General features: G+C 33.8%; 2 protein-coding genes, 1 long non-coding RNA gene and 2 pseudogenes across 3 annotated transcripts; 4 read left to right on the top strand and 1 right to left on the bottom strand.

The window, feature by feature from the left end:
* Positions 1-18,468: 18,468 nt before the first annotated feature.
* Positions 18,469-20,009, top strand: LOC120077312 (annotated as a pseudogene).
* A 3,090-nt stretch (positions 20,010-23,099) lies between these two features.
* On the bottom strand, positions 23,100-23,600 carry LOC120078696 (basic form of pathogenesis-related protein 1-like). The gene has a single exon (XM_039032993.1). The coding sequence runs from the start codon at positions 23,595-23,597 to the stop codon at positions 23,100-23,102; it is 498 nt and encodes a 165-aa protein (XP_038888921.1). The 5' UTR covers positions 23,598-23,600.
* Positions 23,601-54,295: 30,695 nt separating this feature from the next.
* LOC120077311 lies at positions 54,296-100,569 on the top strand (annotated as a pseudogene).
* A 15,766-nt stretch (positions 100,570-116,335) lies between these two features.
* LOC120077622 (pathogenesis-related protein 1-like) lies at positions 116,336-119,332 on the top strand. The gene is made up of 2 exons (XM_039031563.1): positions 116,336-116,914; positions 119,194-119,332. The coding sequence occupies exon 1, from the start codon at positions 116,404-116,406 to the stop codon at positions 116,890-116,892; it is 489 nt and encodes a 162-aa protein (XP_038887491.1). The 5' UTR covers positions 116,336-116,403; the 3' UTR covers positions 116,893-116,914; positions 119,194-119,332.
* A 4,137-nt stretch (positions 119,333-123,469) lies between these two features.
* Positions 123,470-126,175, top strand: LOC120078647. The gene is made up of 5 exons (XR_005482052.1): positions 123,470-123,872; positions 123,979-124,057; positions 124,206-124,268; positions 124,363-124,423; positions 125,622-126,175. It is a non-coding gene; the product is annotated as an uncharacterized LOC120078647 (long non-coding RNA).
* Positions 126,176-144,179: the final 18,004 nt, after the last annotated feature.

Here is a 144,179-nt window from a genome sequence, read left to right as displayed (position 1 = left end):
AGGAGCCAAGGAAGATCAAGGAACTTTTAAAAGAAATATTCCTATCCTTATCAAGGTGAGTGGTAATTTCCTTTAAATCTTAAACCATATCTTTTAGAATAAATTGTATATGCTTATGTTATGAATGAGTATCTAGCATGAGAATGGGATTATGTGATCGGGATGGTCAAGGGGTCAATAGACCTAGTTCCTGAGCCTGAAAGTAAAACCTCACAGGATGGTCAGGGGACCGAGAGGTCTAGTTCCTGAGCCTATGGGAGGATCCTCGCATGGGATGGTCAGAGGGCCGATAGGCCTAGCTTCTAAGCCAATGAGCGGGGAGCTATGTGCATATAGGAGACATTAGGAACAAAAGGGAACTCAGCAGAGTAAGCGTTCATGATTAGTATTAGTTAACTATCTACCATGTGTGTATGTAGAGAATAGACTCATTCTAAGTAGTTATCAGTTTAACTATCTACCGTGTGTGTAGATAGAAGTTGAGAACATACTCATTCAAGGCTGAGGTTTGAATGTAATCTCGTTTTAATGATATGCTTGTTATTATGAGTTGAAATAGACTCTAGAAGTTGCTTACCACTCACTGAGCTTTGTGAAGCTCATTCTTTTTTTCATGTTTTTCTTCCTAGGTAGCGAAAGGTGAGGAGTTCTAGGGTGCTGCTAAGGTCAAGGTCTGCCACAAGCCACAGTTACATTTTTGGGGTTTATAGTTATTGTTTTAAGCTTTGTTGCTAAGCCTTGGAGTTGTATAAACGTTACATTGTTGTAATAAAATTGGCCTACTTGTTTAGTTGTTGTTTATGTCCTTGACTTAAAGTTTACTGAGAGTAAAGAGGTTCAGATGAATTGTAGGTATCACAAAAGAGTGGTATCTCCAGTCCCTCATGCCTCTCCTCAGACTCAGTAGTATGGGCTCGGGGCGGGGTGTGACACTTTTGAACTCTATTTCTTTATTAAAAAGCATGCTGTAATTTATTTAAGAATGCATATCTTGTATGTTTGTTGTCATTTTTTTTAATCAAAATGGAATTTGGACGATCCGCTTCCACTTAAGGATCTCTACAAATCAAGTTCCTCCATTTCTTGATCCTTATCCATTATAAGGATACATAGGCAGCTTAAAGGAAACTTTAAGTTCAGTCTAGTACAAAAAAGTCCTCAAACTCAATTTCTTCGTCTCCAAGTTCAATGATTGCATTATTGCTTCTCCATCTCCAAGTTCGAGGACTACATTGCTGCCTCTTTATCTCCAAGTTCGAGGATTACATTGCTGCTTCTCCATCCCTAAGCTCAAAGGTTGTATTGTCGCTTGTCCATTGCTACTTCTCCATTTTCAATTTAGATTGTTGCATGCATTGACACTTGAAAAGTAGGTGTGATGCATTAGCGTACTGTTGGGTTGTATGTCCTAAACTCGTAGTTTTGTAAACAGTAAACATATATAAAGTTTATTCAGACAAGTTTGTTGATTGTTTAATAGCTTTAAATCCAATAAACTACAAATCCTTGGCTATTCTCATTAATACTTATACTTTATGTGGAGACATAAACTTGATCAAGTTCGAGTAAAATAGCCTAAACCATCTATAGTATTTGGATTATATTGGGTACCTATTTCTGGAAATACTATTGAATATGGTCCGCTTTATGACTATTACAAATGTTGTAAAGTGTCATAACGATGTGATCGATTCGATCATATAGAGGCATGTGAGGTGGGGTGTTCTACATGATGAGATTGTGTATGACAGACCGAGAAATAATCACTGTTACGTATTAACACCGTTTACTGTTAACACTGGTTTATTTCACTTCTTAATGACCTTGATAATTTGATCTGAATCCTGAGCTGTCTAAGAACTCCAATGTCGTTTGGCTTGAGAAATTCCCATTTCTCAACAAATTGTTCCATAAAATGAGACAAAAACACCCATTTCTTAACAAATTGTTCCATAAAATGAGACAAAAAAAATCCAATTAAATTTCACTAAAAAAAAGTGTTTTTGGATTCATTGATCGATGACGATTTGCACCATTAATTTCTTGATTTACAGATCTTTACCTGGATGGGCATTTGCAATTTTCGTAACCTGAAAAACAAGTTCAAAATCATAACACCATTCAAATAGCATTTTCTGTTACAGATCTAGAAAGTTTTTTACAATCAAATACTATATTTTGACCAAGAATTTGAGAGATCGGAGTGAAGAAGAAGCATACTAAGGTTTAAGGAGATAGATGGAGCTGGTGGCGATTGGAGATGATGAATTAGAAGACAGATAAAATGAATGTGAAGGCTGAAAAGCAAGGATGACAGTTTTTGTGAAGAAGCAGAGCGAAGAAGGATCAAAGTTGGGAAGAGGAAGAGAGAAGCTGAAGAGACCTTTTGCAGTGAGAGAATGTGTAGTTTATTGGGAGAATGAGTGGACGGATGAAGAGACTTTGAAAAGCGTAACCCTTTTAGAGGGATAAATTTGATGGGTAATTTCATTATTTTGACTAGCTTCCATAATAATTTGGTTTGCCACTTTTTCCCTCTACTTATAAAAACATTTTTCTTAAAAGGCTATTCTAAAAAGTTATTGAAGATGATGTTTGTTGTAGTGTTAGGCTCTACGTGTGTCGCTATGATCGCCATTATTTTACAGATAAATCAATGTTGTAAAGGCTTGACTTTTTCATATTAGTGATTTTACTTTCCTAGGAACATTGCCCAACAAACGTTGGCAGTATATCGATAAACGGGGTTACCAAACTCCGAGTCTTCGTTTCTTGATTTGTTGTTTGTTATTTAGTTCGCGTGTCTGCGATTACTAAGACATCTTGTTTAATATTTGTGCTCTGTGTAACATAATACCTTAAAATTTCAAGATGCTTGTTACTCATTATGATTCTAATTCTTTAAAGGAGGCACTGGTGAATAAGTGTCAAATTGGTGTTCTTGCATCATGTTCAGATCAAATTATCATTGGTAAGGATGATGGTAAACAATCTTAGGGTTGGACTGGAGGTGGAGAAAAAGGAAGGAGATTGATGATTTCCAAAGGAAAGTGTGTAAAGGTATGAAGACTGTGATGAATGAAGAGAATGAAATTGGAAAATTAGGGCATATTGGATAACGTTCGTGTTTCCGATTTTTTGTTTTTATTTCTTATTTTTTAAGAAACTGACTTGTTTGATAACGATTATGTTTTGTAGTTTCTAGAATTTGAGTAATGCTTATGAAAATGGGTTTTGTTCCTATTTTAGATAATATTATTTCTTTTATTTATCAAACTATCCTTTCACCTCTTTGTTGTGTGGACTTCTATGTTGGGCACTTTTATTTTTCTCTTTTTCTGTTTATTTTCATCTTTTATATTTTCGTTTAATTTTGAATTTTAAGAACTTAAATTTATATATTTTTTTAATTTTCAATATGTACATTCATTTTTTATATTTTAAATTTTCACTCCCAAGATGTGCGCTTATTTCTTTTATTTCATTTATATTTATCATCTTTTATATTTTGTTTATTTTGTTTATTCATTTTTATATTTACAAAAAAAATTATGCTATATTTATATTTATTTTGATTTTGTATTTTAAAATTCTCTTATATTATTTAAATTTTCAAAATGTATACTATGTTTTTATTTTTTTTTTTTTTTTTACATTTCAACTTCTGAATATTAAATTTTACAATATACATGTTTATATATTATTTGAATTCTAGTATTTTTAGTATATCTAAAACCGAGTAGAATTATACATTTTTTTGACTAAGACAATCATTTAACTTAACTTTAATGTTTTACAAAAACGATATTTATATAATAATATAATTAAGTTGGATTCGACTCAAAATTGTTTAAGTCAAATAACTTGAGTTAGAGATGACACTGCCGATCAAATATGGGCAACATATGAAGGTTAGGATACAACTTTGTTATTATATTTAGTTGTCATCGAGGCCTAGCCTTATTTGTATTATATGACGTAAACTTTTGATAATATCTTTTTTCAATGTTTAATGTATGACATATCTTCTTTTTATTATTATATTGTTAAAAAAATAAGGAAAAAAACAAGAAACAAGAAACACTATAAGAGTTTTGGGATTTAATATTGGTTGGAAAAGTGAAACTTGATGTATAATGTCGGTTGAAAAAAACGGATCTTTAATGTCGGTTTTAAACCGACATTGAAGATCGACTTTAATGTCGGTTTAAAATCGACATTAAAGGTCTCAATTTTTTTTCTTACTTTATTAAAAAAATCTCTTTCATTTTAAACAAATCTTCTCCCTCCCTTTCACTCTCTCTTACCAAACCTTCTCTTCTCCAAATCTTCTCTTTCCCTTTCACTCTCTCTTACCAAACCCTCTCTTCTCCAACAACATAGAGTCCGATCTTCAACAACGAATCTTGATTTCGTCGGCGTTGTCATTGTCGTGGGTCTTTGTCCAGCGTCCGACGTCTCTTTTCGTCCGGTTCAGCTTCTTGGGCATTCCGTCCGGCGTCTCTTTCTATCCAGCGTCCAACGTCTCTTTCCGTCCGGCCGTACAGCTTCGTGGCCATTCTAGCTTTTCCGATCCAATGGGTCCAGTATTCGTAACATTCCGTCCAGCCGTCCATAGATCTATACATTCGATAGGTCTGTAGATTTGGTGGATCCGGCGTTCGTGGCGTTCCATCCATAGATCTGTCCAGCCGTTCGTAGATCTTCTCGTCGTCTGTATATACGAATTACAAAAACCAATTGGGATCATTGGTAGATCTTTTTGCCGTTCGTAGATCTTCTCGTCGTCCGTAGATTTTCTTACCGTCTGTGGAGTACAATTATTTAGATTTTTGCATCTTTTTATTTGAAGAGTGATGCTTACTACAATGCTATATATACTCAATAATTTTATTTGTTCTTTTGGCCACTTAATATTCTGATCTACATTTTCCAAATTGTGGTGCTAATAGCAACAACTTTAAGCACTCATGGAGAGACTAAATTCTACCTAGCCTCATTATGTACGTTGTGTGAAGCCAAACTCTCTTAATAGGCCCCAGAAGTTTGAGAACCTAAGCATTCTGCATCAATTACGTTGTGGGATCAGTTTCTGGAAATTTGATATCTTTCCTCTTGTTGGAACTTTCAACATGCAGATATATACGTTCTTAACCTTCCTAGGTTAACTTTAGTTGCATTTTTGTAACTTATTGACTGTTTACTTGGTGAGGTTGATTTTAGTTTCCAACTAATGATTTATACATTAAAATGGGATTTTATTGTTTCCCTGTTTGAACTATATACGCTTTTATAAGAATAAGTCTATTAAAGAAGATTGTCCACTCATACTTTCATGGTTTACTACTTTTTTAGGTGAGAATCTTTGTGGCCTGAGTTGGATCAATTTCTTCAAGATGAGGATGATGTAACAACAGTGACCACACCTTACACGGCTGGCATACCAGAATATCAAGTGGTATTCCATGATCCTGCAGATGTGACTGATGACAACAAGAACTGGATAAATGCAAATGGTCATGTTGTACATGATGCTTAACATCCATTCAGGTTCTGAGAATTTGATATATTGAGTTTTGAGTTTAACTTGCACCACCTTGCTCTATCTGCAAAATTTAAAAATATGGAAAAGAAGTAGAAAGAATCTAACTTATTGTTTTATTGCTTGAAGATCTAATGTGGTTGTGAAGAAGGAGCTCCATACACTTACATCTGATCGTTCTTGTACTCATATAGAGTTTGATATTTCTGGGTCCGCACTCAAGTACGTAGCCTCAATTGTTGTCTATGAGGGACTTTGGTGATACCATTTTCTTAAAAAAAAAATTAATTACTTTGATTATATGCCCAAATTACGTGGGGGTAGGCTGCATAAAATGAAATATACACTTAGTCAGGAAACGTGTTTTAAGAAGGGATTTTCACAATAACAAGTTGACTGGACCGATTCCTCCGCAAATTCTTGTAGTGAATGGACATGTTTTAAGAAGGTTGACAAGTGGAGAATGTGTACCCAACACAAAAAGGACTTCATAACAACATTAATAACAGGTATAAGGTAATATTTATAATATGCTTATCATAAAAATCTATTTGTTCTAAAGTTTTAAATTAGATTTAGCGTTGGAATGCTATGACTATCCTGCAGTTATGGTAGTCAGAGCTTAGTTGTTTATGACTTCCATTGAGTGGTTTATGGTAGTGAAACTTCTTAGGAATCCTTTGGTAATTTATATTTATGCATTATTTGTCTAAATGAATCCGTTTGGTGTGCTTTTTAGTTGCTTGAAGATTTGGTGTTGATTTAGGGGGTTTTTTACTTTTTAGTTATATGGATAATGTAAAACTTTTTAGTTGGAGATGCTAATTTCCTCCTTTCCTATTATATGTTTTTATTCTTATTATATGTTGTTTGCCCAGTTTTCTCTGCTTGTAGGAAGTCATACTTTCAATTTGGATCAAATCTATGGTGGATGATGGAGAAAACATAACGAAGGAGTAATTGAAAGACTATTTGGAAAACACTATATAATGACTAGTGTGTGTGCACTTTTGTTTTTATTTTATAGTTTACAAGTTTTTGTTTGTATTCTATAGTTTAAAAGTAAATTCTCGCTCTTGTTTGGATCAAAATTTACAAGTTTTTGTTTTTTCTCATGGTTACATTTCGGTTTATGGAAGGTGGGCCTTGATTGAAGTTGCCTCACATTTGTATTCTCTCAATATGTTCCTCTACCATATACTTTTAATGGTGTTGTTTGTGTGTTTTCTAGGTGTTTGGAAGCGGTGGGAAGGAGATGGATTTCTTGCAACAGCAAGGAATTCACGTAAAAATTGTTCCTGGTAAGTGCATTTTTGAATGCTTGCAGTTTTAAGCACAGTCTCTAAGTGTTTTCAAGTGACTCTAATGATATGGAAATTCCTATTTGAGAAGTTATAGTGTTCTTATTTCTTTTTGGACCATATTGGATTAGAATGTAACACCCATTTATAACTCATGGGTACTATTTATTTGTAGTTTAGATTTTATTCAAGGTGCTTGATTTTGTGGATTGCATTATGGTAATTTGTAGGTTATTCATGCACTATGGTAGTTTTTGTTACAACTTTTGAGATTTGAAGTACATTGTGAGCTAAATTTGCTTATTGGTGTATGTGTTCTTGAATATTCATTTTTTTGGAATTCTGATAGTTCTATTGAGAACAAGTGGTTGTGAAATTATGAAAAAGGAGATTCTTGAAAAATGAGTAATGATTTTGAAAAAGAAGATTCTCTCATTTATTCAACTATTGAGTTTTCTTGTTTTGCAGGTGCAACAAAGGAGTAAAAGATTTGGTATCGCAACTTCTTTATGCTTTTTCTTGGGGAACTCTAGATCCAGCACATTCACTATAAAGAATTTTGCCTTGAATGTACCATTTATGCACATTCCCAATAAACACGGTTAGTTGAATATGAATTCTGATCATATTTTAACTTTCAATCCTTTGTCTTAAACCTTTTTTGTTTGTGATCCTTTGAACAATAGTGGTCAGACAAAGATGCCTATAACTAGACACTGCTGAAGCTGGAGGGGTTTGTTCGAGAAGAATTATGAAGGGATTCATACTTACCAAGTGGAGAGGGACAGTAAACTCATAGTGTTTGTCAAATCATAATGTTTGTATTACTTGTAATTTTTGTTTTCAAGGTCTGGATTATTGTACGACCTTTTAAATTATAATTTTATAGCAGAATTTGTGGATTAAATGTAATAGATTTACAATCCATACATGAATAATATGTCATAGCCACAGCGTTCGATGATGATGTGTCATATTATACTTTTTGACCAAAAAAATGGATTCGATAACAAAATTTTTTAAAAAAGCGACAGATTTGGGCTTCAATGACAGTTAAGAATTAAAAAAAAAAATAGAGGCTTTAATATCGGTTGAAAATTTCACTGAAGGTTTTTAATGTCAGTTTCAACCGACATTGAAGGCTGTGTTATTGAAGCCCTTTAATGTCGGTTTCAACCCACATTAAAGGCAACCGACATTAAAGGGCTTTAATAACACTATCTTTGATGTCGGTTTAAAATCGACATTAAAGCCCGAATTTCTTCTAGTGAAACAAGAAATAGTTAGGGAAAATTAAAATAATATTGTTGTTTTAAAAACAATTTATAAAAAAATTGTTGTTTTGAAACTATTTAAAAAAATATTGTTGTTTTTTTTTTAATATGTCGAGTGTTGAAAATTCGACCAACCTAGGTTGAATTTTCAACATTCGACCTTTACCATTTTTTTTAAAAAAAAAAATTCCATTTTATAAATATGTTTTTTTTTTTATTTTAATGTGTCGAGCCTTCAAAATTCAACCAACGTAGGTCGAATTTTGAAGATTCGACCTTCACCCTTCTTTTTAAAAAAAAAAAAAAATCCATTTTATAAAAAACAATTTCTAAAAATATTTTATTATTTTATTTAACTTAACTCAGAAGAAAAATTAAAAAAAAAAATATTATCTCATAAAAATAAAAAAGTATAAATTAAAAATATCTCACTTATATACAAATTTACAAAAAATCAATGTGTCCCACAAGCGGCGTCGTCGATTTCGAGCTGGTTGTCGTCGTTGACTTCGAATTTGAGGTTTTCTCTGGTTCTCCTTGATGTCGATTTGGTACCTCTGCATGCGCTTCATTATAAAATATTCATTAATGCTACTCCACGACCCCGACCATGTCCATGCACGTATGAAGACGAAGAACCAGCCTCTGAGTCATAATGTCCTAAACCAAACGTTGGCATCATCATCATCAAACTAACATAATCAGTTTGACTCTGCGTCTGCATCACAGGGGACAACTCTTCCACATTATGGGCAACCTCATCAAACTAATCCTCTTCCCAAACAGGTCCTCTACGTCTAGGAGCTGGTGGAGGAACAATAGGTATATCGTACATATAATGTATCTCCTCCATATAGCTTTGGTTGTCACTACATATAGCAAGAACCTGGTTTGGATCATTCGCAACATCACAGAGTCTACTGTCGTTCGATCTGTGTAAATTATAAAACAATTAGATAATATTTAAAATAAATTTAAATTAAAAATAATTAAATAATATTTATTCATTTACCAGATGACCCACAGTTGCTCTCAGACGAGTGACGTAGTGCCTTGTGATATTATTATACCAATGAATGTAGTCTTGGGTGACATCATAGAAACCTCAACTGCAATAAACCTTGTACGATAGTGCCATCGCACTACCAAATGTGCAACTTTTTCGGACCAATCTATAGTCTCTAAGTCGATATTATGCAATAGAGGTTCAGTATTACAAGGCGATGGGACATCCTGCCGAAAACCAAATTGTCTCATCACTCTGTCAAGAAGATGCCACTCACCAATGTAAAAACATATGAGAGGACTCATCGTCCACCATATGTTTTGACCATTCGTATAAAAATAAGCAAAGTATGTATAATAATTTTGTATGGCTCCCAAATAACTTGAATCACAAAATATTATATTGGAGAACATTAAAGACAAATACAATAAAAATGTGTATAAAATAACCAATTTGGTTCAGTATTAATGTACCTGATTAGGTTGAAGCAAATCAAACATGTATCTGTACTGGCTGACTACATGTGTGGCTGTCCTAGTCACACAAAATTTGTCTCTCTACCTAAATTTTTAAATTGATAATTTAGATTCTAAATTAACTAGATCGGTGATATAAAAATTAATTTGAATTAAAATAACATACCAAGAACGTAGGCTCGTCTAGCTAACTGAGCGTCATTGACATGTTGTAGCTGTGGAGACATTGTTGGAAATTGCTCCCAAGCCCATAGTTTCAAAAGTATGAGACGCCCAGCTGTCTCACGAACCTCAGGTCATGTTGCCTTGCATAGTTGTCTATACAACCATGAAGCTCATCGTCTACTTCCACTAGGTGATCATGTAGTAAAGCTCAGCGATTGTGTAGCACCTGGTAGACGATCTGTGGAACCCAGATTCTCATTTTCCCTACATAAACAGGAAATAAAAGGGATTAACTAAGTACAAGTTAAATTCTATTCAAAAAGTAGGAAAATACTAAGTGTTTAAATAGATTTGTTAAGTAGTTTTGCAATAAGCTTTAACTAGTACAAATTGGCTAAGTATAACCCATACGTTGGAAGTTAGAAAATTGACTAATTGTTGTTCCAGCATTGGCCTTGCTCATTTAGAGGTTATTTGGGGCGTTGAAGGAAGCCAAATTGTGGCCAAGAGAAATGCATGCGGCAACCAATGTTTTGAGAGGTTAGAACAACACATGCAGCACGATGGATGTGATGGTTGCGACAGTACTACGCTGTCTCTTATACACATCTAGATGTGTATAAGAGACAGGTGATGTGCTATGCGTTGGTGATGTGTTATGCGTTAGACATCCGAGAGCATGTGGACACATAGGGCAAGGCTTGAGCCTGTCTCTTATACACATCTAGATGTGTATAAGAGACAGGTTGAAAGAGGCTAAAGTGTGGCCGAGAGGAAAGACTATATGGGGACAAGCATACGGCAACCAATGTTTTGAGAGGTTAGAACCTGTCTCTTATACACATCTAGATGTGTATAAGAGACAGCACATGCGGCAACCAATGTTTTGAGAGGTTAGCAAAGCATGCGGCAGCCTCAAGTTGCGCGGTCATGAGCCTGTCTCTTATACACATCTAGATGTGTATAAGAGACAGGCTATGTGCTGAGGACATCCGAGGCATGTGGACACATAGGGCAAGGCTTGAGCAAATAGCATGCGGTAGCAGAGGGTTGGTCATAATCCTAGTTGAGCACATAGGGAAAAGGTAAGCCGTGCGGTAGAGGGCATACGACTAAGGATGAGCCTTGCGAGTATCTAGCATATGTGACCTAGTTGCGTTAATGGATGCATAAGGTAAGGTTGCATTAATTGAAAATGGCATAACCGAGGAAAGTATGTCTCGTATAGGGAAAGGTTCTAGGTGGCAATGGCTGTGTGAAACCCGAATTTCTATTTTCCTTACTTAATCAAGTGATAAAAGGAATTAACTAAGTGAAAGTTAAATCCTAAGTTAAGAGAAAGGAAATTTTTAAGTGTTAAGTAGGTTTTCCTTGAATAATTTAAGTTGAGCTTTAATTGATAAAATTGTAATGAAATTTTTATAATAAATAGGTTTTTGAAAACAGTTAGTGTGATTGGTGAAAGAAGGAATGGAGATTTGAAAGGAGAAAATAATATTGGAAAAGTTGAGGAAAAATATTAAGTGGGAATAAATATAGAAATTAAGTACGTGGAATTAATGTGGAATAATATGAAGAATGAGTTTGGAAAATTCGAGGAAGAATACGGCTAAGTATGAAAAATTAGGTGAAGTACGGAGTAAGGAATTAAGGAAAATATAGAAAATATTATTTTGGAATTATCCTGGAAGATCCGTATAAAAATATCATTAAGTGGTGAGTAAACGGGTAAAAGAAAATATATGGGGAACATTTTTCACAATTGCTAAAGATTGGAGAGAAAAGTTCGAGAGAAAGATTGAAGAGAAAAGTTGGAGAGAAAGATGGAGAGAGCGAGAGTGGAGAGAAAAGTTGGAGAGAAACTGGGAGAGAGCAAGATTGGAGAGAAAATGGGAGAGAAAATTGGAGAGAGCGACACTGCCGAGATAGAAGAGAAACTAGGAGAGAAGGTTGGAGAGAAACTTGGAGAGAGCGAGATTTTGAGCGAGAAAGTGGGAGAGAGCGACACTGCCATGAGTGGAGGGAACAACCCTACCGAGAGTAGAAAGAGCGAGGGCGCCTATGCGTTAGCCTTGCTTTGTCCGATTCGAACGTCACGCCCACGCCTTGCCTATACATTGAACGGCCGAGCAAGCTTCTGGGAGATGTATTTGGATGCATTGGGGTGGATTATGCATTTAAAAACCCTAATTTGAATACAAACAAAGCTTGAAGACGTAAGGGCAAACGTCAATTAAAATTTAGTTGTCCGATTAAGAGAAATTCTTAAACTCTAAGAAATTGTGTTGGATGCGTTTGGGAAGAACATATTGAACCACGGTGAAGTCAGCTTACGTTGATAAAGGGAGGATTAAACATTTGGCCATGCAGCCAAGTAGGTGCTGTCAATCCCACGAGCAATTTGAACACCTATAAATAGTGAGTTGGGATTTCGTTTTCAAATCACACAAAAATCATAAATTTCGTAGAGAATGTAGAGGGCAGTGAGGGTTTAGAGGAATGTGTCAAATTTGGACGAGAGGATCTTCCAATCTACTCGTGGTTTGGAGTGATTCTAAAAGCCATCTGAAAGCTCTGGAAGTCTAGTTTTTAGAGTAGGGCTGCCGGAGGAAAAAGCTCAAAGTAACTGGGCTGGAGGTTGAGAAGAAGATAGAAGGGTCAGACTATCGAATCAGTCTGGGCCAGTCTTGAAGATTTTGAGATTCCAGCCAAACCATGAGGAATTCAGAGCTGAAAGTTTAAGGTAAGATTCCTAAGAAATTTTAGAATAAGTTTGTAGAAGGAAGTATTTCCACATAAGTTTCGGAACTATGAGTAATCTAAGTTGTAAGTTGAATCTGGATTCGAGGGGTGAAAAAGGGACCCGAGGAGCTACTAGAGTGAAAAGTTCCTAAGAATTCGAGGTGAGTGGCTAAAATGTTTTTGAACTAAAACGTTTTAAACTGTTTTGATTACAACATTTACAGAAAGCATGTTTGCGAATATAATTCTCATGCCTACTAGTTTTATAAAGTGGTTTCCAAGCAAGTTTGAATTGTGATTTGAACGCATGCATATTGTTGAAAAACTATTTACATATGTATATGTATTGATTTTATCCAGCATGCGTTACCATCTTTAAAGCCATGTTGTATGCCTGTTATACTGTACATGCTTTAAAGAGAAAAGTTGTTTATAAATAGTTTTGGTAAAATGCGATGCCGAAATACAAGGAGAAGGCATCCACCCAACTAGATACTGAAGTACAAGGAGAAGGTATCTATTGGTACTGAAGTACGTTTGAGAAGGTACCAAGCCAATGGAATACCCAAGTACGTTGGAGAAGGTATCCTAGTAGCTCGATACTGAAGTACAAGGAGAAGGTATCGGAGCAGTAGTACCTAATGTGGGCACAGGTGAATAAAGTCAGAGATTGTGCAAAAGGGTTCTCTCTGGACTAGTAGTTGGTGTTGGGATTATTTTACCAGTTGTACAGTACTTTGATTTGAGAAATGATTTTACTGTTTTATGTTTAAAATAGTTTTATATACATTACACTTGGAAATTGTTTATGCTGCATTAAATTATATTTCAGATAAAATTATCTTCTGAAATCATGCATGAGATTTTACTATGTTTTCTCGGTCACTCACTGGGCGTAAGCTCACCCCGTTTTCAAATGTTTTGTTTTTCCCCCACAGGTAGCGGTCAAATCCTCTGAAGATAGCTCAGTATCTGTTCCGCCACTAAAGGACTAAAAGACTTATAACCGTTTGCTAGGTGGTTACGGTTAATATTGTACACATGTTACTATTGTTCATATAGGGACTAGGGTTTGTGGGTTTTGGGACTTGTAAATCTAGTGTTGTAATGACTCTAAACGTATTATGTTTCTAAGTTAATAAATTGTGGGCCTAAAGACGTCCCGTTCTATATGAATTATAATTGGTATCAGAGTTATTCCATAAGAGTTATTAGGCAGTAAGTGTCAGCCCAAGGGTTGGTAACTACTGCAGTCACGTTTTTCTCTAGGCTAAGAAGGTGGTATGGGGCAGGGTGTGACAGGCTGGAAGGGCATTATGTGGAGATTTAAAAGACACCGCAAGGATGCAAAGGTAGGATGGATGCATACGCCGGGGATGGTGTCCAGACGTAGGTATGTTGTACGAATTGAATGGACGCAAATGAGGTGAATGGACGCATTTATGGTAGATGGGCGCATATGAGATTGAATGAACGCATTCCATGTCGTCATCCGAACATGTGGCCTATTGGGAAGAAATCTTAGGCCTTAAGCAAATAAGGTGGATGAACAAAAAGACATGCAAAGTTAAGCCTTAAGTGCTGGCTACAGAAGGGGAAGACACCTAAGGTTGCGTTGATATAAGGGTTGCATTGATAGTGTAGGGTAAAAACACATCAAACAGGGGGTGGAAAAGGCTGGGAGTTGGCAGGATGCGAGGAATACACCTGGTTATGAACAATGGAAAAGGTGTGGGGCAAAGAAGAAGGGTTAGACGCCTATAAAAGGGGCCGAGCGCCTCACTTCAACCCATAAATCGGTTAAGTACATAAAAACCACAAAGAAAGGAAAGAATAAGAGATATTCATAGAAGGAAGGAAGGCATTGTTCAGGAAGAGGTACAACCAAAGGTGCCAAAGGGAGCAGGGTGTATGAACAGACACCTAGTCTAACTTCAAGCAAGAAACTTTTCCAAACTACTCGTGCAAATCAGGTGATTTTTGAACCAAGTGTTTCTAAATTAAATGTAGATTTAGTGTGATTGCTGCCTTGATAAAATTCTAACTCTAAGGCTGTCAAATTCAAGGAAAATCGAGAGGTGCTCACCAGTGAGGAAATAGTCGGGCCAGGGGGAATAAACTTTAGACTCTGAACTTTCGCCAAGGAATTTCAAGGCGAAACTTTAAGGGTCCAACGAAGGAACAAGGGAAACCAGGTGACCTGGGAAGAAAGATCTCAACAAGTCACTGGGGTTTGTGGACCTAGAGCCTGAGCCCAAAATAAATCCTTACAGAATGGTCAGGGGACCAAGAAGTCTAGTTCTTGAGCCTGTGGGACGGAAAAACCTTGAATGTGATGGTCAGAGGGCCGACGGACCTAGCTTCTGAGCCCACGAAAGGGAGAACTATGTGCACATAGGTTGATATTTTTAGAGATGAATTTTAATTATCTACCGTGTGTGTAGGTAGGTTTATGAAAAGCTTCATGGTATGGTGGAGGTTTGCATTGGAACCTCGTGATAATACTTGTGATCTATAAAAGACTTGTATTTGTGATACCACTCACTTAGCTTTGTAAAGCTCATAGTTTGTTTCCGTGTTTCTCTCAAAGGTAGCAGAAGAGTCCAGGTTGCGGTGTTGGTCAAAGTCTGCCACGAGTTTAGAAATAGTACTAAATGAGATTAGTAGTCGGGGTAGTGTCACCCATGTAAATGCAACTTGAATTTGTAAACTAGCTTCCTAAATAAAGCATGTAAGAATATTTTTCCACTGCTATAATAAATAAGGTTCTAAAGGGAAACTAGTAGGTTAATAAAAGTAGCATTAGTAAATATCATGCCTTTCCTCAGGCTTAAGAATGCGGGCTCGGGGCGGGGTGTTACATGATCGTATAGTAAAAGATAGGCGATCATATAGGTTTTAAGAAGGTGATCATCTAATAGTAATAGCTAAGCGATCGTGTAGGAGTTTGTGGGCAATCGTATAGTGAGGAAAGAGAGCTGCCGTGGAGAAGCCATCGCAGAGTGCCGCTCATCATCTACTTCCACTAGGCGATTGTGTAGTAAAGCTCAGCGATCGTGTCACACTTGGTAGACGATCCCATAGTAAAAGGTAGGCGATTGTATAGGTTCTGAGAAGGCGATCGTATAGGTTTTGAGAAGGCGATCGTGTAATAGTAATAGTTAAGTGATCTTGTAGGATTTTGTAGGTGATCATAGAGGATTTAATAAGTGATTGTTTAGTCATCGTATAGGCGATCGTGTAGCAAAGCTCACCGATAATGTAGCACTTGATAGACATTCATATAGTAAAAGGTAGGCGCTTGTATAGGTTCTGAGAAGGCGATCTTCTAATTATAATAGCTAAGCGATCATGTAGGAGTTTGTGGCGATCGTTTAGTGAGGAAAGAGAGCTTTCGAGAGTGGGAGTTCGGAAGACGCTGTCGTGGAGAGGCCATCACAACGTGCTGCTCATAGTGTACTTCCACTGGGCGATCGTGTAGTAAAGCTCAGCGATCGTGTAGGACTTGGCAGACGATCATATAATAAAAGGTAGGCGATCGTATAGATTTTGAGAGGGCGATCGTCTAATTGTAATAGCTAAGCGATCGTGTAGGAGTTTGTAGGCAATCGTGTAGTGAGGAAAAAGAGCTTTCGAGAGTGAGAGTTCGGAAGACGCTATTGTGGACAGACCATCGCAGCATGCCGCTCATCGTGTACTTCCACTAGGCGATCGTGTAGCACTTGGTAGACGATCGTACAGTAAAAGATAGGCGATCGTATAGGTTTTGAGAAGTCGATCGTCTAATTGTAATAGCTAAGTGATCGTGTAGAAGTTTGTGGGAGATCGTGTAGTGAGGAAAGATAACTCTCGAGAGTGGGAGATCGGAAGATGCTATTGTGGAGAAGCCATCGCAGTGTGCCGCTCATCATCTACTTCCACAAGGCGATCGTGTAATAAAGCTGAGTGATCGTCTAACACTTGGTAGACGATCGTATAGTAAAAGGTAGGCGATCATATAGGTTATGAGAAGGCGATTGTCTAATAGTAATAGATAAGCGATCATGTAGGAGTTTGTGGGCGATCGTGTAGTGAGGAAAGAGAGCTTTCGAGAGTGGGATTTCGGCAGATGCTGTCATGAAGAATCCATTGCAGCGTGCCGCTCATCGTCTACTTCCACTAGGCGATCATGTAGTAAAGCTCAGTGATCGTGTAGCATTTGGTAGATGATCATATAGTATAAGGTATGCGATCGTATAGGTTCTGAGAAGGTGATCGTGTAATTGTAATAGTTAAGCGATCGTGTAGGACTTTGTGGGCGATCGCAAAGGATTTAGTAAGCGATCATTTAGTCATACTGAGCCATCGTGGAAAAATTGTAAACGATCGTTTAACGTCTCGTAAGCGACCGATTAATCTTATTTGATTCCTGTCGTCTAATAAAAAAGTTGTTCATCATTCCCTTGTTCTTTCCGGAAGTTTGCATCTATTGTTACGTTAATAAAGAATTACTAAACGATCACATAGTAATTTACTAAACGATTGTGTGCAATCGTGTATAATTACTAAACGATCGCATTGTAATTTACTAAACATTTGTGTGCGGTCGTGTATAATTACGAAACGATTCTTTAATTTCCGTTAGGTCGAGGGTCAAACCTTCGACCTTTTCTTTAATTTTCGACAGGTCAAGGATTGAACCCTCAACCTCTTCTTCAAATTTTGTCATCTTCTTCAATTTGCTTGAGGTCGAGGGTTGACCTTTTTTTTAATTTTCAACAGGTCAAAGGGTTGAACCCTCGACAAAATATTTTACACAAAATCTCCGCCCTCGAAAACTACAAAACAACCATAGATTTGTAAATAGTTTCAAAATCACTATATTTCCATAAATTGTTTTCCTAATCACAATATTAAAAAAAAAAGCTCCGAAATAGTTATCAAACAAGTTTATATTTCTATTTCTTTATTTCCAAAAACAGAGAAAGGGAATAGTTATCAAACATATTCTTTTTCGTAGAAAAGAGGAAACATGAAACAATAAACAAAAAACAAAAAATAGGAAACGAGAACGTTATCAAATGGGCTTAGAGTAAATCATGCTATAATAACTTTTGTTGAAAAACAGATGTGGAACAGTTTTATATTGATTGTTTTAGCCACAATCTCTGTGATTTGGTGGTATACATGGAAAACACACCCAAAATTAAAACATGTGCAGAAAGCAAGTAAAAAGTCACATCTTTTATTTTTCATATGAGATGTTGAGAAAAAGATAATTATATGCTAGCTTCTAGCATTTTGAAGAGTTGAATCATGGCTTTCGTTTGTTGTGTGTTTTCTTTTCCTAAAATGTTCTCATTTTACATTTTAAAGAAAATTTAGGGTGATGAATGGATTTATTTTTTGGTTCAGATTACACACCGAGATTTGCTGATTTTTTATGTAATCTTCTCAAATCTTATACCAAATTCTATAGCTTTTCAAATTTTCTCTAAATTTGGTTTTCTTTACCAAATATTATGCCATATTAGTTTTGTAATTTTTCAAAACCTTAGCATAATTTAATTAGGCAACAATTAGTTTATGGCCACAAAAAGCTTTGTTTTGTTTTGGCCAATGTTTAGTTTCTTAAATAAATTTGTTATTGGGTGAGTGAGGGAAGTATACGTTTGCAACACACCCTTAATGAAATAACTGTCCACAATAAACAAATTTTAGTTATCAATTTGTGTTTAGATTAAAAAATAGGGATGGTGGGTTAATAATGTCACACATCAAGTTTACAACCTATGCAACATCTTTTGGTTTCATTGCAACTTGTCTTTTATTCTTCAATTCATATATATAGAGAGTTTCTAATGCAAAATAAAACATCAATTTCAGACAAATTTTCAAACATCTTACATAAAGAATAAGTTAAAAGAGAAAAAAAGACTATATGGATGTGATTAAATTGAGCTTCTTAACTACTATATTATTGATGTCATTGTTATCATTTAAAGTGGAGACTCGATCCCATGTCGATGTTATTTTTCCTTCGAGGAAGTATGGTGATATTGGGATTAGTGTTGATATCACTAAGGTAACACACACAATAAAATGAAAGTGAAAGTGATTACTTATTGAATTGATAAATTGTCTTTGCTAATTTTTGTTACTTGTGAAACATAGTCATTGAAAGATGCATGGAATGATGCATGTGCATCTTTTCGTCCAAGTGCGGTGGTAATTCCAAGAGGAACGTTTAAAGTAAGTGAAGGAAAATTTAATGGCCCTTGTTAGAGCCCTATTGAAATTCGACTTTGAGGAATATTGCAAGCTCCAAAACACCCCAAGGGGATAGTTGGATTACTTTTGCATATGTTGATAGATTAACACTATCAGATGAAGGAGTTTTTTATGGTCAAGGAAAGGCAGGTTGGGAAAAGAATGATTGCCATAAAAACATAAATTTTGCTGATCTCCCTATTGTAAGAACTATATACCTTGCATTATTTTTCTTTCCAATCTCATTGGTCACAACATAATGGTAAATACTTATGATAATGTTTAAAGAATTAAGTTTAGAAATCAATTTTAACCGTTACAAACATTAAGTAGGTGCTAAATTTTGAAAGTATAAAAATTATATATTGGAAAAAATAAATTGATCATGATCTTGCCCCTCCTATTAAAAATTTGTGGCTTCACCCTGACATGACATGTTGTATATTAAATGAGCAGAGTTTAAGGTTCAACTTCATTACCAATTCAATTGTGAAGAGAATAACATCACTTGATAGCAAGAATATCCATATCAACATCCTAGGATGCAACAACCTCTCATTCTATGGTGTCAACATAATTGCACCAGAAAATAGTCCCAACACAGATGGAATACACATTGGTCGATCGATTGGGATCTCAATCACAAAGTCTCGAATCGCAACAGGAGATGATTGCATCTCCCTTTGAGATGGACGCAAACGAGTAAAAGTCACCAACGTGACATGTGGGCTTGGTCATGGAATAAGCATAGGAAGTCTTGGGAAATACACTAATGAAGAACCCGATGAAGGTGTCGTAGTGAAGAACTGCACCATAATGAACACCACTAATGGTGTTAGGATCAAAACATGGCTAGTCTCTCCCGTTGCTGGCACTGCAACCAATATGCATTTTTCAGACATTATAATGGTCAACCTTAGCAACCCAATTCTCATAGACCAAGAGTACTGCCCATGGAATCAGTGCAATCGTAAGGTATTGATCATTCTCAAAACTTTGATTTTGAAATTCTTCATATCGACTTCACAAATAAACTTTTCATTTTAATTTTTTAGATTCCGTCAAAGATTAAGATTAGTAAAGTGGGCTTCAAGAATATTATAGGAACTTGTGCAACTTGTTTGTAGTAGCAACTTGCCATGCGAAGAAGTAAAAGTAACCAATATTGACCTATCTCAATATACGAATGTGAGACCCATCATTTTCGGAATACAAAATCCTCAAACCTACTCATTCCCTTATGTTTTCCCATGATTTGTTCATTATCCTACTAATTCAAAATGATGGACAACCATAATTATAAGACAAATCCTCTCTGTCTTTTTGTTTCTTTTGTTTTACTTTTCCAAGTAAACAAGATGGTGAAATTTCTTAGGGAAGCTTATAACATGAGTACCCTAATTTGATTATTATTATTGTTGTTGTTATATATATATATATATATATATTTGTAGTCTTTCATCTTGAAACATGGAAATTTTCTAATACCTCAGTATAATAACTCGGTTTGACTGTACTTTTCAAATGTAGATTCTTTTTATCTTTCTTTAAAGGAAATGACAATCTATTAAATTAAATTATTTTACCAATTAATATCATTCCACTTTACAAGGTTATTTCAATTAACACAAATTACACAAAAATTTATTAAAATCCTGGAAAAAAAAGTTTGTTGATAAATTATATTCCTCATTTAGCAAGTGTTAAGTTCATATCAAGAAAAAAATTGTCACTCATACATATTCTTAATCAGAATATAATTCAATTGAATAATAAATTTACACTAGGAAAGTTAGAGTTTCAAATTGTTCAGGAAAACTCCATACTTCTATCACAAAAATAAGCAGAAAAATAATAGAAAAATTAATAAAAATGACAATAAATCTGGGAACACAAGTATCAACATGAAAAAACTCCATACTAACGAGAAAATTATGGATCAAAAAGATTTCATCTATGTTAAAAATTATTTTAATGGCACAAATTACAAGAGTACTCTTTCAAAATTGTTGTACTACTCATATTCTTTAATTTCACTCTCAACCTAGAGAATATAAAGGAAATTTAACACAATCAAACTTAAAGTACTTCAAACTGTGGTTGACCCAAAGGCATAGACTTTTTTATAGTGTTAGGAGTCCATCGCTTTTTTAATATTTTAGACATGGAATATGTGTTCTTCTAATATTTTGCCACAACCGAACACAAATCTATCATTTCCATGCTATTAAACTTGAAGAAAAAAAGTATTATGAGATATTTTAATATATATATAATGTTCTTTAAGTTTTAGAATTAATAAAAATAATAACCTATATTCTAATTTGATAATGTTTTTGTATTTTGTTTTAAACATAATTTTAAGGTTTTAAAAAATTTGAAAGATAGCACATAGGACTTTTCATTTAAAGACTTTGACAAAGATTTTCTAGTAAAAGAAAAATAATGGGGTTCATTTTAATGTATGTTATTGTTTTAATATAATAAGATAATAATTATGCAGACTAATTAATGATATTAATTAAAGTGCAAATTTGAAAATTTAAATTTTAATAAAGAAAAAAAGTTTAAAAATAATTCTAAATCATCTCAACTTGAAATATAATGTTGTTTGATCAAATTTCTAAAAATAAATAAATCTATTATTTTACTGATGTTATTACCAAGTGAAAGAGTTCTGAATGATAGTGTGTGGTCGACAAAGCAATGGTCTAATGCATTGTGGGACAACAAAGAAATTCTCAATCATTTCTCATAACTAATTCATTAATGTATATTAATAATAAGGATTAAGGTTTTATATTTCTGTTAACATATCCACAATATTTTCTTATGTTTATTGATCTAATCTATGATTCAACATTTATATAATATCTTATGTCTAATAGTTGTATATTTCATCGATTTTTTAAACTTAAAAAAACCGATGAAATATGCAACTATGATGTCAACAAAATATCACTAATGTAACTATAATATAATAATAATATGAATTTGAACTTACCAAAGTAAAAAACATGGTCTAAAAAGTCAATTGACATCAACATTTTGTGGATATTGTCATTGATATATTTATTTGTAGTTGAAATATCAACATAATTTTGTCAACATAATTTTAAAACCTTGATGTTGGATATGCTAATACATATTTCCGATAATCCATGTGTACATTTTCTCCTGAGCAACCAAATCAAATAGCTTGTATCAAGATCACACGTCACAAGTACTCCTATCAAAGAAAATTTCTAGAAAGTGTTTGAAGAAAATCAAGTTGTTAAATGAACTATTTTTGTAAAAGCAATAACAACCACGGGATGAAAGATTAAACATATAGATCTAAGAGGATAAATCATCAAACATTGATTTTCTAGGCAATAACTATGAGAAAGAAAGTAGGTCGGGAGCGTTATCGCACTCATTTTCTAATAAATTATGAGGTATTTGAGAAGAAGAAACAAAAAAAAAGTAAAAAGAAAAAAATAAAGAAAGAAAAATTTGAAAAATAAAGACAATACAAGATTAAAAAAATACAAATAGAAATAATGAAAACAGTAATAATAAGGATGATAAAAGATTTGTAAAAAAAATAATAAAAAAAATGAAAAATTGATATAAACGTGTTTGAAAAGAATTTTTTTTATTATTTCTTAACTTCAGACAAATAAGAGGGACTTTTGTGATTTTTTTTATATTAAAATATAGGAAGGGTAAAATTTAATTATGGTGTAATACAAGATATCATTAAACGCAATTTAAAATTTTAGAAAATCACATATACCTGCATTAGATGAAACTTGCTAGAATTCGAAAAAATTTTCGATTTTTGCTATTCTTCAAAATGGAACCTCAAATGTTGCTATCAGATCCAATTTTCCAATAGTCTGTGGACATAAATGAAAAATGTTTCTTCTGTATAATATATATCCTTAAGTGTTTATGTACAATATAATGTTCCTTAAAATCTCCTTTGATTCATTTGAAATTTTATTTTAGATCGACGATAAAGGTTACAAAAATTTATGAAATAAACTGGTAGATGAAATTAATGAGCTATGTTTCAATTAAAATTAATTTTTAGTAATCAAATTAAGGAATGAGAATTTGTACATCTAATTCTAATAAGAGAGTGTAATACATCAATTAGTGCTAATTAAGTTAAGTTCACTTTGACAATAATATTATTCATGTACTACGTCCAAAGGCTAGCTAGAAAGCTAGCATACAAAAATAGTAAAATTAATATGGATAGAATATAACATAATAACGAAAAAGATTATTTAATTTTGTTTTTTTTTTCTTTATTAAAAAACCATTAATAAACCTTATAATTAATCATCTAAAAAGTTAGTATGGATGTTGGCCTATATAGTTGCCTGGAGGATAATAGTTGCAAATCAAAAAAACCCAATTGTTTTGGCATTTCACTTGGGCACAACCAATAGATTTGGTGTTCCTCCATACCAACTGTGTATAATGAAGACAATGGCTAGAGTCATTGACACATGTATTAGAATTGTAGTCATAATGTTTTTTCTCATCGGCCCATAGACTCACCGCCGTCTCTGCTGTCATCACTTCGTATCCCTCTGCTAGGTTTTCGCCATAGGGCCCTCCAGAGTGCTCCATTTGACAAGTGGCAATCTTTGTGTTGGCGTAATTTTGAGCATAGGCAGCCAAAGTGGCGTTCCAATGGAGGGGCTCGATGCCAACCTCCGCGCGGATGGCGTTGTGGGCGGCTATGTAGTTCTTAGGGTAGCTTTTTGCCTCGATGGGGGAAATGGGAGCTAAGACTAGGGTTAACGCCAACAGACAAAGAGAGGAGAGAACGTTGGCAAATGCCATATTTGTAAGCTATAATTGGAAGAATGGTTAATTGTGTTGAATGTTGATGTTGGGGGTTTGGCTTAGCTAAGGGCTTTTTATATAGAGACGAAAGTTGGGAATGGGTCCATTTTAGGGGTTTTTTGGAAGACAGAGAAAATGTCTAATAGTAGTGTGGGACAACAAAGAAATTATCTCAATCGTTTCAATAACTAATTCATTAATATATATTACTAATAATAGAGTATATTGTATATATGTGGATTAAGGTTTTAAATTTTCGGTGTAACCACGATATTTTCTTATGTGTATAGATTCAACATCAATCTGAAGAATGATTCAACATTTGTTTTACATCTTAGAAAAATTGAAGAAACATGTAACATAGTATCAATAAAATATCTATGATGTGAATCTAACATTGACAACAATATAAATCTAAACTTATCGAGGTAAGAAAATGCTCTAAAAAGTCGATTGACACCAACATTTTGTCGATATTCACATAGACATTCATATAAAGTTGAAACATTGACATATTTTTGTCAATATTGACATTTAAAATCTTGATTTGGATATGATAAATACATATTTTCTTATGATAATTATACACATTTTTTATAATAAACATGTACCCTTTCTTCTTAGTAAAAATAAAATAAAATAGCCTGCAAATTACACAAATGAATTTTTCTCTATCAAACTCCTCGTGATAATTAGTCTTTTTAAAATATATTTAGGTACATTTCTTGTTCGAAAAAAGTACTTTGTCCATTTGAATAACAATTAACTTCAAATTACCAATCAGATGATTAATGTTAAGATTTTATTGGAAGTATAAATATTAAATGAATGGAATAATCACATTAGACGGAAGCATTAAAATTGATTTTGTGTTCATTTTATAATTAAACCAAAAACAAAAAATGTTTAGGGCTAAACATGAAATATATTAGTTTGTTGGAGATTTGTTTTGGCAATCTTCATCTTGTCCACAAAGCATTTTTTATTGTGTGGCCTTAATAAATGACTAAAAAGGATTTTGTAGGACTAACTTTTTGTAAGAGACATGGAATACAGAAAGATTTTGTAGGGAACAATTTTCTAGGAAGAGGAAGCACACCCTCAAATATGTTCTTTTCCTCGTTTTATGAAAAATATATATTTTCTTATTAAAATTCATATCATTTAAATTATTTTACAACATATATTTATTATTTGAAACTCATTCAAGTTCAATTGTTGATGTCAAATTTTGTCTAAGGAAAAACGTACTTGAGTACCACATGACAACAACTGTGAATTTGAAATTCAAGGAAGAGAATTCCTACAAAAGAAAGAAATAGAGCTTTGATACCTAAGTCAGTAACAAAATTAGGTGAGATGAAAAAATTAGAACTTCTAAGTTACCTCTCCTTCATGCTTTTCAACCTTATTTCTTGTCTTCTTTGGTCCGACTTCTCACTATCCTTGTTTCTATTTAGAGTAGGGATTCTCCCACCAACTCCCCCAAGAAAACAGGTTTGTTTCCTTTGGCTGGGCCTTGGCCCTAGTAGTATGAGCTCGACCCAAACCAACTTCTCTCTTTTTTCTTATCCTCACTTCTTGCATTCACTTTTTAATGTTAAATTTGATACATGTCAAAAATATTTTTTGCCCCCTCTGTCTAATTTTGCCTATAATATTAAACCCCTCTGCCAAGTTTGGAACAAAGTTTTGGTCGTACCATTGAGATGTAATCTTGAGAGTATTGCTCTTTACCTTTTGCTGCCTTCCGACTTGATCTTCTTCTCTGAATTTTATGTCATACCTTCCTTTAATCGGCCTAATTTTATTATAACAAACTTGCCCTTCCCAATTACCCTGGACTCTTTACCTTTTTTTTTAGTGTTCAATTAAAATCTTTTTCCCCAGAAAGGTACAATTGACCTCCTTATGCGCATCCGTCCAATTAAGCAGTGTTAAGCAACATATTTACACTGTGCTCGTCTTTTTTTCCAAAGTGCATAGGTGTACCACATTGCCATTTGTTGTCTTCCTGGGACTAAACCCTTGAGATAAGCCTCATTGGGAGTGCTGACTAAATCGTCATTGTATCTAGCTAGTTCTCCAATTTTCTTTCTCCTACACTTAAGTGGAGTTAATCTTTCTGCTTTCATTAGCAAACTTTGGCATCCCATTGTAATCTCCTTCTTTTGCTTCAACTTTCTATCCTTCGTATTATGCCATTTCCTTGGACTACTTGGCTTCGACAATAGCATCCCCAAAATCTTCTCTCCTCTTCCTCAAACAAGCCTATCAAAACTTTTAAGATTTTGATTTGTCTAATATGGTGAAAATTAATTACATCACCATTGCTTACCGTTCCACATTAAATCATTTCATCTTTGCCTTCTCATGTAAGGCTTGGCTATCAAGTTAAGCCTTACCTTATTTGTGGGTTGTCCAATCTACTGACACATTGTCATGTCATCCTCATCTGCTCCATGTTAAGTCTCATCTACCCTGTTCTATCAAGTCGAACTCAACTGTCGAGCCTAACTTCTATCTATCTTGACTCTTCTCCTTTAGTAATGTCAGGTTCAACTTCCAAAACTCTAGCGTAGTCCCATAATTAAAAAACTCCAACCCTGGCTGTTGTGCCTTATTTGATCTTTTCACCTTGTCTTTTCAGGCTTGGCAATCGAGCCAAGCACGTGAAGCCTTGATCATTTATTTTTTGATCTAGTACTTGTTGTAAGAAGACCAATCATCACGATGAGAAATATGGGGAATAAGTTCGCACCTAAATGGGATGACCCTACATCGTCAAAGAAGTCTACAAAAATGGAGCGTACAATATTGTTGATCAAAATGGATTAAGAATTGGCCCAATCAAAGAAAGTTTCTTATGAAATTTTGTGCTTCATAAACATGTAAAAACTCTTTAATGCAAGAGTATAAACTGTATGTTTCTCCTCGCTTGCATGAGCTTAAAAGGTTAATAACAAAAAAGAATACGTTTGAACTATGTTATGACTTGATCCCTGTCATTATAAAGGGTACGTAGGCAACTTGAATGAAACTTTAAGTTTAGACTACTCAAGAAAAAAAAGAAAAAAAATATTTGAACTACGATATGACTTGATCCTTATCCATTATCAGGATACGTAGGTAGCTTAAAGGAAGCTTTAAGTTTAGTCTAGTAAAAAAAGTCCTCAAATTTGACTTCTTCGTCTCCAAGTTCGATGGTTGCATTATTGCTTCTCCATCTCCAAGTTCGAGGACTACATTGCTGGTTTTTTATCTCCAAGTTAACATGACCTTAATCCTGAGTGAGTTGTTAACTCTTGCCTATGAGGGTGGTCCTTTGATTTGTATGGGTGAGAGTGGCTAGATCGCCAACTTAACAAGCCTACCATTTTGGGTATTTGTCTGATTGAGGAGCTGGGAACTCAGCTACAAAAGATGGAATTCACTCTTTCCCCAAAGCAGGGGTAAGTAGATAAATTTCTCCCTTAAGACCTGATTCCGGGTCTTGAACAATGTGGCGTCACACCCTCTGTTTGCCCAAAAGTGGTTTGGTCATAGTGGGACTATGATCTATTGTTCATTAAAGGAGTCAGTGGTACTTAAGAAGTTAGATGTAACAACAGGGCAAAACAGTAATTTGGCTCAGTTGTACTTACGAGAAATTTGTGAAGGTCATCGTACTGTTGATTGGTTATATCCAATGGATACGAAAATATATCTATAGTGCGAAGAGTGCAACTGTCGATCTTTAGTGGAGTGCTCGACAGTTACTGGATAGTGGATAATGTAATTAAGGAATTTAATTAATTATTCACGTACAGTTGGAGTTTCAAATTACAGGTCCATAAGGTCCCCTTGGTACGTCAAAAGGATTTAGCTGAGAATCAGTTTTTTGGTTAATTTGAATTGTTCAAATTAATAAGAGAGATATTATATATGATATAATTAAATTGATTCAATTATATATGATATAATTATTATAATGTATATAATACATTATAGTTTATTTGGAGAAAATAAGTATTTAAATGAGATTCAAATAGTTATTAAATTTAATATAAATATGGTTTACATTAAATGTCATAAAATAGAGAAAATAACTATAATTTATATCATATATGATATAATATTAAAACTATAGATTATGTGTTATATTTGATATAACATATAGTTTACTATAAATAAGATATGATAACTTGGTTATCATATCTATTTATATTAATTTTATTATTTTGGATAATTATTCCTTTTTTCTCTCAAACCACCTTAGTGGATGGTTAAGTGGTTTTATGACAAATGGAATAAAAAAATTTTCTTTTCTTCCGTATAAACTTACGGTCCTGAAAACACTACACGGTTGAGAGCTTTACTATACAACAGTGACAATCACATAATCGTTCTGTGTTCTTCCTTAATCATCTTCCTCGTCCAAACTAAAAATCACCCTCTTAACCAAAATAGTCAAAGTCCACAACTCCTAGACTCTCACCCTTAGTATACCGAAGGTTCCAAGTGGTTGTGTCATGTTGTGGTTCGAGTTTTCATGAAGAAGATTCAAGCTTGTTGCTAATTTTGAGTTCGTGACAGTTCAAGAGGATTACACGAAGAAATGTTGTTCAAAGGTATAATCTTTTGAACTCTATTTCTTTATTAAAAAGCATGTTGTAATTTATTTAAGAATGCATATCTTGTATGTTTGTTGTAAATTTTTTTTCAATCAAAATGGAATTTGGATGATCCACTTCCGCTTAAGGATATCTACAAATCAAGTTCCTTCATTTCTTGATCCTTATCCATTATAAGGTTACGTAGGTAGCTTAAAAGAAGCTTTAAGTTCAATCTAGTAAAAGAAGTTCTCAAACTCCAGTTCTTCGTCTCAAAGTTCAACTGTTGCATTATTGCTTCTCCATCTCCAAGTTTGAGGACTACATTGCTGCCTCTTTATCTCCAACTTCGAGGATTACATTGCGGCTTCTCCATCCCCAAGCTAGAGGGTTGCACCACCGCTTGTCCATCTCCAACTTTGAGGGTTGCATTACTGCTTTTTTATTTGCAAGTTTGATGGTTGTACTGCTGCTTCTCCATTTCCAAATTTTGATGGTTGCGTTACTGCTTCTCCATTCCAAAATCTGATGGTTACATTACTACTTCTCTATTTTCAATTTCGATTGTTGCATGCATTGACACCTGAAAAGTAGAGTGTAATTGGAAGTATAAATATTAAATGAATGGAATCGTCACGTTAGACGGAAGCATTAAAATTGATTTTGTGTTCATTTTATAATTAAACCAAAAACAAAAAATGTTTAGGGCTAAACATGAAATACATTAGTTTGTTGGAGATTTGTTTTGGCGATCTTCATCTCTTCCACAAAGCCTTTTTTACTGTGTGGCCTTAACACATGACTAAAAAGGATTTTGTAGGACTAACTTTTTGTAAGAGACATGGAATATGGAAGAATTTTGTAGGGAACAATTTTCTAGGAAGGGGAAGCACGCCCTCAAATATGTTAATTTCCTCATTTTATGAAAAGTGTATATTTTCTTATTAAAATTCATATCATTTAAATTATTTTACAACATATATTTATTATTTGAAACTCATTCAAGTTCAATTGTCGATGCCAAATTTTGTCTAAGGTACTTGACCTCCACGTGACAACAACTTTGAATTTGTAATTCAAGGAAAAGAGTTCCTGCAAAAGAAAGAAAAATAGCTTTGATGCCTAAGTCAGTAACAAAATTAGATGAGATGAAGAAATTAGAACTTCTAAGTTACCTCTCCTTTATGCTTTTCACTCTTATTTATTGTCTTCTTCGATCCGACTTCTCACTATCCCTGTTTCTATTTAGAGTAGGGATTTCTCCCACCAAGTCCCCCAAGAAAACGGGTTTGTTTCCTTGGGCTTGGCCTTGGTCCTGATAGTATGAGCTCGACCCAAACTAACTTCTCTCATTTTTCTTATCTTCACTTCTTGCATTCACTTTTTAATGTTAAATTTGATATTTTGTATGTCAAAAATCGTTTTTGCCCTCTCTGTCGAATTTTTCCTATACCATTAGCCCCCACTGCCATGTTTAGAACAAAGTTTTGGTCGTACCATTGAGACTTAAGAGTATTGCTCTTTACCTTTTGTTGCCTTCCGACTTGATCTTCTTCTCTGAATTTTATGTCATATCTTCCTTTAATCAACCTGATTTTATCATAACAAACCTTGCCTTCCCAAATTATCCTGGATTCTTTACCTCTTTTCGGAGTGTTCAATTGAAATCGTTTTCCCCAGAAAGGTACAATTGAGCTTCTTACACGCATCTGTCTAATTAAGCAGTGTTAGGCAACATATTTACACTGTGCTCGTCTTTTTTCCCAAAGTGCATAGATGTACCACATTGCCATTTGTTGTCTTCCTGGGACAAAACCCTTGGAGATAAGCCTCATTGGGAGTGCTAACTAGATTGTCATTGTATCTAGCCAGCTCTCCAATTATCTTTCTCCTACACTTAAGTTTAGTTAATCTGTCTGCCTTCATTAGCAAACTTTGGCATCTCTTTGTAATCTCCTTCTTTTGCTTCAACTTTCCGTCTTTTTTATTTCGCCATTTCTTTGGACTTCTTGGCTTAAACCATAGCATCCTTAAAATCTTCTCTCTTCTTCCTTAAATAAGCCTATCAAAAATTTTAACATTTTGATTTGCCTAATCTAGTGACAATCAATTACATCATCATAGCATCCCCAAAATCACATTATAAAACACTCGGGCATCATCAGAAAATCACACCAACTCTGTACCCAAATACTCGTTTACAACGACGGGTGACATTGGACAAACAATGCCCCCCGTGGTGCAAACCAAATCACAAGGTCATACATGCATGTAGAGCTGCCTCAAGGCTAAGCATAAATACACACCACAGGCCCAAATTTCTCTGGACTCCCCGGTATAGTCTGGCAACATCTGACCCTGGTGGTAGCCTCCTGATAGCCTGGGTGGCGCTACAGACGCAGGTTCCTCTGGACTTTCTGGTATACTCTGCCTACATCTGACCCCGGTAGCCCCCTGATCGCCTGAGCGATGCTACTGAAACACACTCAAGTACCACGGGAAAATAACCATCACTGGGGTACAGGAATCAGTAGTTTGAAACCATTTCCACAACCATTCAACAACCTTGATTCTACCATCAAGAGGTTTTTCTTAAAAACCATACAAATCACAAGTATGTAAACTCTGATTTCAAACATCATTTTGATAAATCAATATCATATAATACCATCGAGAGTTTAGAAATCATGGTTTATACATTTTTGAAATATCAGACAAGTAAAATAGATCATGCCATCACATGTCATAAATCATAGTATACTATAATATATAATTAGTTCTATAACAAAACATTCGAAAATAAACTACTTACTGTTAATCGGCTCCTCCTCATAATTTCGGTTTCTCCATCTCCCGTTTATCCTGCAATTATATTGATTGTCTTCTAGTTATCCTCCACATGACCATAATCCAATTATTTGAAAATTAATCTTCAAGTATAACGAATTTCACTTAAACTTTTTCCCAAATCCCTAATTTGATCCAAAGTAGAGTTTGCTTTGTAATTTGGTCCTTCAATTGCTCCAAAATTAACTCAGGACCTTAAAATTAATATTCAATAAAAACCAACTCTATTCCAATTTTCCTTAATTTTTCTCATTAATCTAATTTGGTTTACTTTAAATTAACCCCTTAATCAACTTCATAGTTGACTTAGGATCTCAATTTCTTCTAATTTCAAGTTTAAAGTATCATAAAAATACCAATTGGATCCATAATTATGCTTGAAAACACCTCAATTAACCTAAAATGATTTTCCAGCTATTAATGTCGGACAATAGATGACAGACAGGAGTCAAACCAGGAAAGGGAACTCTTTCTTCAACCTCCATCCCAGAAATTTCCAGATTTGACCTCTGTTTTTTCGGTGAGCGTTTCAGACTTAAATTAATCATTTTCCGACCATTTAAAGCTTAATTAGCCTATACAAAACTTTTACCCACTCTTAATTAACTTACATCAAAGCTTGGACGTCCGAATTACCCTAGAACTCCCGGAATCGACCAATATTTCCACGGTGCCCCTGTTTTTCCGGCAAGAAGTTGCAGAACTTAAAATAAGAAATTCCAGCCAATAAAGATCAAATAAAATACCATATAACTCTAGAACGATCTTATAAGTAACTTACCCTTGAAGTTGGAGCTTTGAATTAGCCTCTAACTCCACGAATTTGCTCAAAATCCGAGCAACCTCTGTTTTCGCAATAACTCAAGTGCCACTGTTTTTCTTTGTTTTCCTTACTTCTCCGGCCAAATTTCTTCAAATCAAGCCTCCTACGAGCTTCTACCTTACTTCCTATTTAATTTGGTTGCATTTTGTCTAATTTTCCTTCACAAGAACAACCCTAATTCGGAAATAACTTTTTCGTCTTCTTCGGTCGGCCAAACTCAAAAAAATTCGAAATTCTCTTTTTCTCTTCGTTTTCTAGCTTCAATTTTAGGTTTAACACATGCACAAATGAGTAATCCTTAACCACAAAGCCATCTAATAAGAAATTTCAATAGAAAGCAACTTAATTTTTCCAAAATCTCCCAAATTCTCTTTTTTTTCCTCTTCCTCTCGGTTTTCATCATTTTCCCTTAATTTCGTTTAATTTCCAGTACATTTATGTCCAATAAGTCTTAAACAAGCAAATTTACTTTTAAAACTAAGAAATTACCAAAATTTCACCACTTTTAAAATGTTGACTTTTTTACTTTGACTTTGACCATTTGACCATTGACTTTGACAATTGACTTTGACCTGTCCCGAGCATGTCAAATTCATCATCGAATTTACTTTAAATGTTTAACTAGGTTTGTTACCTCAAATTATTCCTCCAATCCTTATTTCCTCTTCCTAAATAAAACAAACGTCAATCCAAATATTTTTATTTTTAATTATAAATCTTAACAAGAGGTCCACATCAAACATTATCTCAAGCCCCTGAGTTCAATCTCAACTATGTGCTTCCTAATATCCCAAGAAAGAGTAGGAGAAGAGAGGGTTTACAAGTTACTACCCCCTTTTTGAGAATTTCGTCTTCGAAATTCAGGTAAGGTCGTCGGATGAATAGTTGTGGGTTACAAACTTCCATCAACTGTGGACATTCTCTTTTAAGGTGACCAGGTTGTCCACATTTATAACGAGTTTCATTCTAACATTGTTCCTAATGATACCTGGTTCATACTAAACAGAAAGGTCTCCTTCTAATACTAGCAATGGATTCTTTAAGTTGCTCACTAGAAACATTTCCCTCTGTTCCCCGATTTTCTTTACTCGAATTCAAATCGGAACCCGATATACCTCTATGCTTGGATTTTGAAGTCCTTTATTAGATACTCCAAGTGCAAATCTTTTATTTCCGTCACTTCTTATTCATTCAAATGATGGACTGGAAAATTTAAATCCATTACCAGTATATACTATACCTCCTGCCTAGTTTTCTTCCATCACACTCTTTTCCATTCACATAGTAGCTTCCACTAGTTAGAAAATTCTCTCTACTCACTAGTTGTTACGGCGGTATGTATTTCTTTCCTCAATCCTTCCTCAAACCGCCTGTATAACTCTTTATCAATCTTGACTTGTCTTTAGTCTCTCTCTAATAATTTTAAGATTCCTAGAGTAACCTGTAGTGGCTTAAGACCAATTGATTTCCTAAACCCAGTCTGTATTGATGCATCACACAGAATACACCAGTTAGTTCCAGTTAGGAGTAACTCTTATCCACTTGTTCCCATAGTTGGATTCCCCAACTCTCTTTCGAACCCTTCCACAACCAAGAAGTACGTTGCTGAAAAGGTCATTACTGTCCTAGGTTTGTTGAAAAGGGCAGTCAATGTTGTAAAGGCTTGACTTTTTCGTATTAGTGATTTTACTTTCCTCGGCACATTGCCCAACAAACATAGGTAGTATATCGATGAACGAGGTTACCAAAATCTGAGTCTTCGTTTCTTGATTTGTTGTTTATTATTTAGTTCGTGTGTCTGCGATTACTAACACCTTAAAATTTTAGAATGCTTGTTACTCATTATGATTCTAATTATTTAAAGGAGGCATTAATGAATAACTGTCAAATTGGTGTTCTTGCATCATGTTCGAATCAAAATATCAACGGCAAGGATGATGGGAAACAATCTTAGGGTTGGAGTGGAGGTGGAGAAAAAGGAAAGAAATTGATGATTTCAAAACGAAAGTGTGTAAAGGTATGAAGATTGTGATGAATGAAGATAATGAAATTGGAAAATTAGGGTGTATCGGATAACGTTCGTGTTTCCAATTTTTTGTTTTTATTTCTTATTTTTTAAGAAACTGACTTGTTTGATAACGATTCCTGTTTTCTAGTTTCTAAAGTTTGAGTAGCGCTTATGAAAATGGGTTTTGATCCTATTTTATATAATATTATTTCTTTTATTTATCAAACCATCCTTTCACCTCTTGGTTGTGTGGACTCCTATGTTGGGCACTTTTATTTTTCTCTTTTTCTGTTTATTTTCATCTTTTATATTTTATTTTAATTTTGAACTTTAAGAACTTAAATTTATATATTGTTTTAATTTCAATATGTACATTCATTTTTCATATTTTAAATTTCCACTCTCAAGATGTGCGCTTATTTCTTTTATTTCTTTTATATTTATTTTCATCTTTTATATTTTGTTTATTTTTTTATTCATTTTTATATTTAAAAAAATAATTGTGCTATATTTATATTTATTTTGATTTTGTATTTTAAAATTCTCTTATAATATTTAAATTTTCAAAATGTATATTATGTTTTTTTTTTTTGACATTTCAACTTCTGGATATAAATTTTTACAATATGCATGTTTATATATTATTTGAATTCTAATATTTTTAGTATATCTAAAACCGAGTAGAATTTTACGGTGTATACATTTTGCTGACTAAGACACTCATTTAACTTAACTTTAATGTTTTACAACAACGACATTTATATAATAATATAATTAAGTTGGATACAACTCAAAATCGTTTAAGTCAAATAACTTGAGTTAGAGATGACAGTGCCGATCAAATATGGGCAACATATGAAGGTTAGGATACAACTTTGTTATTATATTTAGTTATCATCGAGGCCTAGCCTTACTTGTATTATATTACATAAACTTTTGATAATATTCGTTTTCAATGTTTAATGTATGACATATCTTCTTTTTTATATTATATTGTTAAAAAAAATAAGAAAAAAAAAAAACAAGAAACAAGAAACAAGAAATAGTTAGGAAAAATTAAAATAATATTGTTGTTTTAAAAATGATTTATAAAAATATTGTTGTTTGAAACTATTTATAAAAATATGGTTTTTTTTTTTTTTTAACATTCGACCTTTACCCCTTTTTTTTAATTTTGATTTTATAAATATCTATATTTTTTTATTTTAATGTGTCGAGTCTTCAAAATTCAACTAACCTAGGTCGAATTTTGAAGATTCGACCTTCACCCTTCTTTTTTTTTAAAAAAAAAATCATTTTATAAAAACAATTTCTAAAACCATTTTATTATTTTATTATTTTATTTAACTTAACTCAAAAGAACAAATTAAAAAAAAAAATTATTTCATAAAAATAAAAATGTGTAAATTAAAATATCTCATTTATATACAAATAATTACAAAAATCAATGTGTCCAACAAGGCAGACGTCGTCGATTTCCAGCTGGTTGTCGTCGTCGACTTCAAACTTGAGATTGCTCTGGTTCTTCTTGATGTCGCTCTGATACCTTTGCATGCGCTTCATAATATAAATATTCATTATGCTCTCCACGACCTCGACCATGTCCATGCACGTATGAAGACGAAGGACCAGCCTCTGAGTCATAATGTCCTAAATCAAACGCTGGCATCATCATCATCGAACGAACATAATCATTTTGACTCTGCGTCTGCATCACAGGCGGCAACTCTTCCACATTATGTGCAACCTCATCAAACTAATCCTCTTCCCAAACAGATCCTCTACGTCTAGGAGCTAGTGAAGGAACAATAGGTATATCGTTCATATAATGTATCTCCTCCATATAGCTTTTGTTGTCACTACATATAACAAAAACTTGGCTCTGATCATTCGCAATATCACGGAGTCTACTGTTGTTCGATCTCTGTGAATTATAAAATAATTAGATAATATTTGAAATAAATTTAAATTAAAAATAATTAGATAATATTCATTCATTTACCAGATGACCCACAACTGCTATCGGACGAGTGACGTAGTGCCTTGTGATATTATTATACCAATGAATGTAGTCTTGGGTGACATCCCTGTCAAACTGTTTAATAGAAACCCCCACTACAATAAACCTTGCACGATAGTGCCATCACACTACCAAATGTTCATCTTTTTCGAATCAATCTATGGTCTTTAAGTCGATATCATGCAGTAGGAGTTCAGTATTACAAGGCGATGGGACATCCTGCTGAAAAACCGAATTGTCTCATCACCCTGTCAGGATGATGCCACACACCAAGGTGAAAACATATGAGAGAACTCATCGTCCGCCATATGTTTTGACCATTCGTATAGAAATTGGGCAAAGTATGCATAATAAGTTTGTACGGCTCCCAAATAACCTCAAACACAAAATATTATATTGGAGAACATTAAAGACAAATAAAATAAAAATGTGTATAAAATAATCAATTTGGTTCAATGTTAATGTACATGATTAGGTTGAAGCAAATCAAACATATATCTGTACTGGCTGACTACATGTGTGGCTGTCCTAGTCACACAAAATTTGTCTCTCTAGCTAAATTTTTAAATTGATAATTTAGATTCTAAATTAACTAGATCAGTGATATAAAAATTAAATTGAATTAAAATAACATACCGAGAACCGTAGGTTTGTCTAGCTAACTGAGCGTCCTTGACATGTTGTAGCTGTGGAGCCATTGTTAGAAATCGCTCCCAAGCCCATAGTTTCAAAAGTATGAGAGGCTCAGCTATCTCAAGAACCTCAGATCTTGTTGCTTTGCATTGTTGTCTATACAACCATGCCGCTCATCGTCTAGTTCTACTAGGCGATTGTGTAGTTAAGCTCAACGATCGTGTAGCACTTGATAAACGATCGTATAGTAAAAGATAGGCGATCGTATAGATTTTGAGAAGGCGATCATCTAATATTAATAGCTAACCGATCGTGTAGGAGTTTGTGGGCGATCGTGTAGTGAGGAAAGAGAGCTCTCGAGAGTGGGAGTTTAGAAGATGCTGTCGTAGAGAAGCCATCGCAGCATGCCGCTCATCATCTACTTCCACTAGGTGATTGTGTAGTAAAGCTCAGCAATCATGTGACACTTTGTAGACGATCCTATAGTAAAAGGTAGGCGATCGTATAGGTTCTGAGAAGGCAATCGTATAGGTTCTGAGAAGGTGATCGTGTCATAGTAATAGTTAAGCGATCGTGTAGGAGTTTGTGGGCGATCACAGAGGATTTAGTAAGCGATCGTTTAGTCATCATATAGGCGATCATGTAGTAAAGCTCACCGATCATGTAGCACTTGGTAAACGTTCGTATAGTTAAATGTAGGCTATCGTATAGGTTCTGAGAAGGCTATCGTATAGGTTATGAGATGGCGAGCATCTAATTGTAATAACTAAGAGATCGTGTAGAAGTTTGTGGGCGATTGTGTAGTGAGGAAAGAGAGCTCTCGAGAGTGGAAGTACGATAGACCCTGTCCTGAAGAGGCCATCGTAGCGTGCCACTTATTGTGTACTTCAACTAGGCGATCGTGTAGTAAAGCTCAGCGATCGTGTAGCTCTTGGTATACGATCGTATAGTAAAAAGTAGGCGATCGTATAGGTTTTGAAAAGGCGATTGTCTAATTATAATAGCTAAACGATCGTGTAAAAGTTTATGGGCAATCATGTAGTGAGGAAAGAGAGTTGTCGAGAGTGGGAGTTCGGAAGACGCTATCGTGGAGAGGCCATCGTAGCGTGCTGCTCATTGTGCACTTCCACTAAGGGATCGTGTAGTAAAGCTCAGCGATCTTGTAGCACTTGGTAGACAATCGTATAGTAAAAGGTCGGCGATTGTATAGATTTTTAGAGGGCGATCATCTAATTGTAATAACTAAGCGATCATGTATGAGTTTGTGGGCGATAGTATAGTAAGGAAAGAGAGCTCTCGAGAGTGGGAGTTCGGAAGATGCTATCGTGGAGAGGCCATCGTAGTGTGCTGCTCACCGTGTACTTCCACTAGGCGATCGTGTAGTAAAGCTCAACGATCATGTAGCACTTGGTAGACGATCGTATAGTAAAAGGTAGGCGATCATATAGATTTTGAGAGGGCGATCCTCTAATTGTAATAGCTAAGCAATCATGTAGGAGTTTGTGGGCAATCGTGTAGTGAGGAAAGAAGAGCTCTCGAGAGTGGGAGTTCGAAAGACGCTATCGTGGAGAGCCACTCGCAGCGTGCCGCTCATCGTGTACTTCGACTTGGCGATCGTGTAGCACTTGGTAGACGATCGTACAGTAAAAGGTAGGCGATCATATAGGTTTGAGAAGGCGATCGTCTAATTGTAATAGCTAAGTGATCATGTAGGAGTTTGTGGAGATCGTGTAGTGAGGAAAGAACAGCTGCCGAGAGTGGGAGATCGGAAGTCTCTATCGTGAGAAGCCATCGCAGTGTGCCGCTCACCGTCTAGTTCCACTAGCGATCGTGTAATAAAGCTCAGTGATCGTATAGCACTTGGTAGAACGATCGTATAGTAAAAGGTAGGTGATCGAGTAGGTTATGAGAAGGCGATCGTCTAATAGTAATAGATAAGCGATCGTGTAGGAGTTTGTGGGATCGTGTAGTGAGGTAAGAGAGCTTTTGAGAGTGGGAGTTCTGTTGGCTTTTTGGCCCTTAATCTCAAAATAATTAATCAATATTTTGATGATAACAAACTCAATTTTTAATTATTGAAATCTTAGTGTTTTGATATGTCCATAGCGAAGAGCTCAGAACAACGATTCCAACACCTCTTGAAATCACTCAAATCGGAGCTAAAACGAAGACGATATGACCGAAACAAGTCTAAGAGAAAAATACCGTGGTGGATGACGTGGCATAACCAGACCATTTAAATGTAGACATGTGGCAGCATATGGTTGAATGGTGGATCATTAAGAGATTAACATATGATGGACTTTTGATTTTTGGATTGATTTAAAATAAAATAAAATTGAAATTAGAAAGAAATTTAAAAGGAAAATAAATTTAATATTATTTTATATTTGTGTCTAACAACTATTTTTTACACATGGTATGTTTTTTATTTTTTAGATTGACTTAAAAAGAATGAACTTAAAAAGAAAATGAATTAAAAGGAAAATGAATCTAATATTATTTTATGTTTGTGTCTAACGGCTAGTTTTTGAACACATGGTATGTTTTTATTTTTGGATTAATTTTAAAAAGAAAAGGAATTTAAAAAGAAAAGGAATTTAATATTATATTTTGTTTGTATCTAACGACTAGTTTAGTATAAAATCTCCATCATTGAATTTTCTTTTTCAAAATCCAATGGTCCAAATTAATTGTGGTTTCTAAAAATTTTTCCGTCTCTATATAAACCATCTTCCTCTCCAAATTTAAACCAACAAATTTTATATTTCATAATCCTCCAAAACTCAAAAGTTCCATTGTTGCTCTCTCTAAGTTCCCAATTTTTTTTCTTTCAATCTTATTCTTGAGAGAGTGTTATCTGTATTGTGAGGATAAACTTGCTGAGTGCTTAAACTTGTAAATCTCACTCTAGTGAGAGTTGTATTGTGTTCTTCAAAAATTCCAACATTTCTAACGGTTTGATCCTAAACCATGGAAAGGATCAGGTTTTGCTCTTGAACCCGTAAAAGGAGCGGTGGTGTAACGGTTGGGCTCTATCCGTTGAAAGAGTTAGAAAGATTTTATTCAAATTCCCAAGAGACGCTTGGGGAGCGGAGTAGGTCGAGTTTGACCTAACCACTATAAAATTACGGTGTCTTCTTCTCTAATTCTTTCCTTTTTACTTTTGCAATTAATTAAGCAATTTATTGTATGTTTTAGTTTGTTCTTATTTATTTGCTAAAAATTATAGAATTAAATTATCATATTTTTTCTCATCTTATTTATTGCATAATTTGAATTTTCTTATTATTTATAAAAAAAGTGTATTAATTCGTTTAATTGAGTTAATTTAGAAAAAAAAAAAGTTTAAATTAAACCTTATTCACCCCCCTCTAGGTTTTCCATATCGATCCAACAAATTGGTATCAGAACGGGTTGCTCTTCTTGAAATATTTATTTTTCTTGATAAACTTAATTGTTTTTTAGCTATGACAACTTTAAGTTTTATCCCTTGTACCGATAGTCAATCTATTACAAAGCCTCCTTTCTTAAATGGTACTAATATAGTTATTGGAAAAATAGAATGAGATTCTTGTTTTCTATTGATTATGATTTATAGGATATTGCTAAGGAAGGTTTTAAAATTCCAACAAAAGATGTTGATGGTGTTAGCACTATAAAACCTAAGGAAGAATGGTCAATAATGAAAAGAAAGCATGCTCTTGAAATGCCAAAGCTATTAATTGCTTATTTTGTGCTTTGAATGAAGTTGAGTATAATAGAGTGTCTATTTCCGAAACCGCTAAGGAGATATAGGATAAATTAGAAATTACTCATGAAGGAACTAGTCAAGTAAAAGAAACAAAGATTGACATGTTAGTTCATCAATATGAAATGTTAAAAATTGATGAAAATGAAGCTATATCCAATATGTTTATTAGATTTACTAACATTGTCAATGCTTTAGAAGAACTTGGGAAAAAGTACTCAAATCTTGAGAAGATAAAGAAGCTATTGTGGTCTTTGCCTAAACAATGGGAGCCTAAAGTCACCGCCATTCAAGAGGCAAAGGATCTCAAAGCTCTCTCCATTGATGAACTCATGGGCTCGTTGTTGACACGTGAGATAAAGATCAAGATAAACATGGAGCTTTAAAGACCATCTCTTTAGAAGTTGACTCCCAAGATGAAGATGATGTTGCCTATCTTTCACATAAGTATAAGAACTTCATCAAGAGAAAGAAGCAATTCAAGAAGTATCTCTCCAACCAAAAATAGTCAAAAGGTGAAAAGAGCAAAAAGGATGAGGTAATATGCTATGAATGCAAGAAGCCAGGTCATATTAGAATCGATTTCCCTTTTCTCAAATCATCCAAGAAATCCAAGAAAAAGCAATGAAAGCTACTTGGGATGATAGCGATGAAAGCGAAAGTGGGAGTGATAATGAAGAAGTGGCCAATTTTTGCTTCATGGCTCATAGTGACAAAGAGGATGAACAAAATGATGAGGTAACTCTAGAACCTCTTTCTTATAATGAATTGTTCGAAGCTTTTGAAAATATGCAAAATATTTAGAAAACTTAGTTGTAAGTATGTTGTGCTTAAAAAGAAATACAATGTTTTATCTAGTAAAAATAAGTCTTACTTAAAGAAATTGCTTGCTTAAAAGAGAATGAGCATGATGCTATGTATATTGATGAAATGAATATCTCTTGTGACAAGCATGCTTTTGATTGTGATGAGAAAAATGCCTTGCTTGACAAAGTTAAATTTCTTGAGCATGATAGTTGTGAAAAAGATAATTTGATTAAATTACTCAAAGAAAAGGAATTTCGTGCTTTGCAAGAACTTGATAAGGCTAAAGAATCTATAAAAAGTTGACAATAGGTGCTCAAAGATTAGACAAGATACTTAAAGTAGGCAAACCATTTGGTGATAAAAGAGGTTTAGGTATATTGATGAATGTTCTACTCCTTCAGTTCTAAAACTATCTTTGTTAAAGCATCTCATAATATGCCTAAGCTTAATATGCCTACGGTTGTGTCTAAGCATGTTAAATCTAACTTTGTGCCTATATGTCATTATTGTGGTGTTGAAGGCCAAATTAGACCTAAGTGTTTTAAATTGAAATATGCTCATACTATTCTCCAAGAAGAATTTTTTCTCAAAGGGCAAAGTTTCACAATGCTCCAAGGAATAATTTCTCCAAGAAAAGTAGAGTGCATAAATTTGTTGTTTCTCATGTGGCAAGTTTGGACATACAACTTATTCTTGTTACTTCTCTAAATCCAATGCCTTAAATGTCTATGCAAAAATGAAATGGATTCCCAAGTTTGTCAATACTAACCATCTAGGACCCAAACAAGTGTGGGTACCAAAGAATCAAACTTGAACATTTATGTTTGTAGTTTGTTTGAAAGCCTCTAAGAAAAACAAGTGGTATTTGGATAGTAGTTGCTCGAGGCACATGACGGGAGACCCATCCAAGTTTGTCTCCCTCTCCAAAAAGGATGGAGGTCTTGTAACCTTTGGTGACAACAAGAAAGGTAAATAATTGGTAAAGGTAGTATAGGTAATGAATCTTCTATTTTAATTGAAAATGTACTTTTGGTTGATGGTTTGAAAGCATGATTTACTTAGTATTAGTCAATTGTGTGATAAAGGCTTTTGAGTTGTGTTTGATAAAAAGAATTGCCATCATGAAAAGCTAGTGATAGAAAAGTTATATTTGTTGGAAATAGAGATGAAAATGTTTATACTATTGATTTGAATGATTGTCCTATTAATGATAAATGTTTATCGGCTTTGCATAATATTCTTGGTTATGGCATAGAAGACTAGGACATGCTAGATGCATTTAATTTCAAATATTATAAGAATTCTTTGGTTAGAGGTCTTCCCAAATTTAAATTTGAAAAAGACAAAGTTTGTGATGCTTGTCAAATGGGTAAGCAAACTAAGTCCTCTTTCAAATATAAAAATGTAATCTCTACAACTAGACCCCTTCAACTATTACACATGGACTTATTTGGCCCTTCTAGAATTACTAGTTTTGGAGAGAACTATTATGTCTTTGTGCTAGTTGATGATTTTTCAAGATTTACTTGGGTTTTGATGCTAAAACATAAGGATGATGCTTTGAAAATCTTTTCTAGTTTTGCAAAAAGAGTTCAAAATGAAAAAGGTTTTTTGATTTCTAAAATTAGGAGTGATCATGGAGGAGAATTTGATAGCAATGCTTTTGAAACTTTTTGTGAAGAAAATGATTTTTCTCATAATTTCTCCATTCCAAGAACTCCTCAACAAAACGGTGTAGTTGAAAAGAAAAATCGTACTTTGCAAGAATTTGCTAGATCAATGTTGCATGAGTATGGTTTACCTACATACTTTTAGGCGGAAGCCGTTAACACCACTTGTTATGTTTTAAATAGAGTTTTAATAAGACCTTCTTTGGATAAAACTCCTTATGAACTTTGGCATAACAAAATTTCAAATATTGGGTATTTCAAAGTTTTTGGTTGCAAATGTTTTATTTTGAATAACAAAGAAAAACTTGGAAAATTCGATTCTAAGACGGATGTTGGTATTTTTCTTAGCTATTCCTCTACTAGTAAAACTTATAGAGTTTTCAATAAAAGAACTTTAGTAATTTAGGAATCTATGCATGTAGTATTTGATAAATCTTGCAATGTTATTTCTAATGACCTATTTATAGTGATGTTTTAGAAGGAAATTTTGGAGATTTACTTGTTAGTGACAAGGGCAAGAAAATTGTTTCAAGTAAGCAAGAGGTGAGCTTAATCGAAAAGAACGAAGTTGGTTATTCATCCATGCCTAAAGAGTGGAGGATGCCTCTTCCCATCCCAAAGAATTAATTCTTGGTAATCCCGAACAAGGTGTGAAAACTCGTTCCTCTCTTAATATGTTTAATAATCTTGCTTTTGTTTCTCAAATTGAACTAAAAAGTTTTAAAGATGCCGAAAATGATGAATTTTGGATTTTAGCTATGCAGAAGAGAATTAAATCAATTTGAAAGGAATAAAGTTTGGGAGTTAGTCCCTAGGCCCTCTCATGCTTCTATAATTGGAACTAAATGGTCTTTAAAAATAAAATGGATTAAAATGGAAATATCATTAGAAATAAAGCTAGACTTGTAGCTCAAGGTTATTGTCAAGAGGAAGGAATAGATTATGAAGAAACTTTTGCACCCGTTCCTAGATTAGAAGCTATTAGAATGTTGCTAGCTTTTACTTCTTATAAGAATTTCATTTTGTATCAAATGGATGTGAAAAGTGCATTTTTAAATGGTTATATCATGGAGGAAGTTTATGTAGAACAACTTCGGGGGTTTGAAAGTTCTGATTTTCCTGGTCATGTCCATAAGTTGAAAAAGGATCTTTATAGCTTAAAACAAGTTCCAAGAGGTTGGTATGATAGACTAAGTAATTTCTTGCTTGAGAATGGATTTAAAATGGATAAAATTGATACTACTCTTTTTATTAAGACTAAAGAGAATGATATGCTTTTAGTACAAATATATGTGGCTGATATTATTTTTGTTCTACTAATCCATCCTTGTGTGAAGAATTTTCTAAGTATATGCATAGTGAATTTGAGATGAGTATGATGGGAGAACTTAGCTTCTTTCTTAGACTCCAAATCAACAACTCAAGGATGGTATTTTCATAAGTCAAGAAAAATACACAATGGATTTTCTCAAAAGGTTCAAATTCAATGAAGGTAAAATTGCAAAAACTTCTATGAGCACATCCACTAAGCTTGACGAGGATGAAAAAGGTAAGTGTGTGGATATAAAAACCTATAGAGCTATGATTGGATCTTTACTTTATTTAATCGCTTGAAGACTCGATATTATGTTTAGTGTATGTCTTTGTGCTAGATTTCAATCTAGCAAGGACCTAGGTGATGGTAAGCTATGCCTTGAGGTGTTGAGTTGAGAACCAAGTCGACCCAAAGGTTGTTATGTGTTGGTGATGTGCTATGAGCCAAGGACATCCGAGGCATGTGGATGCATGCTCTAATTGGTGGTGTCCGAACATAAGAATGTTGCGGCAATTGGATGGGCGCATTTGTGATTAGATGAATGCATATGAGGATGGATGGACATATTCAAAGACGTCATCCAGACATGTGGCTTGTTAGGAAAAAGTCTTAGGCCTTAAGTAAATTAGGTGTATGCACAAGAAGACATGCAAAATTGAGGGCTATGCATTGGTAAAAAGGGAGTATTACGCCTTGGATTGTGATGATGCAAGGTTTCGTTAATAGTGTAAGGAAAGGACACTTGGACATGCGGCCAAGTAGGAGGTGTCAGCCTTAGAGAGATCTTGGACGCCTATAAATAGGGCCAAGGACTTTAGATGAGAACTCAAGTTCTCTTCAAAGGACATAAAGAAGAGTGTATGAAGACTAAGTGGGAGGAGATTACACGTTGATGAAGAACGCATGCGTTGGTAGTAAGACCATATGTTGGTCATGAAGTTCCAAGAGAAGGAGATGCTATCGGACAGTGAAGTCTGGAAGTAGCATCAACTTGGCACGAGAAGTTCTCCCAGAATACTCGTGCGTTTAGAGTGATTCTAAGGCCACTTGAAAGCTAAAAGAGTATAGTTTTCAAGGTAGAGCTGCCGGAGAAGAAGCTTCAAGGAATCGGGCTGGAGGATGAGGAAAAGACATAAGGGTCGAGCTGTCGGGTATGTTTGGGCTACTCTTTATTTTTTGATATTTCAAGCGAAATCAAGAGTATTTTCGAGCTACGATTTTGAGGTAAGCTTTCTGAGACATTTTAAAGCATGTTTGTAGAAGGAGGTATCTCGAGATAAATCCTAGAATCATGAGTAATCTGAGCATTAATTTGAATCTGTAATTTAGGGTTCGAAAGGGAACCCGAGGTGATCAAGGAACTTCTAGAAAGAAAGATTCCTATCCTTACCAAGGTGAGTGGTACTTCCTATCAATACCAAGGTGAGTGGTACATTCCTTTAAGTCTTAAAGCATATCTTTTAGAGTAAATTGTATATGCTTATGTTATGAATGAGTACGTAGCATATGAATGAGATTATGTGATGGGGATGGTCAGGGGGTCAATAGACTTAGTTCCTGAGCTCAAAAGTAAAATCTCACGGGATGGTCAGGGGACCGAGAGGTCTAGTTCCTGATCCCATGAGAGGAACCTCATATGGGATGGTCAGAGGGCCGATGGGCCTAGCTTCTGAGCCCATGCGTGGGGAGCTATGTGCACATAGGATGGGAAAAAGGGAACTCAGCAGAGTAAGCGTTCATGATTAGTATTACTTAACTATCTACCGTGTGTGTAGGAAAAGAATAGACTCATTCTAAGTAGTTATCGATTTAACTATCTACCGTGCGTGTAGATAGAGTTGAGAACAAACTCATTCAAGGCTGAGGTTTGAATGTAATCTTGTATTTATGATATGCTTGTTATTTATGAGTTGAAATAGACTATAGAAGTTTCTTACCACTCACTGAGATTTATGAAGCTCATTCTATTATTTCATGTTTTCTTCCCAAGTAGCGAAAGGTGTGGAGTTCTAGAGTACTGCTAAGGTCAATGTCTGCCACAAGCCACAGTTATACTTCCAGAGGGTTTAAAGAGTTGTTGTTGTAAACTTTGTTGTTAAGTCTTGGAGTTGTATAAACATTACATTGCTGTAATAAAATAGGCCGACTTAATCAGTTATTGTTTATCTCCTTAACTTAAAGTTTACTGAGTGTAGTAAGAGGTTCAGATGGATTGTAGGTATCATAAAAAGGTGGTATCTGTGGTCCCTCACGCCGCTCCTCGAGCTCAAGAGTGTGGGTTCGGGGCAGGGTGTGACATGATGTTTGTTGTAGTGTTAGGCTCTACGTGTCGCTATGATCTCCATTATTTTACAGAGAAATCAATGTTGTAAAGGCTTGACTTTTTCATACTAGTGATTTTACTTTACCGGGCACATTGCTCAACAACCATAGGTGGTATATCGATGAACGAGATTACCAAATTCTGAGTCTTCGTTTCTTGATTTGTTGTTTGTTATTTAGTTCATGTGTCTGTGATTACTAAAACATCTTGTTTAATATCTGTGCTCTGTGTAACATAACACCTTAAAATTTTAGGATGCTTGTTACTCATTACGATTCTAATTCTTTAAAGGAGGCATTGGTGAATAAGTGTCAAATTGGTGTTCTTGCATCATATTTGGATCAAATTATCAATGGCAATGATGATGGGAAACAATCTTAGGGTTGGAGTAGAGGTAGAGAAAAAGGAAGGAAATTGATGATTTACAAAGGAAAGTGTGTAAAGGTATGAAGACTGTGATGAATGAAAAGAATGAAACTGGAAAATTAGGGCCTATTCGATAATGTTCATGTTTTTTATTTTTTATTTTTATTTCTTATTTTTTAAGAAACCGAATTGTTTGATAACAATTCCTGTTTTGTAGTTTCTAGAATTTGATTAACGCTTATGAAAATGGGTTTTGTTCCTATTTTATATAATATTATTTCTTTTATTTATCAAACTATCCTTTCATCTCTTAGATGTGTGTTCAACTCCTATGTTGGGCACTTATATTTTTCTGTTTTCATGTTTGTTTTCATCTTTCATCTTTTATTTATTTTCTTTATTAATTTTTCTATTTACAAAAGAATCTAATATATTTATATTTATATTTTATTTTAATTTTGAATTTTAAGAACTTAAATTTATATATTATTTTAATTTTCAACATGTACATTCATTTTTTATATTTTAAATTTCTACTTCTAAGATGTGCGCTTCTTTCTTTTATATTTATTTGCATATTTTATATTTTTTATATATTTTTTTATTAATTTTTCTATTTACAAAAATAATCATGCTATATTTATATTTATTTTCATTTTGTATTTTAAAATTCTCTTATTTTATTTTAATTTTCGAAATGTATATTATGGTTTTTTTTTTTTTTTTTACATTTCAATTTTTGAATATTAATTTTTACAATATGCATGCTTATATATTATTTGAATTCTAATTTTTAGTATATCTAAAACCGAGTAGAATTTTATAATGTATACATTTTGCTGACTAAGACACTCATTTAACCTAACTTTAATGTTTTAAACAACGATATTTACATAATAATATAATTAAGTTGGATTTGACTCAAAATCGTTTAAGACAAATAACTTGAGTTGGAGATGACAATGCCGATCAAATATGGGCAACATATGAAGGTTAGGATTCACTCTGTTATTATATTTAGTTGTATCGAGGCCTAGCCTTACTTGTATTATATGACATAAACTTTTGATGATATCTTTTTCAATATTTAATGTATGACATAGTTTTTTTTATATTATATTGTAAAAAAAAAAAATAATAAAAAGAAACAAGAAATGGTTATCAAACAAGTTTATATTTCTATTTCTTTATTTCAAAAAACAGAGAAAGAGATTTGTTGACTTTGTATGTAATCTTCCCAAATCTTATAACAAAATCTATAACTTTTCACATTTTTACCAAATTCGGTTTTCTTTACTAAATATTATGTCATATTTATTTCGTAATTTTCAAAACCTTAGCATAATTTATGCCTTGATAGTTGAATGAATTTCCGAAATTCCATATAAGTTTTACTAATGTCAAAATAGATTTTTCAAATTGATTCAAGATGATTGCACTATCATTATTAAATTTTGGAAAAGATCAAATTTTGCGAAAAATTGGGTAAATTTTGGGATGTATATTGAATCTCGATGCTAATCCTACCTGAGATTCTACCGAAAAAGCTCAAACTATTGATCAGTTACAAAAACTTTTTTTTTAACAAAATATCAGTGGTCAATCTCAAATTAGATGCATCAAGACAAACTATTCTAATGATTTTTTAAAAAGCGTGTTAGTTTTGTAAGGTGAAAACTTGAATGCCTTTTTCTAAAAAATCTCGACAAAAGTATTGTTGAATAGGCTAATGCTTTTATGGATGTTCAAAATACAGCTTTTTATTTTCATTTACATTAATTTACATCCAACCATGTGAGTTTTTCTAACCATGAATTCAATATAATAATCAAAATTCATCATTATTCAGGGTTTGTTATAAACACGTAGGTTTTTTCATATTTTATTTAGGCTACAATTAGTTTGTGGCCACAAAAAGCTTTTGTTTTGTTTTGGCCAATGTTTAGTTTCTTAAATAAATTTGTTATTGGGTGAGTGAGGGAAGTATACTTTTGCAACACACCCTTGATGAAATAACTGTCGAACAATAAACAAAGTTTATTATCAATTTGTGTTTATATTAAACAATAGGACATCAAGTTCACAACCTACGCAACATCTTTCAGTTTCATTGCAACTTGTCTTTTATTCTTCAATTCATATATATATATATAGTTTCTAATGCAAAATAAAACATCAATTTCACACAAATTTTCAAACATCTTACATAAAGAATAAGTTAAAAGAAAAAAAAAAAGACGATATGGATGTGATTAAATCAAGCTTCTTGACTACTATATTATTGATGTCATTGTTATCATTTAAAGTTGAGACTCGATCCCATGTTGATTTTATTTTTCCTTTGAGAAAGTTTGTTAACATTGGGCCTGGTGTTGATATCACTGAGGTAACTGATAACTGGTAGATATGCCAGTTATTATAAGTCTTTTATTTAGAATTATGAGAGTTGACAAGTAGAAAATACGATGATAATACTAAGAATTTGTGAAAATTTGAATTTGCGTCGATCAGCATTGAAAATCCTGATTAACCCAATATTATGCGTTATTGCATATCAAATTGTCTATTTTTGTAGCTATAGCAGGAATCAAACGCATGCGTTGGAAGGCAATCGCAAAAATCAAACGCATGCGCTGAAGTCAGGCAACCGCAAAGACAATGGCATTCGGTGAAGCCGAGCTATTGCATAGACGATCGCATGCGGTGATCGCATACATTCATCGCATGGATATTAAGGCTATCGATCGAATGCGTTCATCGCTTGGAGATTGCGGCTACGAAGTTATAACCATAATAGAAGGCCGATCACAAGATGGTTGGAATGCGTTGATATTTCAGTTGAAATAAGCTCGAACGCATAGCTTGAAAGTATCAACAAGATAAGATGATATGACATTGATCATATAGCGACAAAGGCAGCAGTGTGCTAGAACGCAATCATGATTGTTGTCGTCCTTTAAACTCTATAAATAGCTCTTAGACCTTCACTTCAAAGCATCCGAGCATCTTTCTTAAGGCAAATGTATGCAATCACAGATGAGAGCAGGAGCGAGATTTTCTTTGAGGATTCTTCATCTCTATAAACCATTCTGAGTGACGACCAGAGCTTTCGGCGGAGATAGAGCTCGAGAGAGACGTCTCCCCATCCATCCATGGCACCACCAACAGCCTGGACATAGAGCCTTTCATTTCTCTTCTGATCTTTATGTTGTATTACATTTTAGCTTAAGATATTCAGATATTTTGTAGTCAATGCATATCTTAATTCCTTCAATGCCCTCTTCTTCATCTACTTTATCTTTAACATTGTTTACCTTCATCGTTTAGTTATCAAAGGCGATCGCATACTCAATCGTGTAGCCTAGAGATAGGACTCATGTAGCAACCCACTGAGAGGTGTGTGTTGTACGAGTATAGTGAGCTAATCCTCTTTGTTTAGTGTGAGGCTGTAGCAATGCTTGTCTATGGGTTGTTACAATGCTTGTTTACAAAGCTAATTAGCTGCATCTAACTGCCTGAGAAGGTAAGAGATGAAACACACTAAAGTTGAGTACGCATTGTCCCTAGAGATAGGCACAGTCTTATGCTCGATGCAACCATGCACTATAGAGATATAGGCATGCAGCTGGTCACCGAGAGGTGTGTGATGTGTTAGTGTAGCGAGCTAGGATTACTCGAGCGATTTAAGATAATGAACATTACTATGCATTAACAATTGTTGCATATCTATCAATTCTCATCGCAAGTCTTCCATTGCTCAATCTGGAGTAGGAGTAGTGTGTAATCCATTAACTTCTTCTTTTTACTTTTATTCATCGCCTTAAATGCATTGCTTCACAAACATTAAGTTATAAGTCCTTGAGTTTGACCTCGGATCACCCGAGAAACTGTGATCTCGTTATACTTGGCGAGAGCACAAGAAAACTTGTGATAGGAACGCATGGTCATTGCATACGAGAATAATGCATACTTTCCATTCCAACGCACGACCGCCGACGCTTGGTACAAACGCATAGCATAAGACATGCATCATCACATATGCATTCCAAAAAATTAATCAATATGTTTTTGGCATCATTGCCAGAGACTTGGCAGCTAATAGTTTGTTAAGTTTTGTGTTTTTGTACGCACCCTTTTAGTCTCAGGCGTATTGTAGCTTGTGCGACCAAGTTGCAAACAATAATGGAATGAAGGTGATGCGTCGAAAATCAATGTTGACCCCAAGATAGAAAGACTATCTGTCGCATGAGCTAGAAGCATTCTTAGGTGCATGTTAGCCAACTTGCGCCCAATAATTGCCGGAAGCTCCAATGGTCAGGACAACGAGTCTCGACCTAAGCAGTTGAGATCAATCTCCTGCATGGAAGACTCCTTATGGTCGCTTCACTCCAATTTCTCCAGGGACGTCTTCTACTCTATCTTTACTTTGCTTTCCTAGTTAACTTTAGATTATTTATTTGATTATTGCCATTTTGGATTTATGGATGCTTTCTTGGATGAATGTGTGTTAGCTCTTCGTAGGTGCGTTAATAATTCCACTCGATGCCATGGTTCGAAAGAAGAATCTTCTCCATCATTCAACGCATGGCTATTTCTCCGCATGAGTTCTAAGTACTGACGAAATTGATATCCTTCTTATAGGTCCTTTCTTGTTATCTTTTATGCGTTATCCTTTTGAAATTCTTCTTTGCCTGCTTGCTTTCTTCTGCGTTGATAAAACAAAATCCATGATACTTATAATTCACTACATTCACTAACTAAAAGTTGCACAGCTGACCCCAACTTTAGTAGTGTCTTCAAAGTTTGACAGTCTAAGTTTTATTATGTGTAAACCTCTGCTCAAACATCTTCTGCCGCATTCCTGAATGAGTTTGTTTTTTAGCTTTTTGACGAGCACTGCCACTTTCTAAGTTTGAGGGTGGCAGTGGTCCGGGAAAATGCATCCATCACATTGTGATGCTTTTTCAAACAAAGAAAAAAAAATCCACTGTCAACGCAAAAAGGGAAACCCAAGCTGATAAGAGTTAAGTTGTGAAAGGCACTTGCCCGTAGTTGGATACTTCGTATGACACCCGTGCAAGTAAGCCAAAACGAAAGTAAGTGACCAAAATCAACACATAATAACAACTCCTCTATTTGGTGCAACCTAAATAAGCTAAGGTAAGAGTTGAGTTCAATATGGCATGAAAATGAAGTTGGATGTCTGCATGACACCCGTTGGGGAAAGCCAAGAGCGTAACTAGATTCAACGCCTCAATCTAATAATGTAGCGCAAAGCTTTGAAACGTTTTAAATGAACGCATTGTAAAATGCTGAACGCAAAGTTGCCAGAAATGGGTAAAAAGGTTTTTGAGAAGAGGCTTACCAAATTTAAACTTAGAAAATATCTCCTTAAAAAAGTAGCCAAAGTTGTGGAGAGCGTTGATACCAAGGTTAGAGGTACGAGTCAATTATATTTTGAAAGGCTTGTCATCACAAAGGAAAAGCCAGAGGATTAATTTTGAATTCCCTAAGTATAAGGCATGCTTGAGGACAAGCATGATTCTAAGTTTGGGGGTGTGATAACTGGTAGATATGTCAGTTATTATCAGTCTTTTATTCAGAATTATGAGAGTTGACAAGTAGAAAATATGTTGATAATACTTAGAAATTGTGAAAATTTGAGTTTGCGTCGATCGACATTAAAAATTCTAGCTAAACTAATATTATGTGTTATTCCGTGTCAAATTGTCTATCTTTATAGCTATCACAGGAATCAAAACGCATGCATTGGAAGGCAATCACAAAAATCAAATGCATGCGTTGAAGCCAGACGACCGCAAAGATAATCGCATTCAGTGAAGCTGAGCTACCGTATAGACGATCGGATGCAGTGATCGTATACATTCATCGCATGGATATTGCGGCTATCGAATGAATGCGTTCATCGCTTGGAGATTTCGGCTACGGAATTATAACCATAATAGAAGGCCGATCACAAGATGGGTGGAATGCGTTGATACTTCAGTTGAAATAAGCTCGAACGCATACCTTGGGAGTATCAACAAGATAAGATGATATGACATTGCCTATACCGTGACAAAGGCAACAGTGAGCCAGAACACAATCATGATTGTTGTCGGCATTTAAACTCTATAAATAGCCCTTGGTTCTTCACTTCAAAGCATCTGAGCTTCTGTCTTAAGGCAGATGTTTGCGATCACAGATGAGAGCATGAGCAAGATTTTCTTTGAGGATTCTTCATCTCCATAAACCATTCCGAGTGACGACCAAAGATTTCGCTGGAGATAGAGCTCGAGAGAGACGTCTCCCCATCCATCCATGGCACCACCAGCAGCCTTGACGCAAAGCCTTTCATTTCTCCTCTGATCTTTGTGTTGTATTACATTTTAGCTTAAGATATTAAGACATTTTGTAATTAATGCATATCTTAATTCCTTCAACACCCTCTTCTTCATCTTTTTTATCTTTATGATTGCTTACCTTCATCGTTTAGTTATCAAAGGTGATCGCATATTCAATCGTGTAGCCTAAAGATAGGACGCATATAGCAACCCACTGAGAGGTGTGCATTGTATGAGTATAGTGAGTTAATCCTCTTTGCTTAGTGTGACGCTGTAGCAACACTTGTCTATGGGCTGTTGCAATGCTTGTCTACGAGTTAATTAGCCGCATCTAACTACCTGAGAAGGTAAGAGATAAAACGTACTAAAGCAGAGTATGCATTGTCCCTAGAGATAGGCACGATCTTATGCTCGACTCAACCATGCACTATAAAGAGATAGGCATGCGACTGGCCACCAAGAGGTGTGCAATGCGTTAGTGTGGCGAGCTGGGATTACTCGAGCGATTTAAGATAATGAACATTACTATGCGTTAACAGTTGTTGCATATCAACCAATTCTCATCGCAAGTCTTCCATTGCTCAATCTGGTTAGTTAGAAGTAGAAGTAATGTGTAATCCATTAACTTCTTCCTTTTACTTTTATTCATCGCCTCAAATGCATTGCTTCACAAATATTAAGTTACAAATGTGAAACCCCGATTCTTATTTTCCATATTTAAACATGAAATAAAAGGGATTAACTAAGTACAAGTTAAATCCTATGTTAAAGTGTAGGAAAATTCTAAGTGTTTAAATAGAAGTTGTTAATTAGCTTTGAAAAAAGCTTTAACTGGTGAAAGTTTGGTTAAGTATGAATCAAAACAGAACTATGCGTTGGAGGCTAGGAAAATTATTAGACAAGTGTGTTGGCTTGGTACTAAGTGTTGGTGTTGTGCCATGCGTTGGCCATAAATATTTGAGAGGTTATTTGGGCGTTGAAAGAGGCTGAAGTATAGCCGAGAGGAAAGGCTATGCGGGGACAAGCATGCGGCAGCCTATGTTTAAGAGGTTACTAGAACTTTGATAGCCTTAGGTTGTTCGGACATAGGCGCAAGGTGCTGGAGGTACGCACACGCATTGACCGTGTATGCGGCGATGGTACACGCACGCATTGATCGAGTATGCAGCCATGGTACGCGCATGCATTGATCGAGTATGCGGAGATGGTACGCGAACGTATTGATCGAGTATGCAGCGATGGTACGTGCACGCATTGATCGAGTAACTTAGTTAAGACATTTTCACACATTTTTAAAGAAGGAATTGTCTTGAGATAAGGCCCGAAAAAGTGAGTAATCTAAACTTAAAGTTAAACCTGAAATAGGGTCCAGTGAAGGAACAAGGGAAATCGGGTGAACTGGGAAGAAAGATCTCAACAGGTCACTGTGAGTGGTTTCTTATTTTACTCTTTTAAGCATATTTTTAATTGATATGTTGTAGTTTATATTATGAGATGAATATGACGTTGGGATGGTCAGGGAGTCTGGGGACCTTGAGCCTGAGCCCAAAATAAATTCTTACGGGATGGTCAGAGGACCAAGGAGTTTAGTTCCTGAGCCTGTGGGACGGAAAAACCTTGAATGAGATGGTTAGAGGGTCGACGGGCCTAGCTTCTGAGCTCACGAAAGGGAGAACTATGTGCACATAGGTTGATATTTTTTAGATATAAATGTTAACTATCTACTATGTGTGTAGGTAGGTTTGTGAAAAGCTTCATGGTATGGTGAAGGTTTGCATTAGAACCTCGTGATAATACTTGTGATCTATAAAAGACTTGAATCTGTAAAAGACTTGTTTCTCTCACAGATAGAAGAAGAGTCTAGGTTGCGGTAAGGTCTGCCACAAGTTTTAGAAATAGTACTAAATGAGATTAGTAGTCAGGGTAGTGTCACCCATGTAAATGCAATTTGAATTTGTAGATTAGCTTCCTAAATAAAGCAAGTAAAAATATTTTTCCCCTGCTGTAATAAGTAAGGTCATAAAAGGAAACTAGTAGGTTAATAAAAGTAGCATTATTTAATATCATGCCTCTCCTCGGGCTCAGGAGTGCGGGCTCAGGGTGGGGTGTGACAACAAGTCCCTAAGTTCGACCTCGGATCACTCGAGAAACTTGCGATCTCATTATACTTGGCGAGAGTGCAAGAAAACTTGTGATAGGAATGCATGGTCATTGCATACGAGAATAATGCATACTTTCCATCCCAACGCATGACCACCGACGCATGGGTACAAAGCATAGCATAAGACATGCATCATCACATATGCATTCCGAAAAATTAATCAATAGTAACACAAACAATAAAATGAATGTGAAAGTGATTACTTATTGAATTGATAAATTGTCTTTGCTAATTTTTGTTACTTGTGAAAGATAGGCTTTGAAAGATGCATGGAATGACGGATGTGCATCTTTTTGTCCAAGTGCAATGGTAATTCCAAAAGGAATGTTTAAAGTAAGTGAAAGAAAATTTAAAGGCCCTTGTAAGAGCCCTATTGAAATTTGACTTCGAGGAACATTGCAGGCTCCAAAACATCCCCAAGGGGATAGTTGGATTACTTTTGCATATGTTGATAGATTGACACTATCAGGTGGAGGAGTTTTTATGGTCAAGGAAAGGAGCCCCATCCTCTTATTGGCTTGGGAGGAAATGGATTTAGTGATTATGATTCTAAATCAATTGTTCATTAGAGGGACAGTGGTACTTAAGGAGAAAATATGTAACTCATGGGTATTTCGGTATTTGACCTAGTTATGGTTACGAACAACTTATGAAGGATCAACTTATTGATGATGGTTATATCAAATGGACACATAATATATCTACAGTGAGGGGAGTGTAACTATAGGCTATAGTGGATAGTCCTGTTAGTTAATGAATATTAATTAACAAGGTTAAAGAGGTTGACTGGTTTGTCTCAAATCGTTGAAGCCCATGATGTGTAGGTCCATCAGGTCTCCTTGTTAGCTCAATACAGACAAAATTGAAGAACTAGATGAAGTAAGAATTTGAAATATTCAAATACGAGTCTTAGGGAATATTATATTTTATATGAGATATAATTTTAAATTAAATAATTTATTTATTAATTAATTAGTTTTTAGGGTATACTTGATCATCACTATGAAAGTATTTTTTAAACTTGATTAATGTGAAAAATCAAAGTTGTGTCATAAACAATTTAGTATGTGATATTAAATTTGTTTATTTTATTTTATTTAATTGAAATTGTTTTAATTAAATAATTTCTAAATTTGAAAATTTGTATTTTATTTTTTTAATAAAGAAATTCGTTAGTTGAAAAATTCAATTGTCGGATTTTCCCACTAACTATGTGGACTTTGAAGTGACACTTCCCAAGCTTGACACTTCACATGTTAATGGAGTTCTAGGTGGAAGACATGCAAAATGGGATTTTGCATGTGTTTCTCTTTTAATGGCTTCGTTTTTTAAATTTCCAAGACTAATGCTTCCACAACTTTTGATCTAAACTCTTCCACCTCAATCTCCTTTGCTATCCTTCTTTCTATAGTGAAATTCTCTTATTGTCACTAATAAAACGGTCCCACAACCATGTTCTTCAACCAGAGAATAGCAGGGATTTACCATTGGTCGTGTCGTTCATGCACGAGAGGGGAAGTTTACGGTGGAGTCTTCAAATTTTGTATTTTCTATACCTTTTGTATGCTTATTCTTGTTTTTAGTGCAATTAGAACATTGTCGATTTCATCGCTTCCACTGTGCATGCGTTCTTTATGTTTTATCACGTACATGTCTGCTACATATCAGCAATATGTCTGTTTCATATCTGCAACATGTTTGCTACATATCTATGATGTATCTGTTACATATCTACAACACATCTGCACATGTTGGCACCTGTGAAAGAACGAGGGACACATTGGCATTTTTCATCCAATGTGCCATACAACATCCATTGGAGTTGGTGCAGTAACTTCACAATAAAGGAAATACCATTTTTTCGCACCCTGAGTTGGCGCACCTGCGCATGATAAGGAACGTGGGACACATTGACGTAATGCCAATCTATTCTTTGACGTGCCCTATAACATCCATCAGAGTTGGTAACATGCGACACATTGTTGTTTGCCAACATACGCTCCAACGTACCTTATAATCACTATCGTTTGATGGAGCATGCCAACATACCTAACATACCTACAAGAGAATAAAAAAAAAGTACGTCATAAGAGGATAAGCTCAGTTACCTTGGAATTTCCTTTATAAAGTACTGATTTAGCTTTTTATTCTCATAGTAAATAGAATCTGCAAACAAAAAAAAAGGAAAAAATTTAATAGAAAAGTTGGGGTAAAAAAAATAAAGTCTTCGGCTTAAGTGATAACCTAAATGGCTTGTAGTAAATGAATAAGGTTGGGCATCTTATCTTAGTGACACTACAAGTATGGCCCGCTTTGTAAGTTTTACAATTGTTGTAAAGTGCTACAAATGATTTGATCCTGATCATTCATGTATTAGACATGCGAGCAGGGATATTCTATACAAAGAAGTATTTATAAGATTGGACCACGAAATATTTAGTCTCATTATGTAACATCGATCATAAAAGAGACTTTCATTTTAGCAGGATGACCATAGGTAACATGACCTTAATCCTGAGTAAATTGTGAACTCCTGCATATGAGGGTGGTCCTTTGGGGTGAGAGTGGCTAGATCGCAAACTCAACAAGCCTACCATTTTGGGGATTCATCTGATTGGGGAGCTGGGAACTCAACTACATAAGATAGAATTCACTCTTTCCCCAAAGTAGGGTAAGTAGATAAATTGCTCCTGTAAGAGCTAATTCTGGGTCTTGAAAAATTTGGCGCCACGCCCTTTGCTGGCTCGAAAGTGGTTTAGTCATAGTAGGACTATGATCTATTGTTCATTAAAGGGGCCAGTGGTACTTAAGAAGTTAGATGTAACAAAAGGGCAAAACGGTAATTTGACTCAGCTGTACTTACGAGCAATTTGTGAAGGGTCATCGTACTATTGATTGGTTATATCCAATGGATACGGAAATATATCTATAGTGTGAAGAGTCCAACTATCGGTCTTTAGTGGAGTGCTCGACAATTATTTGATAATGGATAATGTAATTAAAGAGTTTAATTAACTATTCACGTACCATTGGAGTTTCAAACTACAGGTCCATAAGGTCACCTTGGTACCTCAAAAGGATGTAGTTGAGAATCAGTTCTTGGGTTAATTTGAATTGTTCAAATTAATAAGAGGGACATTATATATGATATAATTAAATTGATTTAATTATATATGATATAATTGTTATAATGTATTTGATACATTATAGTTTATTTGGAGAAAATAAATATTTGAATGAGATTCAAATAGTTATTAAATTTAATATAAATATAATTTATATTAAATACCATAAAATAGAGAAAAGAACTATAGTTTATATTATATATGATACAGTATTAAAACTATAGATTATGTGTTATATTTGATATAACATATAGTTTAATATAAATATGATATGATAAGTTGGTTATCACATTTATTTATATTAATTTTATTATTTTGGATAATTATTCCTCTTTTCTCTCCAACCACCTTAGTGGGTGGTTAAGTGGTTTAATTAATTTTCTTTTCTTCCGTACAAACTTATGGTCACGAAAACACTACACGATTGAGAGCTTTACTATACGATAGTGAAAATCACAAAATCGTTGTGTTCTTCCTTAATCTTCTTCCTTCTCCAAACTAAAATTCACCCTCCTAACCAAAATAGTCAGAGCCCAAAACTCCTGGACTCTCACCCTGAGTATACCGAAGGTTTCAAGTGGTTGTGCCTTCTTTTTTGGTTCAATTTTCATGAAGAGAGTATTCAAGCTTGTTGTTGATTTTGAGTTCGTGACAGTTCAAGAGGTTTACACGAAGAAATGTTGTTCAAAGGTATAATTTTTTGAACTATATTTCTTTATTAAAAAGCATGCTGTAATTTATTTAAGAATGCATATCTTGTATGTTTGTTGTAAATTTTTTCTTTTCAATCAAAATGGAATTTGTGTAAAAATTAATTCAATATTTGATATAAGATTAATATTTTAAATTAATTTATGAAATTAATTTTAGAAAATGATTTTTCAGTTATTAAAATTAAAATTAAATTTTAAAATGACGATTTTTGTTTTAAAGAAAAATTGGAAAAATCGGTTTGCATGTACCAAAATGGAAAATTTTGATTATCCAATATCATCTTCTTCATGCTCACACAAAGCTCACTTCCTCTTCTTCATTAACACTCCAAGCATGAGCTGCAAGCCATGCATATCTCTTCTTTGCATGTTCATCTGCAATAGATAAAGAAGATTGGAGTGAATTGAAGGCATGCATAAGACATAAATTTTGAGAGAAAATTTTAGTGGGAAGAAAGGGTTCTTCGTAGTGAGCTGCTGTGAGTATTTCTCTGTTCTTCATTGCTTGAAGATATTCTTGAATCCCACAACTCACTCTAATGCTCCAAGAGGATAGTGGATAAGATCTTGAGGTGGTTCACGGTGATCTTTGGTGAAGACTGCTGCTGATTGATCATGTTCTTGAAGAGTTCTTCAAATGTATGATCTTAAAACCCTTTTTTTTAGATGAGCATGCTGTAGTTTCTGCCAAAATTAGTGTATTTGAATGCTTATGGATCCTTGATACTTCTGCTGCATGTTTTCTTACTTTAACAATTGGTATTAGAGCATCATATAAGCATTAAATTCAATTTAATTTTGGTGTGGTGGGTGTTTTTCATGAGATATATGAAACTGATGCACTAATATGGTTTTCTAAGTTTTTCTGTAATTTATTTGGAGTCATTAAAGTTGAAATTAAGATGTAATTGAAGAAAAAAGTGAAGGAAGCTGAGCTGTTGTTCCAGTTTTTCAGCTTTTCCTCAAAATCGTTGTTGAGGTTCAGTTGCTAAGTGATCGTCTAGTTCTAGGCATTACACGATGTGAAGAAAAGCTAGACGATCATATAGCAATAAGCGCTGGTCGTTGTGATGTTGAACACTAAACGATCGTGTACCTTCAGGAGCTAAGTGATACGTTCGAATGTTATACGATAGCACTACGTGATCATTTAGCTTTTGGTGTGGGAACTAAACGATACGTTGGATTTTCTAAACGATGGCACTACACGATCGTGTAGCTACGGCACGCGCTAAGCGATGCGATGAAGTGTTATGCCATAGCGCTAAGCAATCGTTTAGATATGGCGCTAAGAAATCGTTAAGATGAAGTGCTAAGCGACGCGATGATGTTCTATACGATAGAGCTAAGCGATCGTTTAGTTGTGGCGGATACTAAACGATGACATAAATCTCTAGGTGATGGTGTTAAGTGATCGTGTAGTTCTATACGATAGAGCTAACCGATCATTTAGTTTCGATAGACACTAAGCGATCATGTACTTCTTCTCAACACAAGGCGATGGTGTTAGACGATTGCCTTCAATGCTACACGATCGACCTTAGTAGGATTGAGGTTAGACCGAGAGCAGGTAGTTCGACTGGTTTTCTCAAGGTTCAATCCGATTCAGCCTCAAAGGGTTTTTGGCTGGTCCGGTTCAAACTTCGTTGGTCTAGTTCAGACTCATCTAATCCGGTTCAAGATGCTTGGGTTCGGTTTGGATTGGTTTGAGTGGTTCAAAGACAGTTTTAAAGCTGTTTGTAATAGTTAGGCATCTATTTGCTTGTTTATGCCAAAACGAAATCATATCAGTTAGTATTTAATTGTTTATGCATGTGATGTATGTAATAATTAAATAATTCATGTATATGCATACAATATGCCATATTGATTTAAAACTCCACCGTAGGAAGCATGTTACATACATTGAATGTATATTATAATTGTTATAATATATAGTATGCATGTTAGGGTTATGTTTAATATAATGGTTATATTAGATGCCTTTGTTGAATGTTCTTGATGTTAAGCATGTCTAAAATTTTGTAAGTTGTTATAAAATTGGTTAGACGTTTAAAATCCATAACAAAGAACAACTACATGCTCACTTAGGTTAAAAAATAGTTTTAAACGTTAAAATAGATTGTTACCTTATAAAATACGGTTACAAACTCATATCGGTTCATAAAACCTGTCTAAAGCTGGGGGTACTTAAGTTGACGGTTTGCAAAATAGCTCGTACCTGGGGATTTTGACCGAACTATTGAGAGTTGTTAACTAATTTTATGAGCTTGCATGAGTGGTCTGAGGTAATAAAATGGTTTATCACCTAGACATTGTAAGTTAAATACAATTATAAGAGTTATACTTGGATAAATTACCTAGACTTAGGTTGTATGAAATTAGCCGTCATGCATAAGTAAAATACCCAAATATCTAGAACACTTCAGTGGAAGATTAACAATATATTTGATATATAGTTATTAGCTCTCACGTCCTCAAGAGTTCACACCGTAAGATCCATGCTTGGCTTCGTGTCGATTTTACCTCGACTGCTCCATACGGAAAGTGTTTTCATGGGTAAATAACAAGGTGAATGAGAGAGATAGTTCATAGTAAGTGGATGAAAGAAATGTGTCAATATTGTTTTATGGTCTCCTCCATTAATTTGAACCATGAGATTCCTATGTTGCGCCTGATGTCGTTTTTATACAGCACTAGTTAGTCGTTAACCGTGACGGTCCCTACAGAAGGTTATAACATAGGATTCAGAATAACCCAGGCTTCGATAAAATGAATAGGATCTTATAGTTCCGTCTTGGATATTGTCTTCTATTTCGAAAGCATATTCATATCGTCCTATAAGATCTGAAAATGGCTAGTCATACTTACATGAATTTCTAATTGTTAGTAAATATCTTGACCGAAAATGATAACCAAAAGAACTATTGGAATATAAGTTATTCTGTAAATAGTCTTTGGTTAAAAACTATCTTGCTTCTGTGAAGAAATTCTTGACTATCCTACGGTAACATTTGTTCTAAATCATTTAAGTATCGTTGCAAATTAATGAAGATTTATTGGGTACTTTATTAGTTTTGCTAAAAATGGATTTAGATGCATATTTAATAGAGTTTCTTTAAAATGTTTTAGCAATGTTGAACTCAATCATATAATTGCTCGCATCTAATAAATTTAATGGGTTATTCAAACTCAAAGTCAAACATCAATACGATATTAGTAATAGACGATCTGAGGTTTGTATTGACGGAGGAGTGTCCTCCAGTTCCCAGTTCAAAGGCCACCCAAAATGTTTGGGACGTCTATGATAGGTGGGTGAGGGCGAACGAGAAAGCCCGAGCCTATATCTTGGCGAGTATATCTGATATACTCAACAAGATGCATAAGGTCATGCCCACAGCTCGTGAGATTATGGCATCATTACAGGAGATGTTCGGGTAACCTTCATCTTCTATTAGACATGAAGCCATCAAATATGTTTATATAACACGCATGAAAGATGGAACAAATGTAAAAGATCACATTCTTGACATGATGGTTCATTTTAACATTAAGAAGGCTCACGGGGCAATGATAGGCGAGACAAATAAAGTGAGCATGATGATGGAATCTTTTCCGGAGAGTTATCTGCGATTCAGGACAAACATTATCATGAACAAAATCACTTATAACATAACGATGCTTGAATGAGTTGCAAACTTATCAATCAATGATGAAACTGAAGGAAAAGAAATAAATGTTATTTGGAAACCGAAAAAGTTTTATAAGGGGTCCACATCAGGTATGAAACCCATTGGTGATAAAAAAGCTGGTCCTTCTTCTCCTAAGGATGAAACCGTACAAATGAAGACGAAAGGAAAAGGGAAAAAGAAAGCCACTGCAAAGAAAAGGAAAAACAAAACTCCCAAAGAAAAATGTTTCCATTGTGGTGTAGTTGGGCATTGGAAATGAAACTGCCCAAAATATTTGGCTGAAAAGAAAGCAGAAGAGGCTAAACAAGGTAAATCTTATTTACTAGTTGTTGAAACATGTATAGTGGAAAATTCTTACCTTACTTGTATATTGGATTTAGGCGCCGCTAAACATGGTTGTACTTTTCTACAGAAAACTAGTTCTTGGAGAATACTTTCTAAATATGAGATGTCTTTCAAGGTGGGAATAGGTGAAGTCATTTCAGTTGAAAGCAATGGGAGATGTAAAGTTGCTTTTTGGAGATTCTTTTATTTTGCTCAAGAATGTGTTCTTTGTACAAAGATGAAAAGAAATCTGATCTCCATTTCTTGCCTATTAGAGAATATGTACAGTGTATCTTTTGAATGTAATGAAGTGTTTGTTTATTCAAGAGGTGTTCATATTTGTTCTACTAGATTTGAAAATAACTTATACATATTACAACCAACTGAAGCAAGAGCCATTTTAAATATAGAGATGTTTAAAACGGCTGAGACTCATAATAAAAAACGGAAAATTTCTCCTAACGCCTATCTTTTGCACCTCAAGCTTGATCAATTAATCTCAACAGGATTGAGAGATTGATAAAAAAACGGTCATCTAAATCAGTTAGAAGACAGTTCCATACCACTATGTGAATCAGGTCTTTAGGGAAAAATGACAAAAAGATTTTTTTTCAGACAAAGGTCTTCGTGCTAAAGAACCTCTCGAACTTATACATTCAGACTTATGTGGTCCGATGAATGTTAAAGCTCAAGGAGGATATCAGTACTTCGTCAGTTTTATTGACGACTACTCTCGTTATGGCTATATTTACTTAATCAGTCACAAGTCTGAAACTCTTGAAAAGTTCAAAGAATTTAAGGCTGAGACTGAAAATCGGCTAAGTAAAAGAATTAAAACACTTTTATCTGATCGAGGTGGTGAATATATGGATTTGTAATTCTAGAACTATCTAGTAGATCATGGAATTCAATCCCAACTAACAGCACCTGGAACACCACAATAAAACTGTGTTTCTTAAAGGAGAAATCGAACCTTGTTGGACATGATTTGGTCTATGATGAGTTATGCTCAGTTACCTCAACCATTTGAGGTATGTAGTACAGACTGCAGTTTATATTCTGAACATTGTTCCAACCAAAAGTGTTTCAAAAACAACGTATGAATTGTGGAAAGAACACAAAGCGAGTTTATGTCATTTTAGCACACGTATTGGTATAAAACCCTAAGCAATTGGAAACACATTCAAAATTATGTATATTTGTAGGATACCCCATAGAAACAAAAGGAGGATACTTTTATGATCTCCAAGAAGATAAAGTATTTGTATCGAAAAATGCTACGTTCTTAGAAAAGGATCATATTTAAAATCATCTACCTCATAGTAAACTAATATTGCAAGAACTGTCTAAAGATACTACAGAAAGATCAACAAGAGTTGTTGATCAAGTTGGTCCATCAAAACGGTTGTTGTCCCGTCACGTCCATCCCAAGAGTTAGGGATGCCTTGTTGTAGTGGGAGGGTTATTCAACTACCTGGACGCTACATGGGTTTAACAGAAACTAAAAACATCATACAAGAAGATGGTTTAGAGGATCCATTAACCTTTAAAAAGGCAATGGAAGATGTCGACAGAGAACAGTGGATAAAACCCATGGACGATGAAATGGAGTCTATATACTTCAACTCCGTCTAGAAACTTGTAGATCGACCACATGGGGTAACACCTATAGGTTGTAAATGGATCTACAAGAGAAAATGGGACCAAACTGGCAAGGTATGGACCTATAAAGCCAGACTCGTGGTAAAGGGTTTTACCAAAAGAGAAGGAATTGATTATGAAGAATGCCATGATCAAATCAATAAGAATACTTCTTGCTATTGCCACATATTATGACTATGAGATACGGAAAATGGATGTCAAGACAACTTTTATGAATGGCTATCTTGATGAAAGTATTTTTATGTCTCAACCAAAAGGGTTCATCGAAACATGATAGGAACAGAAAGTCTATAAGCTTAATTGATCCATTTATGGGTTGAAACAAGCGTCCAGATCCTGGAATATAAGATTTGACACTGCGATCGAATTTTATGGCTTTGAACAGAATGTTGACGAACCTTGTGTATACAAGAAGATAGTCAACAAAATTGTAGCATTCATAGTTCTATATGTTGATGATATCTTGTTCGTTGGGAATGATACATGTTTTTTTTTCTAACGTAAAGAGATGGTTAGCAACACAGTTCGAAATGTAAGAAAAGAACATTGGCACTATCTCAAGCATCTTATATTGACACGATGTTGTCAAGGTATAATATGCAAAATTCCAAGAAAGGTTTATTACCTTTCAAGCATGAAATTCATTTGTCAAAGGAAAAATGTCCTAAGACACCTCAAGAAGTTGAGGAGATGAACAGAATTCGGAGTTTGATGTACGTTATGTTGTGTACACGCCCTGACATATGTTTTGCAATTGGAATCATCAGCAGGTTCCAATCCAATCCAGGACACGGTCATTGGACCACTGTAAAAAATATCCTCAAGTATCTAAGGAGAACAAGGGACTATATGCTTGTGTATGGACCTAAGGATTTGATCCTTACAGGATACACTGATTCTGATTTTCAGGCTGACGTAGATTTTAGGAAATTTACCTCAGGATCAGTTTTAACTTTTAACGGAGGAGCTATAGTTTGGAAAAGCATCAAGCAAAGTTGTATCGCTGACTCCACAATGGAAGCGGAATACGTGGCTGCCTGCGAAGCTACTAAAGAAGCAGTATGGCTATGCAAATTCTTGGCTGATTTGGAAGTCGTTCCAAATATGCACCTGCCTATCACACTATATTCTGAAAATAGTGGTGCAGTTGCCAACTTAAAGGAACCCAGGAGTCACAAACATGGGAAACACATTGAAAGAAAGTACCATCTCATCCAGAAGATAGTGGACTGAAGAGATTTGATCGTCACAAAGATTGCCTCTGAAGACAACCTTGCTAATCCATTCACAAAGGTCGTCACGACTAAAGTATTCGAGGGCCACCTAGTTGGACTAGGACTCCGGCTAGTGTAATCTAAGGCAAGTGGGAGAATATCTATGGTATTAGAGATGCCCTAGTTTATTGTATTTTTCCCATTATGTTTCTCAACATTATATTGTATATATTTGTTCTCATTGGAGTTTTAGTCCAAGTGGGAGATTGTTGGGAATGTTCTAGAACTCGCATTTCATGTTAAACATTCTATTTATCAATAATAATGACTTGTTGATTTTGCATCTTATTATGAAAATCCAATAAAAATATCATTGGCTACAGTCTGAATCCTATAACTTTATGTAATGAGATAAACGGGATCAAGTTGACAGTATATAGCCTAAATGGTCTAATAAGTATATGGATGAAATTGGGTATCTCATCCTAGTAACACTATTGGATGCGACCAACTCTGTAGTTGTTACAAGAAGTTGTAAAGTGCTACAAACGATGTTATCCCATGTTGAGACATGTGAGTGGGGGCATCCTATGCAATGAGTTTGCATATAGACTGGACCACAAAAATAGTCACTTTTCTTTATAACGACTGTTTACTGTTAAAACAGACTATTTCATTTATTAAATAACCTAGGTTAACTCGATCTTAATCCTGAGCTAGCTATGAACTCCTATTTTTTCGGGATTATCCTTTGATTTGCAAACAGTGAGAGCAATCCAACAGCACTGCTCAATAAGGTTACTATTTTGGAGATAAGACCAGTTGAATAGCTAGAGACATAGCCTTGCAAGATGGAATTCACTCCTACACGATTTAAGGTTAGCAAATAGGTTGTTCTCTTAAGTACTAATTCCAGATCTTGAAAAATCAGGGCCCCGCCTTCTCATGATAGAGAAAAGATTTTATTCATAGAGATTATGAATCAGAATTGTTCATTAGAGGGTCAATATGAAGTTAAGAAACAAGATGTTTTCACAAGGGTAAAACGGTAATTTTGACCTAGCTATCATTACGAACAACTTGTGAAGGATCAACTTACTGATTATGGTTATAAAGTGATGTATGGTGCTTATTGCCAAAGTGTTTGACATATAATTTAAAACCCACCTTAGATTGTGCAATTATTCATGCATCATGTATTATAAATGTTATAATAAAGCATGAAGAAATTACTTGAAGCATGAGCATGCATCATGAAATTGAGTTATATTTTGCATGCAGTAAGCATTATCATGCATCATCCTTTTATTATAAGTGTTATAGTCTAAGGGTGAATGGAAACATGTTGTGCTTGTTTCATTGCTATTTTGTATAAGTGTTATGTAAAAGAAGTAGCAATGAATGGACAATGCATTGAGCATGACACTTAGGCTATTTATAATCGTTATAAATTCCTTGCATGTGTTAGCTTAGCATTTTGGTTATGGTTTCCGGTTATAAGTGTTATAAAGGAAATTGGACCTAAAATTAATAAGAAAGAGTTGCATGCGGACATAAGGTGAACTCAAGTTTTTTTTTAAAAAGGGTTTTAAAATTGGATTGAGATAGACCTACGTTTAAAGTGGGTCTAAAGAGTTTAGTAACCTAGATTAATCTTTTAAAATTAGTTTAATAGCTCTAAATTGGTTGAAATAAAAGATTATTTTTTAAAAAAAATCTATCTATAAGGGGCCTTTTGTCTAAGGTGGGTTCTGGCTAGGTTATGGTTCTTAACTTGACGAAAACGTAACACCCCTACCTAGGAACCTATCTAGAAAGGTGAATTAGATAGATTTTCGACAAGCATGTGACGTTTTGGTCAAAGACTCCATTAAAGAGTTTAATGGATAATGATCAAAAGTTGTTTAACTATCCAAGGTAAAAGTTACTCTTGGGAAAACCTAAAAGTCACTTAGTTAAAATCTTTACACGTGTTTTTTCTAAGTAAGTTAAACCCTAGGTTATAAAATACTCAGTGGAAGGAAGAGATGTATCTGATATGTCTATGATTCCACTCACGTTTCTCCCTGTATGTTCACACAGTGAGATTCATGCTTGGCCTCGTGGTGCCCTGGGAGCATCCCCTTTCGGATGGTGTTTACATGAGTCAATATCAAAGTGAATGGAGAGAGTGTTTATAGTAAATGGGTAAAGGGTGTGTGTCAACACATCCTATGGTTTCTGTCATTGGTTCATACTGTGAGATCATTTTGTACTCCCTCGTGGTGCCCTGGGAGCATCCCCTTCGGATGGGTTTTGTGCAGTTGGTCAAGATCAAGGTGAACTCCAGAAATGGATAGGGTTGCTTTAGGTTTTGCCCCAATCGGATTTTTTCCCTTCGATTTGGCTTTTTGGTCGGACCTCTAGGGCCTAAAATGGGGGGTCACACTTATGAGAGATTGTTAAGTAAGTTAATGATCTCTTGGTCAAATCAATGATGGCTAGTCTTTATAGAAGAAAGAGTTGTTCTAGTATTAATGACCGATAATTTCTCAATTTAGAGGAGGGATAAATGACCTCCCTTCGGCGACTTTTGTCCTAAACCTTTGAAGCGTCAATGCGAAACTAGATGTCACACAGGGTTCATATTAGTTTTGCTAAAACCTTATTGGATGTTGTTTTATTTTACAACGGGTATTTACTTAAAAACTAACGTAGGTCAATGTGTTTTTCTTTTCAGTAACTCGTTAATATTTCTATTTAGTGCTTTTAATATGACCGACTACATACAGTGGAAAGAATATTATGAAACGTATTTCGTGGCAAACAACCTTGATCCCACTACTTTCCAAAAGAGGAGACGAGACAGTAAATCTGATTTATTGGTCTTGGAGACGTGTCTGGTAGAGAATGATTATTCTGCCTGGATCCTTGATTCAGGTGCTATCAATCATGTTAGTTCCTCTTACCAAGGAATCATTTCCTGGCAAATGTTGCCACAGGAAGAGATGACTCTTCGAGTCGGTACTGGTGAGGTTGTTTCAGCTGTTGTTGTAAGCAGGCTAAAGTTATTTGTTGACAAGAAACGTTATCTGTTATTGGATAATGTTTTTATAGTTTCTCATATTAAGAGGAACTTAATCTCGGTTTCTTATCTCATTGAACAAGGCCATACCATCTCCTTTTCTAAGAATAAAGTGTTTATTTTCAAGAATGGAATGGAAATTAGTTATGGTTCAATGGAAAGTAACTTATTTGGCATAAAAGCTTTGTTTAATACTGAAATGTTAGTCATAAAAACCTTGTTTAATAGTGAAATGTTCAGTATGACAACAACAACTAAAAGACCGAAGGTTTCTCCTAAGGAAAACGCTCATCTTTGGCATCTTAGGTTAGGTCACATCAACCTCAATAGGATTGAGAAGTTGGTAAAAAGTGGACTTCTAAAGAGTTTAGAAGAAAACTACTTGCCGGTATATGAATCATGCCTCAAAGACAAGATGACCAAACGACCTTTTACTGGAAAAGGTTACAAAGCCAAGGAAGCCTTGGAGCTTATACGTTCAGACCACTATGACCCGATGAATGCTAGAGCTCGGGATGGGTATGAATATTTCATCTCTTTCATAGATTATTATTCAAGGTTTAGGTATCTCTACCTAATGCAACGTAAGTCTGAAGCTCTTGACAAGTTCAAGGAGTCTAAGGCTGAAGTTGAAAACATGTTAGGTAAGAAGATAAAAACATTATAATATTATCATGGAGGAGAGTATATAGACCTCCAATTGTAGCACTATATAATAGAACATGGGATTGCATCCCAACCCTCGGCCTCTGGTACACCTCAACAAAATGGTGTATCAGAAAGGAGAAACAAAACCTTGTTGAACATGGTTCGGTCTATGATGAGTTATGTTCATCTTCCAGACTTTTTTTGGGGTTTTACTATGGAGATTGCATGTTATATCCTGAGTAACATTCCCTCAAAAAGTGTTTTTGAAACACCTTTTGAGTTATAAAGAGGCCGTAAAGGTAGTTTACGCCACTTCATGATTTGGGGTTGTCCGACACATGTGCTAGTGACTAACACAAAGAAGTTGAAACCGCGTTCGAAGTTTTGCCTCTTTGTAGGCTACCCCAAGGAAACGAGAGGTGGATACTCCTATGATCCAAGTGAGAAGAAAGTGTTTGTTTCTACAAATGCTATCTTCTTGGAAGAAGAGCACATGAGGGATCATAAGCCATGGAGTAAGCTCGTTTTGCATGAGATTTCTAGTGAGGCTGAGACTACTAAGGGTTCAACAAGAGTTGTTGAACAGGCCAACAGATCAACAAGAGTTGTTGAGGTCGGAACGTCTAGTCAACCAGCTCAAGAGTTTAGACTGCCTCGACGTAGTGGGAGGGTTATGAACCCACCAGATCGCTACATGGATTTGATTGAAGCCTAAAATATCATTAGGAATAATGGGGTCGAGGATCCATTGTCTTTTAAGAAAGCAATGGAGGATGTTGACAAAGATTAATGGGTTAAAGCCATGAACCAAGAAATGGAGCCTATGTACTTCAATAACATCTAGGATCTTGTCGATCCACCTGATGGGGTAAGACCTATTCGGTGTAAGTGAATCTTTAAGAGAAAGAGAGGTGTAGATGGAAAGGTGCAAACCTTTAAGGCTAGACTCGTGGCAAAGGGTTATACCCAGGTCGAGGGAGTTGACTATGAGGAAACTTTCTCACCTGTTGTCATGCTAAGTCTATCAGAATTCTCCTGTCCATAGCCATATTTTATGATTATGAAATATGGAAAATTGACGTCAAGACTTCCTTTCTTAATGGTAATCTTAAGGAGACCATCTATATGACTGAACCAAAGGGGTTCATAGTTTCAGATCAAGAGCAAAGAGTTTGCAAGCTTAATAGTCCATTTATGGGCTGAAACAAGCATCTAGATCTTGAAACATCAGATTTGACACTGCTGTCAAATCATTTAGCTTTGATCAGAACGTTGATGAGCCTTGTGTTTACAAGAAGATCATCAACAGCTCAGTAGCTTTCCTGGTACTGTATGTGGATGATATTCTACTCATTGGGAATGATGTAGGATATCGGACTGACATTAAGAATTGGCTAGCTACCTAGTTCCAAATGAAAGATTTGGGTGAGGCACAATATGTTCTAAGGATCTAAATCATTCGGGATTGTAAGAACAAACGGTTAGTCCTATCTCAGGCATCGTACATCGATATAATATTGATCAGGTACAAGATGCAGGATTCCAAGAGGGGTTTGTTACCCTTCAGGCATGGAATCATTTTGTCTAAGGATCAATGTCCTAAGAAACCTCAAGAGGTTGAGGAGATGAGACAGATTCCCTATGCTTCAGCTATAGGAAGCTTAAGGTATGCAATGTTGTGTACCAGACCCGACATTTGCTATGCAGTAGGGATTGTCAGTCGGTATCAGTCCAATCTAGGATTTGTTCACTGGACGGCGGTCAAGACAATCCTTAAATATCTTTAAAGAACGAGGGACTACATGCTCGTGTATGGAGATAAGGATTTGATCCTTACAGGATATACTAACTCTAATCATGAGTGTTTTTGGAACTCTTGCCTTTGATTGCGGTCCTTTGATTAGTATGAGTGAGAATGGCCAGATTGCGAACTCAACATGTTTAACTTTTTGAGGACTTGTCTAATATGGGAGGTGGGAACTCAATCCACAAGATGAAATTCACTCCTTTTATGAAGCAAGGATATGTAGAGAGATTGCTCTCTTAAGGGCTGATTCCAGGGTTTGAACAAAATGTGAGACAGAAAAAGAGAGAAGAAAAAATCAAGAAGGATGAAGAGGAGGAAGAAGAAGAAGAAGAAGAAGCAAAATGTCAAGAAAAAAGGGGAAAAGATCGAAAACCTAGTCTTTGCAGCTTCTTCTTCAATGACGTATCCCACGTTCGATTCTCCAGCAAATTGGACTCAACAATCTTTCCAATTTCATACCCAATGACAGAATCGCGTTCGATTCCCTTTGAGCAACAAACAAAAAAAAATTAATAAATGGATGCCAACAGTTGAAAATCAAAAATAGGAAAAGAGGAAGAAATCAAAGATGAAGAAGATTAAAGAAGTAATGATGACAAAAAGCAGAAATAGAAAAAAAAAAAACAATAAAAGGAATAAATCAACAGAAGATCATAGTTCCAGCCAAAAAGGAGGAATATTTTCAAAGATGGAGTTTAGTTGATGAGCTATATTTATAGACGTCGATTGGATATGAATCCAAATGCTAATTCAAATTAGATTTCAGTCAAATGGAGAATCTAATTCAATTTGATTAAATCATTATGTCTTGGGTCCGCTGGATGTATGACCATTTTTCAAGAGCGTGAATAAAATTTGGTTCACGTTTTGAAATCGAATGAATTTTGGCCTTTTGGAATTTGGCTTTCTCTTGACGTAAGTGCACTATGAAATTATCGATTCAACCCGTGATTGGACTGAGAGAAAAATTAATCTCCCTTCTCGATCTTGTCACTTCTCGATTTCATCTTTTGCTTTCAGATGTTGCTTCTCGCTCCTTCATCTCGCTTCTTTAATTTGTTCACTCATCTATGCTTTCCTCCGAATCTCGCTTCTCGATCTTAGTTCTCTATTCTCGATCTCGCTCCTTAGATAGAAGAAGATGGCAGAAGAAAAAAGGCAAAGGAAGCAGAAAATGAAGAAAAATGCAGAAAAAAGGAAGAAGAAAAATGAAGAAAAACACCAAAAAAAAAGGTTATTTCATTAGGGGTCCTCTGTGTAATTTTCTCTTCTATCTTCATCCAAATCAAATTCAAATGTGATACTTTCCAAATTTTATTTCAGATTAAAAGAAATTTGGGTTTAAAATTTTATCCCAAATAAATTCATGGTATATCTAAATTTTACATTAAATAACAAAATTTGCCAATATTCCAAATTTTATTCCAAATTCAAATAATCCAAATTTAGGATTTTATCACAAGTCAAATTAAATTTTGGGATAATGCCCCAACTTTATCTCAAATAAAAAATTTAGTCATATTCCAAAATTTATTGCAAATTCAAATCTCAAAATTTAGGTTCTTATTTTAAATTAAATTAAAATATGGATAATACCTCCAATTTATCTCAAATTTAAATAGGGTTTTAATCAGAAATTTTATCCAAAATCAAACTTGAGTAAAGTTGAAATGTCACACTACAGGATTAAGGGTTTGTTGCAGTGGGCAGCAGTTTACAAACTGTTGGCAGAAGCTATATTGAGAGCCTCTATTGCAGCAGTTTTAACAATCACTAGAATGAGATAAAAAAAAATTGTACAGTAGGTACCTAATTATAGCAGGTCGTTGCATCAAAATGCAACGTTTTAGCAATTATTGTTTTGTCTGTAGCAGTTTAGTGATCGTTGGATTCATATGTGAACCGTTGTAATTACGATTTCAATAGCAATCTTTCGTTAGTTAATTTTGTAGCGGTGAATAACCTCTGCTTATTTAGATCGGTTAAAAAATATCAGGAGCACCTTGTAACTACCGCAATGTTATCCTATTGTAACAATTTATTATCGCTTCAATAGAGCCATCTGCGACAAATTTTTTTTTCTCTATTGCAGCGATTATATTCACCTATGCTATTTGCAACACAATTTGTGTAACCATTGAAATTCTTTGGTAATTGCTTCATTAATTGATATTATGCCACAATTTTAGTTCCTATATCGTCACAGTTGTATAGCCTATTTGCCAACAAATTTATATTATAACTATAACTAGTTTTGCATTTCGCATCTATGATACCAAACCAATATGTAATCAAACAATCATTTTTTCCATTCTAATTTCCTTATAAATTAATACTGGTTGGCTTTGTTCTACAACCACACACAAGACAAGATGGAGATGCAAAAGGAAATGAAATGAAGTTGAGCAAGAAAACAAGTACGAGTCAATTATCTCTATTTTATAAAATCTAACTTGGATTTCAATCTCCAAAAACAAAAATTATAACATCATTTACAAATTAAACCAATCAAGCCTTTGAAATTCAATTTTTACAATAGAATATGAGTATGTATCACCGTAAGGCAATGATATGAACATCATCAATGTAATCTTTCTCTCTTTGTAGAGTGAAATTGATAGACAAAAGTGGAAGAATTAGGACCTTGAGACCAATCAATTATTTTTGTTGAAACAAGAAAAATCTGAAGAAACATTAGAGAAATTCAACATAGAACTTGAACACATTCTAGGAGTATTGATCAAAACATGTGGGAGGACTTTCAAGATTTAATTTCTGAGAAACCCCTTACCACATTGAACCCTCCTTCAAGATTTAATTTCTTTCTTACTCATTACTTTCGGGATTGAAGTAATTATTGGGAGATTAACTTTGTTTTTTTCTAAGTGAATGTGTGGATATCAAGATTATCTTAACGTTTTTTTGTTTTTTTTTTTTTTTTATGCCGTAATGGAGCTTGATTTTAGGCTTTTTGTGTTCTCATTTGGATTAAGTTTTTAGGAAAATGGTTGTTTTTTGTGTTCATTTGAAATCTATCAAATCAATTGCAAAGATTTTATATAAATGATAATATGTTAAGTATGTCGAATATAAATAACGCTTATTTCATAAATCGAATTTGAACAATTCAAATTCTCTCATCACACTGTTCTAAGGTTTAGTTGGATATAATCTAGCAGAGGGACCTAATGGATCAACAGATTATGAGCTCCAACGATCCGAGATTAACTAACTATACTATATAACCTAGTTAACCAACATTTGTTAACTATCAGAACACTCCATTATAGCCAAGTAGATGTTCTCTCCTCACTGTAGATATATTTCTATCCACTTGATATAACCATGATTAGTAAATCGATCCTTCACGGGTTTTCATAATTTCAGCTGTGTAAAAATTATCGTTTTACTCATGTAATTATATCTTGTTTCCTATGTCTCACTGATCTTCTAATGAACAATTGGTTTGTGGTCCAACCATCAAATCGAGTCCCTCTCAAGCCAATGAGAGGGTGAGGCACCTTGTTCAAGACACAAAGTCAACACTTAAGAGAACAACCTATCTTCTATCTCTAAAATTGGGTAGGAGTAAATTCTATCTTGCAAGACTATGTCCCTAGCTATCTATCCGATCTTATTCCTAAAATGGAGGACTTATTGGGTCGGCAAACTTGGATCACTCTCACCCATGTAGATTAAAGGATAATTTTGAATAAACAGGAGTTCATAATTAACCCAGGATTTAAGATCGAAGGTCATCATTTCAAATAGTCAGTCTTAACAGTGAACGATGTTATAAAATAAAAGTGACTATTTTGCGGTCCGATTTTATGCAAACTCATTGCGTAGGACGCCTACATTCGCATGTCTCCACATGAAGGATTCATGATCATACCGTTTGTACCAATTACAAAGTGGGTAGCATCCATAGTTTTCCCATGATAAGGTACCTAGCCTTATCCTTCTACAATAGACTATTTTGGCTATTACTCGAACTTGATTCACTTTTATGTCTCTACATATAGTTCAAGTATTCATGCTATAGGTACATCTTTATTGAATAAACCTCAATAACAACTTTATTGTAAAAATAGAATACCTTCATTGTTTACAAACTACAAATTTTAGGGCATAAAACCCAATAGCCATTTACAAACTAGAGAACAAAATCATAAGTTATTAAACAACTAAGGAACATAAAAATTACAAATAGGCAAAGGAACGTCATACATAGATGGAAAAACTAACGAACCTAAAATGATCAACCAAATAACAAGAATGAAGAATCTGCAAAAGACTAAAATCCCCAAATGAAACATTATATAGTAGGAAAGAACACCACCATACCTAATAATCAAAAAATTGAATTAGGGAGCAAAGAGCAACATACCTAGAGAGAAGGTGTTAGGAATAATTCCATTCACAAAGACAAAGGCAAGGGCAAGGACCAATTTGAAAAATCCTCCTCAACAAACTATTCCAGTACCACGTGATACTGTTAGAATTCCTCCACTAAAATGATGCCATGTGTATACAATAATTTTCTATTATATTATTTTATTCTTTGTTGTAAATATCAAAACCCTATGAAAGGGTATTACCCACGGTATAAAAAAGGACATTCACCCTATTGAGTAAATAGAGAAAAATCATTACAACAGACCTACAACCCTTTTATCTTCCTCCCTATTCTGTCGTTTCTACAACCCTTTTATCTTCCTCTTTATTTTGTCGTGGTATCAGAGCCATAAATGGCTAACACCTCATCCCTACTATCCTCTGCTATGACCTCAACAGTTCCTATTTTCAGCTCACCCCCTCTAAACCAACTCTTAAACCAAGTTACTACTATCAAGTTGGAACGAGGAAATTTTCTCTTATGGAAAAAATTTGGCGATTCGTATACTCCTAAGCTACAGGTTAGACGGGCATCTTACCGGCGAGAATCCATGTCCACCGAAGTTTATTCAACTACCCACGAGTATTTCTCAAACCACTGAAGAAACTATCCATGGCGGTATCTCTTCAGGAACTGTCTCCTCAACTCCTCATCAAGTGGTAAGTATTGCCTCTAGTTCGTCTGCAACATCAGTAATAAATCCGTTATATGAATCTTAGGTGGCCGTGTTGGGTTTTATATCCTAAAACTCGTGGTTTGTAAACATTAGAACTTATTCTGAGAATTCAATAAAGTTGTTGTTGAATATATTGTTTTTTAGAAATCCAATAAACCTAAGTTCCCTTGACTATTATATTAGTACTTGAACTTTATGTGGGGACATACAAGTGAATCAAGTTCGAGTAAATAGTCAAAATGATCTATAGTACATGAATAAGATTGGATACCTTATTTTGGTAACACTATTGGATGCGGCCTAGTTGTTACAAAGTGTTGTAAAGTGCTACATACGAAATGATCCTAATTCGTGCATATTGAGACATGAGGAGTGGGGGTGTCCTGTATAAATGAGTTTTGTGCAAGATTAGACCAAGAAACATGTCACTCTTACTTTATAATGTTGTTTACTGTTTAAGACTGACTATTTCAAAGCGATGACCTAGGTAACTTAACCTTAATCCTGAGCTAACTATGAACTCCTGTTTGTTCGGGATTATCTTTTGATCTGCAAACGGTGAGAGTAGACCAATTGTCTCTGCTCAATAAGCTTACCATTTTTTGGGATAAGACCGGATGAATAGCTAGGAACATAGGGTGCAAGAGGGAATTCACTCCTACCCAGTTAGAGTTAGTAGAAAGGTTGTTCCCTTCAAGTGCTGATTCTGGGTCTTGAACAAGAAGCCTCACCCTCTCATTGGCATGAGAGGGATTTAATTTGTTGATTGGATCACAAATCAGTTGTTCATTAGGGGATCAGTTGAACTTAAGAAATAAGAGGTAATTTCGGGGGTATAAGAAAGATTCGACCCAGCCGTTATTACGAGCAACCTGTGAAGGGATAACTTACTAATCATGGTTATATCGAGTGGACATAATATATCTACAGTGAGGGGAGTTCAGTTATGGTCTTTAATGGAATCACTCATTAGTTAACAAATGGGGATTAGATCGGTCTAATGAGTTTAGCTGATTAATCTCAGATCTTTGGATCCCATGATCTGTAGGTCTGCGAGGTCCCCCTACTAGCTCGTAAATGGATAGGTTTTAGGGTAGCTTGAAAAATTAATTTGAAACGTTCAAATTAAACGGAACAAGAGAATAAATATTTAAATATATGAAGATGATTATTGTGCAAAAAATAATTTAATATTTGATATTAAATTAATTAATGTTTTCAATTAATTTATGAAATTAATTTAAGAAAATTAATTTTGAATTAAAATGATTTAAAATAATTTTTTTTTAAAAAGAAAATGGAAAAACGATTTGCATGGTTGCACAAAATGAAAAATGAATTTTTCTCCATTACCATCATCTTTATGCTCACACAAAAACCATTATCCTCTCTACTTTGATTCTCCAAGCATGAGCCGCAAGCCATGCACTCAATCTCTTTGCATGTTCATCTAAATATATAAAGAAGATTGGAGTTGTTGGAGAGAATGAGAAATAAAGAATTTTAAGAGAAATTTTTCTGAAGAAGAAACAGTCTTCTTCAGTCGGGCTGCTGTGAGATCTTCTTGTTTCTTCACATCTTCAAGTTGTTCTTGAGTCCCACAACTCTGCCTAAAGCTCTAAGAGCATAGTAGGGAAGGCTTTGGGGTGGTTCACATTGATATCAAGTGAAGACAGAAGCTGAACAGGCGTTTTCTTGGAGAGTTCATCAAAGTTATGTTCTGAAAACCCATTTTTTATGAAGAGCATGCTTTCATTTTTGCCAAAATTAGTGAATTAGAATGCTTATGAATCCTTGATACTTCTGTTGCATGTTGTTTAACTCTTATAGGCCATCGATAAGCAATTATTAGGCTGGTTATATAACTCTATGAGTGCAGAGGTAGCAATGTAGGTAATGGGCTGTGAAAACTCCAAGGTTTTGTGGACAGCAATACAAGAACTTGGTCTACAATCACGAGCAGAGGAAGACTACCTTCGCCAGCTCTTCCAACCGACTCGAAAAGGCTCGATGAACATGCTTGACTACATAAGAACGATGAAGACACTCTCAGAAAACCTGGGACTTGTAGGAAGCCCAGTACCAACAAGGGCGTTAGTATCCCAAGTACTGTTAGGGCTATATGAAGAGTGTAATCTAGTTGTGGCCACCAGACAAGGACGTGCAGACATCTCCTGGATAGATATGCAAATAGAGCTTTTGGCTTTTGAAAAGAGGTTAGAATTCTAAAAAAAACTCAGAAAAACTCTATTTCCTTTAATAATCCACCATCTATGAACATAGCATGCAACGGTGGACAAAGAAACTCGAATGCAAACAACAATGGACAACGTAGTAACCCTAGGAAAAACAGTAGACAACCATCGAACAACAGCCACACTAATCACCGTGGAAACTTTTGAAAAGTTCAATGAGTGGGATTGAAGTAATTATTGGGAGATTAACTTTGTTTTTTCTAAGTGATTTTGTGGATATCAAGATTATCTTAACGTTTTTTTTTTTTTTTTTTTATGCCGAAGTCGAACTTGATTTTAGGCTTTTTGTGTTCTCATTTGGATTAAATTTTTAGGAAAATTGTTGTTTTTCGTATTCATTTCAAATCTATCAAATCAATTACAAAGATTTCTATCGATTTCACCTAATTTCAAAACCTCATTAGGTGAATGAAGAATGGATGGAAGAGAAGTTGAAGATAGAGAGTTTATGATTTGCTTATTGGAATTACTGTTCTTCTTCGCCATTGATGGAGTTAGAAACATGCAAGCCGAAGTAATTCGGATGTTAAGCACTATAATTACATTAGTTTAAGGATTAACCATGCTAGTTCAAAACTGTAAAAACAGAGTTTGAAGTACAAATCTTGATGTAGCTCAAAATTGAAGCTGTCCTTTGGTTGTTTTTTTATCACGAACATTTCATGGACCACCACTAGAGTCTTCCGTGAAGGAACTTGTTTTGAAGGAGATTCTTGGGCAGAAGCGGATCGTCCAAGTTCCATTTTTATTGAAAACTAAATTTACAGTAAACAAACAAGATATGCATTCATAAACAAATTACAGCATGCTTGAAAGAAGAAAATGATTCAAGACATATTAACTTTGAAGAACCTTTTTTTTTTGTAAATCCCTCGAACTCAGCAAAATATTGAAGATCTTCTTCAAAAACTTCATGGACCAAATAGAGACACTATCACAGTGAACCTTTGGTATTCTTAGGGTGAGAACCCAATAGTGGTGGGCTCTGACCATTTTGGTTAGGAGGGTTTGTTTAAGTTTGGAGGAAGAAGATTGAAGCATACACAGAACGGTTTTATGATACTCTTTATCGTATAGCAAAAGCCTTCAATTGTGTAGTTAATTTCACGTTAGTCTCTAAAAAAATAGAAACTAATTCCTTTTATTCATTTTGCCATCAAAACAAATAACCACCCACTAAGTTGGTTGGAGAGAAAATAGGAGTCGTTATTACTCAAAAATAATATCATTAGAAGAATTTCGGACTGTAATGTCGGTTTTAAACACACATTAAAGGGCTTTAATGTCAGTTGACAACCGAGATTAAAGATAGTGTTATTAAAGCCTTTTAATGTCAGTTGTCTTTAATGTCGATTTTAAATCGACATTAAAGGGCTTTAATAACACTGTCTTTAATGTCGGTTGCAACCGACATTAAAGCCCTTTAATGAAATTTGCAACCGACATTAAAGCCTAGAATTTGTCCGTTTTATCAACTGTTGTTCGTTTTTTTAAATTTCGTTGCCAAATCCATTTTTTTGGTCAAAAAGTATAACATGACACATCATCATCGAACACTATAGCTAGGACATATTATTTATGTATGGATTGCAAATCTATTACATTAAATCCATAAATTCTGTTATAAAATTATAATTTAAAATGTCGTACAATAATTCAGACCTTGAAAACACAAATTACAAGTAATACAAACATTATGATTTTACAAACATTATGAGTTTACTGTCCCTTTCCAATTGGTAAGTATGGATCCCTTCGACCCCCCAGCTTCAGCAGTGTCTAGTTATAGGAATCTTTGTCTGACTACTATTGTTTAAAGGATCACAAACAAAAAAAGGTTTAAAACAAAGGATTGAAAGTGAAAATGTGATCATAATTCATATTCAACTAACCGTGTTTATTCGGAATGTGTATAAATGGTACGTTCAAGGAAAAATTCTTTACTAGAGTTCCCCAAGAAAAAGCATAAAGAGGTTGCAATACCAAATCTTTACCCCTTTGTTGCACCTGTAAAACAAGAAAACTCAATAGTTGAATAAATTAGAGAATCTTTTTTTTAAAACTGTGAGTCATAAACTAAAACTTATTAAAACTGTGAGTCAAGCATTCTTTTAGTGTATTTAATTAGCATAATGCACATGTTCTTAAGCCAATCAATCATTTAGTTCCTGCATCTATCGCTTAGCTCCAGCGGCCCATCGTGTAGCTCAATCGTTTAGTAAACAATCTCGCGCATAGGCTATTGTTTAGCTACCGCGCTCATCGTTTAGCATTGACACCTTATCATCTAACGCATTCGCCTATCGCTTAACGTCATCGCCTATCGCTTAGCATTCTGCCTCTCGTGTAGTGCGTTTGCTCATCATTTAGTGCAACAGGGCTATCGTCTAGTGCTCATGCCCATTGCGTAGCGCCATCGTATAGTCTATCGCTTAGCGCCCGCACATCTACTATACGATTGTCCATCGCCCACCTACACGATCGACGATCGTCTACCCAACGCTTTACGCTCAACATTTCACTTTTACTACTCTTGCCAATACTTTAACAAATGTATCATATACAACAAAACCATTAATCAAGTCGAATTTCGAAGGCCATAGACACATAAAAAGGCCCAAATCTAGGAGTAGAGAGACATATTGAAGTGAAACCGCAACTGGCTTTCATTGAGACATTTACATAAACAGTTGAGAGGCGTAACATAAGAAAAAAATTTGCTGTGAGTTTAAGGGAGGAAAGAGAAGAAGAGCATACTGATCTGGATGAACGATGAATGGCGAACTTCAGATATTTAGATTTGGACTTCAGATCGAATGACGAATGATGGCACATGGATTCGAGCAACTTCATATCTAAACTTCAGATCTAGGCGACTGGATGTGGCCGACGACGGACAAATGAGAGGATCTACACCACGAATGACTGGGAGTGACTTCAGATCCGTCTGCACCACGAATGATCGACGGACGAGGATCTACACCACAGATGATCGAAGGACGAGGATCTACACCACAGACGATAGATGACGAGGATCTGCACCACAGACGACTAGGTTTGGAAGAGAGAAATGAGAAAGAAGAGGGTCTGAAGAGGGTAGTGTGAGAATGAGAGGAAAAAGAAAATAGGGGGGGAGTGAAGAGGGAAATGAAAAAAATGGAGGGAAAATACAAAATAGAGGGAGAGTGAAAGAGGGAAAATTAAGCAGGTCTTTAATGTCAGTTTAAAACCGACATTAATGGTACCCCTACAATGTCGGTTTAAAACTAACATTAAAGATCCGCTTTCTAAAAAAAAAAAAAATTGACATTATCCATCCGATTTCACTTTTTTCAATGGACATTAAAGCCCAAAATTCTTGTAGTGTATAAATAATGATGATAACCAACTTATCATATCATATTTATATTAAACCATATGTTATATCAAATATAACACATAACCTATAGTTTTAATATTGTATCATATACAATATAATCTATAGTTTCTTTTCTCTATTTTATGACATTTAATGTAAATCATATCTATATTAAATTTAACAGCTATGAATCTCATTCATAGAAAATATACTTGAATCTCATTCAAATATTTATTTCCTCCAATTAAACTATAATGTATCAAATACATTATAACAATTATATCATATATAATTAAATTCCCTCTTATTGATTTGAACCATTCAAATTAACCCAAAAACTGATTCTCAACTAAATTCTTTTGAGGTACCAAGGGGACCTTATGGACCTGTAGCTTGAAGTTGCAACAGTACTTGAATAATTAATTAAACTCTTTAAGGATAGTTGCAAATATAGACATTAGACCCAAAATATTTTCAAATATAACATAATGTAAAAGAAATTACAAATATGGCCAAATTTAAATAGTCTATCAGTGATAGATCATATTATTGGTAGAAGTCTATCAGTGATAGACCATATCGCTGGTAAGAGTCTATCAACAATAGAAGTCTATCGCTGATAGACTTGGTTATACTTGCAATTTTTGTAAAATGATGTTATACATTTGGTTATTATTCCTAAAAATGTTACCAATTGCAATTACCCAACTCTTTAATTACATTATCCACCATCCGTTAACTGTCGGGCACTACACTAAAGACCAACAACTGCACTCTTCGCACTACAGATATATTTCTGTGTCCATTAGATATAACCAATCAATAGTACGATGATCCTTCACAAATTGCTCGTAAGTACAGCTAGGCCAAATTACCGTGTTGCCCCTATAGTTACATCTAACTTCTTAAGTACCACTGATCTCTCTAATGAACATTAAACCATAGTCCCCCTATGACAAAACCTTTCTCGGGCCAGGAGAGGGTGTGGTGCCACATTGTTCAAGATCTGGAATCAGCCCTTAAGGGAGTAATTTATCTACTTACCCCTTCTTCGGGGAATGAGTGAATTGCATCTTATGTAGTTGTGTTCCCAGCTCCCCAATCAGACGAATTCCTAAAATGGTAGGTTTGTTGAGTCGGTGATCTGACCACTCTCACCCATACAAATCAAAGGACTGCCCTCGTAAGTAGGAGTTCACAACTCATTCAGGATTCAGGTAATGTTACCTATGGTCATCTTGGTAACATGAAAGTCTCTATTATGAATGGTGTTATATAATGAGATTAAACATTTCATGGTCTGGTCTTATAAAAACTCTTTTGTATAGAATACCCCCACTCGCATGTTTAATACATGAATGATCAGGATCAGATCATTTGTAATACTTTACAACAATTATAACACCTACAAAGAGGGTCATACTTATAGTGTCAACAGTATAAGGTACCCAGCTTTATCCATCTACTACAGACCATTTAGGTTATCACTTAAACATGATCCACTTGTATGTCTCCACATACATGTTTAAGTTACAACAATAACCTTGGATGTTAGTTTATTGAAGTTAATACAACTAAAATATTACATATTTTATAGACAAAGTGAATAAGAATATCATATATTATTAATCACATAATAGTTTGTTCATACAAAATTTACAAACTATAGAACCCTACAAGATTTAGGGCACCAACACCAACAATCTCTTACTTGTCCTAAAGCTAGTGGGGTATACAAGATAATAAAATATAAGTACACAAAACAATAAACTAGGGCATAACATGCCCATTACAAGATCTCCCAGTTGCCCTAGTCCAATCGTGGTCTGTCCCATAGACCCATACTCTGCAGGTGACTCTCAAACACTGTAGCCATGAGGGCCTTCGTAAACGGATCAACAATGTTGTGCTCTAAAGCTATCCTTGTGACAATCACGTCCCCTCAATGCACAATCTCTCGGATGAGATGATACTTCCACTCTATGTGTTTGTCGTGCTTATGAATCCTAGGCTCTCGGGAATTAGCCACATTACCATTATTATCAGAATAAAATGTGATGAGCTTTGACATGTCTGGAACAACTGCCAGATCAGTCAAGAATTTCTTGAGCCAAACGGCATCCTTACGAGCTTCACAAGGCACTATATACTCAGTGTCCATGGTGGAATCCGCAATGCACCCCTGCTTGGTGCTTCGTCATACTACTGCTCCTCCGTTAAGAGTGAACACTGATCCTGAAGTAGATTTCCTAGAATCCTTATCAGTCTAAAACTCAAAGTCCATGTATTCTGTAAGGATAAAATCCTTAGAACCATACACAAGCATGTAGTCTCTCATTCTCCGTAGATACTTGAGGATGTTCTTAACAGCTATTCAGTGACCTAATCCTGGATTAGACTGATATCTACTGACTATCCCCACTGTGTAGCAGATGTCAAGTTTAGTACATAATATCACATACATCAAACTGCCCATTGCAGATGTATAGCGGATCCGTCTCATATCCTCAACCTCTTGAGGTGTCCTAAAACACTGTTTCTTAGACAAAGTAACTTCGTGTCTGAAAGGCATTAGGCCCTTCTTGAAGTTCTGCTAACAAGCATTTGGTTAATATACGATGCCTGAGAGAGTGCTAGCATTTTGTTCTTTCGATCTCGAAATATCTGAATACCCAGAATAAACTGAGCCTCTCCAAAATCTTTCATTTTGAATTGGATCGCTAGCGAGTTCTTAACTATAGTTAGTAAACTTGCATCATTCCCAATGAGTAGGATATCATCTACATATAACACTAGAAAACTATTGAACTGTTGATGATCTTCTTGTAGACACAAGGCTCATCAACATTCTGATCAAAACCATAAGATTTGATTGCAGTATCAAACCTTATATTCCAAGATCGAGATGCCTGTTTTAGTCCATAAATGGACTGATTAAGCATGCAAACCTTTTGCTCTTGACTTGGATTATGAATTCCTCAGGCTGCACCATATAAATGGTCTCCTCAAGATTGCCATTCAGAAAAACAGTCTTGACATCCATTTTCCATATCTCATAGTCATAATATGAGGCAATAGATAGGAGGATTCGGATAGACTTCAGCATGGCAAGAGGCGAGGAAGTGTCCCCATGGTCGACTTCCTCTACCTGGGTATAATCCTTTGTCACCAGTCTAGCCTTAAAGGTTTGCACCTTCCCATCAGCACCCCATTTCCTCTTTTAGATCCATTTNCTTTGTCACCAGTCTAGCCTTAAAGGTTTGCACCTTCCCATCAGCACCCCATTTCCTCTTTTAGATCCATTTACAACCTATAAGTTTAACCCCATTAGGTTGATCTACAAGATCCCATACTGAATTGAAGTACATAGACTCCATTTCGAGATCCATTCATCCCTGTGAACATCTTCCATTTTCTTCTGGAAAGACAATGGATCCTCAACCTTGCCATCAACTACCATAGCTAGGATTTCAGTTAAACCCATATAGTGAATAGGTAGGTTCACAACCCTCCTACTATGTCAAGGTTCCCTCTACACTTGAGGTAGATTTTACCTATTAAATGAACCTACTTCAACAACTCTAGTTGAGGTACTAGGCTTTTCAACAACTCTTGTTGAAGATTCAATAGTTTCTTTGGAAAGCTCATTCAACACGATTTTACTTCTGGGTTTGTACTCCCTTATGTGGTCCTCCTCAAGAAAAGTAGCATCATCATCTCACCAGCATTAAGTTGCCACCAGGAACTAATTCCCTGAAATGAAGAACAAACATGGTTAGTGGCCCTAGAGTCAATAATTCAGGCAGAATCATCATTCTCCACTAAACAAGTTCCAAAACAAGCAAATCATATTTACCTTGTTTGGCCTTCTTCATTTCTACCAAATATCTGGCAGTTCCTCTTCTAGTGCCCGTTCTGGTTACAATGGAAACATTTTCCCTTGTCAACCCTCACTATTTGTCTACCCCTTGGAGCAGCAACTCCTGGGTTAGCAGCAACCTTCCCCTTTCCACCCTTCTCCTTCTTCCACTTTTTGGTGCCAGAGGAAGAAGGTGCAGACTTAGTTCTAGAGGTCGAACCTTTGTGGAACTTTTTAGAAGATGAAGCAACATTTGTTTCATCCTTCTTTTTCTTGCTTTTGAACAAAGATTGGAAATTATGTAGCTCGTTGAGCAGAGTAGTCAGGTTTTAGTCAATTCTAATTAGAACAGCATTGCAATAGAAGTGAAGGAAGCTTTCTGGTAATTATTCCAAAATGATGCTAACCTGGCTAGCCTCATCAATGCTTGACCCATTCATCTCCGCCACGTTGAATTGGATCATCATGTTGAGAACGTGTTCCCGAACAGATGACCCCTCTTGCATATGTGAATTGAATATGTACTTGAGAGCGTCATGCCTGAGCTGTGCGGATGGTTGTGTGATAACGGGCAGAAATTCACGTTATCATAGTACTAAGTTCTTAAACAATGTTGGATTGCGTTGATGAAATATGTTAAATTGCGTCCATTAAGCATAAAATCTATAATATTGCGGTTGCATGTGTCCAACGCATTAGAAAATTTGATCTTTATATTTTCGTGCAGACTATGCGTTAACGCAATACAAAGATGGCGATCATAGGAATTCACTGATCGAGCACAACTTCACCAAAATAATTTGCGTTGATCGTGCTCGCAAACATTCACCCAAGAAAAATCACCGCAACTTGGTCAGTGCAACATGGTAGGCGCATCCGGGTGAAAGAATAATTAAGAGCGATGGAATAGAAAGTTGATGACAGTCGGATCCAAATTAAATTGACAGCCAATAACGGTCACAAAGTACATTCAGCTTTATCGGTGATAATTATTCGGCGCGTCAATCAGGAATTAAAGCTGTCCCATCTGTACAACCGGGAGAGAGAAACCGCCTTTCACCATGGAAGCTCTATAAATACCAAGTGTATTCTTCATAAAAGGGGTTAACCAGTCGATTACTTCATCACTTTACAAGTTCACGCCTCTATCCATAGTTTTCTTTCATTTTAAGGCGGAGGGGAGGAAGGAGGTGTGCCGGTAGATCGTTCCAATAATTTTGGGAAAGCACCAGAAGCTCTAAGATAGAGAGAGGGCCGACGCCTACGAAAATAGGAACATTTATAGATCAGAATAGAGATTCAGTGTAAAAAGCCTCGGTCAGCAAGGAATTGCTACCAGGCTCTCTACCTTTACTTTCCACTGTCATTTTGTACTCAACTCGGTTATAGGAATGGAATGTTTTTCTCTATATCTGTTCACTCTCTGTTATTTATGCATGAGTAGCTAAATTAGTTGAATGGGTTGAGAAGTAGTTAGCTAGCATAACGAAGGAATCTTCATCTTTGCGATTATCTTGTTTATGTATGCTTCATTCGTCTATTAGAGATACTTGGGAGGGTAGTCTAAAGACAGGATCTAGACTTGGGAAGGTCGGGTCAGAATCTAGGTTTGGAAGAACCAGATTAGAACGCATAAATGGGAGATAGGCGCTTAAGAATGAGCACTATTTGTTATTAATGCATCGCATGCATCTTAGCAATAAGATATGATTGTATGCGGTCACTTGCTTTCATGCATTTTGCATCAATGCATAGGACAAGAGTAGAGACTTAGGGATAAGCTCTATGGACATTTTGCATTCAACACATGCATCCTAGACTTAGGAGCATCGCATTTACATTGGGAAATGACTTGCTGTGCATGGTTGTAACATGATCGCAAAGTTTGATGCATTCCCGAGTAATGCTAGCTAAAGATCTTCTCAACCTGTTTATCGCATACTCATTGCATCTATCAATGCAGCTATCTTTTTCAAATCCGCCGCCTTTATTTACTTCTTTTTCATCAACGCAACAACACGCCCACACTTTATTTATTTACTTGGTTACCACAAAGTTTTCATAAATATTACCAACGCAACTATTTTCACAAGTCCCTATGTTCGACCCTGGACTTACCAGGAAACTCAGAGGAATTTACACTTGAACTCCGCTGGGGAAACTTGAGTGCAAAATGCAATCCATCAACGCATTTCATCTGTATTTCCACTTAATAAAATAACACATCATTATTCGAACATTCCCCTCAGGGACTCCATGATCTCACGTGCAGTGACCATGGGTTCATGCTTCTTGGCCAAGACTTCGTTAAGGCTTGCCAAGATATATGCTTGGACCTTTTCGTTTTCCCTTGTCCAGCACTCATAAGCTTCTCAAACATTTCGAGTAGCAATAGGAGGTGGAATTAAAGGACACGCCTCCATTAGGACGAAACATCAGTCATCGATGATTAAAATCGTGTTTATGGTGTTTTTCCAATTTTCGCCAGTTAATTTGTCGGCGGCAAGTAAACTTAGAGTCGCGGTAGCCATATAAAATTGCTGAAAAAGAACAAACTTAATTAAGTCTACATGCATTGAACCCCTTTTAGAAAACCAAACAAGTTTTAGCAAAATAGTCCAGTGTACCCTAAGGGACATCTATTTTGCAATGATGTTTCAGTGAGGCAAGACAAAAGTCACCGTAGGGTGATCAAGTGCCCTTTCACTAAAATGAGACATTCTCAACCATTAGATAGAGACAACTTCTTGTAACTGTACTAATAGTCACCATTGTTCAGTCCAAAATTTGTTAACATCCTTAACAATTCTGTGTAAGTGTAACCCCTCATTTTAGGTTCTAGAGTTATGCCCTAATGAGCTAACCTTATGAAAAAGCTGATTAGAAAAAAAGACTAAAGCAACTCTATCCATTTCTGGAGATCAAATAAAGCGTCGTGCAAAACTGCCACCCTTGAGGGGGACACCACGATGCCTCGAGGCGATGCATGAAACATTATCCAATCTAATGAGAGAGACCGAGGGATATGTTGTCACACGTCCCGCTCCCACTTACTATGAACACTCTTCCCATTCACCTTGGTATTAACCTACCCAAACGCCACCCATAGGGGGACATCCATGGTGCCTCAAGGTCGAGAGTTGATCTCACGGTGTGAACTTTTAGGGAGAAATGTGTACAGGTTAAAGTGAAGTATCATACCCCATTTTCCTCCCACTGAGTGTTCTACCTAGGGTTTATTAACTGAGAAAATCCGGCTATTAGTTTTATCTAAGTATTTGTTTAATTTGCTAAAAAACAACACTTGTCGTTAATGATTAAATAATTTTGATTCTAGTCTCATTAAACTCTTTAACAGACTTTCATCAAACTTGCATGCATGTAACAAATCTATCTAATTCACCTTTCCAAGTAGGTTCCCAGGTAAGGGTGCGATGTTTCCATCGACTTAAGTACCCCAGCCTAGCCAGAACCAGCCTTAGACAAATGGTCCCTTATAGATACATTTGTTACATATTTAATCTTTTATTAGGAATCAATTTAATCCTATTAAACTGATTTAAAACATCAAACTTAGATTTCTAATCTCATTAGAAATGTAATCTTAGGTCTATCTCAATTAAATTTTAAAACACTTTTAAAAAATGATTATAGCCTAAGGTTTGCATGCAACTCTTTATTATTGATTTGAATTATAATTTCATTTATTATAACACTTATAAGAAATGAAACAATTAAAACCAATCATTGCAAGCTGGACATACATAAGTCATTTATAAAAATTATAAAATAACCTAAGGTAGTGTCATGCTTCATGCAATGTTCATTCATTACTAATATATAACTTTTATATAAACAAGTAATGAATTAAGCTATAACGTACATTCCATACAACCATTCAACCTTATATTATAACATTTATAATATAAATGATGCATAGATATACTATAATGCATGCATGCATATAGTATAACTCTTATATTATATGATGCATGAGCATGCTTTATATAATTTAAATCATGCATACTAATATATTATAACACTTATAATATAAAATGATGCATGAAAATAAATGCATAACCTATGGTGGGTTTTAAAACTATATGACATACATTATGGCATATAAAATAAACATACATCACATGTATATTGAACTAAAGTTGATGGACCGGAATAGATAATCTCAAACACAAAAAACAAAAATTAAGGCTAACTTATAATAAAAATTGATTCCACCGATTCGGAATAAGTGAATCGGGTCTTGAACCACTCCAACAAGAACCCTTGTAGCTTGATCATGTAGTAAACGCCTGATCGTCAAGCAGTGAGGTGTCGAGTATAGACGATCGTTTATATGCTATCACATAGCTTTTGACTATGAGATGAGCATGAAAGTCTACACGATTGTGTAACGAGCGTCGAGTATTGTATACTATGTGATCATGTAGCTAATGACTATGCGATGAACATGATAGTCTACACGATCGTTTAGCACGCAAGCTTGCATCGAGTATCATATACCGAGCGATCATTTACCCATCGAGCGCCTACGCGATCATGCAACCAACACAACATGATTATGTAGCAAACTCTACACGATTGTATAGCATTAGATATGCGATCGTTTAGCAAATATTATACGATCGTTTAGTAAACTCTACACGATAGCATAACAAAATCTAAACAATCATTTAGCTCCAGCTATACGATGAGAAAACTACCGCTTCGTATCCATCGAAACGCACTACAACCCTTCTTCTGAAGCCTCACAAGCGACTCAAAACTTAAAGTATACAGACTCGATTGCAATTTATTGCCCAAAAACGCAAGGGCCCTTACAAATTAACTTTGTGAAATTTAAACATAAAGCCATAAACAGAGACTTCTATCCCGGAACATCCATAAACAAACATTCACAAATATTTATCATATAAATGCAATGAAGAAATTAAATCTACAAAAAATGTAAACGAATTTTAATAAAGAAATGGAACTTGGAATCAGAACTACAACCTGACTCTCATACAAATTGAAGGAACTCGTTTTGAAGGAGATCTTTAAGTGGAAGCAGATCGTCCAAATTTCATTTTTATTGAAAACTAAGTTTACAGTAAACAAACAAGATATGCATTCATAAGTAAATTACAACATGCTTGAAAGAAGAAAAGGATTCAATAGATATTAACTTTGAAGAACTTTTCTTCTTGTAAATCTCTCGAACAGTCATGAACCTCGAACTCAGCAAAATCTTGAAGACCTTCTTCAAGAACTTCATGAACCAAATAGAGACACTACCATAGTGAACCTTTGGTATTTTCAAGGTGATAACTCAGGAGTGGTGGGCTCTGACTATTTTGGTGAGGAGGGTTTGTCTGAGTTCGGAGGAAGAAGATTGAAGCAGACACAGAACGATTCTGTGCTACTCTCTATCGTATAGCAAAATCCTTCAATCATGTACATATTTTCACGTTAGTCTCTAAAAAAAATAGAAACTCATTTCTTTTATTCCTTCTACCATAAAACCAAATAACCACCCAACAAGGAGGTTGGAGAGAAAATAGGAGTGGTTATTATTCAAAATAATAAAAAAAAAATTATGATAACTAGCTAACTTATCACATCATATTTATATTAAATTATATGTTATATCAAATATAACATATAACCTATAGTTTAAATATTGTGTCATATACAATATAAACTATAGTTTCTTTTCTCTATTTTATGGCATTTAATATAAATCATATTTATATTAAATTTAACAACTATAAATCTCATTCATAGAAAATATACTTGAATCTCATTCAAATATTTATTTCCTCCAATTAAACTATAATGTATCAAATACATTATAACAATTATATCATATATAATTGAATCAATTTAATTATATCATAAATAACTAAATTCCCTCTTATTAACTTGAACAATTCAAATTAAACCAAAAACTGATTATCAACTAAATCCTTTTGAACTGCCAAGGGGATCTTATGGACCTGTAGCTTGAAACTCTAATGGTACATGAGTAATTAATTAAACTTTTTAATTACATTATCCACCATCTGTTAACCGTCGGGCACTTCACTAAAGATCGATAGCTGCACTCTTCATACTACAGATATATTTTTGTGTCCATTTGATATAACCAATTAACAGTATGATGACCCTTCCCAAATTGTTCGTAAGTACAGCTGGGCCAAATTACGTTTTTTTCTTGTAGTTATATCTTACTTCTTAAGTACCACTGATCCCTCTAATGAACAATAGATCATGTCCCACTATGACTAAACCCCTCTCGAGCCAGTAGAGAGTGTGGCACCATATTGTTCATGACCCGAAATCAACCCTTAAGGGAGAAATTTATCTATTTACACCTACTTCGTGGAAGTTATAAATTTCATCTAGTGTAGCTATATTCTCAACTCCCCAATTAGACGAATCCCCAAAATGGTAGACTTGTTGAACCAGCGATCTAGCCACTTTTACCATACAAATCAAAGAACCGCCCTCATAGGCAAGAGTTCACAACTCACTCAAGATTCAGGTCATGTTACCTATGGTCATCCTGGTGAAATAAAAGTCTCTATTATGAACGGCGTTATATAATGAGACTAAACATTTCATGGTCCGGTCTTATACAAACTCCTATGTATAGAATATCTCGATTCACATGTCTAATACATGAATGATTAGGATCAGATCATTTGTAGCACTTACAACAATTATAACACATATAAAACTGGCCATACTCGTAGTGTCACCAAGATAAGGTACTCAGCCTTATCGATCTACTACAGACCACTTTAGTTATCACTTAAATATGATCCACTTGTATGTCTCCACATACATGTTTAAGTTCCAACGATAACCTTGGATGTTAGTTTATTAGTTTGTGGTCAATGCAACTAAAATATCACATATTTTATAGACAAAGTAAATAAGAATATCATATATTATTAATCACATAAGAGTTTGTTCATACAAAGTTTTCAAACTATTGGACCCTACGAGATTTAGGGCATCAATCCCAACATTTCTCACTATTCTCCAGCCTTAGAATGGATTGTGGGATCCAAATTTGTGATGAATTTGAAGGAAAAACAAAGTTTGAGACTGCTTTGGTGTAATGAACTTTGAGAGAGAAATTTAGCTTCACAAGCTAGCCCAAAGGAACTCAAACCTCAACAAATTTTCTTCTATTTAAAGAAGAAATCATGCAAGGTTAAATCAATCTCAAGATGACAGCAAATTGACACTAAATTTTTCACTAATTAAGTGGGATTTGAGGTGTTAAAGAGATCCAAAATGTGGGAAAAACCACTAACTTAAAATTCAATTAAAATTGAATTTCTAAAATTCAATTAAAATTATTTTTTTTATAAAATATATTTCAAATAATTAATTTCAAGTAAAATTAATTTTAAAACCAAACTTAAATAAAATTAATTCTAATAGTTAATTAAACAATTTACTTAATATTAGTTTAATATCATATATCAAATTATAAAATGAATTTTAAATAATAAATTAAACAATGTAATTAATAATATTAATTTAATATCAAATATTAAATTAATAATTAACACCAATCTCAATCATGAATCCCTATTCATGTGACCAATATTTAAATCATATTTAAATATTTTCAACTCTTCAAATTGTTTAATACATAATTAAACAATAATACTACGTTAAGTATATCGAATATAAATGACACTTGTTTCATAAACCGAATATGAACAATTCAAATTCTCTCGTCGCGCTGTTCTAAGGTTTAGTTTGATATGAGCTAGCAGGGGGACCTAATGGACCTACAGATCATGAGCTCTAACGATCCGAGATTAACTAACTATACTAGTTAACCTAGTTAACCAACATTCGTTAACTACCGGAACACTCAACTATAGCCCAGTAGCTGATCTCTCCTTACTATACATATATTTTTATCCACTAGATATAATCATGATTAGTAAATTGATCCGTCATAGGTTTTTCATAATTACAGTTGGGTCAAAATTACCGTTTTACCCATGTAGTTATATCATGTTTCCTATGTCCCACTGATCTTCTTATATAATTGATTTGTGGTCCAACCACCAAACCGAGTCCCTCTCAAGCCAATGAGAGGATGGGGCTCCTTGTTCAAGACCTGGAATCAGCACTTAAGAGAACAACCTATTTACTATCTCTAAAATCGGGTAGGAGTAAATTCTATCTTGCAAGACTATGTCCCTAGCTATCTACCCGATCTTATGCCTAAAATGGAGGGCTTATTGAGTTGGCAAACTCGGGTCACTCTCACCTATGTAGATTAAAAGATAATCTCAAATAAATAGGAGTTCATAATTAACTAAGGATTTAAGATCGAGTTACCTAGGTCATCGTATTGAAATAGTCAGTCTTAATAGTAAATGGTGTTATAAAGTAAAAGTGACTATTTTGCAGTCCGGTTTTATGCAAACTCATTGCATAGGACGCCTCCATTCGCATATCTCCCTATGAACGATTCAGGATCACATCGTTTATATCAATTACAAAGTGGGTCGCATCCATAATTTCCCTAGGATAAGGTACCTAGCCTTTATCCTTATACTATAGACTGTTTTGGCTATTACTCGAACTTGATCCACTTTTATGTCTCTACATATAGTTCAAGTATTCATGCTATAGTCAGTGATTCTTAGTTTATTGGAATTACGGTTTTTAGGTGCAATCCACATATTCAATAATATCTTTATTGAATAAACCTCAATAACAACTTTATTGTAAAAATAGAATACATTCATTGTTTACAAACAACAAATTTTAGGACATAAAATCCAACAACCATTTACAAACTAGAGAAAAAAATCACAAGTTTTTCAACAACTAAGGAACATAAAAATTACAAATAGGCAAAGAATCGTTATAACTAGATGGAAAAACTGACGAACCTAAAATGATCAACCAAATAACAAGAATGAAGAACCTGCAACAGACTAAAATCCCAAAATGAAACGTTGCATGGTAGGAAAGAACACCACCATACCTAATAATCCAAAAATTGCATTAGGGAGCAAAGACCAACATACCTAGAGAGAAGGTTCGAGGGACTGTGATATGGAGAAAATGAACAAACTAAGATTATGGGGATTTCGTTTTTTTGTTAGAGGCGCTCTGTGTGGACAAAATTTACTCCCCAAAATCTTAGTTTTCCAACTGTCAAAATAGATTTTTCAAATTGATTCAAGATGATTGCACTATCATTTGTAAATTTTCGAAAAGATCAAATTTTGGAAAAAAATGGGGTAAAATTTAGGATATATATTGAATTTTGATGTTAATTCTACCTGAGATTTGAGAAAGCTCAGATATATCGAACTTTAGTGTTAATTATGTCTGCTTTTTTACTGAGAAAGCTCAAATATAACGAATCTTAGTGTTAATTTGTCTGAGATTAACACTGAGATCCACAAAATTAAACGAATTCCTAAATTGATTTACTGATTACCTAAATGTGAAACCCGGATTTTCATTTTTCCTACTTATGCAGGTGAAAGTTAAATTCTATGTTGAAGTGAAGGAAATTTCTAAGTGTTGAATAAATTTTCCTTGAGTAGTTTGAGATAAGCGTTAACTAGTAAAAATTGAACTATGCGTTGGAAGCCAAGGCAAAAATGACTAAGTATTTAACAATGCATTAGTGTGGTGCCATGCGTTAGCCATGAAGCTTTTAGAGGTTATTTGGGGAATTGAAGGAAGCCAAAGTGTGGCCAAGAGAAACACACACTGCAGCCAATGTCTTGAGAGGTTAGAACAACGCATACGGCAGCCAATGTCTTGAGAGGTTAGAACAACGCATGCGGCGCGATGGATGCAATGGATGTGATGGTTGCGGCAGTACTACGTGAGGGCATGTAGTGATGCGGCCGAGGGCATACGGTGATGCTACGTGAGAGCATGCGGTTCGAGGGCCTGCGGTGATGCTACGCAGTGACCTTGCTACGCGATGGATGCGACGGCCTTGCTATGCGATGGATGCGGCGGCCTTACTACGCGATGGATGTGGCGGCCTTGCTAAAGTATGAGCTAGGCGATGGAACGAGCTAAGGTGGACGCATGGTGAATTGTCCTTGCATTGCTAAGGCTTGTGGTAATAAGGTTCAAGAGGTTGGTTGCGTTGGTTATAAGGGATGTGTTAGCAAGAACCTAGGCGATGGTGAGCTATGCCTTGAGGTGTTGAGTTGAGAACCAAGTCGACCCAAAAGTTGTTATGCATTAGTGATGTGCTATGAGCCAAGGACATCCGAAGCATGTGGATGCATGCGCCAATTGATGGTGTCTGGACATAGGAATGTTGCGACAATTGGATGGGAGCATTTTTTGTTAGATGAACACATATGAAGGATGGACGCATTCAAGGACGTCATCAAGACATGTGGCTAGTTAGGAGGAAACCTTAGGCCTTAAGCAAATGAGGTGGATGCACAAGAAGACATGCAAAATTGAGGGCTATGCATTGGTAAAAGGGGAGCAAGATATCTTGGGTTGCGAGGATGTAAGATTGCGTTAATAGTATAAGGAAAAGACACTTGGACATGCGGCCAAGTAAGAGGTGTCGTCCTTAGAGAGATCTTGGATGCCTATAAATAGGGCCAAAGGCTTCAGATGAGAACTCAAATTCTCTTCAAAGAACATAAAGAAGAGGGTATGAGGTTTAATTGGGAGGAGGCTATGTGTTGATAGTAAGACCATGCGTTGGTCAAGAGGTATCAAGAGGGGAAGATGCTGTCGTACAGGAAGGTCTGGAAGTAGCATCAATTTGGGACGAGAAGTTCTCTCAAAATACTCGTGCGTTTGGAGTGATTCCAAAACCACTTGAAAGCTATGAGAGTCTAGTTTTTATGGTGGGCTACTGGAGAAGAAGCTCCAAGGAATCGGGCTAGATAATGAGGAAAATACAGAAGGGTCGAGCTGTCAGGTAAGATGAGCCAGTCTTGATGTTTTGAAGATTCCAGCCAAACCACGAGGAGTTCTAATCTAAGATTTTTAGGTAATATTCCTAAGATATTTTAGAGAATGTTTGTAGAATTAAGTAACCTAAGCTTTAAATTGAATCTGGATCTTAGGGTTCAAAAGAGGAGCTCGAGAAGATCAAGGAACTTCTAGAAAGGAAGATTCCTACCTTACCAAGGTGAGAGATAATTTCCTTTAAGTCTTAAAGCATATCTTTTAGAGTAATTGTATATACTTATGTTATGAATGAGTATCTAGCATGAGAATGAGATTATGTGATTGGGATGGTCAGGGGGTCAATAAACCTAGTTCCTGAGCCCAAAAGCAAAACCTCACGGAATGGTCAGGGGACCGAGAGGTCTAGTTCCTGAGCCTGTGGGAGGATCCTCGTATGGGATGGTCAGAGGGCCGACGGGCCTAGCTTCTGAGCCCATGAGCAGAGAGCTATGTGCACATAGAGGACATAGGGAACAAAAGGGAACGCATCAGAGTAAGCATTCATGATTAATAACAGCTAACTATCTACCGTGTGTGTAGGTAGAGAATAGACTCATTCTAAGTAATTATCAGTTTAGCTATCTACCGTGCATGTAGATAGAGTTGAGAATAGAACCATTCGAAATTGAAGTTTGAATGTAACCTCGTATTTATGATATGCTTGTTATATATGAGTTGAAATAGACTGTAGAAGTTGTTTACCACTCACTGAGCTTTGTGAAGCTCATTCTGTTATTTCATGTTTTTCTTCCCAGGTAGCGAAAGGTGAGGAGTTTCAGGTTGCTGCTAAGGTCAAGGTCTGCCACAAGCCACAATTACACTTCCAGAGGGTTTTAATTAGTTATTGTTGTAAACTTTGTAGTTAAGTCTTGGAGTTGTATGAACATTAAATTGTTGTAATAAAGTGGGCCTACTTAATCAGTTGTTGTTATCTCCTTGACTTAATGTTTATTGAGTGTAGTAAAGAGGTTTAGTTGGATAGTAGGTATCACAAAAGGGTGGTATATGCGGTCCCTCATGCCTCTCCTCAGGCTCAGGAGTGCGGGCTCGGGGCGGGGTGTGACACTAAATATATATTTCCAATTATCTTTTCAAATTTCTCCAAATTGTAAACTATTTGGTAGTGTATTTTTTTATTTTGGAAAGATATGGAAAGATTGCATAATATTTGGAAAAATTAGCAAATCTCGGCGTGTAATTCTAGCGAGATCTATAGAGAAGGCGCAAAATAATCGATAAGTTACAAAAAGTTATTTTTTTAATAAAATCTCAGTGGTCAATCTCAGACTAGATGCATCGAGAAAAACCATTATAACGATTTTTTAAAAAGCATATTAGTTTTGTAAGGTGAAAACTTAAACGTCTTATTTTTGATAAATCCCCACAAAAGTATTGTTGAATAGGGTAATGCTTTTATGCATGTTCAAAATACAGCTTTTATTTTCATTTACATTAATTTACATCCAACCATGTGAGTTTTCCTAACCATGAAGTCAATGAATGCCCTAAATGGTGCTCAATAACATAACAATATAATAATCAAAATTCATCGTTATTTAGGGATTGTTATAGACACTTAGGTTTTTTCATTTTTTAATTAGGCTACAATTAGTTGTGGCCACAAAAGGCTTTTGTTTTGTTTTGGCCAATGTTTAGTTTCCTGAATAAATTTGTTCTTGGGTGAGTGAGGGAAGTATACTTTTGCAACACACCCTTGATGAAATAACTGTCGAACAATAAACAAATTTCAGCTATCAATTTTTGTTTAGATTAAAAAATAGGGATGGTGGGTTAATAATATGTCACACATCAAGTTCACAACCCACACAACATCTTTTAGTTTCATTGCAACTTGTCTTTTATTTTTCAATTCATATATATAGAGAGTTTCTAATGCAAAATCAAACATCAATTTCACACAAATTTTCAAACATCTTACATAAAGAATAAGTTAAAAGAGAAAAAAAGACAATATGGGTGTGATTAAATCGAGCTTCTTGACTACTATATTATTGATGTCATTGTTATCCTTTAAAGTTAAGACTTGATCCCATGTTGATGTTATTTTTCTTTTGAGGAAGTATGGTGACATTGGGCCTAGTGTTGATATCACTGAGGTAACACACACAATAAAATGAATGTGAAAGTGATTACTTATTGAATTGATAAATTGTCTTTACTAACTTATGTTACCTATGAAACATAGGCTTTGAAAGATGCATGGAATGACGCATGTGCATCTTTTCGTCCAAGTGCGGTGGTAATTCCAAAAGGAATATTTAAAGTAAGTGAAAGAAAATTTAATGGCGCTTGTAAGAGCCCTTTTGAAATTTGACTTTGAGGAACATTGCAGGCTCCAAAACACCCCAAGGGGATAATTAGATTACTTTTGCATATGTTGATAGATTGTACTATCAGGTGGATTTTGATGGTCAAGGAAAGGCAGGTTCGGAAAAGAATGATTGCCATAAAAACATATATTGTGTTGATCTCCCTATTGTATGTTCTATACACCTTGCATTATTTTTCTTTCCAATCTCATTGGTCACAACAAAATGGTAAATACTTATGATAATGTTTAAGGAACTAAGTTTAAAAATAAATTTTAACTGTTACAAACATTAAGTAGGTGCTAAATTTTGAAAGTATAAAGATTATATATTGAGAAAAGAATTGATCATAATTTTGTCCTTCCCTATAAAAATTTGTGGCTTCACCCTTTCTCTGACATAACCTATTGCTTATAAAATGAGCAGAGTTTAAGGTTCAACTTCATTACCAATTCAATTGTGAAGAGAATAACATCACTCGATAGCAAGAACTTCCATGTCAACATCCTAGGATGCAACAACCTCACATTCCATGGTGTCAACATAATTGCACCAAAAAATAGTCCCAACACAGATGGAATACACATTAGTCGATCGATTGGGATCTCAATCACAAAATCTCGAATCGCAACAGGAGATGATTGCATCTCCCTTGGAGATGGAAGCAAACGAGTAAAAGTCACCAACGTGACATGCGGGCCTGGACATGGAATAATCATAGGAAGTCTTAGAAAATACACTAATAAAGAACCCGTTGAAGGTGTCGTAGTGAAGAACACCACTAATGGTGTTAGGATCAAAATATGGCCAGTCTCTCCCGTTGTCGGTACTGCCACTAAAACATGCATTTTCAAACATTATAATGGTCAATGTTAGCAACCCAATTCTCATAGACCAAGAGTACTGTCCATGGAATCAGTGCAATCACAAAGTATTGATCATTCTCAAAACTTTGATTTTGAAATTCTTCATGTCGACTTCACAAATAAACTTTTCATTTTAATTTTTTAGATTCCGTCAAAGATTAAGATTAGTAAAGTGAGTTTCAAGAATATTATAGGAACTTCTGCAACTCCAGTAGCGGTCAAACTTGTTTGTAGTAGCAACTTGGACCTCGTTTATAATGTGAGACCCATCATTTTGAGAATACAAAATCCTCAAACCTGCTCATCCCTTTATGTTTTTCCATGATTTGTTCATTATCCTACTACTTCAAAATGATGGACAACCATAATTATAAGAAACTCCTCTCTGCCTTTTGGTTTCTTTTGGTTTACTTTTCCAAGTAAACAAGATGGTGAAATTTTTTAGGGAAACTTATAACATGAGTACCCTAATTTGATTTTTATTTTATTATTATTATTATTATTTATTATTATTATTTATTATTATTATTATTATTATTATTATTATTATTTTGTAGTCTTTCATCTTGAAACATGAAAATTTTCTAGTATAATAACTCGGTTTGACTGTATTTTTTAAGTGTAGATTCTTTTTTGTCTTTCTTTAAAGGGAATGACAATCTATTAAATTAAATTATTTTATCAAAAATTATAAAACCAAATATGTTATCAATATCATTCCACTTTACAAGGTTATTTCAATTAACACAAATTACACAAAAAATTATTAAAATCCTGGAAAAAAGACTTTCTTGATAAATTGTATTCCTCATTTAGCAAGTGTAAATTCATATCAAGACAATAATTGTCATTGATACATATTCTTAATCGGAATATAATTCAATTGAATAATGCATTTACATCCACAAAGTTAGAGTTTCAAATTGTTCAGGAAAACTTAAATAAGCAGAAAAATAACAGAGAAATTAATAAAAAGACAATAAATCTGGGAACATAAGTATCAACATGGAAAAACTCTATACTAGCGAAAAAATTATGGACGAAAAAAATTTCACCTATGTTAAAAATTATTTCAATCACACAAAATAATTTTCTCCTGATCACTATTACAAGAATACTCTTTCAAATTTTTTGTACTACTCATATTCTTTAATCTCACTCTTAGACTAGAGAATACAAAGGAAATTTAACACACTCAAACTTAAAGTATTTCTAACTGCGGTTTGAACCCAATGACAGACTTTTTTATAGTGTTAGGAGCCCATCACTTTTTATAATATTTTAGATATGGGATATGTGCTCTTCTAATATTTTGCCACAATCGAACACAAATCTATCATTTCCATGCTATTAAACTTGAAGAAAAAAACTACTATGATATATTTCAATATATATAATGTTCGTTAAGTTTTAGAATTAATAAAAAAAATAACCTATAAATTAATTTGATAATGTTTTTGTATTTTATCTTAAACATAATTTTAAGATTTTTTTTTAAAAAAATTGAAAGATAGAACATAGGACTTCTCATTTAAATATTTTTACAAAGATTTTTTTAGTAAAACAAAAATAATGGGGTTCATTTTAATTTATGTTATATTTTTTTAATATAATAAGATAATAATGATGCAGACTAATTAATGATATTAATTAAAGTACAAATTTGGAATTTGGAATTTGGAATTTTAAATTTTAATAAAGAGAAAAAGTTTAAAAATAATTCTAAATCATCTCAACTTGAAATATAATGTTGATTGATCAAATTTCTAAAAATAAATAAATAAATTTATTATATTACTGATGTTATTACCAAGTTAAAGAGTTCCAATTGAATTTTTTCATTGAATTTATTTTTTTAATTTTGGTTTCTGTAAATGAAAATTTTGAATAGTAGAAGAAACAAAAACTCATATCAATTCAATTTTGAGGTGACATTATATAAAAATTCAATAAAAAAAAGGTTTGAATGAAGTCAAAAGTAAATATGTCGTTTGTTGATGGTAAAAGAGAAAAAAATTCCATTGAACTAGCTAATCGTTAAAAAAAGAAATCAAAATTTCGATAGAAGTATTAAAATTTCGAGAAAGTAGAGGAAAATCAAAATTTTTCCTTACCGAAATTTTGAGCTTACCAAAATCTCAAATTGTTCACAATTGCTGGATTTCGATCAAAATTTTTTACTATGATTTTAGAAAAAAAAACAAACAAACAAACATTTGTATATATTATTAGGGTTCATTTCAAATATAGAAAAATGAATAAAAATATTTAAAAATATAATAAATTATCAATGTGTATTAGTGGCCATCAATTGTGACATTTGGTTATATTTTAAAATATTTTCAACAGTTTTGTTATTTAAAAAAATGTTTTCACATTATATTATATATTTGAATTTTAGTCTTGCTTTTAAAAAATTAAATACTATTTTTAAACTTGAAAGTAATCTTCAATTTTCCATGTACATTGTACATGTTCATTACATTACAATATTGTGTGTATATATATTAGAAAAAAATTACATTTTTAGGTCCCGTTTGGTAACCATTTTGTTTTTTGATTTTTAGTTTTTAAAAATTAAGTCTATTTTCTATCCATTTTCTTATCATGATGTACATTTTTCTAAGTATAAGAGTTTTAATCTTAGCCAAATTCTAAAAACAAAAACAAGCTTTTGAAAACTATTTTTTTAGTTTTCAAGATTTGGTTTAGTTTTTTAAACCATTGATAAAAAAAGTAAGCAAGAAAAGAAGAAATTTTGAGGTAAAAGAAGTATTTATAGACATAATTTTTAAAAATAAAAAATAAAAGATCAAATAATTATCAAACGAAGTTTGAATTTGGCAGTGCATTTTAACTCTTTTGAAATTTATTTTGGTAGCATTTTTATTATTTGAGTTAGTTTTTAGTTAATTATTGATAAAAGGCTGATGTGACCCACCATTGTTGTTTTCTCGTCTGCCACTGCCTCTTTTCTCTTTGCCTCTCTTTCCATCTTCATTATTTTCCTCCTCCTTTTTTTTTTTTTTTTTTTTTTTTTTTCCTTTTTAAAAAGGGAGGACCTCCCATTTTCTTTTTCCTTTTAAATTAAACTTGAAAAAAAAAAAAAAGACAAGAAGAGGAAGAAAAATAAAAGTAGAGGTAAAAAGAAAAAAAATGAGAGTGAGAAAAAAAAAGCGGCAATGAAAATGACAACCATGGAAGGAGGATGGAGATTAAAGTTGGAGAAAGATGAGGAAAAAATGAAAGAAAAAAAGATATTATTATATATATGTAAAAGTGATTTTGTTTAGTTTTAGAAGCGATTTTAAAATGTTCAAATTACTAAAAAAGATATTTTCTATTTAAAAAATTATTTAACTAAAAATTATTCTTACATACAAGAGTATTTCAATAAATGGATGAATTAATGGCAAAGTTTGGAGGTGATTTCCCATCGATCACCTCTCAACTAATTATTAAAAAATTTTAATTTTAATTTTAAATGATTAAGATTTTTCTGAAATCCATTTAAACATTTTGTAAAAGGAGAGGAAAGTGATTTTAATAATGTCAACTTTTACAATGCCAAAATTACTTCGAAACATACCAGAACACCACTATCAACTAATATTTAATAGACCATAAGCTATATTTAAATTCAATCCATTTATTTATTATTATTTTGAAGAAAAGAGACAAAAACAATGTCTTTTTACCAAAATGGCTATAAAAAAATCACACAGGACTAGAGAGACATACATCCACCTTAGAAAACTGGTGAATCCAACTAGGAAAATTCTCCCACCATAAACAGGGATAATCTCAATCAAAAGCTTAGGAAACCAAATAATCTGCCACACGATTCTGTGATAGTCCTATATGACGACACACATCAATGTCCATACTAACTTCAAGAATCTCCATCACAAGCGACTGTACTGTCAAATTTACCTCCTCCGCCTTCAATAATCGAACCGCAGTCGGACTGTCAGGCTGTCAGCATTTTACATGCACAGTCATGTCTTTTCATTTTTTTGAGCCTTAAGTTCCTAATGTTTCTCTTTTTTTTTGGAAAAGAAAGTCTCTACATGTTTTGTGTTCCATTTCCAAATATGATTATCGAATGAAAGCCTCCACAAGTACTCCAAGACTTATCATTTTTGCTTGCTTTTTATTTTTCCACAAGAAAAGTCAATATACATGTTTTGTGTTCCATTTCCAAATATGATTATCGAATGAAAGCCTCCACAAGTACTCCAAGACTTATCATTTTTGTTTGCTTTTTATTTTTCCACAAGAAAAGTCAATCTTGGCATATTCTCCCCTTAATTTACTAATCTTATTCAAACCTACAATTTTGCAATTGCCATATTGGAGTTGCGACTTGATATCTAAAATAATCTTCTCCCTCATGTTTTTCTTTTTCCTTTCTAGATACATCGAATTTAAAGAGATAGATTAATGCCTTGTTTGAATTGACTTTTTAAACACTTAAAATTAAAACATTTTGTAAAAACTTAAGAGAGTAAATATAAACAAACGCCAATTGCGTTTAAAGAGATAATTCTTATGACTTAATCTTAGTAGGATTTCGTTCAAGAGTTTCCTGCATAAATATTGATGTTAAAGAGGTTGTCGAAAGAGGTGTAAACTACCCGTTTTTGATTGATAATTAATATTTAATTCTAGTTCATTTGCTAAATTATTTTTATATGATATTTCAACATAATGGGGGAGGATTCCTCATTTAAGTAGGTAATGAAAGAGAGGGTGGGAGAAAAAATTTCTCATATACTAAACCAGGATGTGTCTCCATCCTCATCCTCATCTCATTCAACATTCCATCCCATTTGTCTCTTTTAAATTTATTAGTTTGATACTAAATACATTGCATGTGTTACATAAAGTTTAGAAAGAGAACTTAATTATAAAATTTTAATAATTACAACTTCAATGAATAAGAGAGTTTTAAAAAAAATAAGACATGAAAAAAAACATTTATGAAAATTTTGGACGTTGGGTGAAGAAAAATAAATGGTTATTTTAATTGAGTATAAAATGTATTATAAAAGAATATATAAATTAAACATGTATAAAATAATATATAAATAAATAGTTATTTAAGCTCCTCCGCAGCCAAGCCATCATCGACGCTCCTCAGCCGCACGCAGTCGTGACCCGCGCGGCTGACCGCAGTGATTAAGTCACGCCATTTCGACAGCCGTCCACGCCACTCCAGCCCTCAAGCCGCCAAATCTGCCTTCTTCTGTTTGTCGTCTCTATTGAAGCCACGAATTCGCCATCATGACTCCCGCCATCATGACTCCCTACTCGCTGCACTGCTCAACTCTGTGGCACGTCGCCAGTCATCGATCGCAGTTTTCCAGCCACGCGTTGATGAACTGCATGATTTAATGGCACTAACTAATTGGATTGGACTCTTTGATCATGATGAATATACTGTTGACTGAAAATATATTGAAAATTTTACCCCTAAGATAAACGACAGTAAAATATAACATAGGAGTTATTAAAAACTGATGCATGCTAAGTTACAGGGTTCTTGTTAGTTTTTTTTAATCTAGGCAGGTGTACACATATGACTTTATATATGCACATTCATGACTGATCGTGGACCTTCGGATTACACACTATGACTAATGCATGTTCCTTCGAGTTTATGTTTACGATTGATTCGTGTACCTTTGGATTACACACTATGACTGATGCACATTCCTTCAGGTTCATGTTTATGACTGGTTTGTGTATATTCAGGTTACACATTATGACTGATGCGTGTTCTTTTGGGATCACGTTGATGACTGATAGGTGACCCCTTCAAGATCACTACGACTGAAATGATATGGGTGTACACCGATGCCTAGATAAACAAACTAACAGGTAACCTAGAGGGCCCAGTAGTAGGTCACTTACTATGTATTGTTATACTCACCCTTTCCTCTTCTATGTTTTTCTTTCAGGCAATGATAGGAATGGGTTGGCAAGGGACATTATTTGAGTATGTTACACTCACCCTTTCTTCTTTTATGTTATACTCACCTAGAGGCCCCGTGATAGAGTCATAAGGAATATTAGAAAACGCTTTCGCACATGTTCTGTTTTTTTTATATGGCTTTTGTTCCTTTTATTTGAGTATGTTGTCAGATGACATGTTTTCAATGATTTGCTTTAGGTCATTTTCTTTGTAAACGTTTTATTTGGGACCCCAACTTAATGTTTTGGTTATTGGGCTTATAATTAAATTAATATTTCAGTTTATAACTGTTATTTATGTTTTCACTGTATTTACGTTATAACAGTCAGAATGTTTGAATGAGAATTTGCCTTAGTAACGACCCTTGTCTGAGTACTCGAAAGGTTGGGTCGTTACATATTTTGTACTCTTTTTAAAATTAATTTTGTGATAATTATCATCTTGGTAAAAAAGTCTACTTTATTTTAATCGGGATAATTCGATTATCTTCCTAATTTTGAATTTCGATATGAACAAAATTATTATTATTATTATTATTATTTTAAAATTTTGTGGTCACATGGTTAAAAAGTGTATTTGATATTTGATTATCCAATTAATATTGTACTACTTTTTCTTAAATTTCGTGATAATTATCTCTTACATATTTTTTTAATTTTAATTTTGATGATTTAATTATCTTCTTTTCATTTTGTTTAATTTTGTGATTGTTCGCACGAGGTTTTTGGAGAAACTTGTTTCATGAAGTTGAACTTGAGTTTGTGTTGGTGCAAATGTTGATTTGTTGTGTTGTTGTTCAATCTCTAACACTCGATCATTTGATTCTCTCTCAGTTGAATGCGTGGCTTAAAGTAAAGGAACTGTATAGCTTCAGGAGTCTAGGTGTCTTCTAGTTATTGGTGAATTATCTTGGGCGGTTTGAAATGTAGAATTCCTTCCTTTTTTTCCAAAAAATGAGAACTCCTCTATATAGTTCTTTGGTGGCCTCGTGTAATTAGACTTGGTCGGTCTATGAGTCCGGTCTTTAAGCCCAACTAGTTGGACTTTGGCCTGATTTGACATTTGGGTCAAATTCAAATCATTGTTAGGCTTTGATAAATTTTAACCCAAATAATAATATCAAATTGGGTCAAATTAACCTAATATGATTCAACGGTCATGAAGAAACCATGTGGAATTTGACTTCAACGTCAATTTGGGACACATGTCAATTCCTAATTCGTCCCAAATTTGATGATTTGGAATTTCGTTATTAATTTAATGAATGCATCATTTTGTGATTGGCCAAAAATTTACCCTTCAATAGTGATATCCTTTCTTTTTCTTTTTTTTTTTTTTTTTTTTAAAACTTTTTATTGGATGATTTGATTATCCTCTTCTATTGAAACCAAAATATTCATTTTCTAGTAAAATTTTGATGATAATCTCTGGGTTAGTTTTTTCTTTTTTTGCAAATGTTTTTTTTTTTTTTTTGTTGATTTGATTATTTTGTTAATTCCAATTGTGATTTAAACCAAGGTTTTTTTAAAAAAATATATCGTGATAATTTTTTCTTATATAATAAAAAAAAACTTTTTATTGGATGATTTGATTAGCGTCCTAATTCTAAACCTTAAATTAAACCAAAATACTTTTATGTTTTTTTAATTGATTTGGATAAAATATTATTGTTTTCTACTTTTGTATAAATTTTTAAAATGATCCTTTCTTAGTTAAAAAAAAATGATTTGATTATCCTCCTAATTTCAATATTTTCAAATTTTAATTAAAAATACAATTTTTTTTATGCAAATAGAAATCCTAAAAACTTAATCTCTTTTGATTGCAAGGATCTTCTTCTTGATTTTTAAATTTTATTTTAAATTTTTATGAATTGATGTGTGTGTGGTTACAATAATTTTAAAAACAAAAAAAATACATGTAAAAAATAGTGAAAATTATTATAGACCTCTAAATTCATTGGTGCACATTTACAAAAATTATAACTTGAAAAAAAAATTACAAAATCATTAATCTATCACTTTATCGGTCTCTAAATTTGCTTGAACTTTAAAAATTTTCTTGAACCTGAAAAGCAAGGTCTTTTCTAAGATTAGTAGGTGAATTTGCTGCATATATAGAAAAAAACAATAAAAGCATATAAAAAAGTTATACTAAATCACTCTATATGCTTTTTAAATAATTAAAAAGTGAAAATAAAATTGAAAAAGAGGACATGCCAACAAAAAGTGAGAGAGGTGATATCTTCCTATAGAAGATAGAAGAGATACTTGAAGTAGAGAAATTAAACTTCTCAAAGAAAGAAAAAGAAACATTGGTAAAGATGTTACTATTAACGATTTTTTTTTAAAAAAAATCAACAACAAAATTTCTTAAAATAACCAAATCGTGAATATGTTTTAACAGGATAGAATGTGATTTGTTTTTATTTTTTTACTTTTATTTAACTTGAAATAGATAATAGAGATAAAATGTGATTTAAAAAAAATCGCAAATAAGAAATTAGAGGATAAAATATGATTTTTTTTTTTTAAAAAAAATCCTTTATTTAAAGAGAATTAGATATTATTAAAGTTAAAAATGTGGTGTTCTAAATATTTTCCATGAATTAGAGATTAGAGTATAATGTCATCTTTTAAATTTCTTTTATTCTTATTTAATTTGAAGTAGATAATTAGAGATCAAATGAGATTTTTTTAATGATTTAGATGTGAAATTATGTAAGATACCCCAATAACCATCAACTACAAAAGAGGTAAAACGGAAAATCAAATGTTTCTCCCCCATAGCCCTTTTAGATAATATAGATTATTATAATTACGGTTATGTGTTGTTATTATAATAATAATAATAATAATAATTATTATTATTATTATTATTATATAAACATTGTATTCAAATTTGAAGTTTTACTGTTTAATGGTCAAGATCATGGATATATTTTAATTGAATATTCATATTTAGATTATATATATGAACAATTTGATAGAAAATTATTTGATTCTACTAAAAATTTTAGTATTTTCTCTTTGAATTCAACTTCTTCGTATCGAATTAATAATATTTTAAATAAAATTGTTTAGTGAAAAATTAATTATCTCAATTGTAGTTTTCATTGGAAGTTATTTAAGTTAATTGGACATCTCTGTCAATCACCCCACTAATTAAGAATCACCTTTCAAGTCTCAACTAATTATCGAAAAATTCAATTCTAAAAAATTTTAGACTTTTCTAAAGTTGATTTCAACATTTATTAAATATCAATATTTAAAAGGGTAGTGATTTTGGGATCATTTTGGTCATGCCAAAATCACTCCCTTACATACCGATCAATATATAATAATTGAAAAACTTTGAATAATACAAATACCAAAATAAACTAAACATCAAATTATATATTTAAATTTGGAAAATTTTCACAATTACAAAAAATGTCAAACTATTTATAGAAGTGGCAAAAAAAAAAAAAAAAATACCGATAGATTTCTATCAGCATCTATCACATAATATCAATGATAGACTTCTATCCGTTTTTATTACTGATACATACTGATAGACTTCTATTCTTGAAAATCACTTTTTAAATATAGTATTGTTTTTAAATAAGAAAATGAGTGAACTTATTTACAAATATAGCAAAATTTTACTATCTATCATTTAGATGTCTATCACAGTCTATCACTAATAGATAGTGATATTTTGATATACTTACAAATATTTTCAACAATATTACCTTTAAAATAATTACCTTAAAGTTTATCCATTCAATATTTTTATTTTAGAGAAAAGAGACGTAAACAGTGTTTTAATTTATATGTTCCATTTTCAATATGACTATAGCGACTGAAAGCCTCCATAAGTAGTCCAAGACTTATCGTTTTTGTTTGCCTTTTCTTTCCACTAGAAAAATCAATCGTGGCATATTCTCACCTTAATTTACCAAACTCATGTCTCATTCAACATGTAATTTTACATATACAATTTTAATATTGAAAAATAATTAGAGAATGTTGCAAATATAAACATTAGACCCAAAATATTAGTACATATAATATAATGTAAAAAAAATTATAAATATGATCAAATTTAAATAGTCTATCAATGATAGACCATATTATTGGTAGGAGTCTATTAGTGATAGATCATATCACTAGTAAAAGTCTATAACATAGAAGTCTATCGCTTAGACTTGACTATATTTGCAATTTTTTTTAAATGATATTATACATTTGGTTATTATTCCTAAAAATGCTACCAATTGTAATTACCTTAATAATTAATACCTCAAATAACTTTCTTCTCGAAAACCTATTTGTTTGGACTTTTAACCACTTCAAAATAATATTTTTACGCACTTAGGAAAGTGAATATAAATACTCTAATTAACTACGTTTAAAGAGATAAACTCTCACAACTTAACCTCATTATTAGGATTTCTTTTAAAAGCTTCCTACATAAATAAATATCTTGGTGTTAAGGGGAGATCGAAATAGGTGTGGAAACTCCCTGTTTTGGATTTGATAATTAATATTGAATTTTAGTTCATTTACAAAATTATTTTCTATGATATTTCGATGATAGTGAATTATTAATTACAAAATTAAAATTAAAATGAGACTTTTATTTTATTAACTTTTTTTAAAATTCAGTCATTTACATGGAGATTATGGTGATGCACATTTTTTTTAGCACAACATATCTTATATGAGATTTAATCTCAAACATCCTTTATGTCACAAATGAACACTACAACAAAATCATGTTTTCATGATTCTAAAAAATTATCATAAACAGATTTTTCGATTCTTTTTTTTCCATCCTTGAATTCACTATCAAGGAAAGTGAATCAATGATACATAAAAAAATTATTTATTTCATAACTTTTTCTTGCAAAGATATTTTTGCAAAGGTATTGTAATTAAAGTGTAGGGAGTGGGAATCAAACTCTCAAATCTTGAGGTCGATAGTATGAACACTATGTCAGTTGAACTACGCTACTGTTAGCAATGTTTCATAACTTTTCAATACAATAAACAATAAACATTTATTGACATCTATTACATATTATAGTAACATTTTCTATGACAATTTATCATGGTCAATAAATGATCCAAAAGTTGACTTTTTCTGTCAATTAAACATTTATGATTACATTGTTAATAATCTTGCCCGCTTCCAATTGATGACTGACTATTAAATAAGTGTTGACATAAGTCCCTGTACTGGGGCTCGGCTCCCGAACCGTACGTGAGCTGCCTCGTACGGCTCTTCCTAAGAAATTAAAGCCCCCTCTCTATAAATAGAAAAAAAAGACTTTCAAAAAAGCCTTGCCAACTATAATAAGTGGCTATTATTAGAGAAACAGCTTCCTTCCTTGACTTCTTTGCTCAGTCAAGCTTCCTTGTTATAATGTCACGCTTACATTGTTAATAATGCTTTGCTCGTGACACTTTTGGACGTCATTGAATTACTTGCATGAAGACATAGATAACAGTCTATCGTGGTCTATGTATATAGACAGTGAAATTTTACTATATTTGTAAATATTTTGATTTATTTTCCTACATTTGAAAACAACCTTATATTAAAACTTTTTAATATCGAAAAATCCCTTTTTTGTTTAAAATAATAATAATAATATCAAAATTTTAGAAAATGGTCGTGGTTTAACTAAAACTATTTCTAACCAAGGCATGGCTTCAATCATTATTATTTAATTAATTTCTAACTAATCTTGAACATGAGCCAAGCTAATGAAACATTGAAGTCAATGTTTTAAACAAGGGATGGTAGTACAAATAACAATTAGTCCCAAAATAATAAAATATATACCACAAGGATAAATATATTAGAGTTATGACATAAAATCAGTGCCAGAATCGCTGATAGCAACTATCAGTGATAGACATGTTGGTAAAACTAAAAAGCCCACCCATAACCCACACATAGCCCACCATTTCACACTTCTTATAGTTTTCTCAAATTGAAATCTATCATAAATAGCAACTATCGGTGATAGCCACTAATAGCTACTATTACTTGCTATTGGTGATGGCTGCTATCAACGATAACTTTCGATTTGAGAAATATTAATACAACCTTAAAATAGCAACACTTGACATATTCGCTTTCAATTTACTATTAGTTATTAGTGGTTATCATTGATACACTTTCATCAATTGAAATCAAAGTTGAAATATTAACACATAAGGCTATCAGTGTGAATCAGTTATAGACTTTTATAAGTAGCTATCAACTTTGAAAGAAAACTATTGACTTTCAAATATTAACACTTAAAACTATAAGTAATATAAGTCTTTATCAATGAAAGGTCTATAAGTGACTATCACTAATTATCTAAGTCATATCATCAATATCATTAATATCATTTATTTAATTGATATATACCTAAGCCATATCATTGATATACATATACCACTAATAGCTTCTATTAGTCTATCACTGATAGCTTCTATCAGTGGCTATCAATTATAGACTTTCATCAAAGGGAATCGACTTTAATATCATTGATATCATCGATATATGGATATCACCTAAGTTCTATCATGATATCACTGATATCACTTATATAGTGGTTATTGGTGATAGCTTCTATCACTGATAACATTCTATCAGACATAACTTTTGTCATTCCTTTCTACAATCAAATAACATGTTGATAATTTCTATCAATGATAACATGCTATTAGTGATAACTTCTAGGCATTTCACTTACACTTTAGTTCAAGATTCAACTTTATTAATTAAATTCACTAAGTTCGTTATCAATGATTGATTTCTATAAGTGACTATTAACTGTGAAAAAAATCATTAAAGATTAAGCTATCAATGATAGAAAATATTAATGGTTATCACTAATAGACCTTCATTAGTGAGTATCCATTTTGAAAGAATAACACTCGAAGCTATCAGTGACTATTATTGAGGCCTCTATCACCGATATTTTTGTATAACTATTATAATTCTATCAATGGGTTATAATAGTCTAACAATGATAGTACACTGTCATCGATATATTTCATATTACTGATATGATTCTATCAAAGAAATATAATAGTTTGCTAATGATAGACCTCTATCATCATTATTTATTGGTCTATCAGTGATAAATGTCTATCGGTGATAGACTTTTCCAATCGATAAACTTCTATTATTGAAAATATATTAATTTTGATTCACGATTTTTGTTTAGTTTCTATAATTGATAAAACTTGATCACTAATGATTCTATCACTGATAGAAGTGTACCAGTGATAGATTTTAAACTTCTACCAAAGATGGAAGTATACCCTTAAGAAAATATTAGCATGATTCACGATTTCTATTTAGTTTCAACTATCGATAGGAAATTGATGCTTCTATACAGAAGTCTATCAGTGATAGACTTTTATAATCAATACACCTATATCATTGATAGAAGGATATCATTGAAAACATATTAGAGCGATTCACGATTTTTGTTTAACTTCTATCCTTGTCACTGATGTTTCTATTATCGGATAAAAGTCTACCAATGATAAAATTGCCAATGATAAATTTCTGTCACTGACAGACTTTGTTATTGGTGATTAAAATATATCATTGATAGACAAATTTTACAACGAATTAATTGTAGAATTACAATTAAAAAAAAGCTCAAAATTTCATTAATTGAAATCAACATCCACTATGATTAATGCCCAAAATTCTAAAACAAATAACAAAATATATCAATCAAATTACAATAATCTAATGGACACTTCTTTGTCAAATTAACAAAATTAAGACATTCCAGAGTTTAAATTCATGGCCAGTGAATGATATATACATATTTTTGGAGGGTGTAGATTGTAGTGGGGGAACTGAGACATGGAGATGGGACCTTTGTGATATTTCAAAGTTCGATGAGGTGAAATTGGTGATAGAATGCACTGCTAAAACCAAATAATCGAGAGGGGTAGAGATTGATTACGGGGTATAATAGGAATATTGAAAAAATAAATTAAGAGATTCGATTATTTTGCTATTTTTACAGTTTGTTTAAAATTTTGCTATATACTTGAATATAATCACCGAAAAGGCTACCTGCTGTATTGCTATTTCATTAAGTTTAGGTTACAACTATTTTAATCTATCTTTCCATTATACTTATAATAATATATTGTAACTTTTTAATATAAAAAATCCCTTTTTTTTTTGTTTAAAATAATAACAATAATAAAACCAAATTTTAAAAAAATGGTCGTGGTTTAACTAAAATTATTTCCAATCAAGACTTGGCTTGAATAATTATTGTTTAATTAATTTCTAATTAATCTTGAACATGAGCAAAGTTAATGAAACATTGAAGTCAATGTTTTGAACAAAGTACTCTTAATTAATTAAAAACGCAACCGATAGAAGCTATTTTAAGTTAGAATATTATTTATTTGATCTTTCTACCTTCTTTATTTTATTACATAAATTGCTTATTTTTTTATTAAAGAATTTTAATTCGGTATTTATATAAACACACTTTTAAATACTATTAAAATAAATTTAATAACTAAAAAATTAGGTAGGTTTGAATCGTCAACCAAATCTAAGTATTGCTCAACTTATTAAAGCACATGCCTTCAACCAAGAAAAATAGAAGTTCAAATCTCCCACTCCTATTTTATTATTTAATTAAAAAAATATATGAGTACTAGCCTCGATTAGACATTAATTTTTAATTAAGATAGCTTTTAATCATTAAAGACCTGTTTGATGACTATTCCATTTTAGATTTTTAGTTTTTAAAAGTGAAGTCTATGAACTTCGTTTTCATCTCTAAATTTATTACTCCATTATCTACTTTCGAACAATATTTACAAAAACCAAACTACATTATGAAAATAAAAAAAAAAGAGTTTTTTAATTTTTTTTTTAAATTTAACTTTTACTTAAGAAAGCAAAAAAAAACAATTGAAAAAAATTAAAAAGAAATAGATTTAATGTTAAAATTTAAAAATAAAAAAAAATAATTATCAAACGAAGTCTTTTAAGTTTTTTTAATTCAATAAAGTCTATGACTAATCTGAGTGAAAAATGGTTAGGCAACGCTATGGCATACACATCAAAATACCTATATTACATGTTTTTTTCCTGTGTTTTCTTTGCTCATTCTATCATTCCTGAATGATTAAGATATAATATTAAAATAATAAATTATAGTAACAAATAATATATTAAAAAAGAACAGTTAAAAATCATTTTTAACTCCTAAACTATAAAAGAAAAGAAGTAACAATTTAGTCAATGTAATTTTAATTTTGTAACAATTTAATTCGTAAACTTTAATAAATAAAATTTAGTTCTTATAATTTCAAATTTGTAAGAATTTAATCCCCATCGTAGAAATTAGCATGAATATTTAACAAGCTTTCTTTCATAAAAAAAAATCGATCGACTAATTAAAAATTCAATATTTTTATTAAATACAAAGTTTACATGATAAAATAATAAAAGTTGACATCTAATTTAGATGATTTTTTTTTTTCTATTAGAGACTAAATTGTTACAAATTTGAAAATATAAGGGTGAAATTATTACATACTAAAGTTCATGGACTAAATTGTTATAAAATTGAAAGTACAAGGATTAACTTATTACAAACCAAAGTTCATAGATTAAACCGTTATTTTCATGAAAGTTCAGGAATCAAAAGTGTTTTTTAACCATAGAATCACCCGTTTGGGTATATTAATTATGTGTATACTATGCTTTTGAACAATCCACAAACACAATAATTATCTTGCGAGTCTAACTTTTTGAATAGAGTCTATGACTAATCCAAGTGAAAAATTGTTAGGCAAACACTGTATCCATATACTACATAAAAAATATCTGTATTGCATATTTCTACATGTTTTTTCCTGATTTTTCTTTAGTCATTATATCATTCGTAAATGATTAGTATATATTATTAAAATAATAAACTATAGTAACAAAAAACATATTAAAAAATCTTAACATAGCCGTCCATCAGTTTATTTAGTTGCGTGTATGCTATGCTTTTGAACAATCCACAAACCTAAAATGATCTCCTTCTTCACATAATATTCCACAAGTTCATGCCTATAAATCACAGCCATAACCATCCCATTTTCTCCACACCAAAACTTCTCAGTATTTTTATCACAAATCCAAAACCAAATAATAATGGATCTTCTCAAGCTCTCCCTCTCCCTCTTTTGTGTCTTGAGCTTCACCATGCTCCCATCCTCTCTAGCTCAAGACTCGCCTCAAGACTACCTCAACGCCCACAACGCAGCCCGTGCCCAAGTTGGGGTCGGGCCAGTCCAATGGGACGAAAGAGTAGCAAGTTTTGCTCGACAGTATGCCAATCAACGCATCAACGACTGCAAGTTGATACACTCAGGCGGACCGTATGGGGAGAATATTGCATGGGGCTGGCCAGACTTATCAGGCACGGCTGCAGTTCAGATGTGGGTTAATGAGAAGCAATTCTACAATTATGGCACCAATACATGTGCGGCTGGCAAGGTGTGTGGCCATTACACTCAAGTGGTGTGGAGAAAGTCAGTGAGAATCGGATGTGCCAAAGTGAAATGCACAAACAATGGTGGTACATTCATCATTTGTAACTATGACCCCCGAGGGAATATTATAGGCCAGAAACCATATTAAAAAAGGGTTTGTTTGAAATAAGGTCAGTATTGATCACTCAATGAGCTGCTAAATAAAAGTAATTTCAGGTGTGATCTATCTAATGATCATGCTCTTTTGAATGTTATATATATAGTGCATACCATACCATTATTAATCAAATAATGAGAATGAGAAGGTTACATTATGTGATCAGTATAATGAGTCCCAAAGATTCTTAAATACAAAGGATAGATTTGGATGCTATAATTAGAAACAAATATGTAAACAACAAAACCCATCTTAAAATTATGGCAAGACAGTAATTTGAAAGTCCCTACTAAATACATAAATAAATAAACAACTACTTATTTCGTCGAAATGAGCATAACTCAACTAATATAGTATTTATTATCAACCTTTAAATTAGAGGTTCGATTTTCCCACCCACATATGGTAAAAAAAAATATTTGTTTCTAAAAATTACACCCACATGGTTTATTAATGTGATAAGAACTAAACCCTAGTGGAAAAATGAGATTATTTTTTTTTAGCTAATTCCATGAATTAGTCACTTATCCTCTCATTGACTTGTTCACCATTTCTTTCCCTCATTTATTTCCTTTTTAATTTTTCTGCATTACTACTACGTTTTTTTTGCATAGTCAATTCATAGTTTGTTTGATAACGTTTTCATCTCTTGGTTTTTATTAATATTTTTCACTTTTTAAGAAACAAATTTGTTTGGTAACTTCATCCGTTGTTTATTTTCAAAATTTGATAAATATTTCTAAAAAGATTGAGTTAAGTGTTACAAACTATTCGAAGTAGTTTTTTCCTATCTGTTTTAATTTTATGTATAACGCGGTTTTAAAAGTAGATTAGGAAAGGATTTTGTTGGGTTGGTTATAAGGGGAGGAATATAGTTCTTTTATGTTTTTATGAGATTTAATCAAGAAAAATTTCTGAGATCCTTTGATGAGAATTAAATGAAAAACAAAACGTGGGGTTAATTTGTCAATGTATAGATGACACGACCTTAATAAAAAAATTATTTTATGAAAAAATAGGAAGGAAGGTTATATTGTTGTGAAGTACAAACCAAATGTCAAAGTGAGTATAATTCCCGAATAATTAACATACACTCATTTCTTTTGAAATTGAAGGTTCAATCCTCATCCCTGCAATTATTGTATTAAAAAAAAAAAAAGCCAAATAGAACATCTATATTGGGTTTTTAGGTTGTGTTCCTTAACTACTTTTGTATGTTTGATTAAACAAATTATTCTTTAATTTTTGTAGAATCACTTTTCAGTCTATTGCATTGTTTACTTATGTTGTATGGTTTTTTTTTTTTTTTTTTTTTTTTTTTTTTTTTAAAAAAAAAAAAAAACTTCGGATGTCTTCGATATTTACTTATTTTTCAAATTTAATTTCAAATTTAAATCTGTTATCCAACATAGGTGTGGAAAATCTTTGCCGTTCGTACACTCCAATACTTCAATCAATTTATAATCATTTAGTTTTTTTTAAAATTTTTTTGAAGATTAAGTTTATAAATATCAATACATCCATCAATTATTATTTTTATTTTCTTATCTATTTTTATGAATGTTTTCAAAATTCAAACAATAAATTTTTGAAAATTATAAAAAGTAAAGACCTTATTTGAAAAAAAATGGAAAAATTTGACTAAGAACTCAAATATTTACTTAGTAAAAGGTGAGAAAAACAAACAAATTTTGTTTAAATCAAATTGTCATGAAAAGGACCTAAGGATCTAGACTAATTGACCAAATAAAGGCGTGGAAATTGGGAGAAAAGAACAAACTTTGAACCAATTTTCCAATAAATTCGAAAAGAACATGGAAAATTTGAATGGGTACAACTTTCATTTTTTGAAAAATATGCAAAACTATACATATGATTAGATACAATACTACAAGAGTTGTTCTTTTTTTTTTTTTTGAAGGACAAAACTACACAAGAGTTGTATATTCACAATATTACAATATTTATTTGAACAACAAAGACCAAAACTCATAAGGAAGCATTGCAATTAACTCCTCTATGATTACTTCTATTCAAACTTGCTACTTATAGAGTTCAATTGCAACAATTCTAAATGTTTAAAGGTGTAATAGTTGGAATTTAAATTTTGAAAAGTATATATTGAATACTCATTTGTTCTTAAAAGTCATGTCTAATTTGGTGTCACTTCCACTTGGCCCATGTTGACACAACACACTACTACTTTGTTCATTTCTATTAAGAGCTTATTGGTCACACAAAGATTATCATGATATCTCATGCAAATGATCTTTCTTTCTCAACTCTTGCAAGGGTTCTAGCACAAACAACATTCTCTGCATCCCAGTAGCCAAGAAGCTAGTGTCTAATACTATAGTATTACTACAACAAGCACTCCAATGTACTATTCTATACTTTTTATCTTCTTCGAACAAATCCTATATTCGACCTAGATTTGAACCTCTAACCTCTTAATCGAAGGCATGTGCGATGTGTCTAGACCAATTGACATTATAGTTAATACTGTTGAATTTAATTTTTTTTCATACTTAGTAAGGGCCAGTTTGGATTGATTAAAGGATTTTTTTTTCTAAAAAAAGTCATTTTTCTTTTAACTCTTTTTTATATATAAAAAAAAAGGTTTAAAATACCCTTTGAAAAGTGTTCCAAAAGCTATTTTGAGTGATTGTTAAATACCTCCATTTTTTTAGAATGATTTGTTTTCAAAATTGTACACTTGAAAAGTTAAAACAAACACATTCTAAGTCTTGAATGGAGTTATGATTATTTTATAGGAAAATATCAATTTACACCCCTAAACTTTCACAATTAAAACCAAAACTAATATTTTTATTAGTTTAAACTCTAAACTTTCATAATTGTATTAATTTATACAATTTTTTTTCACGTTTTGTTTTAAAATCTATGTGAGACTTAAAATTGTATTAATTGAACTTTTAAATTATAATAAGTGAATCAATTTACAAAATCTCATTATCATTATCTTTGAAAACGTTCATGCATCAATTTCATATATACGTTTGTAGTATTTTTTTTAATATAAAATTAAAAAAATAGATAATTAAAATTGATGCATAGAAGACTTTGAATACAACACAACTCATTCAGTTTTATAATGAATAGTCAAGAAAATATAGAAAGCGTTTATTTTTCTCTCTTAAAATTAGGAGGAAAAATTAACGGAACAAGTGCCTTTCTCTAGACGATATCTGTAAGGATTGAAAATAATAAATGCGTTTCACATAATTACGGCAACAAATGTGGAATTAATAGTTATATTTCAATGAACCATGTCTATATTAGTTGTCACATATGTAAATTAGTAACTAAAAATAAAGTAATACTTGAGTACAGCTTACATTGGATGCATCTATTTAGCGATTATAAAATAATAATAATGTAATATATATACTTTTAAAAATAAAAATTTGTCATATGACAAACTTGTGATTGGATATTATGAGTGTGCTCATATCTATGCATATCTATGCATCCCTTTAAATCACAAAGAAAAAATAATATATTTTTTAAAAGAATAAATATTTGTCATGTATTAACTTGTTATTGGGCATTTAGGTGGGTTTTACAAACACGAGTGCAGTTCAGAATGCACTTAAATATTTTTTTAAAGGGTAATTGCAATGGGAAGCAATTCTAGAACTAATAACTAAGTATATAGCAATATTTTTAATGAATTACAAATATAAAAAAATCCATTGTTATATCTGTAATTTCCATAATTTTATTTTAAAAAGGAAACAATATATATACTTTTTAAAATTAATAATAAGTTTGAGTTGATTTAAGTTGGATTGAGTTATTTTAGTTGAACCCATAAATGCACTTAACTTATGAATTTTCATATATTTGAACTCAATCCAACCCAAATGATTTGATTGGGTTGATTGAGTTATTTTTCTTTTCCTTTTTTGGGTCATTGGTTATTTGAACACCCCTCAAGAGATCTTTTAAAATTTTAAAAATAAATGTGGGAGGGAGAAAAGGGTTGGTAAGGGGAAAATAAAAATAGAAGAAAGAAAAAGAATAAGGAAAAAAAAAAAAGTCGGCGACAGTTGGCACCAGCTGCCATGGAAGGGAAAATAGAAGTAGAGGAAAGAAGGAAAAGAAAAAGAAAGAAATGGAGAAAAGAGAAAAGAGGTGCCGACCGTTGGCATTGGCAGCCATAGATGTAGTCGAGAGAAATAGGAGGGAGAGAAAAAAAAAGGTGTTGATGCCAAAATTCGGGCAGGAGGACTCACCTGGCCTTCACGTGCCTTTGACAGTGAATTTATAATTTCGAGGAAGAAAGATGACCTGTAAAACAAGAAAAAAAAATATTGATGTGGTGCTTACCATAGAACCTCTGATGCTTAAGTCGACATTTAGCAAAAGGGTCAGAGTAAGCTAGAGATGGGGGAGAAGAATATACCTTGAGATGTGCCTATTATCCCCTATTTATAGCATGGTGGATTATGGATCCTAAGCCTAAATAGGATTAGAAAGAAGAGTAGCCATGATTAGGAAAGTCGATTCGGACTGGCCAAGAGGATTTGGACCTTATTTTTCAAGCGGGGGGAAGGTCTGGCTAGACATGCCTCGGTTGAATAGAGCTGGTTGGGCCATTTGGCCCAAACCACCTCGCCCTTTGCTTTCGAGGCCAAGGTAGGGAAATTTGGGCTAAGCGGCCCAACTCGCCTTGCCCTCGGCCTCCAAGGTCAAGGCGGGCAAGTTGGGCCTTTTGGCTTAACTGCTCTCCTATTCTTCCTCTCTCAGTCCATTGGCTTGTTTCTTACACACCTCACGTCTTCCCAAGCTCGAGACTCTTGGTCTGTAATTGACCTATAACAGTAGCCCCACTCCCTAGTTGGAACTTTGAAAAACCAAATTATTGAATTTGTTTTTCATTAGTCCTTACTTAGGAGTATGATTTACTTGATAACCTCAACCCGACACGATGTGCACCTTGGAGTTCTGGGCTATCTGGTTTTTTCTTCTTTAAAAATTAACCCTTCCCTCATTGTTTTATAATTCTTATGGAGAAGCCTATCAGGTTCATTAGCTCAACTTTTGGCTTCAATCTTTAAGAAGGCTCCAGTGTCCTCAATCCCTAGACTATACTAGGAATAACCTTATCAAGCCTTTTGAGGCTTAATTTTTTGCTTTCCTTGTCTTAGAGGCTCCAAAGTTCTTAATCCCTAGATTATCCTAGGAATGACTTTATCAAGCCCCATAAGGTTGGATTTTAGGCATTCCTTAGTTCTAAGGCTCTAGGGTTCTCAATCCCTAGATTATCCTAGGAATGACCTTTTTAAGCCCCTGAGGCTTGATGTTTTGCTTTCCTTGGTTCAAAGGCTCCAAGGTTCTTAATGCTGAGTTAAAATACAAAATGCAGCGAAAAATGTTTCAGATCATTTTCAGATTTTAATTACAAATTAACAAAGAAAATAAAATCAAGAAACTCTTACGATCGTTGACGACTTTGAAGAGCTTCACTAACATTTTGGATCTACGATCTTGATTCCTCCACTGCAAATCAAGTGAACACCACCGAAATGGATTCACTATTCATCTTTGGCTAGTGAGGTAGAAGGAGTGGGACCCTTGGAGGGAATTAAAAAAACTAATTATGTGATGCACAACAAACTAAGAAATAGGAGGAAGTTAGGTGGGAGATCTCTGTTCCACTCCCATATAACTCCCCACGTTGGGGAGCTTGTTATAACTAATTTATTTAAAATCATTATTTATTTATTTAATTAAATTAAATTAAATTAATTAAATAACAATCCTACAGTTGCAGTTGAAATTTATTTAATTTTAAATATAAATTAAATCAAAATGTAATTTAAATTTAATTTATTAAAAAATAAATAATTATTAATTAATTCAACGTTAATATCTCATATTGTAATTAAATGTGTGTTAGAATCATATTCTAATACATCTCTCTCTCATAACCTATAGTTTTAATTCAATTAATTTAATAAAATCAAATTTAATTAAATTAATAATTCAATTAAAAATCACATATTTAATTTAACCTTGTAATTAAATCACATTCAATTATTTTTCTCTCATATTACCTATAGTTTTAATGTGAATCCAATGCGTATTGATTTTAACCTATAGTTTTAGTATGAATTCTATTCATATTAAATTTAATATTTGAACTCCTTCAAATATTTAATTCTCCCACTAAATTAATTTTTGAATCAAATTCAAAATAAAGTTATATTATAAAGTTTAATTAAAATATAAACCTTATATTATAATCTATCACCATACATTATATTCCTTCCCTTAGTAAATTTGAACATTCAAAGTACTAATTACCTCAATATCCTTTATGAGCTACCAGTAGGACCTAATGGACCTACAGATCATAAGCTTCAACAATATGAGATTAATTGACTAAGCTCATTAACCAAGTTAATCAATATTCGTTAACTATGGGTACACTCCACTATTGACCCACAATTGCACTCTTCTCACTACAGATATATTTCTGTGTCCACGGATATTGACCAATAATAGTAAGTTAGTCCTTCATAAGTGTTCGTAACACCAACTAGGTCAAATTACCAATTTACCCCTAGGTTACCTTTACATCCTTAAGTATCAGTGCTCCTCTAATGAATATCTTGTTTGTGGTCTAACCATCAAATAGAAACCCCTCTCGGGCCAGTGAAAGGGTAGGACCCTTTGTTCAACTCTCGGAGACACCACTTAAGGGAACACTCATCTACTTACCCTAAAGTCAGGAAGAAGTGGGTTCCATCTTGTGAAATTATGTTTCCAGCTCCCCACTCATTTGAGTCGGTCCAACGAGATCCGTTCGTCGTCATCGAGGTCGTCCACACCGTCGTCGAGATCCAGCTTTGTAACAAATCTGTTCAAGCATGGGCTTCACTCTATCTCGCCAGATCTATACTTCATCTCGCTGAAATCTTGTATTCTTGGATATGGTTTTGGTAAGTTTGGTGAGTTTTGATTACTTTAGTGGGTCTCTTGGAAATTTTCTAATACCCATAAGTTTTTTACTCAAATTGATTGATGCTCTTTGTGATTCCGCTTTAGATTCACAATTTGGAGAACATTAATGTGTTGTCCAACAAGTTGATATCGATGCCGGCAAGATTTTCAATACGTATATGAGGTATATCTTGTTTATTGTTGGATATTGGGTTTGTTCTATTGTTGCCCACAATATTTTGGTCGATATTGGTAGTTTTACTTGAAGATTTTTTAACATTCAATAAGTTTTGACATTGACTTAGTAATACCTGTCACTTTTTTTGTGTTAGATTGAAGTGCCGGAAGGAGTTAAGTTGTTCAATAGGTTTGAGACCGATCTTGACAAGGTTTTGGTAAGTTTGGAGGTTAGTAGTAATAGTTCTTTGTTACCCATTAAAGTATTGGTCTAATAATTGAGTTATTTTCAATTTTTGATGTTCAATTCAGAGATTTCAAGGGATTAAAGCCACTGTCCAAGATTGTTAACGACGTTTGGATGTTTTGATAGGTATTGAGGCCTTGAAACTCTTTTGGAATTGATTCCTATATTAGTTTTCTATTAAAGGTGCACTTTGATGGTCTCTATAGAGAGATTACAACTGTGTCAAATTGCTTTTGCTTGAAAGTTGTAAAAGATGTGAAATTAGGGAAAGTTATCTGTAATTTTCTATTTTAAATTTTAGCATATGTTTGATTTGTTGATAATCTTCTTCCTCTTTATTATATTTTCTTAAATCTCTCCCATCTTCTTTCGTTTTGTAGCGAAAGGTAATTTTTTTTCCTGAGACTGGATATGGTCAAAAGAGAATGAATGAAATCCCAGTAAGTCCTTAATCAGTTAACTATATGGGAAATTATTTTAAATAATAAAACCGCTGAAAATATTTACAAAATATAACAAAATTTCGGAACTATGAATGATAGACGTTGATAGACACTAATAGACTTTTATCAGTGTCTAACAATGTCATGATAGACCTTGATAGAAATCTATCAGTGTCTATCAGCATCTATTATTGATAGTTTTAAAATTTTGCTATGTTTTGTAAATATTTTGATTCATTTTTATATATTTAAAAACAACCCTAACTATATTCAAAGTGAAATGTAAAATGAAAAACAGATAGATAGGGGAAAAGAGAAAACCCACAGTTTTGGAAGGGAATAGAAAACCCTTATCTGTAGGAAATGAAGATGCCTAAGAATAGCTTATTCCAAAGCAAAGAGTTGAAAACTGTGAAACAAACATTGAAATTGGATACCTGTGCCAATTCCCATGCAGAAAACTCGCAAACCAAACAACCCCTTATAGGTAATTCTCTAAGAGTTAGAGTTAAATTATTACTGCCTGTTACAAGTCTTGCTTCTCATGTAGATGTGTCCTTAATACCTTATTAGATAAGGTTACCTGGCCATTGTTAGACTTTCTTATTATGATGCAAGTGGTCTTGTGATTAAAAGCATAAGTCTGACTTGATAAATAAGTCATTAATATGATTGATGAGTCTTTATAAATAAATGTATATATAATGAAACTTAAGTCACTTTTTCTTTGAAATGTTCAAAAGAACTTCGATGAAAGTTTAAGTCATTTGGGCAATCTTATTGTGACATTATAATCTGATCATAATCATCAGTGATAGCTCTAAAAAAGAGCTATAATTCCTAACTTATTTTTTTAACATGTTAAATATCCTATTTTGTAGGTATCGAGCAACCAAGAGGTAGAATTGACCATTTGATGAGAAACGAGGTTAATTTGAAGCTATTTAGAGGTAATTTAAGCATCGGGGCTCTATAAAAGAGGAAATGACCAATCTGCTCCTAATCGGAGTGTTGCAATGCTCATATATGTATAAGTCTAACGCTCGTGCAATGCAAAATGGACCTGAAGATGTAAGACATAGTTGCAATGCGGCCCAAGAGCGTTGAAAAGCTACATACTTTTAACGAAATACCACCAACACACGCGCGCAAGGCAGCGTCATGCAAATGTTGCAACACCTTTCCAATGCTTGAGGGTTGGATCGACAAGAGAATTGCAACGCTTGCTGCGACTATTGTATAACTATGTTCTTTCCAAATTACGTAAAGGGAGGAGGATAGTTAGGCCGTCTTAGAGAGCATGTTACTTGGTTTTGGCCATTCTAAGCCAAAACTCACGAGATTTCCTTTGATTTTAAGTTGTAATTATATATCTTGGCATCATGAGTCGGATTTTATGAGCGATTGAAGGCCATGACGTCGGGTTTTGAGGTTTGTAGGGATTTTCTTGAATTCTATGAGATTTGTTATGGATTTTTGTTTGGACTTTTCTACTTCTTTATGATTTCCATTCTTTGATTCAATTTCTAGCACAAGAATATAGGATTGATGAATTGACGACTCGGTTTCTTGTATGTTTGTCTTTGCTATGTGTGTTTTTTGTATCTGTAATTGCAATGAAAGCATGCTCAATTCAGTGGCAATAGGTTTTAGTTTGAATTATGGCATGATTTCTAGGCTATCTATGATCACCTAATTGATAACAAAACCTAAAGACTGAAAATGCATTAGGATAGAATTGACCATTCTTGCTTGATGTCTTAATCAATCCATGAACATAATGCAATTAACTAAGTAAATTGCCTCTGTAACGAGCTTAGTTAATTTAGGGATTAATGGCATGCTAAATAGGGAGTTTGTTTGGGTTGTCTCTACAATCGATTAAGCTTAAGAAATAGTTAATTCAAATATGTTTCATAATTAATCGATGATTAGATTTATAAAAAACTCTACGATCTCAAAACGGACGAAGGTAATCTTGTATTCGATCTCTCTCTTTCTCAATCAATCTTACTTTTCCGCATTTAGTTTTCCTTTGAACCAAACCAAAACCCTTGTTTTTACTGCTTTCCACAGTCAAATTTAGCTTTAGGGGAGATCTAATTTTTTGCCTCATTGTGGTTCGATCCTGTGCTTGCTAGTAGTATAAGAAGTACTTCGATGATTTAAATATTTTTTGTTTCGGGTTGAAGTTGAATTAACGACATCAACTTTCAAGTCGCGAACAATTAGTACAACTTTTTTTGTTGTACTAAGCCTGAGTGATAAAAATGAGATGAGATCTCAATTTCAAACATCAGGTACAATTTGGATGAAATTGTAAAGAAGCAGGAGAAATATGTCCTCGTTGAACTTTGTACATTTTAAGTACTTTGTTAAACAAAATCCTAATATTTTAGAATTGCATTGATACCTGACTCCATTATGGAAATAAAATAGAGATTGCATTGTTTAAATTTTATTTCCTCCAAAATGTTTGCGAAGCATTCTTGGATTATGGAAGTATTGTAAAACTAGTGTATGGCCTTTTAGTTTTTGGGTAAGTTAAGACACTTGTGTCAAAACAAACCCTAGGTGAAATAAATGTTCAAAAGTATGCCTAGTTAAAGGTAGTTCATGAGGAGTTTATAAATAACCTTATGAACATTCCAAATTAAAATGATTCATTTAGAAATTTAAAGATTACAGACCTATAAAAGGGTTAAGTTGTGTTGATGAATTAGTTTCAAGTAAAACTACACGATATTTTGTTATTAACCATTTTCATTTGCATGTCAATTTCTAATTGTAAAACAGATAAGTCTTCATCGTAGTGGGAGAGTTATGAGATAACTCGACCTTGGCAAAGGCTTATTTGAAGTTTTCATTGTCATATAAGATGACAAGATGAAAACTTATAAACCTTTCAGTAATGGGAGAGCGATGCAATGACTCTACCTTAGCGTTGACTTATTGGAAGTCAAAGCTATCATGTTGGATGACAAAAGTTAAAAGGAGTTGACAGAGAAATTTTGTTAAAGTCATAAATATGAGATAAAGTAGTGTACTTGATCTAGTCATATATATATATATATATTTTGTAGATTATCGTTGATGAGGAAACCTCAAAGGATATGATTGGATTTACGAAAGGGAGATTTGAATGTGTGGTACTTGAAGAAAGAGATATTCAAAGTAAGACTCTTGGCTTAAGGTGAAATCCAGAGCCAGAACTGTGGGTTGAAAATGTACTGTGAGTTACTTTTCTAACTAGTTCCTATAACAAAGTATTTATGCATTTTTTAGTTCATTATTGCATATGAGATGTGTAAGAATGAATTGCTTCTTTTATGAAAAGGAGTTCAATGTATCTACACTATTTCAAGAAAACTTTCATACATTAAATTGCAAAATGTTTACAAATATTGTTATATTCATTTGAGAATGAATTTCACAATTGGGATTTTTGAAAATAGAGGTTTGATATAGTACCATAACCAATTACTTTGATCAATGACGATGTTCTTGTACATACAAGAAATTGAAACATGGGTATTTATCTGTTTTTATTGATATTTTCTCATTATGAATGAAGCAGAAATCAATATGATGTTTTGACTGTAACCAATTTCAAATAGTTGATTTGAAGTGCTTTTGTATATTAAAAGTCCACATATAGATGTTTAGGACATGATGTTAAATTTGTCTCATGCATCTTACGTTTCCAAGGTAGTTGTTTAATGTTCGATGCAATTACTTAAGTAATGTATAATTCTACAATGAAGTTGAAATGTCTAAGGGAAAAGTTTCCTAAGACACCTCGAACGTTGAAGGGATGTACATTTTTCATGAGACATCATAACATTTAATATACAATTGGTTAGTTAAATAGGTAAAGTCGATTGTATGGCTATTTTTGTTTTGAAAATTAAAACTTACAAATAAATGAAACGTTGGTGTATATAGTTTAAGATATGATCTTTTATGGAATACACTATTTCATATTGGATTTAGAGAAATCTGTGTTTTATCCTAGTAGATGTATATTGGTTGATAAAGCAATGTCATGTTTGTGAACCAATAATTTGCATAGGTCATGTATGTCCTAAGATATTTGAAAGTTGTTTTAGATATAACTCAATCTGTCCACTTTATAAGATAATGTGGTGCGAGAATTGAGTTTAAGGTCATATGTAAACACCAAGTTGTAAGAATAACACAAAATAAGAGAAACATCTTGTTGGTGAAAAGATGGTTCTTATTGACATAACAGTTTAAATTATATAAAAGGATTCTCTAGGCTAAAGTGTCATAGGATCTCCTAGAATGTCTAGGATTACGAGACAGGTCTCTAGTGCTCTAGGGCAAGTGGGAGAGCATGTAACGTATAGAGTATGCCCTAGGATATATGTCTCACCGACTTATATTTCTCTATCTTTAGTGCAAGTGCGAGATTGTTGGGATGTATGCTTTAAAGCCTCGTAGTTATATGTTAGATGAATCAATGGTTGATTAGTTTTATGTAACTTATGCAATAATCCATTAAACTAAGATCCAAGGTTAACTGATGTGACTTAAATATGTATGTGGAGACGTACTGGTGGATCATGTTTAAGTGATAACCTAAATGGTCTATAGTATATGGATAAAGTTGTGTGCCTTATCTTGGTAACAATACTGATACGAACCATTTTGTAAATGTTACAATTGTTGTAAAAATGTTACAAATGATCTGATCCTAGTCACTCATGTGAAGACATGTGAGCGGTGGTATCCTATACACAGTGTTTATATAAGATTAGACCACGAAATGTTGAATCTCTCTTCATAACATCGTTACTAGAAGAAACTCACTTTTCACCAGGACGACCATAGGTGACTTGACCTTAATCCTAAGTGGGTTGTGAACTCCTGCTTATGAGGGCGGTCCTTTGATCTGCATGGATGAGAGTGGTCAGTTTCGATGACTCAATATGCCTACCATTTTGGGGATTCGTCTGATTAGGGAGCTGAGAACACAATTACACAAGAAGAAATTCACTCATTCCCTAATTTTAGGGTAAGAAGATAATTTTCTCCTTTAAGGGCTAATTCTAGGGCTTGAACAATGAGGCATCTCACCATCTCTTAACCCAAAAGGGGTTTCAGTCATAGTTGGACTATGACTAATTGTTCATTAAAGGAATCAGTGGTACTTAAGAAGCTAGATGTAACTACAAGGGTAATATGGTATCCAGCTATACTTAGAAGCACTTAGTGAAGGGTGAACACACTATTGATTGGTTATATCCAATGAACACAAAAATATCTGTGGTGCAAAGAGTGCAATTGTCGGTCTTTAGTAGAATGACCGATAGTTAATGAAGGTTGATTAATTTAATTAAAGAGTTTAATTAATTAATCAAGTATCATTTGAGCTTCAATCTATAGGTCCATAAAATCCCCTCGTTAACTCAACAAGGACTAATAAGAATCAAATTAGTTTTGGTTTAATTTGAATTGTTCAAATTAGTTAAATAGAATTAATTGTATAAGATACAAATAAATAATGTATATTGACACATTATAAAGTATAACGTATGTTGATACATTATATAGTTTTATGAGAGAAATAAGTATTTGAATATGATTCAAGTATTTATTATATGAATGAGATTCAAATACAAACTATGTGTTAAAATTAATGTGAATATGATTCATATTAAATTTAAAAGAGAAATAATATTTGAATATGATTCAAATATTAATTATATGAATATGATTCATATAGAAACTATATGTTAGAATTAATGTGGATATGATTCAAATTAAATTTATATAGTTTTATGAGAAAAGTATATATTTGAATATGATTTAATTATTGATTATATGAATATGATTCGTATAGAAACTATATGTTAAAATTAATATGAATATGATTCATATTGAAAATATACAGTTTGAAGAGAGAGGTTGTTATTTGAATGACTCAAATATAAATTTATATGAATGATATATATATAAGTTAGTTAATATTGATATATTTTGAATTTAAAATTAAAGGGGGAGGGGGAGTTATAACTCCCTCAACCCTCAAATCTCTCATTCTCATGTAAAAATTGGAAACAAAGGAGGAACCGCTTCTTCTTCCTCCTTATACTTCTCTTTGTCGGTTGTAGAAACATTTCCTCATAAAAAAAAAACTCTCAACCCTCTATTTCCCTCTTTCCAAAATTGAGTTCAAGCCCACAACTCTACACGATTCTCGTTCTTGAGAATAACGAGGAAGACCTCGTGGTGGTATCCTCTTCATCTTGTACATTGTGTTCGTTGATGCGGGTTTGAGAGATCGAGTGGAGCAATTTGTGTTCGTGTTGTGGAGAGGAAAGAAGAAGATACAGATCTTCAAAGATGAGTTATCTCTTAATCCATTCCTCTCTAATTGCACAGTAGAAACATGCTTAGGTTTATGTTTATCATTCTTTTCTTCACTCTGAATATTGTATGTTTTGTAAAATGAATTTAGAGACCGATGCATTCGTATACTTTCACTTCGGGGGATTTAAATCCCTTCATGTGTGTGTGTGTGTGTGAAAATAATAAATAAATAAATAGTAAAAAAAAAAAAAAGCCTAAAATCAAACCTCAAGGGGCTTGATAAGGTCATTCCTAGGATAATCTAGAGATTAAGAACCTTGAGCCTTAGAACCAAAGAAATCCTAAAATCAAGTCTCAGGAGGCTTGATAAGGTCACACTACTATAAAAATTGGATTACATGATGTTTTTCCAATGTCAAGTAAAGGGTATATTTGACGCTTATAAAAGCGTCGAGTATTCGACTGCCAAGTATAATGTGATAACTTGATTCTGAAAAAACGTCAACACAAAAGTTTCTTGATATAATTTTTGTGTCAAAAAAGATAATACACTTGATATTTGTGGCATGTCAAGTTTATTGATTCTTGATATTGATTACCTATCATATATGATAACTCTTGACGTTTTTTATTTGTCAAGTGTATGTCTTTTTTTTTTCCAAATTAAATGTCCCAATTGATATTCTCATTTTCTGCTTTATATTCCAACAATACAATTACATCAAATAAATAATCATTATATATTTAAGATCTATCAACTCAATATATTCACTAAAATTTTCATATGTTCAAATTATAACAATATTTCTCTTTCACATGTATATGCACAAAATAAAATCTCAACTATTGCTTTTGTATAAAAAACTCAACATTCAACAAACAAAAAAGTGACAAATTGTTTAATAAGTAACCTCTCAACAAAATACATTATTTAATCTATACATTGAGCTTTGAAGTCTAAAGATCGAGAACTAAGGGTCAGACAAGCCATGTTTAAGCAAGTCAACCTGCAAAATACAATAAAGGGCGATAAGATCAAATTTCAAAATATATAAATAAGCTGTCTCTTATACACATCTAGATGTGTATAAGAGACAGACACAGCACTCGGTAGTATTCTTTATTAATATATCATATTTTTATCTAATTTTCTTCACATTTTATATAATATATTGTCCATTAAAATATATTTTCTTATATTATTTAATTAAAAGTAAAATTACTAATGTTGAACTTAATTAATAATAAAAATAATTTAGTGTTAGATTATAATTAGTATGACGTTCATTAAATGCATTAATTGGTTATTATAAATTAATCAATCTTCAAATATTTATAATTAAAATAATTAAAATAATTATAATTACTGGCATAATGTTTGTACTATCGAGCTCGAGGTCTGAGGTTTGATTACCCAATCCCACACTTTAATTACAACACCTTTCAAAAAAAATTATTGACTCATAATTAATTAACTTTTTATTGATATATTGAATATTGTTTATTCTTTAAATTATTAATCTATTGCAATTATAATAAGATTTTCATGCTTAATTTCATAAATTAAATACAAACACAATTTTTGTTCACAAAAATTTGATAGTATTTCCATGCACAACGAAAACACATGTTTGATTCCTAGACATCCTATTCCCAAATATCTTATTCTCAGGCATCCTTTATTCCCAAACATTTTAAAAAGCCTTAAACCAAACGACCCCTAAGTGTCATCTAAAGTAAAAGACATGTATCCCTTTAGGATAATAGAATCTTTCTTTCTTTCTGGATTCATCAATCCTTACACTCTCTAGGTTTAGTACGCAGATGTGTTAACCTTTAACACAGGACAATGTAATTATTCAAAGTTGAATATATTTTCAAAATAACTTTTGAAAACATGGCTTATTACTAAAATTATTCATACTCTATAAAATATTTAGTAATAAAGTTTGGAAAAATTGAATTTTTCTTATAGTGATAAAAACACTATTGTTCGTACGAGATTTCAAGAGAAATTTATTTTGTGGAACTTGAACTTTGTACTTGTATAAATTTTGTGGAAAGTGAATACAATCTCTAATACATAGTATTTTGATGCTTTCAAAATAAATTATAATATTTAAGTTGATTGATCTTCTTGAACAATCGGCCTTTGGGCTTGTTGATCTTCTTGGGTGATTGGCCTTTGGGTTTGTTGATCTTCTTGGATGATCGGCCTTTGGACTTGTTGATCTTCTTGAATGATCGGCCTTCGGACTTGTTGATCTTCTTGGAGGATTAGTGTTCGCACAGGCTTCCAGAGAAACTTGTTTCGTGGAGTTGAACTTGAGTTGGTGTTCATGTTGAGGTTGGTTTGATGCGATGTGGTTCGATCTCTAGTACTTGATCCTCTGATTATCTCTCGGTTGGGTGGATGTGCTTGACTTGAAGAAGAAAAGCACCGAATGTTCTTGAAGTAGAAGTCTTAGAAGTGTATTTATATCAAGGGTCTTCTATTTTCTAGGAGTGCAACTTTAGGAGTCTTGGGAGTCTTCTGCTTGTTGATGAATTCTCTCTAGGCTCTCTGAATGTAGAAAATGCTTGTACCTTCAAAGGACTTCAGTCTTCCGAAGGCTTGTATCTTCAAAGGACTTCAGTCTTCAGAATGCTTGCATCTTCAAAGGACTTCAGTCTTCAGGCGTGGTCAGCTTCAGGAGTCAAGAAGTCTTCTGATGGTAGAGAATTTTCTCTAAGCTCTCTAAAGTGTAGAATTGCTGATCTCTCCAAATGAGAAGAGCTTCTTTATTTATAAAGTTCACAGGTGGGTTTGAGCTGTGTTGATCCATGGGCCTAGCCTTTGAGCCTAATTAGTTGGACTTGGGCTTGGTTGGTCCATAGGTCTGACCTTTAGACCCAATTAATCGGATTGAGGCCTGATTTGACATTTGGGTCAAATTCAGTGGCTTAGTTGGACTTTGACCCAAATAATAATATCAAATTGAGCCAAATTAATCTTATCTGATTCAACGGTCATGATAAAACCACGTGGCATCATCGAAAATTTTCTTCAACTTCAATTCAGGAAATATGTCAACTCCTAATTGAGCCCAAATTTAATGATTTGAAATTTTATCATTAATTTAGTAAATAATGTGGCAACTTGTGATTGGTCCAAAATTTCTCATTCAACAACTATATTTAAGCATAAATAAAAACCTTTCCATGCCTCCTACTACTTTAACTGAGATGAGCTTCTTGTTGCCAATGTGTAGAACTATTCCAATAAATTAAGTATTGGCTAAGATTACAATCTAATTATAATGAAGAAAAATTCTAATAGTGAATCATCAATCAACTATAAAGGAGGAAATATGTATTCTCCACACAGAACTTAGTAAATCAAATGTACTTATTCTTATTTTTCTTCTTTTTGAGGTATTTCTAAAATTCCTTATATGTGACATTCCAAACTAATTTGGAAACACTTCCTTCATTTGCTCTAGTCACTATGATTTTCTTGGACTCAGATAATACTTAACTTTGGAGGTCATATAGCTTCCCATGACTTCAACATACAATGATTTTCTCTTATAGTCCAGACACAACATAAGTTATCTAGATAATAAAAGTAAGTTATCACTCCAAAAATTATTCATGAACACTTCATGAATTGGCAATAGTTCTTTTTTAGAACATTTCTCAAATAATAAGACAAAAATTACATTGTCATTATGTGTTGATGACACTTTTCATAGTAACATATTTATCAAAACTTTTACTTATATCGGTAATTAAAAACTCCTGAGAGAAAATGACATAAATTTAAAATACATAAAACATGTTAATTGACTATATGCGAACTATTATCCCTTCTAATTTAGCTTAGAAATTAAAAGATGAACCCAAGAAATTTAATATGAATCTTATTGATATTAATTCAAAATTTTTATTGCTATGGTACTTTAGTAAGTCAGAATAAAAGTCACCATAGGGTAGTCAGTTACTCTTTCACTGGATTGAGATATTCTCACCCGAATATTACATCAGAATAACTCTTATTCTTATAATATTTAGTTACCATAGTTTGGTCAAGAAATTATTAACTTGTTTAACAATTTCTCATAAGTGTAACCCTTCATTTTAGACTATAGAGTTCTACCCCAATGAGCCAACTGTAGAGAAAATACCAAATGGGGCAAAAACTAAAGCAATCCTATCCATTTATGGAGTTTGATTAAAATTTCATGCAAACACCATTCGTAGGGAGACGTAAGCAAAGGTGTCTCAAGGCCGAGCATGAAAGTTTACTACAAACCAATGAAGGAGATTGTGGAATCTGTTGACACACTTCTCTCTCCCACTTACTACAAACACTCTCTCATTTACCTTGACATTGACCTATGCAAACACCTTCCTAGGGGATATGAGCAAAGGTGTCTCCAGACCGAGTATAGATCTCATGGTATGAACTATTTAGGGAGAAACGTGAAGAGAAAATTAAATTATCATATACATCATTTTCCTTTCACTACGTGATTTACAAATGAGGATTCACTACTTAGATAAACTAGGGTAATAAATTTATCTAAGTGAATTGTTAAATTGACCAAATATAACTCATATATTGGATAATTTAACAATATATGATTCTTGTTTATTAAACACTTCAATAAACCTAATAATTTATTACATGCTTATAACATTATTGTCTAATTCACCTTCTAGATCAATTTTCAAGTAGGGGTATTTCGTTTCTGTTAGCTTAAATACCCCAGAATTAGATAGAACATTCCTTAGACAAAGGTCCTTCATAGACAATTATGTTATAAATTTAATTTTTTATTTAATCCAATTAAATTCTATTAAACAAAATTAAAATATTCAATCTATTTCTGATCGTATTATAAATATTATTCACATAGGTTTAAATGAAATTAATTTTAAACCATTTAAAATTAATTTAACCTATGTTTGCATGCAGCTCTTTATTATAAATTTTAATTCTAATTATATTAAACTTATAACACTTATAAAGAATTAATGAAATAATTAAAACCTAAACATGCATCTAATGATATACTTTTAAAAAAATTTAACAATTATAATTTTGTAAAGTAATGTCATACTTCATGGATCTTCATTTTCATTACATTACACTTAACATTTATATAATAAATTAATGAAAAATAAATTAACAATCATTCATCATCCATAACTATATATTATAACATTTATAATATAAAATGATGCATGGATATGTTATAAATACATGCGATTATTAATATAACAATTATTTTAAATATGGTGCATAGGCATGCTTAATTAAATTATGCAACTATATAATATAACATTTACATTAGAATGGTGCATGGAAGAATGTTTATCCCATAGTGGGATTTTTATATTATATGGCATACACTAAGCAATATAATAAATAATCATACATCACATGTATAATAAAATTATAAAACCAACATTAGACCGAAATTGACATTCTAAACATTAATTAAATTAATATAACACTTATATTTATTTAATTCATGAAAAACAAACAAATAATTAATTATTACAAATTAATAAATAAAAAAAATGGAAAACTACTTTGAAACCGCAAAGGAAGCTCAAATGCACGACCTGAAGGAAGCCTAACACGTGCGCTGACTATCTAGAGCATTGTAATGCTTTGTTACCAATGTTGTGTCACTGGCTTTTATGCTACCGTAGCATAGCAATGTTGCGGCTAGAGCATTGTGATGCTGTAAGGCAGAAAGCCGGCTCTACTTCGCCTGTTCATCCGACTTTATCCATTCTTGCTCCAGAATTCTCCAAATTGAAGTCAAAACTATTGGGATTGGTGTCCTAAATCTCTCTTATAATCTCGTAGTTTGTTAACTATGCATAAACAAATTGTTATTTTATGAGCATACATTGAATGCAATAAAAAAAAATTTCTAAATTATTTTGTATAATTTAAACATGTATGTAGAGACATATAGGTGGATCATGTTTAAATGATAACCTAAATGGTCTGTAATAGATGGATAAGGCTTGGTAGCTTATCCTGGTGACACTACAGATACAATCCGCCTTGTAGATGCTCCAATTGTTGTAAAGTTTGACAAATGATCTGATCATAATCATTCATGTGGAGACATGTGAGCAGGGGTATCCTATATAAAGAGATTGTATAAGACCGGACCATGAAATGAATAGTTTCTATATATAACGTCATTAATTGTAGAGACTTACATTTTACTAGGATGACCATAGGTGACATGACCTGAATCTTGGAATGAGTTGTGAACTCCTGCCTATGAAGGCGATCCATTGATTTGCATGGATGAGAGTGACCTTTATAGGTAGGATTTCACAACTCACCCAGGATTCGGGTAATGTCACCTACGATCATCCTGGTGAAATATAAATCTCTATTATTAACGGCATTATATAAAGAGACTAGTCATTTCGTGATCTGGTCTTATACAAACTCTTTGTATAAGATATACTCGCTCACATATCTCCACATGAATGATTAGGATAAGATCATTTGTAGCACTTTATAACACTTGTAGCATCTACAAAGTGAGCCATATTCGTACTATCCCAAGGATAAGGTACTCAGCCTTATCAATTTACTACAGACCATTTAGATTATCATTTAAACACGATCCACCTATATGTCTCTACATTCATGTTTAAATTGCAAAAAATAACTTAGGATTTTTGTTTATTGAATTGTGTGTAGGCTCATAAAATAACAATTTGTTTATATAGAGTTTACAAACTACGAGAATATAAGAGAGATTTAGAACACCAATCCCAACAATCTCCCACTTGTCCTAAAGCTTAGGGAGCCAAATGTACAATACAAATAAAGTACAAAATGAAATAAACTAGGTCATACACTATACCCCAATAACATCTCCCACTTGCCCTAGACAATATGTTGCATATCCTGTAGACCTAAACTTTCTAGATGACCCTCAAACACTTTAGCTGTGAGAATCTTTGTAAAAAGATCAGCAACGTAGTGCTCTGAAGCAATCTTTATGACAATCACGTCACCTTGATGCACAATCTTCCGAATCAAGTGATATTTCCGCTCAACGTGTTTGCCTCTTCAATGACACCTAGATTTCTTAGAATTTGCCACAACAATACTATTATCATAATAAAGTGTGACTGACACGGATATCTTTGGAACAACTTCCAAATCAGTAAGAAATTTCTTAAGCCAAACAACCTTTTTAGCAGCTTCACAAGAAGCTGCGTATTCGACTTCTATAGTGGAGTCTTTGATGCATCCTTACTTGATGCTTTGCCAAACTAAAGCCCCTCCATTCAGAGTAAACATCGACCTTGATGTGGATTTTCGAGAATCCCGGTCAATTTGAAAGTCAAAGTTCGTGTATCCTGTAAGGATCAAATCCTTATCTCCATACACAACCATATAGTCTCTTGTTCTCCTAAGGTACTTGAGGATTGTTTTGATCGTCGTTCAATAATAAAATCCTCAATTGAATTGATATCTACTAACAATCCCTACTTCATAGAAAATGTCAGGTTTAGTACATAACATTGTATACATAATGCTACCAACAGCCGATGCATAGGGAATTCGTCTCATTGCCTCAACCTCTTGAGGAGTCTTAGGACACTGTTTCTTAGACAATACAATTCCATGCCTAAAAAGTAATAAACCCTTATTGAATATCTAACAAACATCTTGTAATGTCAGCTCCCTAAAAAATGTACAGTCCATATTGTGAAGAATCTCATACCGACAGTTCCATGAGCGTGTTCCGATCACTCCGATTTCACAGTGACCGAAACAAAAAAGATATACATTCAAAATATACAGTTACACACATTAACCTAATTATCGGTATGCTCAGAACATGATAAATAATAGGGAAAGGGTTCTATACCAGTTGAAAACCGTCTTCAAACTTTAGAACCCCAAGCAGCAGATCCCTTCAATAGATCTACCAACACCCAACGAGAACATCGACTGCAACAGCATGATCAACACGAACACAAACCCTGCAGCAGGGACGACACCACCACTAATGAACCCCGGGTATCCTCGGAAGGAAACCCAAAGAGTGGGCTTTGATGAGTTTGGTAGAGGCACGGAGGACAACGAGTCGTGTAGACGATATGCAAGTGGCAGATATAACAGTGCTATCGTATAGCGAAAATGCTTATCGTATAGAAGAGCTACATGATTGTGTATGAAAGGCTGAACATCCTTTAGGAAAAATGTATACGAAAAAATCTCCCACTTGCCCTAGTCTAGGTGTAGGTGATGCTATAATCCATGCTCCGTAGGTGACCCTCAAACACTGTAGCCATGAAATCCTTCGTAAACGAGTCAGCAACATTGTGCTCCGAAGCGATCTGCGTGACGATCACGTCCCCTCAATTGTACTATCTTGCAGATCAGATGATAATTCCACTCTTCCCGCGCTAGTGACTCCTTGGCTCCTTGGAGTTCACCACTACCCCAACTATTATCACAATAGAGGGTAATGGGCCTAGACATATCCAGAACAATTTCCAGGTCTTTCAAGGACTTCCTTAGCCAGACGCTTCCTTAGCAGCTTCACAAGCCGATACGTACTCTGCCTCCATAATGAGTCAGCGATGCACCCCTTACTTAGTGCTTCGCTACACTACAGCTCCTCCGTTAAGAATAAAAGATTGACCTTGATGTGGACTTGCAAGAGTTCTTATCAGTTTGAAAGTCAGAATTCGTGTATCCTGTAAGGATCAAATCCCTCGAACCATACACGAACATGTAGTCTCTCTTTCTCCGAAGATACTTGAGGATGTTCTTCACTGCGGTCTAGTGACCCTGGCCTGGGTTAGACTGATACCTACTACTATGCCCACGGAGTAGTAGATGTCTGACGAGTACAGAGCATCGCGTACATCAAACTGCCAACGGCAAACGCATATGGGACCCGTCTCATCGCCTTAACCTCTTGAGGCGTCTTAGGAAACATTTACATAGACAAAGTGACTCCATGCCGGAATGGAAGTAGGCTCTTCTTGGAGTTCTGCATTGAGATTTGAGCAAAAATCTTGTCAATGTATGATGCCTGAGACAGTGCTAGTACATTGTTCTTACGATCCCGAAAGATCTTTATTACCTAGAACAAATGGAGCTTCTCCCAAATCTTTAATTTGAAATTGGGTCGCTAGCCAGTTCTTAACTGTAGTCAGTAGACCTAACATCATTCCCAATGAGTAGGATATCGTCACATACAACACTAAGAAGACTACTGAAGCATTAATGATCTTCTTGTAGACACAAGGTTCATCAACATTTTGGTCAAAGCCATACGACTTGATCACAACATCCAAACACGTATGTTCCAAGATCGAGAGACGTCTGTTTAGTCTATAAATGGACCGATTCAGTTGCAAACCTTTTGCTCTTGACTTTGGGCTATGAATCCCTCGGGCCCTGCACCATATAAATGGTCTCCTCAAGATTGCCATTTAGAAAGGCCGTTTGACGTCCATTTGCCAGATCTCATAATTATAATAATGCAATGGATAGGAGGATGTGGATTGACTTTAACATGACAACATGCGAGAAAGTCTCCTCCATAGTGGACTCTCTCTACTTGGGTATAACCTTTTGCCACAAGTCAAGCCTTGAAGGTCTGTACCTTCCCATCAGCACCCTGTTTGTGCTTGTAGATCCATTTACAACCTATAGGGCAATCCCCATCAGGCTGATCTACAAGATCCCATACTGAGTTGAAGTACATCAACTCCATCTCGAAATCCATGGCCTTGATCCATTCATCCCGGTCAATATCCTCTATTGCCTTTTTATAAGACAACAGATTCTCAACGTCGCCATCTGCTACCTTAGCAAGGATTTCCGTGAAACCCAGATAGCAAACGGATGTGTTCGTAAGCCTCCCACTACGTCGAAGTTCCCTCAACTCTCGAGGTGGAACCGATCTACTGGATGAACTCCCATCAACAACTCTTGTTGATGTAGCAGGCTCTTCAACAACTTTTGTTGAAGTTTCAGTAGTTTTTTTGGAAAGTTCATGCAACACGACTTTGCTTCGTGGACTGTGCTCCCTTATATGATCCTCCTCCAAGAAAGTAGAGTTTGTTGAAACAAACCCCATATTTTTCGTTGGATCATAAAAATAATCCCCTCGTGTACCTTTGGGGTAGCCTATAAAGAGGCATAACCACGACTGTGGTTCGAACTTCTTGGAATTAGCCTCAAGCATATGTGTAGGGCAACCCCAAATGCCGAAGTGACGTAAACTAGTTTTACGTTTGTTCCACAACTCCATAGGTGTTCTTGCAACACTCTTGGAGGGAACACGGTTGAGTATATACATCGCAGTCTCCACTGCGAAACCTCAAAACGAGTCCGATAAGGAAGCGTAACTCATCATCGAGCGAACCATGTCTAACAAGGTCCTATTTCTCCTATCCGCTACAACATTCTGTTGAGGTGTACCCGCTGCTGAGAATTGGGAAACCATTCAATGTTCTATCAAATAGTCTTGGAATTCCGAGTCCAAAAGCTCTCCACCCCGATCTGATCGAAGTGTTTTAATCCGTCTATCCAATGTATTTTCAACTTCAGCCTTGAACTCTTTGAACTTTCAAAGGATTCAGACTTACGTTGCATAAGATAAACATACCCATATCTGGAACAATCATCAGTAAAACTGATAAAATACTTATAGCCACCTCGGGCTCACACATTAATAAGACCACAAAGGTTAGAATGTACTAACTCAAGAGGCTCCTTGGCTCTAGAACCTTTTCCAGTAAAAGGTCGTTTACTCATCTTACCCTCAAGGCAAGATTCACACACTGGCAAAGAATTTTCTTCTAACTCACTTAGAAGTCCATTCTTCACCAATCTCTGAATCCTATTGAGATTGATGTGCCCTAAACGTAGATGCCAAAGTTGGGCATTTTCTTTTGGAGAAATTCGTCGACGTTTTGATTGAGTTATGGCAGTTCTAAACATTTTAGTATTATGGAGGGAATTAATGGCTAACGGCCTTAGCACATATAAATTCGATTCCTGCTGTGCAAAAAATAACACAATATTTATGAATAAACGCTTTATTCAAATCAAAAGAAACAGTGTATTTACACTGCAATAAACACTTTACAAAAATAAGGTTCCTTTTTAGTTCAGGAACAATATATACATCATTTAAAATAAGAAACCTATTATGTAAAGCTAACTGGAGTACTCCCACTGCCAAAGCTGAGACAACATGCCCGGTGCCTACTCGCATCGTCATCTAACCAGCCTTCAGCTATCGCCAAGATCTAATCCCCTGAAAAGAAAAACAAACATGGTTAGTGGCGCCTGAATCAATTATCCAGGCAGAATCATCATTGTCCACTAAACAAGTTTCAAGCACAAGTAAATCATATTTACCCTTATCAGCCTTGGCCTTAGCCTTGGCTGCTTTATTTTCTTTCAGATACCGAGGACAATTCCTCTTCTAGGGTCCATCTTAGTTGCAATGGAAACACTTTCCCTTAGCAACTTGTGGACGCCTCCTTGGGGCAATAGGCGGTGGGTTAGCAAGTGCCTTCCCTTTTCTCTTACCACCTTTCTTCTTCTTCCCCCTTGCAGAGTTAGAAGAGGAAGGTGCAGACGTCGTTCCTGAGGTCAAACCTCTATGGAACGTCCTGGAGGATGAAACAACATTTGCCTCACCTTTCTGCCTCTCCTTAGTTTTCAGTAAAGATTGGTACGTCTGCAATTCGTTGAGGAGAGTTGTAAGGTTATACTTTGTTAAGAATCACATTACTAACAAAGTGCAGGAAGCTCTCCGGCAAAGAATACTGGATTATGCTAACCTTGCTACCATCGATACTCCACCACATTGAAGTGGACCATCATGTTTAGCACATGTTCACAAACAGAGGTGCCTTCTTGCATTTTGGAGTTGAATATGTATTTGAGAGCCTCATGCATAAGCTGTTCAGACGGTTGTCCAAACATCCCCCGCAGGGACTCCATGATCTCACGCGCTGAGACCTGTCTCTTATACACATCTAGATGTGTATAAGAGACAGATGTTTCTTAGCCAAGACTTTAGAAAGACTTGCCAAGATATAGGCTCAGGCCTTCTCTTCACCCTTGTCCATCGCTTGTATGCCTCCCAAACATTTTGAGTGGCATTTGGAGCTGGAATAGAAGGACAAGCCTCCGTGAGAGCGAACATGAGAACCTCGATGATTAGGATCGTCTTGATCATGTGTTCATGTTGAAAAATTATCACCAGTTAGTTTTTCGTTGCTTAACAATGATAACGTGGCTGTTGCCATTTGAAAAAGTTGCTGAAAATACGAACAAAACTTAATTAGATTTTACTAAACCACTTTAAATCCAATAAGTTTTTTCAAAACAGTTTCAAGTACCCTAAGTAATATATCTGTCTCTTATACACATCTAGATGTGTATAAGAGACAGACTTTATTCAACCTAACCAGGGAAACCGAGGGATATGTTGTCACATTTCCCGCTCCCACTTATTATGAACATTCTCTCCATCCACCTTGATATTGACCTACCCAAACATCATCCGTTGGGGGGACATGCCAAAGGTGCCGCGAGGCCGAGGATAGATCTCACGGTGTGGACTATTTAGGAGAAAAGTGAAAGGTTTAAGTGAAACATTTTATGCCCCAAGTACCTCCCTCTAAATGTTCTACCTAGGGATTCATTAACCTAGACAATCTGGCTACTGATTTTAGTCTAAGTCGTCTTTTTAAACTCTACTCATAAACAACGTTTGTCTATGAAATATGAACAAGTTCAAGTAGTCACATTTAAAAACTTTAATGGACTGTCCTTAACTTGCATGCATGCATAAAATCTATCTAATTCACCTTTCCAGGTAAGTTCCCAGGTAGGGGTGTTATGTTTCTGTCAACTTAAATACCCTAGCCTAGACAGAACCCGCCTTCGACAAAAGTTCCCTTATAGATTGATTTTCTACACTTCAATCTTTTATTAGCCAATTTAATCCTATTAAACTGATTAAAAGATTAAATCCTTAGGATTTCTAATCATATTAGAACCATGATCTTAGGTCTATGTGATC

The sequence above is a fragment of the Benincasa hispida genome, chromosome 5 (assembly GCF_009727055.1).
Source record: "Benincasa hispida cultivar B227 chromosome 5, ASM972705v1, whole genome shotgun sequence".
Lineage (NCBI taxonomy): Eukaryota > Viridiplantae > Streptophyta > Magnoliopsida > Cucurbitales > Cucurbitaceae > Benincasa > Benincasa hispida.
Note: the sequence above shows the minus strand (reverse complement) of the source record. Positions and strands in the feature narration are given on the sequence as shown.

Coding starts and splice junctions, on each gene's coding strand:
- LOC120078696 (XM_039032993.1), bottom strand. CDS start 23,597: ATGGCATTTGCCAACGTTCTCTCCTCTCTTTGTCTGTTGGCGTTAACC.
- LOC120077622 (XM_039031563.1), top strand. CDS start 116,404: ATGGATCTTCTCAAGCTCTCCCTCTCCCTCTTTTGTGTCTTGAGCTTC.